The sequence below is a fragment of the Pomacea canaliculata genome, linkage group LG3 (genome assembly GCF_003073045.1).
Source record: "Pomacea canaliculata isolate SZHN2017 linkage group LG3, ASM307304v1, whole genome shotgun sequence".
Lineage (NCBI taxonomy): Eukaryota > Metazoa > Mollusca > Gastropoda > Architaenioglossa > Ampullariidae > Pomacea > Pomacea canaliculata.
In genome coordinates this window covers 13897133-14014745 of record NC_037592.1, presented here as the reverse complement: position 1 = coordinate 14014745, position 117613 = coordinate 13897133, and the positions used below count along the sequence as shown (strand labels likewise).

Here is a 117613-nt window from a genome sequence, read left to right as displayed (position 1 = left end):
TTAGTCATTGTAACTACTCTTTTGCTACCCGTCTCATCTCTTTCTTTCTCTCTCTCTCACCTATCTTGTAATCACAGATGGTAACTGCGCGGTACAGCTCAATCAAAAACAATTAACAGTGTGGTGATAATGTGTTGTGCGGAATGAGGTGACATTGGCACAAGGGCGTTCGTTGAAACCCTGGTCTAGGATTTGAGGCGACGACAACACAAGTGGGGGATACCTACCTCCTGGGTTGTTTATGATGGAGACTGACGTCGTCTTTTACAGCGATTTGACACTGACTGGATGACGGGCAGAGGGCAGGATGCTGATGTGATTCTAGAAATGTGTGTGTGTGCGTGCGTGATCGTGTTCTACAGCAACATTGCGAGTGAGACTGGTGAATGAAGGAAGAAATTAGTACAAAAAAGTCATTTCGTTTTATAAACATTTTTTAAAAAGCAATAGTCCCTTTTTTCTGGAGACCATGCATGCTTCTCTCTGCGTAAATGAATTAACTGTACATACGGGTGGTCGTGGGACTATTTACTGGTGGCGATAGTTGTGAAGGGAGGGCAACATGGGGACCTCAAGGGTAAGTGTCTTGTTTCCAAATTTATAAAGCTGTGTCCAGACCCTGCCTGTGTTGTTTTATTTACCCTGGGAGCTGTGGTAATAAGGCGGACAAAGGTGTGCCGGGGTAAACAAACAAAAGTAGTTGCAGCCGGGTCTGCACATCACTTCGTATTAAGCGATCTTAATGAACACTGCTGTCCAATCAAACATCTTCTCCGACATCTTGCTGGTAGAAAAAATAGCCAAAAGTGCACCTAGCCAGTTTGTAATCTTTTAAACATTGTTCTCTTTCTTCTTGAACAAGAGAAATTTCTGTGACGTGTAGTGATCATTTTCAAAGGTGTGATGTTATACACATTTCCTGTAAGACAGTTCTCTACTCCGGCAAAACAGCGAAGTCAAGATTAAAGGATTATCATACGATCGCTATTTGAGCTACCTGTGTATTGCGAAGTATGACAGGTGATTAAAAATACATTAACTCCTTGTGCGTTGTAACATCGTCCTCAGTCGTTCCCAGAAACAGTGGACGGCGACTGGCCAGGACATGACAGCGACTGGAACACATATCTATCAAATTAAACAGTCGTCTCCACACACTTTTTGTAACTCTTGATTAGACAACACTTTAACGCATTTTGTCTGGAAATCTCGAGTCCATTTATTCATTGCTATCTCTTTCTAGCCTCAAACATTCACACCCCCTGCATCAGACAGCTGTCCGGTCGTAGCAGCCTCGCTGGTGGCTGAGCACGAGGGAAGCATCGTCGGGGACGAGGTGCACTATGGCCAGGTGTTGGTCGCATGTCAAACCTGCTTCATCACTGAGCAGGCTTTTTGTCCCTGCGCGACAACCTGCGTTTCCGCAAAGAGGAAAAAAAAGTTTCATTCGTAAACATGGGTTTATTTCGCATAAATTTATGTTTATCTTGCATTACATACGCAAGCTCTGGTTCATTACACATAAACATAGATGTATCGTGCATAAGTCAGGTTATTATGTGTTATGAGCTGCGTGTCTTCTTCATATAAACGCTTTTGTAAAACGACCTTGCATGTTTTTGTTGTCACCTGCCTTGTCCTTTCCTAAAAATGTATTCTGGTGTAAATAAACAAATAAACAAATTTTCAACACGTTTAATATTGAGCAACGGTTACTAATTCATAAATATGTTATTCCTTGAAAGATAATATTGAAGGGAAGAAAATTAACAGTTACATTTGTTATAATCTAAAACTGACCTTTCAGCTAAAAGCTGATATTTTAAAACTCCCTCGCTTTTATTTCAGTTCCATACTTTGTGAGGGTGGTGTGCGTCTGTCGCTGTCTTACTTTCTCCAGCCCTCAGAGGATTTACCTTCCCTCTCCACTGTTGGGTCAGCTGAGCATCGAACTGGCTGGTGTGCTTGTCTTCAAGTTCATGACATGTAATTCAGTTTCTCATGATCACTTTGTATCAATGTGTAAACATCTTCGTATGCAGTGTGTATTTGAAAGGCCATCAGCATTGAGCGTAGAGGGGAGACCACTCTCCTATTTCTTTTTCCCACATTGTGCAGAGTTCTGTCCCATGAATGAAGACTTCTGTCCCCAATATTGATCAAACAAGGGAGATAGTGTCCCTCAGACTTCGAAGAAAGCTTTTCTACATCAACCATGATATAGTCCATGCACATGTCTCTGCATTACTTTCCACAGTAGGAAGTAAAAGACAAAAAGGCGATGTTTTATCTAGTTAAAGTACGGTAATTAAAATTACAGTACAACATCCGATAACGATAAGGATAATGGGTGAGTAAAATTATAACAGACATCGTTCATGGCAGGGGCTCACACAAGGTTAATGAGTGTAGCAGATTGAGCCTGCTAAGCGACTGATTAATACATCAACATATTGATCACAGTGTAAGTGTGTCACAACAGATGTTTCTTGCAATGGTGTGTTGCGAGGTCAGAGGGGGTCACCACACGCAGCACGTGACTGTTATGACGAATTAGTTCACGCAGATAATCGACCCTCGTTCACGGCTAACATTTAGGCTACGTGCTGTCCACGTCTGACAGTCATTCGACACACCACTTCTCCTGGCAGTAAGTTACCTCATGTGTCACTGCTTGTCCTCAGTGGATGTTGTTTACATTTTGTTGACTGTTGTACAAAGTCGTCTGCGAGCCTGTTTCCAGTACAATGTGTACAAGCAGGGACGAACTTAGATGTCTACGTGAGATATGTAATATTGTAGTCCTGAGATGACTGCATTTACATATTTCGAAGTTTATATGCCACTTTAAGTGATGTATTTAAGATAATGAGGTTTGTGTATATTTAATGGTCTCTAAAATAGGCTTTGAGAGAGACTAATACTGTAGATGGGCAGATGGCTGAGGTCTCGTGTCTTTTCAGTTATTTTATGTATTTCGAAGTTACACCACAGGCATTAGTCTACGGAATCAGATTCATCAGCTGAAGAGCAACAGGTGTCACACAGTCATGACCAAGCCGATAACTATACGGGAGACAACTTGTTTGCTGGCTGTGCTCTGCACGGTGATGTCCCCTCTTCTGATCCTCGGTTCACCGCCAAACATCATCTTCATAGTCGGCGACGACCTGGGTAGGTGTAGAGTGTATAGATCGTGTGCATTAATTAAATTTCTAACACCCTCTATTCACCCCACAATCTGCTTCCCCTTCTTTTCTCGTTATTTCTCTACCTGTTGCATTTTCTTGTGTTATTTTGCTGTCGCTGATGCCAGAAGTTTAAAGATTTATCATGAGACATAACACAAAGTCATCATCTGCTAAGTATCTTAATTGCTCTGCCCCAATGAAAGGGAAGGGAATAGGAAAGTTATCTACCTATGCGTCCACAAGCAAGTTACCCTACTGATCCTATCATCTAGGCTGGAACGATGTGAGCTGGCACAACCCAGTGATGATCACACCCAACCTGGAGAAGTTCGCTAGGTCAGGGGTCATCCTCAACTCCTCCTACGTCCAGTATTACTGCTCACCGTAAGCCACTTTACATCATAAATATTTTATTGTATTTGTTTTACTCTAACTTTGTGTTCAATTACGAGTTAGAGTTTAATGGTTATTTTATACCATACTAACTCGTTTGGGTTTAACAGACGGCGCCAGAGACTGTTTTTCTTTTTAACAGGTCTCGCAACTCCTTCATGACTGGTTACTTCCCCTACCATACAGGACTTCAGGTAAAACTAACTCCCCTTACTTATCTCTCCTTCATTCATGATTAAATGACCCTAATATGGGGAAAGACCATAGCGAAATCAAGACAACCATGTGAAGTAAAATGTACTGACAGTCAGCAGAAAGTCGAACTTGTTACATAACATCTCTCAGAGCTCTAGTATCACAGACTATTACTGTAGTAGTGACTTCTGATGGTGTAGTATATGATGTCACGCAACATGACTACGTTGGTAACTGTTACACTGTTTCAGCATGACGTCATCAGCGCGGGAGAACCTCGGTACGTACCCGCCAACTTCACCATGCTACCCGAGGTGTTAAGGACAGCGGGGTACAAGACACACATAGTGGGGAAGTGAGTTTATCACACGTGCCTTTAGTGCTGCTTTTCCTTCACGCTCCTGTCTTCTTAGTGTTTAGAAGAATGCACTTCAAGGACCATAGTCATATAATTTTGTAACATTTAATTTACTCTTTTGAATAAAAAAAATAAAGGAGAAAATCGGAGAGGTTGGGGGTTAAAGATTTTAATGGGAAGCAAAGGTAGAAAACATACGAGATAGATCAAGAGAGAAATGGAATGAAGGGGAGAGACGGAAGAGGGAGGAGACAAACACGAAAATCTACAGCATTATGTTACTCCAGTCTCTATGACTAGCTTGTACAGCCTAAGTTTCATTTTGTAGGTGGCATTTAGGGATGTGCAACTGGAAGTATACCCCGACATACAGAGGCTTTGACAGTTACTTCGGCTACTACGATGGAACCGAGGATTATTACACCCACATGACCGGTAGGTCTGGGTCTGAGTTGAGATTTTAATTGCACGAATTAATTAATTTGGCTAAAGCTACACAACCTTAAAGATGAAAACTGATATTTCCCTAAAGCTATCTTGACTGACGATATCACTCAATTTTATTTTCTTTGCAATAGTCTCGAGACACTCGCTTGCCACCACTGTAGTGAAAAGATCCTGGGTTCGGATTTCGTCTTGGGACACTCTGTATCTGGCACATGCTGGCAGGATTGTCCATCACTGGTTTTCTCCGGGTACTTCAGTCCCCTCTCTCCCTCCTCCCTCTTCCCCCATAATGAGAAATCGCTTCAAGGTGGAAGCACATTCCTGGAGGAAAGCAATCATCAAATTACCTCCCAGTAAATGTGTAGAGGTGTTTTTGTACATGTTGACATTTACTCCCTGGATATGTTTAACGGAAGACGTCAAGGACAGATATCAACTGTACACATGAACTCACTGAAGACCTCTCAGGAGACAACTCAATGAAGAAGCTAAATGTATTCCTTTTTAAAGCATTTTAAAATAATTTTCTGGCTTGGCGACTTGTCTTTTCAGGTGATGGCTACGACCTTCGGAGCAATACCTCTGTCGCCAAAGACCCCAGTGACACACATTTTAACGTGAGTGTCGTTGTCAGCTACTGATGGTGTGACCTCGGTAACATCCACTTGATGTTGGACGAGTGTCACGAGTGTCACTGTTAGCCTACTACTTCTATCCCCTCGAAATTCATTTAAACAGGAACTTTTCTGCTAACCTACTGAGACTATGACCCCAAGGATACACATTTTAATGTGCATGCCACATTAACCTTTCAGTAATATGACCCTAGTACCACAAACTTTAATGCAAATGTCACTGTGTGCCTGCTGTTAATGAGTTCCGTCATTAGTGGTTAGACCGAGCTAATGATGTCAGTGGATTTATTTCATTTTGTCTTCCTCATCCAACGATATCATTGTCTGCACACCTAGCGACTCCTGCCTTTTATCCGACTTGAATCTCGTTTTGTTTTTATTAGCCTCTCTTTTACACCTCTTTTAAAGTGGGGATAGTTTGTGTGTGTGGTGGGAAAGGGACAAGAAATAAATTAAAATTAACAAGAAGGAAACTCGTGTAGTTGCAGTCTCAAAGGTCTGGCTTTCGTAGGCACTAAAAATGAGATGTGTAATAAAAGTGTAACTTCACCTATTTAGCCATTTTAAACAAGTTTAGAGGTATTAATAGGTAATGAAACTGGTTTTATAAATTCTATCGACTCTGCCCGACAGTACCTGTTCACTCAGAAGGCGATTGAAGTGATCGAAGGCCACGATCCCAATACACCTCTCTTCCTTTACCTGCCATTCCACTTGGTTCACGACCCGTTACAGGTGTGTATCAGGACCACACAATCTCTAAATCTAATTCGTGTAAACAAGTATAAGTATCTACTGATATCGGAACGTGAGTTAGTGAGGTAGAAGGTGAAGAAGTTCCTTGCTCAGACTCTTTGGGTTAACGTATGTGTGTGTAATTAGGCAGCTGTCTGAGGGTGAGTAATTGAGTATCTAAATATAGAAATGGTACTTCACTGACTTTACTAATATTGACCTGACATCATTGTAGGCGATACTTTTCTCATCTTTGCAACTTTAAGTCTCTAAGAAGAAAAATTTACTTTTAACAAATGTTGATAAAGTCTTTCAGAGCATGGCAAACAGCAGGTGTAACCCCTACAGAAGGCTTTCAGTGCTGTCAGTAACATATTCAGATCCCGTTCAACTTTTCCTGTCTCAGATCCCAGTCATATTTTCCTGTCTGTCTCAGGTCCCAGAGAAATACGAGAATATGTACAAGTCGATAGAGACCGTGGACAGGAGAGTTTATTGCGGTGAGTGACTGACATGCAGATTTTGTGCAGACTTTTCTTTTTCCTTGTGAAAATGTCCAGTTCACGCACAAAGAGAAATTTAGGAGAAGCAAAATAAACGACGTTAAGATAACAGTCGGTAGAAAAAATGTCCTTTATTTCCCTCTTTAAACGATGAACGAACTCCATCATTTTTTCGTTCCTGATCTCCCAAGACGAAGAGTGGTCACCATTGCTATGATGTCCACGACTGTTTACTCATGGTTTATTACACGCACGCTATCGTGCAGTATCTATCAAGATGGTTTATACAAGGTTTATTCTTTGAACTCAGGCATGGTGTCCATGATGGACGAGTCGTTTGGTAACATCACGGCGGCTCTGGACCGTGCTGGACTGCTGGACAACGCGCTGCTCATCTTCACCACTGACGTGAGTTTGGAGTGACCGCCCCTTTATTGTGCATTATTTCCCTTCTTCTTTCCCCTTAAACCTCGTTTTCGAACGCTCGAGCTATTTTCGATGTATTAGTCCGCTATCATCTCTCTCCTGTCGAGTCCCATCCTCAGATGCAGGCGACACAACGAGCCGCTAGTGGGTAGAAGCTTTGGTGAGTAAAATTCAAGTACATCAGGAAATCACAGAGTAATGTCAGATCATCAGTCGATGAGAGCAGAAACCTCAGGTGCAAAACTTTTCTCTCCAGAATGGAGGTCCAGTTATTCACGCAGCCAACAACTGGCCATTGCGGGGAGCCAAGACGACGTTTTGGGAAGGAGGTACCCGGGGTGTAGCCTTTGTCTGGAGCAAAAATCTTGTTTCCAAAGCTGGGACTATAACCAATGAGTGAGTCTGTATACTCAAATTTCTTGAAAATTGTCATTCTCTGAATACAAAAACAGTCTGGCTGACAGTGTTATAGACGTTAACTCTACTGAGTTTTTCCTTTCGTTTACTTTGGGCTCGTGCCCATGCATGTACACAATATACATTAATTTTTTTCACACTGTTTTTCAGAATGATGCATGCCGTAGACTGGTTTCCCACAATACTGCATTTAGCCGGCGCAGAAGCTCGTAAGTTATACTTTGTTTACGAGACACATCACACTCGATGACACGTGGCGATACCTTGCATTGAAAAACAAAACATTTAATTCAAAATAAAGACGACTATACTGGTCACATTCTTGCTTTAAAACAGGTTTAATTGTCATAGAAATTTACGAAACATTGAGATTTGTTGAATGTAGTTACAATGCAAGATATGCAATTTATAAATGATCAATCTGAAATAATTTTAATTGGTTATTGCAGCTAGTGACATCGATGGTGTCAACCAGTGGGAGATGCTCAGTCAGGGGGCCGCCAGCAACCGATTTGAGTTCGTCTACAACATCGACACCATCATGAACAGCACCGCTATCAGGTCCATGGTGTTGTTGTTTGGCTGCTGGTGCTGAAAAGAGGATCATGTCATAGTTTGTTTCTATCAACATGTCTCTGTGTCTCTTTCCGTCTGCAGGTCTGAATTTTTGTTACTTTTTATATTGTTCGTCCTCATCCTAATACCTTTATCTTCTCCATCTCAGTCTCTCTTATCTTTATATTTATCTCTTGCTTAGCAATCATTTCTGTCCTGCTCAGCAACTTTTTCTTTTGTGCCCAGCAGCCTTTTCAAGCTTGTTCAGCAAACTTTTCTCTCATGCTCAACAATTCTTCTCGAGCTCAGCAGCTCTTTGTTACTTCTTCGGCGATAGTATACTTTGCAAATATCTGCATCAGAGGACATTCTTGCTTAGAAACATCTACCAGCTTATGTTTTTACTCCAGGTACAAAGACTACAAGCTGATGACTGGGTCTCCAGGGAACTACAACGACTGGTATCCTTTGCCAAAATTCACAGGAGAAGAATCAGGGCAGTTCTTGTTTAGCAACAACAGTGAGCGGGATTCACAGTGGGGGCCCCAACTTTTCAACATTAGGAGTAAGCTGGTGTCTAAAGATTATTTATTGAAACTGGTTATTTAGAACAGTCGGAAATGAAAATAAGTAAAGCCGTTTTATTTGTTTCTTTCTAGCAGGAAGTAGAACTTCAAAATTTAAGTAATCACAGTCTAGTTTGCTGACATCTTTAAGGTCCTTTCCTTTCACTTAATCGCCTACCATTGTGTTAAATGTATTTCTGTAGCTTTACACCTGAGTTTGGAGTACAGCCGCCGTATTATAAATAAATATGTCAAAATAAAATGCATTTGACTCAGAAAATTTTCTTCGGGTGTCTGCATACTCGACAACCTAGCACACACAAACACACACAATCAACATTTATAATTTTATTAGAAATGAAAGAAACATTAGTAAAAGTATATATATAGTGTTTACCATTTGTTGCAGCTGGTCAATAAAACTCATATGTTCATTTAAAGCGGGGTTCAAAGTCATCAACAATTTAACTGAGGGTCTGAAAACCTCTAGTATTGTATGAACGGCAAACTCTGCTGTATGGAGTCGATTGTTTCTTCATTTTTTTTCTGGAGAACATAAAATGAACGTTGAATTCTACATTCACAGATGACCCCGAGGAGCGTGTGAACCTGGCGGACTCGGAGCCCGAGATGTTGCAGTTCATGATGGCCAGACTGCACAAGTGGATGGTGAGTGGTGTGCCGCCTCAGAACGCACCGGTTGACCCGAAAAGTGACCCCAAGAACTGGGGTGGCGTCTGGACTCCAGGGTGGTGTTAGTGACTCTAGGTGTCTAAAGACAATGATGATACATGTATATATGGTAGATAATGCAGTGCTACGAAGATCTCACTTACTTAGTAGACTTTTGACACGTTTACTTTTGCGGATAGAAAAGGCAAAGCTGTGTTTTATGCCTTTTACCTCCACAGCATTTGTGTTCCATGAATGTTTACTTTTTTCATTCAGACATTGTATCTTTTTTATGTTTATAAAAGACTGTAATAATTTGTGTAAAGTGCTGTCTTGTAATAACACACGGTCTGTACCTTGTATGCCAACCGATGTCAGTGAATAAGTCTTTTGGCATAGTTTCAGAAACATGAATTTTTCAGAAAAAAATATGACATTTCAAAATTTTATATTATGATTTGCACCTTTACAAAACATCTTTCTTGGGTGAATGTTATAGAACTAAATCGGTATTTTTATTTAATTCGAGTTTGCGATTGCTATTGTAGATTTAGATCCATGAAAAGTTACAAAGAACACAAACAATGCCTTGAAATGCTTTATTACATGTTTGAAATGTTTTATTACATGTTCTGGCAGAATAAAATTGAATATTTTCTGCCAAAATTTTGTCGTACGTACATATTTATTTTGCCTATTTTATATTTTTATATAAGTATTATATATATTTTATATATTTTGCCGGCAACAAACAGTCCAGCAGCTTTAACGAGCAAAATAATACAGATGCCAAGGCATATGACCACGTAGAAGTGAACCTTCACGAAGACTATGACAGAATCAGACAGGGAGACAGGAACAATGTCATCGGCTCTGACTATGACCACGTGATGTAGTCTGGCTAACAGCTCTGACAGGAAGTGTTGTGACTAGAACCATATTGTTTACCTGACTAATAACAGCTAGCAATGAAGGAAGAACTTTAACAATCTTTTTAAACTAACAACTCCTAGAAAAAGCAGGATGTTTTGTGACAACCACACACATTGTCAAATACTGTAGTTAAGCTTAGATAACCTCTAGCAACAGGAAAAGTGGAAATTAATTTTATGCAGCACACGTGAAGCGTGACACTTGGCAAGAGGATTAACATGAAATTATCATAGGGACTGTTTGTGGACAAGGAGCTAATTGTAAATTATTTAGAAAAGCTTTATGATACCTCGAGAAACAGGAAGTGTGATGTACACATCGTATTTGAGATGGGATGATGTTTGGCATTAAAAAATAAAGATTTTCCCTTGTTCCAAGACCTCATACACTGCAAGAAGTCGAGTAAAGGGCAACCACTTTCATGACAAATGTCCAGACGTGAACTCTACTCGCAGTAAGGGTCAGCGCTTGGGAGGCTGGCTGCTTTTTATTTGTATACACCTCGCCATTTACCACACAATACCCTCGTTGTGTATAAACACTTGTCACCTCAATATCTGCTATTTCGTTACCCACCTATACATCAAGTTTTTTTCAGCTAGAGTTTCTTTCCAAAAAGGTTCTATGAAATACTTGAATGATTAGATATAACATTAAAACACGAGAGCATTAATATTGGGACACTGAAGATCTACAATTATCATATATCATCAACCGCCTTTGCTACTTATCGGCGGACGCCACTAGCAATTATTTAGACACAAATAATAATAAGGATATGATGCTAGTTGTTTGTGCACACCGTAAACACAAACGCAGAAGTAAATTGCATGTGTTCGCCCATCGTTTCGTGAAACCAAAGTCGTCTTGACCAGGAAAAACCTGAATTGGTCTCTCTCTCTCTTCACACACACAGAAAACACATGTTATTTGCTTTTATTTATAAACCTCTGCTTTGTTGTCCCAGAGAGGCGGAAGTATTTTTGTTGACAACTACACACGCAACATCGACAGATGACATGTTGCCAGGAATTATACAAGCCGGAATTCCGTTCAGGAAAATTTGATGTAATGCTCTTAACAAGAACAGGGATTTTTATTTAGGTCCCAGAGTTTGCTGACAACCTCGTATAAAAAGAGCAAGGGATGAGGGTAGAGGGTATTTGAGTGACAGACAGTGGCCTTACAATCTAATTTACATTCTGATTAAATTTTTCTGGAACAAGTAACAAACTAGCATATTGTGTTATGTTCAGAAACTTTTTAGTAAGCTCTGTAGATCAAAGCAAAAAAAAAAAACTTCGCCACTTTTAACAATTTGTAGTTCAGTAGCAACTGACAAATCAACTTTTTCTCTGTTCACTCCCGCACCGACCCCGACATCTCGGCACCAAAGTACGCGAAGCAACTTTCTGAACCTCCGAGGTGCGGCCGCCAACTCAGAACAAGGTGTCGCCTTCACGGACAGTGTGACCCACACACAATCTTTTCCATTCCAAGAAAAGTGTTGAAGAAGAAAAATGTCAAAACTTATTGACGAGTGGCAGTCGTCGGAATTAGAAAAAGGGGAGGAAGAGTTCTTCGGAACAAGTCCTCTACATCGGATGAAGTATAATTGCTTTTCTCAGCAGAGGATAGCCTGAATGCTATCGAAAAAGAAACCTTAAGCTGTGACACACGTAGTGTACATTCCTGTAGTCGGAATTCTTGGCAGCAAAATCTTGGCAGTCTTGTCTAGCAACTTTTTTTTTGAAATTCCGAATAATCGAATACACGGTTAATCAAAGACCAGACAATCGAGGATTTACTGTACACACATACAAACACATAGTCGCGTCTGTGAACCTGGTCTCATCGTCGAGAGTGAAAGAAAACTGAGATCAAGTGTCAGTACACACCATAAACATCCGCACGTATCAGACAACCTTATTTATAAAATCAGTCTTGGCCTAACTCGACCAGGAAGAAAGTTGTGGAGTCATGAACCTGTAGTGCACGTTGTTGCTTTACTCACGTCTCTTGCATGACTCACTGAACAAGGCGGAAGTCTTTCATTATAAGAACACACTTGCAAGCAACTGAAACAAAGTCTGTGTAGCTACGCTTGGAAGACAAGGAGTACAGGAGTTATACAGGAACCTGAGCATAGAACATCAAAGGTATGTACAACATTTTATTCATCCATTTCTCTAAACAGAGAGACTGGTGTCAACTATCTGGAGGACAGATATTTTTAGAACTGACGTGGATTGTCCTGGCGTCAGATAAAAATAGTTTATAACGATGTTACACTGTAGTCTCGTTTAGTCTTCTAAATAATTTAGTGTCGCGGGCCGCTTACCACAGAAATGAATAATAATTAATGAATAAGTAGTTAGTTATTTGACTGTCTTGTTAAAATAAAAAGTATGAAAATAACAAATCGATCGGCGATCCGTTGATACAGGAAAATGACGGAAATGTTGTTCTGTACTGAACCCACTGTACCTTGCTAGTCTGGGACTATTCAACAACCAGTGGAATGCGGAAGTCCCTCGTTCTCACTGGATTTCCTCCCAAGACAAACAAGAATTTCGTGTGCATGCCCCTACAATAAATACTTCTTCTTCCCCTCTGTTTTCTTTAGGCTTTCCTGTACTGTGGGCAGAAGCTTCGCGGACGGCTTTCAGTTAGATTTCCATGTACAATGCATGTGTGCAGTTTGCAAAGAAAGAGAAATAGTGTTTGCGTCTGTGTTAACTATTAGAAAATTTTAAATGCAGGGATCTTCATCACTGCCGCTGCTTTAATACTAATCTTACAAGTTTCAATGACTGCCTCACTGAACCCAGAAAACAATGGCTACATCATAGTAAAGATTAGCTGCACGAAATCTTCACACTCAGTGTTTCTTAAAATGATTTATTTTAGAATGTGTGTTTGCGATTCCTCATTATTATTGACGGCCCGGTGGCGCAACGGTTAGCGCCTGTCACCAATATTGTGAGGGTTGGCTGCCCAGAGTTCATTTCTCGTCTTGGGTACACTGTTCTTTCTCTGCATGTGGCATCTGTTTACTGCTGCCTGCCGTGATGTCTTTATTTACAATGTGCTTATTTTTTTGTCTGAGAAAAAAGTCCACCTGACTCCGTAAAAATCTGTGACATGAAGTATGCTCATATCAAAATACATTTGTGAAACTTCCGAACGGCAAGTGTGTTCTGTAAAAATTGTTGTTGCAGGAAAATGTCAACATGTCAGCAACTTCAGCAAGAGTTCCTGCTGCTCTTCATTTTAATTTGCTCTGTCTGGAGTGCAACAAACTCTAAAATGTAAGAGTCAGTTAACTACTGTTCTATTTCGTTTATTTACAGTATGTTCAATAAAAAAGCCATTATTTTATGAAAGATTTCATTAAAAAAATTGTTTTACAAAAGGTATTTGTCTGTCTTAGATTTTCCTAGTCTTCCTGCATACGTTTATCCCTCAATTTTGTTTTTGTTTTTTGTTTCTTTTTTTCCACCATTGATGCATCTTTTTAAACTGTGTATTATCGGTTTATCTGTAAAAAAAAACTACACTACGCAGTCCGCTTAGTCTTGCATTTAACATCTCTATCCCTCTCGATGGATTGACATAACAACAGATCAAGAGAAAAATAATAATGTCACTTGCTTACATTACGAGTTCTTCAAAATTGTGAATACACTTAAAGATGTCTGTTCATGCGGGCTGAATTACTATACAATATTTTGTTTGACTAATTTTCTTTTGCAGTGACTGTAGTTCTTACAAAAATGGTGCGAACTATATTGATGGAGAAACTGAAGGTTTGGAGATTCTGTACTGTGAAACCTTACTTTGCGTTTATTTAAAAAGAAATGCATAGTGTCAGGCATATTAAAATAGCATCCTTCGGTAATACAGTGGTTTAGAGACTCACTTGTCACACCTGCACTAAGAGGTCCTGTGTTCAGACCTCTGGAAACTCTCTGTATGTAACATCTATTGGTAGGACCGGCCGTCAAGGTACTCCTGATTCCTCCCCGTACATAATTTCTTTCTCATGTGCAAAATCACTTCAAGGTTGAAGCAATTTTCTGATTAACCAACCAACCAGGCAGGGAATTAAAAAATAGAACGTAGCTATTTCCATCAGAATTTATTTTAATTTTTTTTTTGACATTTACTAAGATCATTTTATTGGGGTACAGCTCGAAGGAGTTAGAAGGAGTTAGAAGGAGTTAGAAGATTCGGGTACTTGTGATTCATCCTTTCCGAGGACGGTAGATCCACGTCGCATCCACGCATCAGTATCGCAACAGCAACAGCGGCAATGGTTAATCAGGACAGGATCTGGAATAGCTATAAGAAAGTTAACTACCAAATAAAATCTGTACAAATACCTGGTAGTACCGATCCTTGTCGACGGATGTAACAGGTGGTCATCTTAACTAGAAAGGGGAATCCAGGCCTTCGAGAACACGTGCTTAATGAGGTTGCTGCGGATCTCATACAAAGAACTGGACCAAGGAAGGTCCAAGACTGGCCTGGTGGTCGTGTACAGGACCTGCTGACTATCAAACACAATAGACAAGAGAGGGGGCTGTCAGCTGCTGTGTCTACCCATGTGATCAGGGGATGGCTGACTGACGGACTGACTGATGTAGATGCATGCTCCAGGCGCTTCACTATCATACAGCATACAGAGTGTATATATATATGTGTGTGTTTTATGCAGATTAGATAAGAAAGCACAACAAATTTTCATGAAACTTTGTGGAATGTAGTAAAGCAATTATTTCAGAACTGTTGTATTATCCCATTACTCACAGTTTATTTTTACTAGTGCATTTCTTTTAATTTCAGGAAAAGATATCACTTATGGAGACTGCTCTTTCGAAGAAACTCTTTGTAATTACACACAAGCCTGCACCAATGGACTGCTAACAACTGGACAGTGTCATATGGTTATGACTTAAATATCTACATTATAATGCATTTGTTCAGTCTAATTCTTAATTTGTTTACGAACACGTTATTGCTGAACACGTTCATACTTATATGAAGGTGACTGAACATTGAATACCTCATGTAAATAGAATAACTTTGCGAAAGATGGAGGCCACGATGTTATGTTGCCGTGAAGTCATCAAAGCTACCTATTGTCGAGCTCACTTTCTGTCTCTTTAGTCCGGTCGTCGAAACACTGGCATCATCGAGGTGGGCATGGCGCGATTACACTGTAAATATGAAAAAAGCAAGAAAGACCTGAGTGAGAGAAAAAGACTTGACAGAAAATTCCTTTTAGTGAAGCATTTCTTGTACACCAAGGAGTAAAAGGAGTCTGCCATTTTTCCTCAGATTCGCCCCAACCTGAAAAAGTAGGAAACACGGCATCCTAGCACCAAACACGACTGTAAGAATGATGCCACTTTGGCTTTTCATTGAACACGTGTTATAAGGTCCGTACGACGTACGACAGAAAACTAAAGTACATTTTGTTATTTCCATTACTACATTTGTGTGAATATTTGTGAGCTACACACGCTGAAAGTTGTGTATCACAGGTTTTTATTTTCTTCAGGTCGTGCCGAGTGTCGTGGAAGCGGAGGAGACGTCAACTCTTTCTCTGTGTTGCTGTCACCTTTACTGAAAATCACTCGTAACACATCTCTTGTATTTAACTACGTTCGGAGTTTGCCAGCGACACTCAGTGTGTTTGTAGCAACATGTACAGAAATAATAGAAGTGTTTCCCGAGCAAACGGATAATAAGTCTCCACCTCCACTTATTTATATCAACCCATCGGTGGTAAAGGTATGTCACTGGGCTTGAAGTCAAAATCACATGTGAGTTTATCAATATTTAAAAACGATGTTTCTTTTTGAATTATCTCTTTGCAGTCGGAATAAAAACATGTTAACTAAACACAATATTTACAGTTTCAACTGATAGTGATTTCCTAAGTTGAGTAAAGTGTAAAGTAATATTGTGTGAAGCTGTACACAAGAAGATGAGAAACTTGTAAACAAGAGTTGTTTTGTCATGTACTTCAAACAGATCGGTTTCAGAGCTCGGAGGGCGGATGTAGGCTATGTTGTGGGACTGAATGACGTGAAGCTTCAGGCAGCACGCTCCACAGATCTCTCAGGTAAGAACAGACATCACATAAAATAATTCAAACATGAGATCTTTAGCAAAACCTTTTGTCTAATACAAATTTAAACAAATAAACTTTGACAAAGGCAATGCTTAGAACCGAATAATATTACCTGCGAAGTCTAAAGTCTGTGTCAGAAACGTCCTCCATTTGTACAAAGATTTAGTGTTTATTATAAATAGAGTAAAGGATAAAGTCATATGTTCATAACTTAACACTTTGTTCCTAGATGATTATCGCTGTTATAGCTTAAACAATGAATGAGTTTTGTAGCCCACGTTACTGATACTTGTACATCCGGGACACGTGACCAGTCAGACGCTCCCTCAACGACTCCAGCAGGTAAACGACAAACTGTCAAAGAATGAAAACATGTAATTGTAGAATACTATTTTATCGTAAGAATGAAGGCTACTTAGTACTACTAAAAGATTTTAACACGTGTAACTGATGACGTTGAATGAAATAACAAAAAGTTTTTGCTCCTACAGCGCCTCTGTGTACTCTTTAATTTTCACGTTAGTAATGAGGTTACATATACCAAAACCTGTACTGACTGTAGTACACGAGAATGTACTAGTACTGTTTAGTGATGGTAAATATGATTTTTGTCTCTTTTTGTGTTTTCAATTTTAAAACCTTTGTATCAGTTTTTAGTCAGAACAGCCTTCGAGTGTAGTGGTAAACTAGACATGAACTTTGGTTTATTTGGTTTCTACTTTACGAACTGCTGTTATTGTAACAATCCGTTTGATGTAGATGAAATCATGAAAATATAACTTTTAAGTTTCAGGCACATGTTTATTCTTGGAGTTGTTTATGTGAACCAGAAGCCAAGATACAAGAAGTCAGAAGTAACGTCGGTGTAATAGTCGGTGTTGTCGTGGCTGTGGTTGTTGTGGTTGTTGCTGGTGTGGCTGCTGGATATTTTATTTGGAGACATCGCAAACACCAACGAAATCGGTAAGACGCTTAATATGAATCTTAGAAGCACTTATAAATTGCACAGCACTAGGAGGATGCTTAACAAGCATCATAGTAATAATAGAAATATGTATCAAACAATATTGTGTTCAAATCTTCTGCATCCAGGGGATATTTATGCGTTAATCAACGAATAATAATGATAGTATTATTTGTAGAGCTCATTACCTCGTATAAAAGCACACTCAGCGCTCTGTGAAAAAATGCAGATTCAGTGGACAATCAGTTTCTTTTTGGGCACTATTTATAATAACACCGCCTATATTGCCATTTCATAATGATTGTTCCTTTTCTTACCTGTCTCTACCAAGAGATCGAACGGTTAGATGACAGTGATGGTTGCTTTTTCAAACCTTTACATGTTCTTGATTTTGTCTTCACAGTAAAAATGAACACAAAAGTGATAAAGGAAGCCAGAACATCTACCAAAATGAAGGTTAGTCTATGAGTCTCCGCATGTGATGCTGGTTACACTCTGGGGAAACAATTCTCTATTGTTTTATACCTCTTGCAGGCTTTTTTTGCTCTCTCCTTCTTACAGTCAGAGAGAGAAAGGTATACACAGACGTAGAGAAAAGTAAGAATTAGTTGAAAAACCAGTTAAATTATTTGGAAAACTTTATGCTTCTTTGTTTCTAGTTTTCTTTTTTTTTTTTGTATTGAGATGCATGAATAGGTTTCAACCGAGAGGCAGATTTGTGTCAAGCTCTATAAGCAGCCATTGTTTGACAACCTCGTGACTGTCAGTTTGTTTTTTCTTCTGAAGTTTATGCGAACATTGGCAGTGTTTGATGTCATCAAGGAGGACTTTTTTAATACGAGAAGTCCTTTAATGACGATAATATTCTTTGTGCATAAAATATGTTTGAGTGCTAGACAATGGATACTGTAGGTAAGTATACTGAGGTTAAAATGTTTTCTCCTTGAAGGTTTCACTGAAATACAAAGTACAGAAGTGGAAAATTCGAACATTATCAGACAGCAACAACAACAACAACAGCAACGAAACCTGTATGACGCCATGAACTTTAATAATGCTTCGGAGGACATTCATATTTACAATTCAATTCATCAATAAGCGAAATAAAATAATAATCTTTCTAGTTATATAAACTGTCGAAATCATAGTCTGCCAAATCGACCTACTTCCCTAAATAAGCTTCCCAGTCTCTATTCCAACGGATTCTAGACAGATGATTATAATCAGCAACTTCTTGTTTATTTGCTTTCACCATAATTATTAGTTTTGTCCAATCTGTGAGTTTAAAATACTAAAGCTATCATGGACGTTGCCAGTGTGATTGCTGTGTGTGTGTGTGTGCGGGCGTGACTGTGCATGTGTGTGCGTGTGTGGTAACTTTGGAAGGGACGTAATACCTTTCACTTTGTAGGGCTAGTATGGCTTGTTGATACATGCATATACCACTTATGCAAGAAAGAGGGGCATATGTGCCGACTTCAGAGGTGCTGAATGAGGTAAACAACCTTAACTGGCTACAGCAAGTCAAGTAACCAACGGACTAACTGTCAATGTTGTGTAGGAAGAAAGTAACACCTTAGGTTCCTCCCACACCTGTCTGCCAGGACCTACTAGGATGACATGGGGGAGGGTTAGTCGCCTGACCACCCCATTACCTTTGTGTGAGGCAGAGGGTCAGAAGGGGTGGTGCCTCTCTCTTGTACTTGCTGGCTTCTTGTTTTTTGGATGAAAGATGACAGTTGAGTCATTCACCGATGAAATCCCTTCTTTTATGCATCTATGTGAATGTACCAAGTGCCAAATATCACGAATAGTATTGGGACACCCTCTAGATGATTCATTTTATTGTATTATCTGCATGTTCATCTGTTAAATAAATCAGTATTTTTGTACGTTAAATCACAGAGCGGTAATTCTTTTGTTTGGGGAAGAGGAGTTGTGGGCGCTCGCGAGCTATGTAGTAAAAACTGAGAGCGACTGATGTGTTATTATTGTAAATATATACTGCTACCCTGTAAGATTAGGTTGTCGTGGGCAGCAAGAGCTAAGCCCTGTCACCAAGGGCCCAGTGTCTGCGTTTGTCGTAAAAAAAACCCCAGGAACACTGAAACAATGTGCGTGTGCGTGTTCGTCCGTGCGTGCGTGTATGTGGACAGAGAGTCCATGTTGTCACAACACTCCCAAGCTTGAATATGTAAGCAGCCTCAAGTACTTGGGAGCCACCCTCTCCAAGGACGGCTGCTCCACCCCAGATATCTGCCTCAGAATCACACCATTTCACGCTGACATTAAAAAAACAGGGTTACCTGCCCGTAACACTTTCACGCAGATTCTTTTTCTCTCTCTCTCTCACACTGTGTCTGCGTTTGTAAGGCACCCCAACGATAACTGAAAAACATATCCGTTTCTAATTTCGTAAAGATATTTATCGTCTTTCTTTCCCTGGTCTCCTAGACAAGAAGAGCGTCGCACGCATAGATAGCAGTTAATGTTTTCACTCCTACTGAATGATCTATCATCTGTGTGAACCCGTGCAAGATGTTTTCACGAGTACACACACTATACACCAACAATGTAGCTTTGTCAACTCGTAAGACCAGGAGTTCTGAAAGGGTTAGCACACACCTGTATAGTAAGAGTAGTACTTCGTTTGTATATTTATATCACGGGGTGCATTGACGATCATTTTATTGTATTGAAATGAAAATCAATTTTGATTTACGCCTTTCAGAATTGTTTTATCTTTCACTAGCATACTAGGTAGAAGATACTCGCAAATTTACACAGAAATTGTTTTACTTAGCTTCTGCGTTTTGTAGACTTTAATGTGCACACACACACACACGTACACACACACACACACACACAAACGCGCACACATACATGCACACACTGTCACACACACATATATGCACGAGCCCCTGTGCACATAATACAAACTTACACGCATACAAATATATACCAATTCAACATACACATACACCTATATAAATATACCAAAGCATGCTCCTGATTGTGAGCCGCTATCTTTGTCAAAGATGACAGGAAACACAAGTGTCAGTGCACACTAAAAGCTGCGACACTTCATAGACAGCCTTATCCTGTTATTAAACCAGTCCTGTTGACCTTTCTGGACCAGGAAGAAGGTCTTGGAGTCATGTGACTGTGGTGCACAATGTGACTCAAGTTGTTGCTGTCGTCACTTCTCCTTGAGTTACTCACTGAGCAAGGCGGAAGTCTTTCATTTTACGAACACACTTGCAAGCAACAGAACAAAGTTTGTGTAGTTAAGATGGTAAGACAAGGAGTACACAGTTATACAGGAACATGAGCATAGCACATCAAAGGTATGTAGGATATTTTATTCATCCATTTCTCTAAACAGAGAGACTGGTGTCAACAATATGAATGACAGTAATTTTTAGAACTGACATGGATTTCAGTGTCGTCAGGTAAAAATAGTTTACAATGATGTTACAGTGCAGTCTCGCCTAGTCCTTTAAATAATTTAGTCTTGTAATGACTAAAAATAATGAATAAGAGTATTTAAACTGCAGCCTTAATTATGACAACAACGCAATCAAGTTATGTGTGTAGTACTGTGTACATGTCTGGGTCTAAACACATGGTTATCATAGGATGTTTGTATATGTACAATACTCTCTTGTGCGCTATGTGTGTGTATGTGTGTTTGCGCGATTTTTGCTTGTATTCGTGAGAAAGAGAGTGTTTGTGTCTATTTTCATGACGATGAGAAATTTAAAAATTCAGAGACTGATATTACTGTCGTTACTTAATACCATTCTTTAATACCAAGAATCCAGGACTGTCTCACTGAACCTAAAAAAAGGTATGCTACATTATACAAGATTATCTGCACGAAATCTTCACACTCAGTGTTTCTTAAAATGATTTATTTTACAATGTTTGTTCGCCCTTCCTCATTATTATTGACGTCCCGGTGGCGCAACGGTTAGCACCTGTCACCAACACAGTGAGGGTTGGCTGTCCTGGGTTCAGCTCTCGTCTCCGGCACTCTGCATGTCACATCTGTTAATAAGGCTATGATATAGCCTTAGTTACTGGCTCGGCGTAACACATAAATTTCCCACCCCTCTTCTTCAAGATTATAAATTTTCATCAGTACAGTCAAATGTCAGGTTGCTTAGTCCAGTTTATTACCGTGTTTTATTAACCGTCTCTATGATTTATTTGTGTTTATAAGCGCGTTTAAACATTTACGTTGTATTTATTTACAATGTCCTTATTCTTTTGTCGAATAAGAATATTAAAAGTCCACCTGACGCCGTGTGAATCTCTGATATAAAGTATGCTCATGTCAAAATACATTTGTGAAACTTCCCACGACAAGTGTGTTCTGTAAACAATTGTTGTTGCAGGAAAATGTCAGCATGTCAGCAACTTCAGCAAGAGTTCCTGCTGCTCTTTATTTTACTTTGTTCTGTCTGGTGTGCAACAAACTCTAAAATGTAAGTCAGTAAACTACAGTTCTACTTCTTGTATTTACACTCTGTTCAGTAACAAAATTATTATTTGATGGAAATATTTTTATACGAAAGGTATTTTTCTGTATTAGACTTTTCCTAGAACTTTTGTATGCGTCTATCCTTCAATGACGTTTTTTGATTTCTACACGTGATGCATCTTTTCTAGTTCTTTCACTTTAGGTATTTTAGTGTGTGCAGTTTATCTGAAAAATAAAAAGTCCGCTTAGTCTTACATTTAACATTTCTGTCTCTCTCGATAAATTGACATAACAATAGATTAAGACAAAATTGTATGCTTTTCTTATGAGTTCTGAAAATTTTGAATATATTAAAAAAGTGTTTGTCCATGTAGTGTGAAGTACTATACAAGATTTTGTTTTACTGATTTCTTTCCAGAGGCTGTCCTTACGAAAAGGGTTCTGACTATTTTGATGGAAAAACTGAAGGTTAGTGCTATGGCGATTCTATGAAACCTTAATTTGAGCTTATTTTAAAATAAATATACAGTTTATATTTCTTGCGGCATACATTGAAACACTTTGTACAAAACAAACCTGCCACACTTGTAGGATACCAGGAAGCTCTACACAAAAAGTCGTGACGTAAGCAGGTCGTTTTGTTCACGTGACCTGGCACGACACCCTTTCGAAGACTTTCCTTCAAGGTACCTTGAAAAGTAGATGGCACCGCGATGACCAGAAGAAGAACTGGTTTATAAACATCAAAGACTGGACTGGTCATCGTGTACAGGACCTGCTGACTGTCACCCACAATAGACAAGAGTGGCGGCCATGTCAGCTGCCGCCTCTATCCATATGCTCCCCAGGTGCCGGTCAAGGGACGACTGACTGACGGACTGACTGATGTAGATGTATGGTCCAGACGGTTCACTATGGAACAGTATGTAGAGTTTATATATGTTTTATACAGTTTAGATAAAACAGTACAACCAATGTTCATAAAACTTTGTGGAATATAGTAAAGCAATTATTTCAGAACTGTTGTATTATCCTATTACACACGGTTTATTTTTACTCGTGCATTTCTTTTAATTTCAGCAAAAGATATCACTTATGGAGACTGCTCTTTTGAAAATGACCTTTGTTATTACACACAAGCCTGCACCAATGGTAGCGCTAAAAACTGGACAGTGTTAGATGGTAATGATTGAAATGTCAAATGCAGAATGTTTTAGTTATAACATGGTTCATCAAAATGGTGTGTATGTGAGCGATTTGTAGGTGTGAAAATGCATCTTGTTAGTGACCAAGAAATTTGATACTAACTGCAGGACCTCATTCCTTCCCTTCTATACCTTTTCAATTTATTCGTGCGTTATTTGCTTGAAACTCGTATATCTGTTTATTCTAAATCTTAATTTATTTACTTAAGTCTTCCTTAAAAAACCCGTGTATTCCTTCATACTTTTAGGAAGGTCACTGTATAGTGAATAACTTGGCGATAGAAGGAGCCTTTATGTTATGTTGCCGAGTGAAGACCTGTCCGGTGTCAGTCTCTTTAGTCCAGTCGTCGAAACGCTGACATCATGGAGGTGGGCATCGCGCCATTCCATTGTAAACATGCATCAACTAAGAAAGAGCTGAGTGAGAGGAAACGACGTGACAGATAAACCATTTTAATTAAATGTTTATTGTTTCATCACGAAGTTGGTATTGGCATTTTTTATCAGCTTTCAAAGAAAAGGAAACACCACAGACTCCTAGAACCAACGCGCTGATGTGATATGAGACGGATGCCGACAATCAACTCAAGTGCATCTTGTTAAGGATTAAACATAGCAGGAGAATGATAGGTAGTTTAAGCACTGCAACATGTGTTAGCGATTACAAAATAGCATTAGGTCTAGACATTTAAACTTAATTCGTTCTGGATCATGGTCTGTGGTATTTAAGACATCATCCTCGCGCCTGACATTGAAGAAAGACACTCGAGTTTTCTGTTCAGTAAATTACTATACTTTATTCGACATTTCGAACGGACCTGGGTAGTATGAACAACAGTGTCATAATAAGTATAGTCTCCCGAAGTAGTGACATAGTTTATATAATTATTTATCACACTGCACGAACTGATGAACCCTCCTGTTTGCACACGCGTGCACAAAGTGTAAATTTAAATATACTTTTGCATTAGAGGATTTACACTTACAACAGGTCTTAGCAAAGTCATCTTACTCATTAATGTAGACTAACCTTTTGTGCAAATTATTATCTTTTAAAGGTGCATTCGCATTCCTTGACTGACTGGTTTGACTGTTCATTTGTGTGAATATTTGTGAACTACACATGCTGAATGTTGTTTATCACAGGGTTTATTTTCTTCAGGTCGCGCCGTGTGTCGTGGAAGTGGAGAAGACTACAACTCTTTCTCGGTGTTGCTGTCACCTTTACTGAAAATCACTCGTAACACATCTCTTGAATTTAACTACACTCGGAGATGGCCAGGGACACTCAGTGTGTTTGTAGCAACAAGTACAGAAATAACAGAAGTGTTTCCAGAGCAAAAGGACGATGCTATGTCTCCCAAACCACTTATTTATATCAACCCATCAGTGGTAAAGGTACGTCACTGGGCTTTAAATCAAAATAGCATCTGAGTTTATAAACATTTAAAAAACGATGTTTCTTTTTAAAGTATTTATTTGCAGTCGGAACAAAAACATGTTAACTAGGCTAATTCTTTATAGTTTCAACTGACAGGGATTTCATGTTGAGTAAAGTGTAAAGTGATTTTGTGTGAAGCTGTATACAAGAGCACGAGACAGATGTAAGCAAGAGTTGTTTTGTCATGTATTTAAACAGATCGGTTTCAGAGCTCGGAAGGCGAATTCAGGTTATAATGTGACACTGAGTCACGTGAAGCTTCAGGCAGCACCCTCCACAGATGTTCCAGGTAAGAACAAACAGGTATCACATACAATCATTAAAATATGAGATCTTTAGATGGTGTCCGGTCACTTAATCCCCAGACACTTCATCCCCGACACTTAATCCCCTAGACTTTTAATCCCCTAGACTTTTAATCCCCAGACACTTCATCCCTGACACTTAATCCCCGACACTTCATCCCCGACACTTAATCCCCAGGCACTTAATCCTTTATAAAGCATTATGTAATGCTTCTGTCAAAGCATTGAATTAGAATACGTCCTCCCCACACATTTATTCCTGTAGAGAGCAATGTGTGATTTCTAATCACTGATTCTTTTATAAAGCATTGTTTAATGCCTGTATAACACGAACAAACAACTCTGTGGAGGGTTGGCATCACGCCCTTCAATCACTCTTCTCCTGTCATCACCCAACAATGTGGACATTCGTTGATGGTCTTCGTAAGGATTGTCAGCTACACAAGCGTCTGTTCTACAATCATGCGCCGGCACAGAGAAACGTGCAAAGAGGAAATACGCTGAGTTAGCAACAATATAGAGAGATATGAGTCAATGGATCGTCTTCTGTACCTCCGATCATTAGCTTACCTGTCATATTGATTAATTAACAGCAATTTCCTCGCGAACACTCAAGAACAATTTTCATATCATATTGTTGAAGAACATTAAATTTACTAACTTATATGAACTTTAACTAATGTTGTAGATGTTCAAATGACGTTGAAGTTAATAGCATGGTTTGAATTTGACTTATTTGAATTTCAATTAAATTTTTCGCTGACTTCATAATTTTTATAGTTAAGGATTTAGTTTAGGGATTAAGTGTCTGGGGATGAAGTGCTTAGGGATTAAAAGTCTAGGGGATTAAGTGTCAGGGATTAAGTGTCGGGGATGAAGTGTCTGGGGATTAAGTGACTGGGAACCCTTTAGATAAACCTTTTATTTAATGTTGTTCAGAGATGAAGGTAAACGGTTCCAAAGCCAAGACACTGTAGAGGGGAGTTAGCGTGGCTCGACGTTTCTAGGACATGTGGAAGACGCTCCTTCTACCAACCTTATCTTCCTGATACATCAGATACCCATTTCTCCAATGCAATTAATGTTATCACAAGGGAAGTGAATGGATCTGAGGTCTAAAGAGATATCTTTATTTATAAGAAATATTAAAAGAAATTTAAAACTTTTCTTTCAGCACCTGTGACCAGTTCAGGAACACCGAGCACTTGTGACCAGTCAACCATTTCCTCCGCAACTCCAGAAGGTGACGTTGACCACAGACTAGCAAGAAAAGCAAATAGAATACAATTATGTCGTTAAATTAAAAGCTACAGTTATTAACAAGATTTCTATAGGTTTTTATTTTGCTATTAGTATCTCCATTCAGTAATCAAAATTAACTTGACTTGCAAACGTTGTTGGTGTATGTAGGTTTTACCACTCGCTGATGATTAAAGCTCAGTACCCCACACAATGCAGGTGGAAAGTTTGCAACATTGTTATTTCTGTCTTTTAGCTGTTCTTATGTTAAATGTTGGAAGAAAGGTCAAAACGGTCTTTAAGAGTAGTATTAGGCATCAAAGAAAGTTATTTTTAATTTATAATTTTAAGAACCTATCATCGTTATCATCAGTTTGTTATTGCCCGAATTATCAGCCCATCACATTTTGCTTCATATACACGGTTCATTATCTTTTGTAGCTGAACTAGAAACCCAGAAACAAGAAGATTCCAGTAACGCCGGTGTAATAGCTGGTGTTCTCGTGGCTGTGGTTGTTGTAGTTGCTGCTGGTGTCATTGGAATAATTATTTGGAGACGCCACAAACAGCGCCAGAAACGGTAAAATGGACTTTATGAGTCTTAGGTTATAGCGTGCAAAGCATTTCAAACCAAACATTATGTAGCATTGAAAATTAATATCATCTATCAATCAATATCATGTTTAGTCAGGCATCTTAGTCATTCAGGTGAGATTATAACATTTAGCCACGTATTAGGCTCATTTAGTGGACATTCAGCCTGTGACATGTGACCACTGTGATAACAAATCATACGTTACTGCGTGCCTGTCTAAACTGTACTTGGTAGTGTAAACAAATTCCAGTGTAAGAAGAAATGGAAATAAAAATTTAGGCATCAAACAATCTTTATAATCATTGGATCATGATAACCCTTGTAAGTTAGAGAACAGAAAGATCAAAAGCAGTGATAACACATCATTTGCTCATTGTCCTCAGAAAAGCTCGCTTCGTTCTTGCGTTTCGTCGAAAAGCATTTCCACGTGTGTAGAAATGGCAATGTTGGGGATTTTACTTTAAGTGTTTGTTGGCCTACAGTTGTTGCTGTAGTATTGTTCTTTTTTTTATCATCTGTTGTGTTGAGCGAAACTAAACCATTATTTTTCCCATTTATTCGTTGAGCTTTCTCATGTTGTTGGGTTTGTCTTTACAGTAACAGTGGACAGGAAACAGTGAAAGGTGAACTGAACATCTACCAGAGTGCAGGTCAGTCTATGCACTTGGTTCTGGTTACACTAGCTACACAATTTATGTTAGGTTCAGTTCTCTTGTTATGTACTTTTCAACAGACATCTTCGTCCATGCATACTTCACAACGATAGCTGTGCGGTGGATAGCGACATGCACGTGCGCACACTTGGAGAAAGGGAGAGCAAATGAAAGAGAAAGAAAGAGAAAATAAGAAAATGCTTTTGGCAGGCTTGTGCCTTTAACCGACAACATAGAGGAGGAATTTAGAAGCTCACGTGACTGAAAGGTTAAGAAAAAGAAAACAATAAGGGCATAATCCAAGAGATAAAATAAAACAAGAAACGAAATTTTCCTTCTTAGTTTCTAACGACTATTTATGTTTAGTGTTTAAAATAGCTTTTTTTTTCACCTCAGACTGTAATTACATTTGACTGTTACTTCCTACACAACTAGGCTATTTTTAAATAAGTGAAACATGTCTTGCTGCTCTTAGATTTAGTAAAAGGGAAATATTTGCTATACTATTGTTAACATTATTACTTGTGTTTCTATATTTCTATACAGAAGTATTTCACTGACTTTTTCAGTGAGACTTCTTTGCTGTGTAAATCATACTTTTTTTCCAACTATTTTTTTAAGATCTATAAAAGTACTATTAGTTTTGTTAAATGATAAAGTATTTAAATTTAGTTGCTATAAATGATAATATAATAATTATTTTATTTTCCTCAGACCTCGGAGTGATGACAACAGCTGCAACAATGCCGTCACCCAACAAATCGTTGACAAAGTCCCCTGTAAATCCTGTGAACGCTGGAAACAAAGCTACCCCTGGTGTCATGGGCAGCAGCAGCAACCAATATGATGTTCCACGTAATGGACTACCAGCAGGACCCCGTGTAGTCAAAGATGAGCAGAGTGGTCCCCCTGATCTTACCTCCCCTTTTGCTGGTGACTGTGAAGACGACGGTTACCACATCCTGGAGGATGACAGTGCGATGGGAGCATCGCAGGCGACAGGTGTCTACAGCCTTGCGAGGAACGAGGACGACTACACTGATAGCCAATGACCCTGATGGACATTATGACAAGGCCGACTCTTCTGGGGCCTTGTCCCCTTGGCAAGGGGAGATGGCAAGTGACTACAACCACATTGTCTCCGCTGACAGAACTAAAGAGAAGGGCCGTCACTTTGAAGATAACAAGAAGCTTACACCTACTTACAGCTTAGCGACAGGCAGACAAGACAACGGTTTTAGTGAGAACACCTCTCGAGACGATGAGGATGGCTACAGTGTCTTGTGTGGCGGCAACACACAGCCTATGGGGGTCAACGGTCAGCAAGCCACAGAGGCATATGATCACATAGGAGGGGACTTTCATGGTGACTATGACAGAATCCGACAGGGAGATAGCAAAGATGTCATAGGCTCTGACTATGACCACGTGATTTAACCTGGTTATCAGCTGTAGTAATGTGTCCACTGTGACGAAATTCCTATACCCGGTTAACAACCTCTAGCAGAAGAAGTAAATATTAAGACTGTGATCACAAAGGTAACCTTGGATAACAGCATTAACAAAGGAAGATTTATAAACTAGCTTAACTTATATAATCACCTAAAAGAACAGGTACAAGATGAGTGATTTGGAAAAGCTTAATATTCGTGTTTAAATTGGTCTCCTGTCACCTTACAGCAGCTGATGATTCTGCTAGTAGAACCAGTGACATTCAGAACAAAAGCTATTCTGTATTTAATGCTATGATTCTATTAATTTGAAACTTCTTCTTTCTATTGATATTTTTAATGTTTTAGTTGATAACATAAAAAACCAAAAACAAAAACAAGAGAATCTGACCATGCCAAGTTACGGCACAAGGTTTCAATAAATGAATGAATGAAGGAGACTTATAACGCGCAAAATCCGAATCCTTGGGAAACGCTCAATGCGCGGAAATGTCACAGAAAAGTACACCAATAAAACATTAGCAGCTGCAGAAAACCAAAAGGAAAGTTAGAATCAAACGATCGGACGGCTAAAAAAGGACCACAGTTGTGAGCGAACGATCTGCTGCTGCAAAGCGCATGACCACTACTCACAACACAGGACCACAAATCAGAAAAAGGAAAAAAAAGGTGTTTGCATGGGCAAAAATGAAGGGTAAGATCATCAGGTTCTTGGCCCAGCAGTACAGTCCACAGTCCTCTTGACGAGTGCTGAGCTACATGCACTGTGGTCGTATCTCTGTGACCTGTATATAGCTGATCGATACAGGCCACACTGTCAAACTGCACGATGACCCCCTCTGATGATTGTGATCAACATCTACAAGCCGCATGATGTAAGTGTCTTTGTGTTGCATTCTGCCAACTGACTGATCTACAGGCTGGATGTCGATCTCTCGCGTGCTTCACTCACTGTCACAGCGAACTTGAGTTGTAGTAAAGAAAGTGAAGCGACGATCCCCTTTGTCATTGTATAATATGATAAGATTCCTTCATAGTCTTAAGATGTTCTCAGTATATTCTCAATATTTTTCCGATGTCATCGATCCTTGTTATCTGGAGTCATCACCGTTAGATCTACAGTGATCGCCCTTATTAACCACAAATAACCACAAAACTACAAATAGTTTGCACTTCTTTCTCGTGGAACGGCTGAGACTCTCAGCTGCCAGTGTTAGTATCAGCTGCGCAAAGGACTGTTAGTGTCCGCCATAGAAGCAAACTCCGAGAAAAGCTCTTGTATCTGAAATATCATGTGGCAACAGCCTGTCCTAAGTGTTCACAGAACAGGAAAACAGGGTCTTGTTATCTGCACAATGGTGGGGAGGTGATGTCGATGGTAAGGCTGACTTGATGGTGTACAATCAGGCAGTTTAGCAAGTCGTCTGCCCTGGGCCCGTACTGGATCTCAACGGCCCTGAGTTCAGATCTACAGCTCTGTCGTCATAGTGTCGTCATAGTGTCGTCATACAGTAGCAACGCAGAATAGAGCAATGATGAAATCACAAAACAGAGGAAAACTGCATGAAAATTTTGAAAGCAAAGGACTGACTTGTGTGATCTTCAAGATCTTCAGAAAAAAACCGTTATGCAGGGAAGACCAGAAGTCGACGGAAAATCCCGAAATCGCAGAAGAAACCAAAAGTCAAATAGTCTTGCACAGCAACGACGAAACGAAAAAAAAAAAGCACCGGGCTAACCAATGGGCACCAAAAACACAGCAAACTATTAAAAATGCAAAAATTGCGGAGAACCGCCTCCCTCAAACCGGCCAGGCTAAGGGACGCCACTCTAGTTAGGTAAATGTTGACCTAAGTGTTCATGATCTAGCGGACATAATGTAGCAGACGGGTAAACGTATTCTTGTTGGAAGGAAAGGTAGTGCCGCTTATCAAATGAAGCTTAAGCTTGAAATATGATGTACATTGGCCATAGCTTTTCAATTTTTCTTTGCCAGTGCTCAGGAAGTTGGAATTTGCTTGCCAACATACACATACCGTGTCTTCTATTGTTAGAAAGTCTATATATTATATAAAATATGTAACATATATGTTTAATATTTCTAATTTGAATATTTAAAAATTTTTATCTCATATTGCCACTGATTCTAAGGAAACTGTATAAAAACCTGCATTTATGTAGTTGTACTCAGCTCTCAGACATTACCTGCAAAGTCTTTGTTAACTGAAACATCTCAGATGATAAATGAGAAAAGAAATCCTGTTATCATGCAGTATTTTTTGGTGACACATGCAATAGAGCCATCGAATGTGTGTCTGATTGATGAATGAGGTAAGTTATGCATATGTAATGTATTATGCAGAAACACTTGAAACCAACTAACATAGGGACTAGTGTCACCATCATCACCATGATTCACCTGTCCATACTCATCTTCACGCACACTAGCATCTCTGCTGTTATTATTATTATTATTATTTGGTTGTAAACATAATTGCAGAAGAATGTTAAACCTTATTCATCACACACTTGAATCCTTTCGTTCGCACCGCCAAACTCAGACCAGGAAGAAAGTCACCTGGTCACACAATGAGACATAAACTTTACTACTACAACTCAGGTCCTTGTGTCACTCCTTGAACACGACGAAGTCTTTTGTGTTGCCCGGTACAGATGCACACACCAGCAACAGAACACATCTTGTGTATCTATTGTGTCTACTATTGAAACCAGCAGTTTATGTGGATAATGACATATTTGTTATGTAGCTACTGAAGGAAATCGCTATCAATAAAGCAGATAATGACTATTTCGATGCCGGTATTATTTGGTAAATTGTTGGTATTTACTTTGCGTTAAAAGGAAATGATGTCATATGTAGCATCCTCTCGACCTTTAACTACATTTTATGCATGTGAATTTTGTGTATTTAACTGTTTGTAAATAGATACTGTATGTTGCTGGGTCAGTACTTGTATGGTAAAATAAAAAATTTTAATGATTTTAATTCTGCAGGTTCAAGTGAGATACTAAGTACAATAGTAGAGCATGCCAACTCTGTGACATACAGAAACCTGTACGGTGTTCTGAATTTTGAAGCTCAAACTGATGACTCACATTCACAAATGTATCGATGCATAAGCTCTGACACAAATTACTTTTCTAATTAGTCAAACTAATCTCAATCTCCTCCATATCTTTAACCCTTTTCCTTCTTCTCCGTAATTGTTCTTTGGTATATATATAAATATTTTGAATCTGTATACAGGTACTCACACTTATTATATCTCCAACATAAAAAAATCTATTTGAAATTTTCTGCTTTTTGTATTCAATTTTCTAATCAGTCTGAGAATTTAAAGCACTTAAGTTGTCTCATGTTTGCTGACGACTGTTCATTCTGTGTGTGTGTGTGTTCTCACACGCTTGCGAGAGCATTTTTATCTGACCATGACAGACATGCGGCCCTATGCTCCACTGGGGGCGAATAGGAACAAGAAGAAGATGATGACAGACACATTGGCCGGTCGCCTAGCAGAGAAATGTCCTTGGGATATAAAGACAGGGTGGGTATCTTACTCCTAGACACACGTCAACATGTACACTATTACTTCATCTCTCTGCGCCTCACAGGATTCCATGATAAAACAAACGAAAAAACACACACACACACTTGTGTAGGCGCTCTACTCATACCCGTACTTAAGCTCATACCCGTTCAAGGTGAGATCCAGTGTCAGTGCACACCGTCAACATGTCGCTCAAGTATTTGCTGTCGACCTCGCGAGGCAGTCAGTCTGTAATATGAAACCTGCATCGTCACAAGTCGTCTTCCCGCTTACATTGCTCCACTCAGACCAGGAAGAGTCAGGTGGTGGTCCATACACTGACACCGACATTACTGTCCTCATGCCATACCTGTACTTCTGTCATTCAGTGAACAAGGCGGAAGTCTTTTCGTGTTTACGGTACACGTTCATGGACCGACAACAGAGCTCGAGTATTTCTTTTGCCGGCGCTGACCTGAAATAAACTATATTCTTAATGAAAGTCGATAAAATGAAGCAAGCATCATCTTGAGAAAAATTTCAAGAGTAAGTACAAACGATTTTTATACACCAAGCAAGAGTGATGTCAACAATCTTAAGGATATAAATATAAATCTTGAGAGCTGACAAGAATTTAACAAACAAGTGCCGATAGCCTCACATAAATTTGATATCCACGTGTCCCTGAGTCGGTTAAATAAGTTTTGTCTGACAGTACTGAATGTAAATATATTACAAAAGTATTGAATAATACTTGTTTACTGTACTTAAATTATAGTAGCAACACTTGCCGATTACAGCTAAACTATTTGAGAATATACAAGGGTAGGTTTGTGTAGTCTGAGTGTAAGCATTTCCATTCTGTCATCGCTGATGTGCATTTTTGCTTGTAAGCTTGTGTTTGCGCTTCAGTGTGTGTATGTGTGTGCAAGTATGCAAGTATTATGGTAGAGGCTTAGGTCTGTGCTTTTTTATATACATGTCAGAAAGGAGGAAGATATTTAAACGGATCTCTGTATATGGTACTTTAACAAACATTCAAATTATTGTAAAATATAAGATTTTTACTACAAATTAAGAGAATCTTAAGCTACTGAAAATAAAATTAAAGAAGAGGGATTCTTAGAATAAGATGAAAGTATACACTGACACCATTTCAATCTCTCAAGAGTACGTGCACCCGCGCACCCACAAACAAAGGGAAAACTATACTATTTTTTTTATTGCTATCCGTTTACAGACTCATCTGTCAGATGTGCGCACCGTGAGGTCAATGTTCTGAGATATGGTCCTTGCAGAGAAATGTCAACTAATGAAATACCTTGGAAAGAGTTCATGCTGCTTATTCTGGTATTAATTTCCATGATATGCGTGTCAGCATCTCAAAAGTAAGGACTGTAATAAATTTAGCTTCAATGATAACTACTGGCATTCTGCAATGTTTCTGCAATTTGAAAAAAAAAACTCGTTTATTTACAATCATTCCTAAGACTTGGCACGAGAACGGGTCATTAAGACCGTCATTGTTCCTGCTACTTTTGAAAGAGAAAGATTATTTCACATGCTGATGATACAGAGCTTTATAAGCCAGCTCCACTTGGACTACTGACAGGGACACAGGAATGCACATATGATGTGAAGTGCTGGATGCTACTGAAAGACTGAACTGCTACTTGTCCAAAGTTCTGAGTCATCTTTCTCTCCCTCAGTCTTTGTCTATAAACAACTCAGCTATTCCTTTCTCCACATCTGTCTGCAGCTTGAGTATCATTCTCGATCAGTGCTTGACTTTTCATCAGCATACTTCTCATGTCTGCAGAAATGCTTACCTTGAATTTCGTAGGATCAGTACCATTCATCATTATCTCACCCCTGAAGCAACTAAAACCCATATCTGTGTCTTTGTGCTATCAAGGATTAACTATTGTAAATCTCTTTTAGTTGGAATTCCCAAGTATTCTCTTGACAGACTTCAAAGGATCCACAGAAACGTTGCTCGCTTCATCTACCATCTAGATGTGAACATATATCACTTATCATTCGCTCTCTTCACTGGTTAGTAGTCGTAGGCCGTATAGCTTACAAACTATTGACTTTGATTTACTCTGTCGTTTCCAGCCCTGGTCCTCGGTCTCTCTTTAAACTCACTTCCATCTGTACGTCCGCACTACTTCTTCGCTCATCTTCTGTCACCAAGTTTCTGCGAGTCCCACTAAGACAAAGACTATGGACAAAGGTCTTCCTCCTATCAAGCCTTAGCTTACCCATCATCCTTCGTCACTCCAATTCTCTGACCACTTTAAGTCTAAACTTAAGACATCTTTTGTGAACTGTGCTTAAAAGTTTTACGTTAATTATTTTGTGTATATTTAGTATCTTCAGCCATACATCGCGTGAACACACAGTTCGCTCAGAGCTAGCCACTCAAAGTTTTGTACAAAAATGTAGCTACAGTACTTGATAGACGCTGAAAGTGACAATATTTTTTTAATTAAGAGGCAGATAAGGAAAACAAATGTGTATCCTTGTCCACATTTAGGTCTCGCCCTGCACAAGTAAAATGTGTACTACATGGAAGAATAGACGGACAAACAGCAGCGTATATATACACACACACATGTGTGTACGTGCGTGTTTGTATGTGTGCGTGTTATTGCGGATTGTTATGAGATGAAATGAGTTTGCTTGCATCAAATTTTAGCTGTATTCTGCTCTATTTGTTTCTTTACAGAGACTGCTCGTCTTTCAATGCCGCTGATTACATTGGCCAGGATACTAAAGGTTTCTGATGAGATGTTTTACATTAAGTCTTAAAGCTTTACTTATCTTTCATTTAATATAGTTACAAAGATGGGTATGTTTACAAAAATCCAATGGATTCAGATAGTGCGTCGAAATATGTGGATAATTAAGTAAAGAGCATTAGATAAACGTTCATAGCTAACAAAGAGAAAGAAAAAACAAATTTTAAAAAATTATTATCGGCGTCACAGAATCATACTAGTTAAAAGATTCTCATTACATTAACTTTTTACGAGGATGCGGGTTATTTTTTTTTAGGACTACACATCTCATATGGCGACTGCTCGTTCAAGAAAACGTTTTGTAACTACACACAAGCTTGTACCAGTGGCGACGCTAACAACTGGACTACAACAGACGGTAATAGTTGAATGATCACAAATAGAATGTTCATTCTTTTTCTATTGCACAAAATAATAGCTTTCAGTGCAAACGAGAGGCATAAATCTACTTGTGAAGATGCTTATGTACGTGTACACTAATATCGTGTTAAATACTACCGTACTCAACATCTTTCTCCAGGTATTAGGTCGATTATTGCAACTATTTTCACATTTTCACTGACCCGTTCTTTATTGGCTGTTAAGGCACATAGATAAAGTCCTATTCTAACTACTCACTTTTGCGTCTAGTCATTAATTTATGTAAATGTAATGACATTCCTGTTTGATCGCGCATGATTGGTCGTACTTATTATTAAAAAAAATCGACATTCCATACGCCTTGCTTTTCAAATAGACGGTTATTCTTGCTGATAAGTATATATATTAAGTATTATTGCGTTGTATTCTGAAGGTAAATTGTTTGTTCATAAATTTTCTCTGTCAAAGTTGATGATTTTCTGACTACAGGTGGCGCCGTGTGTCCTGGGAAAAACGGAGTGTTCGACTCTTTCTCAGTCCTACTGTCACCTTTGTTGACTATCACACAAAATACATCTCTTGTCTTCAACTATTCTCAGACCACGCCAGGGACGCTCAGTGTGTTTATAGTAACAACTACAGAGATAACTGTTAAGCTTAAAGAAGTTTTATTTGATGGGTCTTTCCATAAAGAGGTGAACATCGAGCCAGCAGTCCTTAAGGTATAACACGAAACCTAACAAATATTAAAATGCGCATGTCATAAAGTGTGTTTACAGTAGGCTGGAGAACACGTAAACTGCAACTAAAAACATTTAAATGCTTTACATTGTGGATTTCTTAGCTACCTCGTAAGTAAAGGGGAACTATATGTTGCTTAACTCAAGAAGACAAGAAACATTAAAACCAACATTGTTCTGTATTTAAACAGATCGGCTTCAGAGCCCGGGCACCAAACACTGGCAACAACGTGACTCTGAGTTACGTGAAGCTTCAAACAGGAATCTACACATCTACCACAGGTATGAATGAGCATATATACCATCACATATGTCGTCTTTCACTGTTGTTCTTGATGTTATGATTCTTATTTTTATTATGTTATTATTCGGTTAGGGGAGGAAAAGCTTTTAAAAATTGCCAAAGAATGAATAGAATGTTTAAAGATACTAAAGATACAAATGTTGTAAGAAAAGCGATGTACATGTATTTGCGTTCTCAAGTGGAGTATGTCCATGCGAAGAAGTCAAAAATGCTTGCATGCAGCAATGTTTTTAACCAATGGTATTTATACAGATATGTATGAGCCACGGAGAGTGAATGGGTTTGATGACTAAGTATATACAGTGATACCTCGGTTCTCGAACGCCTTGACTTTCGACCAAATCGGTATTCGACCAGGAAATTCGAGAAAATTTTGTCTTGGAATCCGAACAAATATTTGGAACTCGAACATCCGAACGTCCGAGATGAGCCGAGTTGAGCCGAGTTGAGCCGAATGGCGTTCATTGGCCCAGCGCGCCTTGCTTGCGTCATCAGTGACAATAACCATCCCCCTTCCCTCCTCCCTCCACATTCATTCCCTCCTGCCATAAAGTTTGGTACAGGTACAGTAAATGAAACACAATTTACTGTACTGTACAGTACATTTTTTGTTTGTTTTTTTGTTTTAATAAATACACTTTTATTTCTTATTTCTTGTTGAGACTCATGTTTTTGTACATATTATATACAAATTAGGCCAGTAAATAGGCATTTTCTGGGGCTTGGAACGAATTAATCCAGTTTCCATTATTTCCTATGGGTTTCATTGCTTCGGTTCTCGAACAATTTGGTTCTCGACCGTCCTCCCGGAACGAATTATGTTCGAGAACCGAGGTATCACTGTAATGCTGAAGATGTTTATAAGCAGGTAAGTTATAGAGGTAGAGAGAATTAATACCCTGAATTTCTTTAAATCCCACATGACTGACAGCAGCATCAAGCACAAGTGACACGTCACTCACCACCTCCACTGAGAGTACTCGTAACACGTCACTGACAACCTCCTTGGCTGAAACAGGTAAACTATTTGACCACAAATCAACAAGTATTTTGTATTGTGGTATTTTTCTCACTCAAGAAACTTAACTAGAATTATTGAGAAATACCTTAGTAGCAAACGAACGCAGTATTTATTGAGCAAACCATTTGCTTTGTTTTAAAGAGGAAATCATAAATGAGATAAAACATCATCAGCAATATTTAGAGTAGCGTTTCATTTTGCATACTAACATTTCTTTATGTTTTCATCAATATATCCATTTCATTTCTGTTTTTAAATACTTAAAACATTAAACATTGACTATAATTATTATAGACCAAAAGTTGATTTTAAGTCTACACAATTTAGCAGAAATTTACTGTGTTCTCTCTGGGAGCTAACGAGAATTGAATTGATCGATCGTGTCATTAGTGTATAAATACAAATTGTCAGGTGTTAATGGTCACCGATGATGACAGTTAAGTATCCCAAGGATATGACTGGCTGCAGCAGAAGTTTAGGTTGCAGTAGTGTCATTTGTGATGGACATAATTTATATCATTGTTATCTGCACTTCTTGTTAGTTTATTTTCTAAAATCTTTTGGAACTACTTTTTTTGTTGCAAGATTACTGCCTCAAAGTAGTTTTACACTAAACATCTGTGCTTTACTGGATCTTTAATGTCTAGAAATATTACTGATATTTATTTTAATTTCCACATTCGTTCTATCATACTAAATCATCTGTGTATGTTTCATTCGCTGACGTGTTCATGTCCAGGTAAACCAGAAGCGACAAGCGGAAGTAGCGTCGGTGTAACTGTAGGTGTTGTGGTGGCTGTGGTTGTTGTTGTTGCTGCTGGTGTCATTGCTGGATTTTTTATTTGGAGACGCCGCAAACAGCGAGAGAATCAGTAAGGACTGTCTGTTTGAGGAATCTTAGTTTAGAGTGGAAGCACGTCTAGCTAAAAACTATAGAAGTCACAGTTCATGCTCTGGTAAATTTAGTACTAGTGATGAATTTTTTTACATAATGTTATCAACAGACTTAGTCAAATAATACACCTAATAAACATACTTTTGTTATCAAGAAAAGTTACCAAGGATCCATAATATCCATATTACTAATTTCACTTACACTTAGGTGTGAATATGGATATTTAACCTGCTACAGTTTCCAATGGTCATACATTATGTGGTTTTGAGTAAGTGAACATTTTGTTAAGGAAATTAGTCTGAAGAACAGCCCCAAATCATTTGAGCTTGATCTTATTCCTTCCTCTCAGCTCGTTGATTGTCTAAATGTCCTGCTACCACATATAAACTATTTAATTAATGCTTCTCGCACGACTTGGCCCTTTCCTCTCGAGTTCTGGTCGGCTATTGTCCACCTTCTTATAAAGAAATCATCTTTAGATCATAACTGCTTAAGCAATTATAGACCAATTTCAAACCTGTCCTTTCTGACTAAGGTTCTGGCAAAGACTGTTTTTCCCCAGCTGATTGTACATGTGGAGATGAGGAAAAATTAATCTCCTTAATTCATTCCATTTAGCTTTTAGAAGATCCTTAAAGAAGGATCCTTCTACCTTAGAGTAAGAGACGATTAGAGATTTAAAAGATACAAAAGTTCCCTAAAAGACTCAGCGAATGGACCAAAGTAGTCTTCACAAATAATAATAAATGTGTGACTGAGATAAGGGTGTGTGTAGTACTAGTAGTTTCAAATGAATGTGTGGACTAGTTTATATAGTGAACAAAACTATGTAAATTGAAATGCGTGCTTTGGTGGTTCAGCCATTTCATGCTATGATTTTATCTTTACAGTAACACTGTACAGGAAGCAAATCTGAAAGTCAGCCAACACATCTACGAGAATACAGGTCAGTTCTGCTAGTCACTGTGTCAGGGTCACACTCACTCAGCACGTCACATACATGCACCACTGTGTCAGGGTCACACTCTCAGCACGTCACATTCATGCCCCACTGTGTTCTCACTCGTTCTTTCATTCCACAAAACACAAAGAGTTATATGGGCTTCTCCTTTATTCTATTGACAGGGTTTGGACCTACAAGCAAAGGGAATTATCCACAAATCAAACCTTAAATATCCTAGAAACCTATGTTATTCTCAAAACCCAAAAGATGTTGGTATTTACATCGCTTTAAGAGGAAATCATGTCTTACGTAGCTGCCTCTCGACCTTTAGCTATATTTTATACATGTTAACTTTGTGCGTGTAAATGTTTGTGGATGGATACTTCATGCTGTTCGGTAGGTGCTAGTAATGTAAAATCATGTTGTTGTATGATTGTAAGACCTCTATGTTGCAGGTTCAAGTGAGGTACAAAGTACAACAGCAGAAAGTACAGACTCTGTGACATACAGAAACCTGTACGACGCCATGAACTTTGAAGCCCCAACTAATGACATTCACATTTACAAATCTATTGATACATAAACAGCAGACACAACTGACCTTTCTAATTAGACAAACTAATCCAAAACTCTTCTATATCTTTAACGCTTTTCCTTGTTCTCCGTGTTTTTCCTTCAGTATTTAAAAGGTCTGTATACAGGATTTCACACTCATGTCACCTACAGTAAATGTACCTGAGGAACTATTGCTCCTATTGTATTAATTTTTTAATCAGTTTGGGAGTGTAAAGCATTAAAGTTGTCTTTTAAGTTCGTCAACGTTTGTTCATTCTTTCTTTTTTTTCTCTCTCTCTTTGTGTGTGTGTGCGCGTGTTGGGGGGAGGTACATTCTGCTCACGGTGCAGGTCGACCGCTCTTTTCAGCGCTGTTACAGACAACTAGCAAAATTGCTAAATATCTTGTACACATGCAGGGATTATTGACTAACATACAATACCAACTGCTTCAGCTGCATAAAGTGTTCCTGGATTTTCTTGTGTCAGACATTTCTTGCATATATTTCTGTGACATGGAAGGTAACCAAACACAAAATTAAAAAGAAGAAGGCACCATCATGAGTGTCACAAGCGCAGACAACACAGCTGGTAAAGAGTTCACTATGACCTCATGCAAGTGTTCTTAGGAGTCCAACAGAACGTAGCAGACAAACAAAAAAATACGCTAGGAAGACAAAAGATTCACAAATCAAACGAAAAAAATAAATCCCTTAAACAACAGAACGCGCTTTTGGATTCATTTTTTTATGAAGCTATTGAAATAAAGTACAGGCAAATTGACACACAAGAACAGAGATCACGTAGAAAGAATTTGTATTTTTTAATATTGCCGAGATTGGGAAAGACAGCTACTCGGCTTGTTCGGAGCAGATTCTGGATTTAATTAAGCATGTTTTCCCAGAAAGACATGGGTGCAGAAGTGACACTGTACGATGCTACTCTTAGGGAGCATACCTCCCTAAAGTGGTCAGAATTCACGCCCGGTGATCGTGAAAGTTTTAGACTGGGATGCCATATGGCCAGGCCTGAAGAGAGGGGGGGACAGGGGGTCTGGTGTACCCGGGCCCGCGGCTGTCAAGGGGGCCCGGCCTTGGTCAGTGGGGTTTTTTTTTCTTCTTCTCCTTTTCTTTTTCTTTTAAAGAAAGGTCTAAGGACAGAACACCCAAGCATTACACATGCAGAAGTTGAGTTTGAGTGTAGATATTGAGATTCGAATTGTAAACATACATTATATACTGGTAAAATAATTTACGATTACAAGTACAAGGGGCCCGGAGAGGTCGTCTGTCCCGGGGCCCGGGCTGGCTCTCGGCTGCCCTGCATATGGCCATTCTGACCACAGAGACAAACTAAGGTGTCAAGATGACAGGTGATTTGACACGTCAAGCAGAAACCACTGGAGATCTCAGAAGTCAGGGCAAAAGGGTATATTACAAGTCAGGACGACTTTCACAGAAACAGTATTCCACTTAACAAGTATTGTTTAAGCTCGCCGAGACTAACAGCGAAGAACTTTGCAAGAGGCTTAACGTTGGTCTTGGCAGACAGACAGCAGTCCACCTGTACACAACCGTCCATGGTGTATCAGAGAGGAAAGGGGAGAGAAGCCAGTGAGTGATAACACGTCAGCGGTGACTGTTACTATAGACTGGGTGGGTAACTTACTCCTCGACACACGTCGACGTGCCCACTCTTCCTTCATCTCACTCTCCTCGCCTTACAGGCTCGAATGATAAAACATATACATGTACACACATTTATGTAGGCGATCTACTCATACCCGTATTTAGGCTCAAACCCGTTCAGAAAAATGAGGTCAAGTGTCAGTGCACACCGTCAACATGGTCGCAATAAATATTTGCTGTCGACCTCGCGAGGCAGTCAGTCGGACTGTAACATGAAACCTTCGTCGTCACAAATCGTCTTCCCGCTCACGTTGTCCCACTGAGACCAGGAAGTCAGGTGGTTGCACACAGAGTAACACAAACCTTACTGTCCTCATGCCATACCTATACTGCTGTCACACACTGAACAGGGCGGAAGCCTTTTCATGTTGGTGGGTACACGTTCACGAACCAGGAGGATTTCAAGAGTAAGTAAAATATTTTTTGACTGTTTTTCAAATACCAAGCAAGAGTGATGTCAACAATCTCAAGGACGTATATTTTGAAAGTTGACAAATTTGACAAACAAGTGTCGATAGCCTCAGAGAAGTTTGATATCCATGCGTCGCTTAGTCGGTTAGGATTTTCTGACAGTAATAAATAGAAACATATTATCAATTATTAAATAATACTTGTTTACTGTACTTGGATTATGGTAATGAAGCATGCCGAAGCATGGTGGGAAGGGGGATTGGGGTGAAAAAGGACTCTGTGTGGACTCTTGTCAAGAGGAGTGTTGATGTTTTCAATGCACGTTTAAAGTACTCACTTGTGTGTAGGTGACGGATATAGAAAGGGTGAAAGTTCCATTGTTTCGCTGAACAATAGCTAAAACTTCTGTGGCCATATGTTGTTGTTCTGGCGACAAGAATAGTTATGATGTGTGTGTGTGTGTGTGATATAAAATGGAAGATAACTAAACTGATTTGTCTACTTGGTGAACCGACAAAGTTTTTAAATTATTGTAAAAATATAGCAGTTTTATTAAAAATCGAGCATATTAAGCGACTGAAATTAAAATGAAGCAAGAAGGGATCTTAGCTAGAATAAGAAGAACATATGCAGTGTCATAACCCCAGACTGAGTTAGAACAGACAGACTAGAGCACTGGCACTGACATGCAATCTATAGCGCAACAGAAAACAAACATTTGCCGGCGGATGTCTTGCTTATATAATGAAAGTGCCCAATTCATTTTTCTTGCTGGCTTAGCGCCCTTTTCTTCTTAAACTAGTTATTATTATATATTAATTTGCTATTGTTTCTAAGCGAGATCCTTAATGTATATATTACGGCAAATGATTACAATCAAACACACACACACGTGTATGGAAGGGATAACTACACTGATTTTCTGTCCAGTCTCAGGACCACCACTCTCCGGGTGTTCGCACGACAAATCAGGAGTCAATGGAAAATTTGGTATGCACTTGTAATACTTGGGCTGTCACCCTGGGAGTTAGGCAAGTTATTACCTGAGTATCTACATCCGGGTAGACAAGCTTTCAGCTTACACTCATCTCCTGTTCAGGTATTTTTGTTATAAATGTTCCTGTTGCTTCTGCTGGTGTTGTGCGGTGTCCATTTACCGCCGTCTTATGTAGTATTAGGAGTGTCCTGAGACCATAATCATGCCTTTAGCACTTTGTAATGCAAGATGTGTGCTGGTTTACTTAACTAATTTGTTATATGTCAGGACATCGTGCATCGCTTGTTCTTATGTCTTTTTGTGTTTTTTCAGGATATCGTCAGGCATCTATCGAAAACTTGAGCAAGAAATGGTCATTCTGTTCCTTTAATTCTTCCTGTTTCGTTTGCCAACTTCGTCTTATGGAAGGTAGGTCTTGGCGTTCAAAACAGTCGGGGAAAATACAAATCATGTCCCTTGTCTTTCTTCTCTCTCCTCCAAATGACTCGTTTACATTACATAATCATTGATACGATTCCGGAGTCTAGTCGCCTTGCCACTGACAACCTTCCTTTCTTTTATTGTCTTTTATATCTTCTCTTGCTTCTGAACAGTCCTATCGGTAAATTCTTTAACTGAGCTTACCATTTGTTGCACATCAGCTTTAGTAGCTCCACCACCAATTGGTGCAACTTACCTTGTAGTGGTGTGGTGGCTTGTGTGCCTCGTCGACCCACAGAGCTATGTCGGCGGGAGCCTTGTGCTCCTGGCAGGTCCAACCAAGCCGAACAGGTCTGTCAGGGTAGAGGCCAGACTAAAGTGTTGCACCCGGCCAGAGGATGGTCGTTAGCCTTGGACGGCAAGTCTCTCTACGAGAAAGACACTCGGAAAAGAAAACTGACGCGAAGACGGATGTGCTGGGCCATCGTGCGCTTAACGGCAGCACAACGCACTGACACTCGCATGGAATGGACAACGCTCACTCTAAACGATATGGTGCTTTGCCTGTGAGGTCCCGCCAGGCGGGCGAAGTGCCGGGCCCTGCGCCTCAACAGGGCCCACCCCATGATACTGGTGGTCACCACGCCCCGATGCGAGGAGCCAGGCTTCGGAGGCGGAGGGAAATGGCTACTGGCCGAAAAGGAACAACAACCACAGAAGAGACCCTGAGGCCTCTCAACATCCTACAGTGGAACGCCGAGGGCGTTACAACAAAAATTAGCCCTCACCGAAAGACTACATGCTGAAAAAATAGATGTGGCCTGTATTCAAGAAACACACCTGAACCCCAACCACAGATTTACCATCAGAGGTTACCAAACCTTCAGGATGGACAGAGAAGGAAGACACAAGGGAGGTGTGCTGATTCTTGTAAAGAATAACATCCCAGCAAGAGATTTCCAAGTGGACACGAATCAGCAAGCTGAAATAAATGGAGTCAAGATTACAGTAGACAGCACTGTGCTCACTATCTTCAACCTGTACTGCCCACCCGACAAAGAACTTTCCCTGCAGACTCTTGATATCCCTGCCGAAAACTGCTTGGCTGTCGGCGACTTCAACAGCCACTCAACCTGCTGGGGCTACGACGAGACGGATAATAGAGGAGAGGAAGTGGAGGACTGGCAGATCGATAGCAAGATGGTCCTGTTGAACGATCCAGAAGACCCACCGACTTTCTTCTCGCGCAGATGGGTCTCCTCAACGACCCCTGACCTTGCTTTCGCCACTGACGACCTCTCCAAGAAAACAACCAGAGGGGTACAGAACCAGTTAGGCGGCAGCGACCACAGACCAGTCAAACTGGCCATCAACTTGCAGTACAGGCCCCAAGATTCAAAGACATTTCCCAGGTGGAATTACAAGAAAGCCAACTGGGATACTTTCGTTTCATTGTCAGACCAGTACACCAAAGGAATACGTGTGGCGGACCAGAACATCAACCGTGCCATCGATGCATTCAACAAGGCGATCTTAAAAGCTGCCTCAGAAGCAATACCAAGAGGCGCACGAAAGAAACTATAGGCCATACTGGACAGAAGAACTCCAAGAACTAGAAGATGAAGTCTCCAAGATCAGGGAAAAGGTTGAGATGACCCCACCATAGAAAACAACATAGCACTGAAAGAATCAAGCGCCAAATACAGAAAAGCCTGCAACGAAGCTGCAAGAAAGAGATGGAGAGAAAAGACAGAGGAACTAAATCTAGACAGAGAAGGAAACAAGTTATGGAAGCTGGCAAGGGCGATGAATGATGAAGATACTAGAAGTGCACCGATCGTCATACAACAAGCACAAGATATGCTAACAGGTAGAAAAGCAGCAAACGCTTTCATTGACAGCTATGAAGAGGTCAGCAACATCACAGTACCAGAAGAAAAGAAACAGCAAGTTCATGAAGAAAGAAGAGAATTCAACCAGCGAAAACACCAGGAAGACTATATGAACAAACCATTCAACATGAAAGAGTTTGAAGAAGCAGTCAAGACCCTAAGTCAGAAGAAATCCCCTGGACCAGATAAGGTCACCAATGAAATGCTGCAACACCTGGCCCACGAGCCAAGACCAAACTCCTCGACCTCTTCAACAACAGCTGGAACAGCGGCCATGTCCCACAAATTGGCGAGAGGCAGACATGGTGCCCGTCCACAAGAAAGGCAAAGACCGAGCGAAGGTGGACAGTTACAGACCCATAAGCCTCACCAGTTGCGTGGGCAAGTTAATGGAGCGCCTCATCAACACCAGATTATCATGGCACTTGGAAAAGAACAACATCCTTACACCAGAACAAGCAGGCTTCAGACAACATCGCTCAACTGAAGACCAGGTTGCATACATCGCCCAGAAGATCGAAGATGGTTACCAGGACAAGAAGCACACGCTGACGGTGTGGATAGACATGGAAAAGGCCTTCGACAAGGTCTGGAAAGATGGACTGAGGTTGAAACTCCAGAAGTGTGGCGTAACCGGCTGTATGTTACCAGTGGATCTCTCAATACCTGAAAAATAGAAAGCCAGAGTCCACGTTGGTGGAACATACAGCCGAAAGAAGACGCTGAGAGAAGGAGTTCCTCAAGGGGAGTACTCAGTCCTACCCTGTTCCTCGTCTTCATAAACGACATCATCAAGGACCTCCCCCGAAATGTCCAAGGAGCCATCTATGCAGATGACCTGGTCCTTTGGTGCACAGAAGAACACCTGACAACTGCCAACTACCGACTCCAAGAGGCGCTTAATGTCCTGCAGGACTGGACGAAAAGGTGCTTGTCAAAGTCAACCCCAAAAAGACCACCTACACTATCTTTAGTCTGTCCACTAGGGAACAGAAGGCCACTCTGAAGTTCGATGGACAGATTCTCCCACTGGAGGACAACCCTACCTACCTTGGATAACCTTCGATAAGAGACTTACATGGAAGCCTCAGACCAAGAAGGTCGAAGCCAGAGCCAAGGTGCGACTTGCAATTATGAAGAAGTTGCTGGCACGAACTGGGGCGCGGATGACAGAATCCTCAAGAAGCTGTACACCGGAAGGGTCAGACCAGTCCTAGAGTATGGCATGACAGCATGGGGCACAGCAGCAAAATCCAACTTTGAGAAGGTCAGCAAGGTTCAGAACCAAGCAGCCAGACTCATCACTGGAGCCATGAGGTCTACGCCCATACAAGAACTGGAGACAATCACAGGGTTGGAATCACTTGAGACCGACGTGACACAAAGATGCTCGTCCAAGCCGCCAAGTTCAAGAGACTTCCAAATCACCCCATGAGAAACAGACTGGCTCAGCCGACGAAGGGAAGTTGAAAAGGGGAGTTTCATCCACCAGGCTAGGATCCTTGAACGAAAACACCGAGACATCTTGGAACACGACCTCAGAGAGATCCCCCTGTGCCGGACAAACCCAGCATGGAATGAAACTGCTTTCCCCCTGATTCACTGCAGCATCCCTGGTGTCAGCAAGAAAGACTCCCTAGACGCTGTGAAGAAGTCCTGTACTATGGAGAGTATATCCACAACAACTTCCCACAAGATCAATGGACTCACGTGTTCACTGACGGGTCAGCCGAACAAGCCGTGAAAAATGGTGGCGCCAATTTACATCAGGTACCCAGGAGGAAGAGAAGACCGTCTTTCTCTCGCAACCGGCCTCTACTCCACCAACTTCAAGGCTGAAGCAGTTGCCATTCAGACCGGTGCCACCCACGTTGAAAACAGTCCAGACACCTCCAACAACGTCGTCTTCTTCGGACGCACTGTCTGTCCTGCAGGCCTTACAGACTGCCAGAGACAAGAAACTGAACGACCTGTCCACTGCTCTCTCCTCCTTATGCGGAGACTGCACAGTCGTCTTACAGTGGATTCCTCCCCCACTGTGGGATTTTTGGCAAACGAAGCCGCAGACACTCTTGCCAAGGAAGGATCCAAAAAAGAGCAGCAAGACAGGTCCACCACCTACAGCGAAGTCAAATCCATCATAAAGGCCAAACAGCACAACAAGTGGCTGCAGCAGCACCCACGTTTCAAACCGAAAACGACCCATACTACCTGCTTACAAGAGCTGAGCAGGTCATTATTTTCAGGCTGAGGACAGGCCACAACCGTCTCAATTTACCACCTTTACACCAAGCTCCGAATCGGCCAGACAGACCAGTGCCCGTGCCAGACAGGCAGTCAGACAACAGCACATCTACTGCAAGAATGTCCTATGCACGAAGAACTCAGGCACCGCATTTGGACTGATGAGACGCCAGTATTGAGGAAGCTACACGGCAGCCTGGTGGACCTGCGGCGCACAGCATCATTTGTGCAGGAGGCAGGCGTGTCCATTTGAGTGAACGACGAAGAAGAAGAAGAAGCTTTAGTAGCTCAAGTATTTGTTAAAAAAATCTGCTAGTATGTCTTGCACTCAATCTTCTAGCCTGATGGGGATGAGAGACCTCTCAGAGTGAATGCAATAAAACGGATCAATGGTTCAATTAATGATCTTTACAGAAGGATTTCTAGGTCTCGTCCCTCAGTGTTCGAAGCGAGTGAATCTGAGAACAGTAAGACACCTTCCACAGTGATCTGTAGATGATTTAACAAATATAAAGTACTGCTGAGACCTAGCTCAATTGATAGAAAGGAAAAGTCTTGTGTATTCAAGAGTATTCTAACCTCAAATCATAAGCTAGCCTTCGTTCCAAAGTCTCGATCATTCGTCATGCAACGAGAAGGGGTGAGAAACATAATGGTCGTAGTGATCGTTTGCTTTGGTGGCTGACAGACAGACGAACAGACACACATCTTGTTTGACATTACTGTCCTTCCTTTACTAATAAACTTGCAAAATTATTTCTTACAAACTATTTGTTCCATTCCAAACAGTACATTGAGAAAGTAGGGCAATGGCTTTGTCATTATGCTAGGCTCTATAATATCTTTAAATTTTGCACTTTTTCGAAGATTACAGTTGGTTGATTATTTTTACGTACCATAAGATCAATGTTTATTCATTTCCAAGCTCATCTGCCAAATGTTTGCACCTTGAGGGTGATGTTCTGAACAATGGCTATTGCAGGGAAATGGCAACTAGTCAACAAACATCGAAAGAATTCATGCTGCTTTTTCTATTATTCATTTCCATGAGATGCGCACCATCTTCTCAAAAGTGAGGACTGTAGTAAATTTATCTTAGTCTTAAGAGTTCAGCGGAATATGTCTTATTTCTTTGGGTTATAAAACAAAATATTTAATAAGTACAGTATAATAATATATTAATAAGTATGTCTTTTATTGCTCTTTCGCTTACCTTGATTAACGTGAACGGCAATGTAAACTTTTATCTTGGACTGCGGAAAGCCGTAGTTTACGAGGATTGTGTACACGGACTTACAGGTTTGGCTCTACCTTTCTCAAAGCTGGGCACAGGGTTTGTCATTATACGAGGAGCTATAACATTTCTATTTCCAATACAGCCAATGCAATGATGGAGAAAGAGATTGAATCGGTTTTACAATGGAATTTTCTGTTATCTCACACAACGACCGTTACACCGACAACCTTTAATGCAGCAATAGCCATTACGGACCTTCAGTTGCCACATTGAAGTTATTTCACTGTAACGCCAGTGTCAGTCAGTTCAACAATTGTTTAAAACAATTTTCTGCTTTCTGCTTGGAAATAGTACTCCACTCCATCATCTTTAAAATCTAAGCTTTTTGATAACATCGAGTAGCATTCTCAAAATTAACACTTGGAAAGGTGCCAATGATGTCGGGTGACAATAAAACATAGTGGATTCTGTGTATATATATATATTTCTTTTTACTTTAAAAACTTGGAGCTTTCAACCAGAAAGAATTCAGCATGGCAATGTGTATCATTTAAGCCCCGCTTACTAGAATTTTCCTTTAACCTCATGATTTGTGTTGAAAATACTGTCCTCTAAACTTTTATTAAATAGCCCAAGCAGATTAAAGTCGTCGTGAAACAAAAAGATAAAATTTGATATAATCAGTGTACATTGGTGGTCAAAAGGTGTCAAATGTAGACCCACTGACTGCTGTTCGATTAAGTGTATTATATACTCTGAGTGATTAGTAGATATTGGATAGTAGATTGAAATGGCTTCAAATCAGTCCTGGATAAAACACTGGGGACAAAAATAACTCTATTTAATATGCGTCTAGAGTAGGACGCTATTTGAGACCACTGCAGATGTGAAAAAGAAAACATTCAACTTATTTTTGGAAATGTAAATATATCCAAGATTTCTGGCGCCACTTAATATTTGTTATATTGCTATGTAGGTTTGTTATATTGTAATGAGAATGATTTTTTTAAGAATATAACGTGTTCAGCCTGTGTTTAAGTATATAACATATTAAGCCTGTAATGTGTTTATGGAGAATAAATGTTCTAAAAAATAAATAAATATTAAGCGAGTGGAAATATGAAAAAATACTCGATTTATTATTGTTCGTAAGAAAAGGAGTGTCTTAAAGAATTCGTTTTGTGCGTGAAAGTTTTATATGGATTATTTTGCAGATGTTGATATCTTAAGGATTATATCTAGAGAACACTCAAGTCACTTAGAGTTAGTTACTCAAATTTTATCTCAGCTACAGTATTTGATAGACTGACAGTGACATTCTTTATTCGAGAGGGAGATAGGAGAAGCAAATGTCTTTCTTTGATTTTTACAATTAGTCCTCGCACAACAGAAGTAAATTGTTTACTACAAGATCGTTAGACAGATGACCACAAATATCTATATATATGTGTGTGTTATTGCAGATCTCTAATTAGTTCAAATGTGTGCTGCTTGAATAACTTTCCAGCTGTATTCTATTCCATTTGTTTCTTTACAGAGACTGCACGTCTTTCAATGCCGCAGATTACATTGGCCAGGATACCGAAGGTTTCTAATGTGATGTTTTGCATAAATCCCTAAGACCTTACTTATAAATATTTACACAGATTTCAAATGAATTCAGATCGTGCGTTCCAATATGTAGAATACGTAATTAAGTAAAGAGTATAAAATAAACACTGAAAACTGACTAAAAGAGAGATCAAGATTATTCAATTTTAAAAATTAAGTAGTGTCTGTGTCTCAAGATCATAAATGACAACTGCTGCTCATACACTTATCTTTTAAATTTTACGAGGACAATGGGTTATTTCTTCTAGGACGACACATCTCATATGGCGACTGCTCGTTCAAGAACACGTTTTGTTACTACACACAAGCTTGTACCAGCGGTGATGCTAACAAATGGACTACAACAAACGGTAATAGTTTAATGATCAGAAATAGAATGTTCTTTCTTTTTCTGTTGCACAAAATAAAGGCTTTCAGTGCAAACGAGAGCCATAAATCTACGTGTGAAGATAATATGTACGTGTACACTGATATACTACTGTAGTCAACACCTGTCTCCAGGTACTAGGTCGATTATTCCAACTATTTTCACATTTTCGTTGACCCGTTCTTTCTTAAGGCACATAGGTAAAAATCCTATTTTAACTACTTAATTTTGCGTCTAGTCATTAATTTATGTTGAATGTAAGAACATTCCTGTTTGATCACGCATGATTAAACGCAGTGACTTATCGGTACTTATTATTATTAAACTCCACGCTCCATTTTCTGTGTTTTTCAAATAGACGGTTATTATTACTGTTAAGTTATAGATTAAGTATTATTGCGGTGCATTCTGAAGGTAAATTTCATAATTTCATAAATTTACTATGTCAAAGTCGATGATTTTCTGACTACAGGCGGCGCCGTGTGTCCTGGGAAAACCGGACTGTTCGACTCTTTTTCCGTCCTCCTGTCACCTTTGTTGACTATCACACAAAATACATCTCTTGTCTTCAACTTTTCTCAGACCACGCCAGGGACGCTCAGTGTGTTTATAGTAACATTTACAGAGATAACTGTAAAGCTTGAAGAAGTTGTATCTGATGGGTCTTTCCATAAAGAGGTGAACATCGAGCCAGCAGTCCTTAAGGTATAACATAAAATCTAACAAATATTAAAATGCGCATATCATAAAGTATGTTTACAGTAGGCTGGAGAACACAAAAGTGCAACTAAACAAATACTTACAATGCTTTACATTGTGGATTTCTTAGCTACCTCGTGAGTAGAGAGAAACTATACGTTGCTTAACTCAAGAAGGCAAGAAACATTACAAGGAACATTGTTTTGTATTTACACAGATCGGCTTCAGAGCCCGGACAGCAAACACTGGCAAGAACGTGACTCTGATTTACGTGAAGCTTCAAACAGAAACCTACACATCTAGTACAAGTAAGAAGAGCAAATATACCATCGATTATGTTGACTTTAACATTAACTTCCCTGTTGCTGATGTTATTATTCCTATTTTGATTATTATTATTCGGTTAGGGCAGGAAAAGCTTTCTAAAAATTACCGAAGAATGGATAGAATGTTAAAAGATACTAAAGCGACAAACGCTGTAAGAAAAGCGATGTACATGTATTTGCGTTTTTATGGCGAGTATATCCATGCGAATAAATCTGCGGTTGATTGATGTTAGATAATAAATCAATTCTTTGTAAACAAGGAGGGTTTTCTCGATAGTAATGAAAATCAACATGCCTCTTTATGCAGATACGTATATTCGAGCGAGGGCGAGTGAGTGGGACTGATGACAAAGTATATAATAATTCAAATCTTATTAGAAGATAAGTTATACAATTAGAGAGATTAAACACCTACGTTTTCTTTAAAACCCACATGACTGACAGCACCATTGAGCACAAGTGACAAATCACTCACCACCACGACTATCACAAACTCGTCGCACGTCACTGACAACCTCCTCGACTGGCAGCACTCGTGGCACGTCACTGACAGCCTCCTCGACTGGCAGTACTCATGACATGTCACTCACGACCTCCTTGGCTGAAGCAGGTAAAATATTTGACCACAAATCAACAAGATACCAGTATGTTAATTCATTAAAATACTAAATGCTAGAATTATGTAGAAATTATGTAGTAGAGTTCTTTCAGGAAGTAACGAGAATCAAATTGCTCAATAGTGTCATCATTATTAAAACATGTATTGTCAGGTTTTAATCGTCGCCGAGGATTACAGTTACGTATCCCTAAGATATGATTGGCTGTAGTGAAGATTTAGTTTTGATCAGTGACCTTTGGGATTGATATAATTTATATCATTGCTTTTTTTATTGCTTGTTTTCTTATTTTTAAACTTTTAGAGCTCTTTCCCCGACAACAGTGTCTCAATGTAGTGTTTCACTAGACATCTAAGTTCTAGGTTGTAGTGGACCTTTAATGTCTAGAAATATCACTGCTAATCATGATCTAAGTTGTGCTGTTAGTCGTTTGCATTTTGACCTCATTATTAGGGCATCACACAAAATCATCTATGAATGTTTTATTCGCTGTCGTGTTCATGTCTAGGAGCGACAAGTGGAAGTAACGTCGGTGTAATTGTAGGTGTTGTCGTAGCTGTGGTTGTTGTGGTTGTTGCTGCCGTCGTATTTGGATTTTTTATTTGGAGACGCCGCCAACAGCGAGAGAATCGGTAAGGATTGTCTGTTTTTAGAATTTTACCTTACAGTAGAAGTACATCTACTAAAAACTAGTCAGAGTTCTGCTCTGGTAAAATTAACACTTGCTATGTATTTTTACATTGTGCTATTAACAGACTTAGTTAAATAATAAATATAATTAATGTAATTCTGTCATCAACGATTCATAATCTCTACATTGATAATTTTGTTTAAACTTAAGTGTGAATAAGAATATTTTACCTGCTGCGCAATAAAGTTTAGTCAAATTCTAAAATGTGAACACTGACCAAACACAATTTGCAGTGTATTGCAAAAGCGTAAACTACGGTGTTTGGCAATAACTGCTTAAGTACCAGCAAAAACAAAACTAAATTCATATATTTTGACCCTTTACATAAATAAATGATGAGAGATCTTTTGAGCCTTCAGCAAAAAAATAATAAATACATAAATAAAAACAAAAATAACAGTTTACGGATTTGTCACTGTTTGACTGGTCCATAGAGATCAGAAGCACTCAGAAAAAAACTACCATTGTTAATAAATGCCTGTCACTACGACTGTCATAAAAGAGCTATAATATATTAAGAATGGGACTAGAAATAAGTAGTTTTCATGCTTAAAATAATATTTATAGAAATTCCTTAAAGAAAGATGCCTTTTCCTTTGAGAAAGGGATGATTAAGGATTTAAAAGATTTACAGATTTAGCAACATACTGAAAGCAAATATACTCAGCGAATAGGCTAAATGGATTTTCACAAATAATTATAATATTAAACGTGTGATTTATTTACTGTATAACCACGCTCACGAGAGAGCAAACTCTCAGCGCTTAAGACAAGTATTAGACATGGACAGAATACGAAGGAGAAGGAGAAACAACTATGCAGACAAGTATTAAAAGACAAACATAAAAGACACAAAGATGAATCGTGGAACAAGCAGAAAGAATGGAGAGTGTTATAAATTTTTCAAAGGAAGACGAGCAAGCAGATTAGTAAATAGAGTGTAATTACAACTATTGACAACCTTTTACGTGTTTCCAAAATTGTAATTTTTTTAGAAAATGAAAGAAAAAATACTACTCACTTTAGTCAAAAAGGGAAAGGGGGTGACTGTAATACCTTTTATAGTGTATTGGGGACGTTTTCTAATTTTGCAACACACTGCACCTTTCTAGACACATTTCTTTTGACAATCTTGTGCTAGAGAATTTGGTAAGATCATCAGAAATAGGAAATAAAAATATCATTGCTCATCGCCCGTAAGGAGAGCTTCTGTTGCTATTTTGTGTCGTGAGAAAACAATTTGAAAGTGAGCAGAAATTGTGACATTAACCGGTTGGTCGCCTACATCAGGTGATGCTGTGGTCGGATGGTCATTTCTCTGTATATTACCTGACTCTTCAGAAGGAAATGAACGACGGTAATCACCTGAAGTGCTCGCTTGGTTAATGTGCTACTACATTTTGTTGCTTCTGTTTTTACAGTAGAGGTGGACAGAAGGCTGTGAAAGGCGGCGAGAACTCATACCAGAATGCAGGTGAGTTTTGTAGTTACAGCATGTTGTACATGTTACTATTGATAGACAATTGCTAGCTCTAGTGTAAGATTTTCTTGTTGCCTACCTCTTTGGCGGATTTCTTTGCACACGCATACTTCAGACTAATAATTTGTACAACACACAGACGCACGCACGCAGGTATGTTTGAATATTTCCTGTGATACTAGTTTCTAACAAAATTTCATTGTTAGAAATATCCCCTTCGTCTTTATTGCCTTAAAGCATGTTTGCAATCACTGATTTCGCTCCACAAACAGATTTGTAACATCCTCAATCTTTCGAATCCTGCTTTACCCCTATTTTAAAACGGTAATAAATGTTGTTGCTGCTCAGCCACAGTTAAAAAAAAATACACTTTACCAAAGCAGATGTCCAGAATCAGTGTTGAATCTACTGTAAACATACCTAGTCTGCTATTTATATTTCTTTGTAAAGAAAATGTTCAGCATTCAAGAAATATACATCCAAGTTTTATGTTTTGTTATCTCTAATTTTCTCTTTCAAATACTAACAAAAAATTATTTTATTTTTTCTCAGACACAAGGTATATATCGCCAGCCACAACAGGGATGCCATCACAATACAACCTGCCAGCAAATCACACTGTGAATTCTGCAAACGCCAGTCACAAACACTACCCCTGGCATCTCGGGTATCGGCAGCAGCCAGTACGATGTTCCACGCAATGGAATACCACACGGATACGCCGTACTCAAATATGAGCAGAGTCGTCCTTCTGAACTGACCTGTCCTACCGGTGATAATGAACAGGACTGTTACAACATTATAGAGGAGGACAGCGACAGGGATACCTTGTCACAGAGCAATGTTTACAGTTATGCCAGGAACGAGGGTCTTAACACATCAAGTTCCAACAATCCTGAAGGAAATTACGACAGGACAGACACACATGGAGTCGTGTCCGACTGGCAAGGAAAGAGTAGTAGCGCTCCTCCTGACGATGACTACAACCACATCGTGTCCACAGACAGACCGAGACAGAAGACTGGTCTGGCAGCGGGGAAGATGGAGCCTAATTACTTCCTGGCAAGAGGCAGAGATGAAAACGACTGTGATAGAAAGACCACATAAATGAAGATGACGAATACAGTGTCCTGCGTGACGGCAACAACCAGCTCAGGGAATTCAACGGTCAGCAAGCCGCCGAGACGTATGACCACGTGGGAGGTGACGTTCACGGTGACTATGACAGAATCCGACAGGGAGATCGTACCGATGTCATCGGCTCTGACTATGACCACGTGACGTAACCAGGCGATGAGCTGTAGTAGTGGATGTGCTTAACGTGGGTAACAGCCTCTAAGTGTTGTTACTATGACAACACAGTTAAACTTCACCAACAACCTTCAACCATAGAAGTGCTTTGTTTACTCTAGCCCCAGTTTAACTTGAATAGTATCCTGAGATCATGTGTAGAAGGTCGACGATTGAGAAAAACATCAATGCAAATTGTGTAAAGTGTAAACACCTATACTTGTCACCTCACCTTGCTGACATACTACATGACAGTTGTGTATGAAATCAACTGATATTTTCATCAATTTTTGATATATTTACCTTTATATCATACCTATATATTTCTTTTATTTTATAACCACACACATTTTATTTAACACATTCATAGTGTGAATCAATAATAATACGGTGATGTAATCTTTTATGAAGTGAACAAGTCGACCAATGAAGGTGTTGGAAAGAAGGACAGTGACGCTTATCCGATAAAATGTAAAATATGAGACGGATGTACCTTTCTCATGGTTTAAAAAAAAATTAAAAACAAAAATTCATTTGCTTTAAAGTATTTAATCCTTCATAAATACAGGTATAGCACGTTTTTATTTTATGAACTTCTATATCTTATGTCAATAAAAATTATAGGTTCAGATCATATGTATGGATTGAAATATTTAAATACTTTTTCTGAATGTTTTTCACTTGAGTCGCGTTGTCCAGTCCTAGGACAATTTTTTCAGCATGTGAGCAGTTTTAATTCGCAGACATCTCGATCTGTGATCAACACAGATATCTTTATATGCCACATGCCACTTGCAGGGATGAGAGAAAGGAGAATATACTCTGTGTGTGTGTGTATGCGGACGTTTGAACGTGTGAGTGCACGTGTATGTTGTGAACCTGACAAGGGGAGATAAATGAGTAGCTGTAGTCGTTGTAGTCTAACAAAGTCTTTCATTGAGAACAGGCGACACGTGTGCAGTCATCTGTTTATTTGTATTTATAATCAATTACAAAAATGAGGAGTGAGACAAAACCTTCCTGTTCTCTGTCCTTCTAAGAATTGTCTCCAGTGTGCATTCTGATTTGGTTGTCGTGGTACATCCCTTGTGTTTGCACTTTGACCATATGTTTGCAATTTAAATATTCTCATGCAAACGATTTTTTTTCCAATTTCGTGTCAGCACAGTAATAAACATTTCTTGACACTCTTGTTTTGTCATCTTATAAGTCGTGAGGATTTGATTTTGATTCCTGATTTTGGGAGAATGATAAAACCAATGGAGTGATATAAAAAATGCTTTTATTCAGTATTCAGAATTAAGCACGAATTTTATGTATATATTTATATATATATATATTCCTTTAAGATAGTAACGAATTTGAATATTTAAGTACTTGAAATATACCCTGTTGGTGTTGTCCGGTCAATCCAGACATAAAGATGTCCATGCCGGTAGATTGATTCCTTTTCATTTGTGATCAACACTGATATTTTTAATGTAGGCGATGTGAAATGCGAAGTAAAAGAAACAAGTGAAGGTGTGCACTTCCGGCCGTGTGTCCGTATGTCATGCGTACGTGTGAGTGTGCGAACTTGACAGGGAAGAAAAATAATCTGATATGTAAGTAGATGCTCATTCCGTTAGTTCAAAGGCTTACTACAAACTTTTTTTATCAAAAAATCGCATTTCTTGATACGTTTTTTAGCATCTTCAACACATATAGATCGACACACACAGAGATATAACCAATGTTGAATACTGATGCTTAGTCTCTGTTTCGATGATGATGTCCACTGTGCTTTCTGCCTCGAAATCAAACAAAGCTGTTGTAGCAGATGGCTGTGGTTTGTAGTTGACGTCGATGTTTGATTGTTGTTTTGAAAGACTACCGTTAGGTGCTAGAATTATTCTACAAAAGTACACATTTGCATTAATAACTTACATTACATTCTTTTGTGACTTTCAATGGCGTGAAGTTATTTTTTTACCTTATTTTGGGAAAAGGATAAAACAAATGGCAAGATCTTGTAAAAGATTCAATGAAAACTTTACTGTTTTCCAAATATAAGTTTACATACACACACACACGTACACACACAATGCGTCTTGTGTTCAGCTTTCCTCGACACTGCCAGGCAAACCTGTTTCTACAAAACGTCCAGAAAGAGCCCGTGCAAAAATGAAACAATTTTTTCCATAAAAATATGAAATGTTTATTCTAAGAAGCCAAGTACAATGTTGGGTTTCTGGATTAACCAGGTTAGAGTCCCCAAAACGGGACATCGGGTATCAGCTTTCCTCTGCTGTCATGTTTATTTTACACCACCGCTGCTATGACAATAACAAAAACGTGTTTTTGTGGCTAAAGCAATCGCAATTCCGAGGAGGATCCTTTGTCAGGCTGTGGATAGGTAATTAGTTGTCCTTAATACCCACAGCAACAGGCAAGCAGCGATAGATAGCACCTCCATGTTTGAACAGGACAGCAGACGTGTTTCTTTCAGAACATAAATAAGCTTGTTAACCAAAATAGATGAAGACTAACTAAAATAGATATATATATATTAATGAAGAGTGACGCATTGTTCTATAAAGCTCTTCATATGAAAAGAAGGAAAACGAAACGAGGAAAGTTCCTTGTTTTTTTATTTAAACAGATCAATTTCCTAATTTAAATGGCAATAATTGACTGTCATTGACACTGAGTCAAGAGAAGTTGCAACGAGGTCATCCGGACACACTTCTATTGGGCGCGAAGAAAAAACCCCAATAAATGTGTTTCCTTATTCCTGCTCCACTTTATTATTGCTGTATGATCAGAAACCATCACATGAAATAAACTTTGAACTTCACAATATTCCAACAATAATAAAAGCAAATACCATGTCCATTTTCCTATTTATTTATTTGTGCGCATTGACACCTTTGGTAATAATCATACAAATTAAGTTCACATTATCAGACTATGTACACAACAAACACACCTGGATATTAGCATAACCATGTTGCTGCGGATAAGTCGATGATAATAAAGAAATGAATGCTTCAAGTTTCGTGCACTTTAGGTGAGGACCTTGTCAGCTCAAGCATGGTAAAAGTCGGTTGTCAACAGGACATTATTTAGAACTCATGAATTCAAGACACGTGTTGTTATTTCTCGCACTCTGCTCAGTCGGGTGGATTACTGTCTAGACCACACAAGCTGTGGACATCTGAACTCTGGCTGATTCTCTCTCTATCTCATTTTCTAATTTAAGAGACGGGATCTTTACACTTCATTAAGGTCTTTTTCCTCTAAACATCCAAGTTCCAAGAAAGGCTAACTCATCTCTTTTGTCAGAAATCCGTCTTTGTGGGGGTGGCAAAGGCATTTGTGGGATGGCTGTCGGGGTATCAGGAAGGAAATGAGAAAGAAGGGTTTCGCTCATATCAAATCACAACATCGCATCATATGTTGGGCTTTTTTTTCAAACCTGGTTGACTGAAACTATTCATCTCCCAACCCAACTTCAGTCAGCAGGAGTAAGATTCCTCAAACTTTGATTTGAACTTTGTGTCACATGATCGGGTTACAACAGCTGTACCTGTTGCCTCCACTTAACCAATGTGTATTGGGTTAGCAAACATTGCTTTATTAATGTAAGTAAATAGGACTGACAAGGCTTTAGTGCTAGAGAAATCTGGTTTTCTGTTCATGTTTGTTTTGTGGATTAGCAAGAAATATTTTTAGTTCTCTGCACACATTCAGTGACCATCAACCAAGAGGTGTTTCCCATAAAATGATCGGTGTTAAAGGTCTGACAATGGTCTCTGTAACTAGACATGAATGTTTAAGCAAGTTTTAAACTATTAATAATAATAAACAACAATGACAGTAAAATATATCTCGTGTAATTATTCTAGTCTCCAACGAATGTTTCGTAAATGAAACTCTGAAAGGGAACTCTTGAGGTCTATTTAACGAGTAAGTACAATGTTATAGATTATCTCCCCTATAAGAAGGAATACAATCTCAAAAGGTAAAAGGGAAACAATAACTAAATCAAAGCATGAAATTGTTCCTTTCCTTGGATGATTTCAGTTAAAAATAAAAAGTCCTTAATACAAAAGACGCAAACTATCTTTGTTACTATAGGTAGAGAATTATTACGAGGATTTACGAGAGGTGAAAGTTTTTCTCAGTATTTTCACAATCAAAACTCACGTCTGTGACCATTTCTGATATTCCATGAATTGTATGATCTCTCTTGAATTGATAGGGTGTGTTCGTATCAGCATGTGTACGTCACTGCCATTGTGCGTGCGCACGTGAGAGCGATCATGCGTGCGTTTATATACATGTGAACTGACAGAAGGAGATAAAGGATCATCTGTAAGTGGCCAACCATTTTAGGCAGACAACCGAAGCTTTTAATTGAAACAGGTTTGTGTAGCGTTCACATGTGTGCAAACATTAGTCCTACTAGCCGTCAGAAGGTAGGTACAGAGATGACCAGCCTGACGACAACATTCTTAGTCTTCGTGCTTCTGGAGACAGTGTCCACGGTGCTGGCTGCCACGAAACCCAACGTAATCTTCGTCGTAGCAGACGACTTGGGTATGTACTTACCCCAACGGTTCCTTTTTCTTACCGAAAAAAAAAAATTTATGCACACTTTTCTGGCATCAGGGTCTTCCAAAAAAAAAAAGCCCATAATTTCAACAGATAGAAAGAGAGAAAGAAAGGAGAAGGATGATAAGGTGATATACATATATAACTGTCTGTCCGTAGATTTTGGGTGAAGATGGCAAAATATATTGCCTTCCGAAGAGATGAAAAAGATGAAGAGAAAAGCTGATAAAATGACATTAAATATTTAGGGTGGAATGATGTGAGCTGGCACAACCCGGGTATGATCACACCCAACCTGGAGAGATACGCCAGGGAAGGGGTCATCCTGAACTCCTCCTACGTCCAGTATTTCTGCTCTCCGTGAGTAAAATGGTTCACTACAACAAGAGTGTCAGTAAGAGGGGAACACATTTCACTCTACTTTTGTCAAGTGTTAAAGTCTCAACGACAATTGTTCTTGAAATTCCTAAATTTATTAAAGACATTAATGAAACAAAAAACCTGTTGCTGCTTATTCATGTTTTTTTTCTTTTAAACTTCTGCACAAGTCGCTGGGTAAAAGTCAGTTAAAACAACTGTTTTTCAGATCTCGGAATTCTTTTATGACCGGTTACTTCCCTTACCACACGGGCCTTCAGGTAAACCACTTTCTTGTTAAAGTTTTCAAAGATTATCCCATTCGACGACGATAATGATGATGGATGATGATGGATGGATAAGGATAATGATGATGACAATGACGACGATGACGATGACGATGACGACGACAAAGATACAACAAACACGGGGAAATCAAGGATGTCATGTCTCTTTAGTCTCAAAGTAGTCCCGACGGTGTATATTGGTGTTTTGATAAATACAGTCTGGAGTGAAGTAACATAATTAATCCAACTGACAGCACGGAGTGATCATGGCGGGCCAGCCCCGCCACGTGCCTCTCAACTTCACCATGTTGCCGCAGCTGCTGAAGAAGGCGGGTTACAGCACACACATTGTGGGCAAGTGAGTACACGGGGCAGGTGTAACACCCTGGACCATCTTGTACACCAATATTCTCCTTAAAGTGCTAATGGGGGTATTGACTATAGTATTGACAATAACAGTTAACGTTGCTACTAAAAACAGACTCACTGTTAACTATGCAAGCAGTGTACTTATTACAGTATAAACTTAACATGAAATTGGCTTTGTTATGTGAAACTCTTACTGACTTTTGTGACTCGGTCAAGGTGGCACCTGGGTATGTGCAACTGGAACTACACACCGACTTACCGGGATTCGATTCTTTCTTTGGCTACTACAACGGGCAGGAGGACTATTATACTCACACTGTTCGTAAGTTTAACATGCTGTTAGATGAAAAATTAAATGTAAGGAATGCTGCAACATTATGAAAACATTATTGCTTCTTCAAACCTTCAAGATTGTAGTGTTACCTTTCAAATGTGCATTCTCATATAAAAATGTCAAAATAAATGCGTAAATAAAGCTCACTTGCATTTTGAATTTGACAGAAGGAGGATATGACCTGCGGCTGAATACTTCGATATTTAAAGACCCTTCTCATGAACATTTTACGGTAAGGAAGCTGATTTTATGTTCATTTTTTTTTTTTTTTTGAGTAGCAGTATATTCACATTTCTGAAGGAACTGTATTTACATATCATGGATTCATTAACTTCTGATAGGAAGACATCTCTTGTTAATGGTGGAAGTACAGCTGTTTTGTAAGAGGCTATTGTTTGTCACTGTGAAACTTAAACTGCAAAAAAAGTGGACATTGTGTGAATTATTTCACGAAAGGAACAAATGTAGATCGTAATTCTCCCGTGTGGTAGGATCCATTGTAAATACATTGACTGTATGCGATCCACAGTACTTGCTGACTCAGCACGCTACAGATGTGATTAGAAACCATGACCCTGGCTCTCCACTCTTCCTCTACCTGCCTTTTCACCTGGTTCACGCCCCTCTCCAGGTACGACAGTATTCAAAGTCATGTTAAAAATATCGTAATACCTGTTCTTTGAATTAAGCAAAGTAATAGTGCTGAAAAAAGCGTGTCACTGTCTGAACTTTTGGCATTTTCTACATGAAAAAGTGTTTTGATGCAACATGGTCGGAACGCACCACCCACAGTTATGAGATCATGATGTTGTCAGGCACTAGATGGCTTATGGAAAGTTCCTGGGACCATAATTTCGTTTTGAAATGAATTTTTTTTTAAAGGTTCCAGAGAGGTTCAAGGAACTTTATACTATCCACAACCAGAACAGACAGACTTACTGTGGTGAGTATACTGTTCATAGATGCCTCTATCGTTTTATTGTGTAACAAAGAGCAGCCATGCTTATTTTGTGAAGAGCACGTTGAACACGTCTTTATAACGCTCAGGGATATTTCATGTATGGTACTTATGATGCTAAGGTATATTTCAGGTATGGTGTCTATGATGGATGAGGCCTTCGGAAACATCACTCGAGCCCTGGAGCAGGCGGGACTGATGAACAACACACTGGTCATCTTCACTACTGATGTGTGTAATTTGTGATCCGCTTCTAAAACCCGTTGTTAACTGGTCAAAATGAGAGGAATCAAGCCTCCAAAGTCCCATTGTATTAGAAAATGTATTGGCAAACCAGTCTGGACAGTTGAGCGTGTTAATCAAGGTTCTAATGCCCCTAACTTTCTCTTCCCAACCCTTTGTTTCTTGTGATCTTTACATAAATTTGCCAAACAGTCAATAATTAGACAACATTTTATTCGGTTAAGAGCAGCCCTAACAAAACATTAAGAGCCCATAGTAGTCATCACTGTAAAGCTGTTTATTACTAATATTCAGAATAAATGTCCCTCAAATGAGTTAACCTACATTTTTCTGTCTCTTTGATGTTTTTTTTTATAGGGATAGCAGCAATGAAAAAATTATTTTCAATTTTTTTTTTTACAACCCAGGATTTAAGAATTTTTAATTATTAGCATTTACTTACACTTACATGCTGACTATACTTGAATTATGTATCGTGGATTTGATATTATTATGTACTAAATGTCTTATTATAAAGTCATACAACTCTCAGATTTAAGAAACTTGCATATTTTCAGAAGAAATTTTAAAATACGATATTTGATGTCTTTTATTTGTCTTCAGAACGGAGGCCCTATAGCCAACTCTGCCAACAACTGGCCGTTACGAGGAGGAAAGACTACCTTCTGGGAGGGTGGCACCAGGGGCGCGGCCTTTGTGTGGAGCAAGACTCTTCTCAACAAGTCTGGTTATACCAGCTCTGAGTAAGACAGCTTTTCTAACGAAGAGATATGAACAAGAAATCAGGCTATACCAACAAAGTGAGACAGGTTATACCAACACAGTAAGAAATCTATATCAATACAGAGTGAGACAGCTATACCAACACGAAGGTCCGCTGGAGCAATGGCTTAGGCAACAAAACAGAAATCTGAGACAATTCTTAGCTGACTGTTCTTATATCAGTTGTATTATGAGAGGTAATTGTTGAAATTAAAAAAGTTAGTATTTTAACTCTTTTTGTAATGACAGCAATTTTAGTGGTGTCAGAAAGATTTAAACATTTGTTCAAGCCAGCCTGAGGAATCTTTGTGAAATAAATATTTTTCTTCAGACTGATGCACGCGGTGGACTGGTTCCCTACAATACTTCACCTTGCCGGCGTGCAGCCAGGTGAGCACCTTGACTACACACAATCTTTTAGGAATAATATTCTGACTACATGCTGACTTGTCAGTCCATTGTGAAGGCTGAAGCGTCAATGTTGTATCTGAGTCTTATGTTTTTATACAGAGTCATAATGTCAAGATGATGTTTGATTGAATGTTTTAACAGAATAAACAAACGCCATTCACATTTAGCCATACTGAGTAAACACACCATTAAGGAATGGCACGATTCTTTAAACCATTTTTACGGAGTAAAACAAAAAAGTTTTTCTTTTTCTTTTTCATCCAAATATCGTGATACTATTTTCTAAACTAATGTCAGTTATTTGTGTACACAGACAGCCCTATTGATGGTGTAAATCAGTGGGAAATGCTTAGCAAAGGCGCCCCCAGCAACCGCACAGAGTTTGTTTACAACATCGACACCATCCTCAACAGCACTGCCATCAGGTATGGCGACTACAAGCTGCTTACCGGCTCCCCCGGCAACATGAACGACTGGTACCCGCCACCGAGATCGCACAGAGCATTGTGGGTAGACGTCAGGCTCCACTGGCCAGCCACGACTGGAGGCCACAGCTGTACAACATCAGGAGTAAGTAGAGATACCTTCTAAGTAACACTGCTTACATTTCAATATGCTGCCACACTACACAAAAACTACACAAAATCATGAGACTATCACACTCTTGTTATCATTCGGCTAAGCGTGACTTGGGGCTGAAAACCCCACGATCGAATGTTTTGAATATTAACCTTTAATAAAGACAACCAACTGTGATGCACAATTTTAAAGAGCAATTTTTAGACATTTACTTCGTGACTTTGAAGAATTTAGGTTTAGTTTTCCTTCTACTAACTCAAAATAAAGATTGTAACTGTATGAAACCGAGACAAAACATGGAAATTAAGTGAAAAGTTCAAAATTTCTCGAAAAATTATTTCTACGTTATATATAGAACCAAAACGCATATTTTATTAGACATTAGGATTTAAAATATTACAATTTTCTTGTAATTAGCAATTTAGTACAAATCCATGCAGAATTGAGTAACCCGCAACTACTGCAAACATGGCGCTTTGGTCAACTAAAACGTGCCTACCGTCAAACAACAAAGTACCTGATTAATTGAGTTTGTCTAGCTGTTAAAGGGGAGTAATCCATACTAGACCAAATCCTGAACGTTCCAGGAGTTTTCTCCCATTTGTATTTATTCCTCGTAGCACAGCGCGATGTTTTGTTCTTCCCTAGTAGGACAGCTTCACACTAACAGGTGTGAAACGGAAAGAACAGTAAGACAATCATCTAAAGCAAAATAAAAGAATCTTTACAACATATTCTGAGGCCTTTTATTCTCGGTAGTGTTCTACTATTTAACTAGAAAAGTTTGAAATTAATTGCACTATGGTATTTTTAGAATCTACATCTTAAACTACTCACATCTAAGTTAGGTCACACATTACACTGTGTTTGAGAACTCTAAATACAATCAGAGCGAAACTCCGGTGTTAAGGTAATTTTATTCTTGTCTCGACTTTGACAGCCCCGGGGGTCTCCTCATGGCTAGAAAGTAATTTGAGCACATTGGGTATGACACTGTAATAGAACCTAGAGTTTCTTTTAATGAGACGAAAGCTTTGCTGTAACTGACTTCTATGTGTGGTAAAAAAACGCGATAAAGACGAGAAGCGGTTCTTGGACAGCAGGACGAGTAATAGTAAATAATAGGAGCAAAGAACAGAAATACTTTTAACAACACCATATGAACATTTTTATAAATAGAGTGTAGCTGTAAAGTTTGAGTAATCTGTATTGTGAGTTCCTACGCACAATGAGCTGATAACAATAAAGAACAAACTAATAAATGTTTGAAAGAGTGAACACACGAATGAATGAATAAATGAATGAAAAACATTAATGAAAAAAAAAATTCATTATTTAAATAAAGTACTTTTAAAAATAGTTCTGTGTCACAGCTGACCCCGAGGAGCGTGTTGACCTGGCAGGACTCTGACCCCGAGCGGCTGCAGTTCATGCTGGCCAGGCTGCAGCACTGGATGGAGAGCGGCGTGCATCCTCAGAACAGCGGTGTCGTCACCAGGTCCAACCCCAGTCACTGGGAGGGTGTCTGGACACCTGGGTGGTGCTGAGCTATCACCATTTGTCTTTCATTGCTAGTCGACAGTTGGTTTCTTTTGGTGACGAGATAAATTTACTTATGTGACTATGAGATTCTGCATTTACTTATGTGACTACATGTGTAAATGAAAGACTTTAGTTACATTAGCAGTATCTGAATTGTCCTTCACGAGACTTTTAAATGTTGTTGCTAATTTATTAATTAAGACAAGATCATTAAGGATGACCTCCATCTCTAAGGCACAAGATTTTGTAAGAACAGGCAGAGAGATGGAGAAATGCTGTTTACCAGGACAGAAGCAGAATGTACTGAAGGCCGTTAGCTGTGAATTTCTATTCTCTTTCTGCGTCTTAGAAACCAGAGCACACACACACATTCTCCTCTTTCTCTCTCTCACACGCACACACACGCTCTCTTCTATATACATATACACACACAATTACACACACAAGCGCACACGAGCTCTGATGTCTATGGCTGTAGGTGCGAGGGCAAGACTCAGGTGTCATTGCACACAACACCTGTTGCAGGCTGGTTGTAACAAAATACATGATTTCTTAGTCGCACTGGTGTAGAGTGAGGTGTCAGGACAGAGCAAAGTCATGGTTAACAACAAAACAGATATGCACATCTTCAAGTACTTAGGAGTCATCCTTTTTAAAATGGCAGCTTTACAACAGATGTCCGCATCAGGAGAGGTTGGACAGGATCGTGTACAAGCACCAGGCTTGCTTAGCAATGTTTGCCAAACTCTCCATTGTGACAGACGTAATAAGTTTACAAAATGTCCATAATAAAACTATTGCAAATATTTTAATTTGAATGCGAAAAAAATGTACCAAGCACGATCTCTTATTCTCGTGGACCACCTTAACCTCTTCTGGCAACAGTCAAGCGCCGCAAGCAGGTCTGCTTTGGTCGTGTTTGGAGGATTCCATCACCGACTGAAAACATATATCACTCAACTACTACCCTCCCGACGTCTCGAGGAAAGACAAACGACAGACAAGTACACACACTCTCTTGCGCAACTACAGACACCCGACGAAACATTTTTTTCAGAACGTATATCCGTCGTTTCATACAACTGTCTGTACACGCTAGGGTCTCATACAAGCGTACAAGCACACGCAGACTCGCTGACCATCCCTTGAGTCAGTATACAGTTCTTTTGAATATTACACATTGTCAAACATGTGGAAAATGTGTTCTGAGAAAAAATACACATATTTCTAACCTGAAGTCACGATTGAGTGCACCCCAGGGTCAATGGTATGCAGGTGTGTTATAGAGCTTCAGGCAGCATTTGTTATCATTACACGGCCAGCTTCTCATATTCCCTTCGCAACTAGGACCAGGATGAACACGAAGTTGAACGCAGGTATCTGTGTGACTGGATTCTTTACATCTTGTCTCCGCGTCACCTGCTGAATAAAGCGGACATCCTATCTCGTGTTCACACATACCTCACATATCTTATTAAATAATATCACATCTCATGTCCTTATCTTCGCCCACCAGGAAAGCAGAAGACAGTAAAACAAGAAAAGGTAGGTCACATGTTGTTCTACATTGCTCCACTAATCATTTCATATAAGCTCGTAGACGATGATTAAGAAGAAAGTCTAACATTTTGAGTACTGAGTGAAAGCAGACAGGTGGTGTGTAGATATACAAAGCCAATCTTGGTTTTTTTCGACCGTATATTTGCTTGCTTTTGTTTGTGTTCGCGGGCCCAAATATATATATACACACACACATAGAGAGATACATAGAGGAAAGGACAGATGAGCAGACAAGCTGTGGTAAGTTATCTCGTCATAAAAAGCAGTCTCTGTGGCCTAGCTAGTGTACGGTTTCAGACCTGAAAGTGGTATTCGTTTGTGCAAATTCTGCTTCCCCGCATTTTACTTTTTCTGGATAGCATGAGAGTTGAGTTGACAGCTAGAGCTTTGAACCACCGACCCAAACAGTCAAAATCCATTGCACTAAACACGCGGGACTACAAAACATTCGTGTCATCTCTGTACAACTGAAATTTCCAATTTCTGGCTACTGAGAAAACTTCCTCCCACCTTTCTGTTTTTGGTAAAAGCTAGGACGGATAAGCTCAAAGAAAAAAGTAAAACTATCGGATGTTTTGCTACTTTTTAAATTTTTAATTAAACAGATTGATATGAGTGTGTGTGTATATATAAGAACTATTGCCTCGTGGATTATTTTTTGCTATTGTTAACGTTCACTTTGTTTTCTATGCATTGTCAATATGTATTGCATTTATCACTGCACCTTTGTCTAAAAGTATTGTTTTACAGCTGTCAAAAGGTCTATGTTCACCCATATCAATTTCATTTCTCTCTAGTAACATGAATTGGAGAAAAAATTATACTTTTGAAATAAGAAATGTGTATTTAATATTTTTTCTAACCCTTTAATTTCTAAACGACTAACGGGAAGCTAATTGCTTGCAGAAACATGTCAGCATGTCAGCGACTTCCAGAACATTCTCTGCTGCTTATTATTTTATTAATGTCTGCATGGAGTTCATCAGATAAAAGGTAGGATATCAGTTTATACATTTGTATTTCCCGCACTGAGTAGTACGTGTAACACTAGATGAAACCTTTCATGAAGTCTTAATAGAAGTTATCCTCGTGATGTTTGCCTCTTTTCTCGCAGACTTTCTTGATGCAGTCTTTTGGTCTTTAGTTCTTTCCACCATTTCACTCTGCGCTCTCCCCAAACGAAGCAGTTTTATAAATCAGCATCTCAGTAGGATGTAAACCTCGGTTGAACAAGGTAGGAGCAGTATTTTGCTCACCCTGACCACCCAGACAGTCAAAGGTTAACTTTGTGACCAGGATGCTAGCTGAGCAACCAGAATTCAGAACCTCTTGAAAAGAACATCTAACACCTGTGATCAAGGAAGGAGCACAGTCAAGATGATCACACCAAAGTGTTTTTCCTCATCAAGCGACACTCAACGATACAAGAACAACACACAAAGAAGAACCAGAGAAATCAGAATCACATAAGGCATTTACACTGGTTTGAGTTGTCTAAGTTTTGTTGTTTGAACTAAATTTTACTGTTTTTTTCTGCAGAACCTGCTCTTTTTATGACTTCATTGGCTATATTGACAGCAACATTCAAGGTGAGTACAATACAGATTGAAAAACTGTTAACTAAATAAAAATCTAGAATTATATTTTTGCAGCTTTTACTTGCTTTCATTTATTTCATTTATAGGGTGTTATATGAATATCACCGACTTTAGTAACATTGACAAGTTCTTTCCTTACTAATATTTGTTGGCTAGACTAAATTCTTCAATTGAGAGTTCTTTTTTATCTCTAAGGCAACAACATCGCGTTTGGAGACTGCTTGTTCGAGAAAACCCTGTGTAACTACACACAGGCATGCACAAAATTTGCGATTTCTGCCCGCACACATTTCATGACTGTGCACTCACACTGATGACGCAAGCAAGGCGCGCTGGGCCAATGAACCCATTCGGCTCAACTCGCTCAAATGTTCGAGTTCCAATATTTGTTCGGATTCCATTTTAATTTATGTGTCTTTTGTCGAAAGTCAAGGCGTATATCACTGTATTTCTTACTAATATTTGTTGGCTATACTAAGTAAATACCTCTACAACGACTCAGTAATTGGAGAATTCGAGAAGACCTTGTGTAACTACACACAGGCCTGCACAGATGCAGACGCCAACAACTGGACTGTGTCAGACGGTGATGTTTCTACTATAAAAACAAATATTTATATTTTAGTTTACTTATCTTTGTGAACGTTATACAAAATTCTTAATTATACAAAAGATTGAGGTGAATTTTCAGTCATTATCAAATAACGACAGGTATGTCACAGTTTATGTTCCTCTAACTCAGGTAGTGCCGTGTGTCCGGGACGTAACGGGCTGTACGAATCCTTCTCAGTCCTCATGTCACCATCTGCTGAACGTCACACACAATACGTCACTCGTGTTCAACTACTCGCAGGCGTCGCCAGGTAGACTCAGTGTGTTCCTAGCAACACCTACAGACATACAGCAAGTGCTTCCAGAAGAGATAAGGATGTGTCCGACCAACAGGTGGTCTTCAACATTAATTCATCTCTCGTAAAGGTAGACTTTGAATTCTTTGTAGGCATGGAAACATTTACACCAGTCTTTCAGTTTTTGCTTTATATAGACTGGGACACACCATCCTAAATCTTTATATGCTTAATTAATACGATTTAGACACGTTAAATAATTATTATTATAAAATATTCTACTTAAGAGAGTCTGAGATAAATTTTTAAAACTTTTTGTGGAATTAACCAGGTAGGTTTCAAAGCACGGATGGCGAATAACGGTTCCAGAGTGACCCTGACGTATGTGAAGCTTCAAGTATATCCACGTGAAAACGAACAAGGTATTCATAACATTAGTTTTCTATGATGAAAACAAATTAGTGTTTAAAAAAAAACTCGCACTTCTGCGTTTTTGATTGAGTAAAATGGATCATAACTCTTGAAGTCTAAACATTCTTTCAAGAATCACAAAAAGTAAATAACAAGAGTCAGGGTATGTCTGTATATTTTAGCGTGTTGGATTTAGCATGATGGAGGACTGAATAACTACATATGTGCCTGTATAGTGAAATAACTAATTGTCTTTTGTAGTTTATGTGACCGTCACGGAAACACCGAGCACACCTGACCAGTCAATCACCTTTTCCTCGACGAAAACAGGTAAAATTAGAACAGGACTAATAAAGGAAATGAATCTAAAATGAATTTTAAATTATATTAATAAATAACTGAATATGACCGGCGGCAATCTTTCTGTAAAAGATCTTACTGCAGATGCTCTACAACTGAACAACATTAAAATGTAACACTGTGCCACATACGTAGAATGTCAGACATAATAAACTGTTCTCCTGTTGACTTTGTGAGGTGAGCTGGAACCAGAAAGACAAGGAGGAAGAACGTCTGATTTAATAGCCGCTGTCGTCGTGCCTGTGGTTGTTGTTGGTTGTGTTGCTGGTGTCCTTCTTGGATTTTTTCTTTGGAGACGCCGCAAACAGCGACAGAATCGGTGAGAAGGGGGATCTGTTTTCCTGACCCTTATTACATTGATAAATGTGTATTTCATGAATCGGTTATTAAAAAGTATTTAACTTGTGAATTTCTAATTTATTTATGGATATAGATAGTGCATGAATGCGTTTATTTTCTATGTACGAATCCACGACTGCTTGTGAGTATACTTATGCATGTATCGTTGAACGAGGCCCAATACTCTCGATGTGTTGTTTGCCTTGTTTACTGAGCCACTAATTGTATTTTTTCTGTCTTACAGTGCTGATAACCATCAAGCTGCGAAAGTCAACCAGAAACAACAGAGTGCAGGTCAGTACGTCATTACTACGTCTTCATGGAGGCAGACTCCAGAGCATGAGTCAGCTCGTGCCCGAGACTGGGTAGAGAAGTAGAAAGATAGTAAGAAAACCAGAGGTGGTCTACTCAGAAAGAGAGCGAAACACAGATAGACCGAGGAAAATAATCTACCAATGTATCTGACTTATGTTTTATATGGCGGTGCATGTGGAGTTCTGCGCGCCAACCCATTTTTTTATTCAAAGCACATTCACCATTCATGATGTATTCCACAGCTTTATTTAATGTCTGTCTTCCAAATCGTATCGTTTTACTCTTTTTTTTTTCAAATGGAATAGTCTTTAGTTGCTGCTGAGTTAAAGTAAAATAATACTTTTCATTACAAAGGAATCATAACTCAACTATAATATGTGCAAACAGTTATGTCCTTAGTAAAAAAAAAAAAAAAACATAAACAGCTTTGGATTTTTTTTCCGAAATACTTATATAATTTTTTTTTTCTTTAGAGATAAGGAGTGTGACACCGGCTGGAACATTTGTTGCATCACAAGACAAACCGCCGATAGACTATGGCAAGACTATCCACGTTATCTCCGGCACCAACGGCATCCAGTTGGACATTCCTAGGACTGGACTACCTGTAAACCACCGCCTACACAATAGTGACAGGCGTTATCTACCCAAGCTTACCTCACCCTCTATCAGTGATAACAAACACGAAAAATACAACACCCTAGGGAAGGACCTTGCTATGGGAACGAGAGTTGTCTACAATAACCCTAAGAATAACGGAGTTAACTCTGTAAATTCTAACAATACTGGGAAGACTTACAGGAGGGTTAACACACCCGGAGGTAAGCCGAGCTGGCCAGGGGAAAGCAACTCTGTTGTGGACAATGACTACAAGTACAAGTACAACCACATCATCCCCGGAGCCAGGGAGGGTGCTGTGAGATTCAGAAGCGGGGAGCTGAGTGAAGGCTCGTCTATTGGAGACAGATTTGACGACTGTGATGTGTCAAGAGACGATGAAAACAGTTACAGACGATTGATACGTGCCGCCAGTAGAAAGCTCCGCGGTTTTACTGATCAAAGGGAGAGAACCGCCGAACCGTACAATCACGTGACAGGTGACGTTCACCGTGATTATGACAGAGTCCGTCAGGGAGATAGCAACATGGTGATCGGCTATGACTATCACCACTTTGTGTAGCTTGGATATACTACCGCCTGTAGCAGTAGATGTGCTGTACCTGTGACACATATTCATGTCTAGTAAACAAATGATTGTTTACTTTTGCTGGCTTTAACTCTGGTGTTCACTCACTGAGGCATGAGCTTCTGAATGTGTGTTTACTTTTTTCTTGTTTATTTTTGGTGAATCTAGAACTGTTACTAATGACTATATTTCCATGATTATTCTAAGGCACTGTTGCTCAGTAACGTGAAATTGAAATAAATTACAGATAAATAGGAAAACATCCACGCTTAACGACATAGAGACACTTTTAACGATGATTATGTGTTTATAGAAGTACATTTTAATTACTTAATTTGTTATTTTATTTACGTTGGATGTTTCCATTAAATATACATAATAACATTTTCATGCACAGTTCGCCTTAAATTATTGATAATATTGTATTTTACACATGCAATAACTCCTGAAATGTTTACTGCCGTTCTTTCTTCTTTCTTTGAAATCTTTTTGGCAGAAACTGTAGATAGAAAAACAAAGGGAACCAGACAGAAGTGTTTTCGAAATCATCAGATGACTTTTTGTTATGTGCTTCATTTATCTACAGTAAAGTTTTCCAAGACAAACACTGTAATTTATGTGTGCTACCCCAGAAAGCAACATACATTTAAAAAAACATGAGAAAAAATTGCTGTGCTAAGCTGGTAACAGTTCTTGTAACCTTCCGTCGACTTGAGTTCGAAACTTGTTTGTCCAGCTGCCTGTACACCGTGCTGTCACTCTGTGTGTGTGTGTTGTATAGAGTGAAATACAGCTTGTTATTCAGCCTCAGCCACGTGACCTCAAGTAGGACTAGGTTCCCACACAATCACAAGACGAGGGAGTGGGGTGAAAGGGTGAAAGGGGGACACATGGGGGATAGCCGTTTATTTTACCCCATCCGGGTACCCGGATATCGTAGCTGTGGCTGTAAGCAGATAACGTCCACGACACCCGACTTGCGAAGACTGCGTGACCCAGCGTAGAGTTCAGTCGGCAACTTACTCGGGGCGATGATCGATGACAGGTAAGTTGCAGTGTTTCATCTCATTTTCCTCATCCTTCTTCTGATCCTGTCCCTACTGACTGCCGTCTCGCTTTCTGTCTCATCAGAGAGCAGGTCTGTGTTCAGACATTTCGGTGTAGCTACATGAAGCATGCCTGCAGTCCTGCAAACTTGTAGACACGATGTTCACTGCTTTAGGCAGTTCTGTAAATATCTGACACCTGCCTGACATATGAAAGGTTGCTGTTCTTATCGTGCAGTCGTTAACACCTGAATAAACAGTGTCGTGACATTGAGGCCAGAGATACATGTTTAAAATAACATTTGTTATGACTACCTTTGACTGTAATCCTGATGAGCTTAAAAAGGTGTTTATCATCCATATCAACATGTCGGTTTTTCCTACTGTATACTCCTCAATGCTTCCTTCCATTTCTCTCTCTCCGTGTGTGTGTGTTGGTGTGCGCGTGCGCACATGTGCTTATCTTCGTCTGTGTTCATCTAGAGAAGGATGTTACCTGAGTTGCGAAACACGGTAGTCACCTGGTGGTGTATCATAAAATAAATAGGAGCGGATATAAATCACAGTGCCCCAGTTGTGGGAATATAGAGAAGCGAGTGTTTACCTTCACCGTCACGCCCTCTAGGACACACTCAACTGGCAACAACAAGGGAAGACTGTGTGTCATACAAACACCATGTACCTGGAACACACACCCCTCTCCTCCTCCACTCAGAAGGCGAAGTAGTACAGTATAGTATGGCACAATGACAGCAAACAGTAAATCAAAGACCAGTCTAGATATAATAAGCATGTGAGACCGCAGCTATAGGTCACGATTTGTATCGTCGTTCCCATCCCCATCCTAACCCCACACCGTGAGTCGAATAGCACCCGTTTGCTGGTATGGTGCTTGTAAAATTATCTTTTGTTGGTTGGTGGTAAAATTTCGCTTTCCTGTGATCTACACATATAACTTCGTCAAACTTGCTCAAACATTCGACTACGGTTAGGAAGCACGCTGGCACTGTGTTGATGTCCAGACTGTCGTGAGCTGTTTGTTTGCTCGACCCGGTGACAGGTACATTCCTTACAATCGAGAAATGAAATACGGGTACAGGATAATTCAAGATGGCGGAAGGAAAGGAAAGTTAGTCTCCGACCTTCCGCAAGCCGCTCACTATATTTCTTTAGTGTATAGCAGCCCTATAAACGTCTCTGTTGCAGGAAGATCTCTTCATTTTTGAAGATGCAGAGGTCTTATCTCTTGGCTGTTTTTATACAGATGCTGTTGGAAGGACTCCCGTGTAGCGCCGACAGGTAAGTTTATAGTAAGTTATAGTATACTTATTTTCTGCCATCATAATGTATCTCTTCCTTAAACATTATTTCTAGAAAGTGTGTCTTTTCTTTCAAATATCAAACTGGTTTGGATAGACGTATACGACGAGTGTTATGTGATATTCTGTATTTTTCTTTGTTATTCTTTTGCTAGCAACATTTAGCTAAAACTTTCTTATTCCGTATGGTTGTCTTCGTTCAATTTTTCACAAACATTATATAATTTTTGTGAATTGAGGACGAGTATCTATCTATCCACACACACATATATGCAAAGAAAAGATATTACGATACATACGAAATAAAGGACAAAATAATTGAATATCATCCTTTGTTCAATATAGTAGCTACTGCATGGCATGATATAAAATTAATACTCGATTTGGAAACACAATCTTGAGTGTGACTCGTTTGAAATACTTTCCAGGGCCTGTGAGTTCAATGACAGCAAGTTTTTCATTGGAGATGACGATAAAGGTATGGACAACCTCTCTTTTTAATTCTAAGTTCCCATTGACACCAAGCATCATCTCTAAATCTAGTTCTGTTGGTATAGTCCTCCTCCTCCTCCTCCTCATCATCATCATCATCATCCGCAACAGCAACAACAGCAGCAACAACACCACCATAATCTGTGAGCAGAACCTTTATCATCATCTTCTTCTTCTTGACCTCTTCCTCCTCCATCAATCCACCAAAACGCAGCTTAAGCATGTTTCTGTCCAAAGCTGAGGACGTTTCTGCCGGAGAATGCTCGTTTGGAGAAAACTTTTGCGGCTATTCGGTGACATGTACAGACAAAGATGCGACAAGCTGGTCCTCAGTAAAAGGTAAATATAGGACTGGTGTGTACCAAAACTTATTAAATTACAACCATTATCTTACACTTCCAATTATCACACTACACTACGTTAGACTGTATTCTCTTTTGTTCACCGTTGTCGTGTTCTTGATCGTCAGTGATACCCGTACAACTAAATACTGAGCTACTTTAGTTCAGTGTGGTGCTGTTACAGTTTAGTGTGTCCTCAGAGTGTTATAATCAAAATTGCACATCTCATGGTTCGTAGGCCAGGCTGTGTCCCAAGGGAAAAATGGAAAGTATGAAGCCTTCTCAGTCTTGCTTTCACCTTTATTGAATATCGAAGAGGAAATGTGTCTGGAGTTTAACTACTCCCAGTCCTCACCTGGCAGACTGAGCGTCTTTCTCGCAACATCCGAGGAATTAGTTTATATCAAGCCAGAAGAATTAGGAGAAGGGAATTTCTCTCGTCTGACAAACATCAAACCAAGCGTCGGGAAGGTGTCGTATAGAACTTACCTATCTAAAAAAGGTGGACAGATAAATAAGTAGTCAAGTAGCCATAGTGAGGTGTCCAAGACATGCAAACACACACGGCAAAGTGCTAGTCTCTCTTTCTGCCACTTATAACCTTCATAATGTATGCCTGGTACCCATTATATGCTGGGTGGATAAATTATGTATCCCTTTAACTGTCTGAGTATGGGCCACACCACCTCAATCACAAGCCTTCAACGGAATGTTTTTTGAAATATAATCACACTAGCAGTGAGCAGTTTATCAGTAGTTTAAAAGAAATACTGTAAAGTATAATTTGATGTAAGTGTACGCTTTCAATATCTCATTTTTGTTTATTGAATCCTTGAGATAAAGACTACTTTTGTTGCAAAATATACTATTTGCGTATTCTGTATGTAAGCGTATTCAGCTTTGGTATTGTACAATCATTTTATACACGAAGTTTCAAGAAAAACTTATAATTTACATTGTTTATAAATGCAGCAATTATAATTTGACTGTGCAGTGGTAAAACAATTTTTGTTTCCCACAGATAGGTTTTAGGGCCCGGAGCCCTAATGAAAAGCAGAATGTTTCACTTTGGGATGTCAGTCTGGTAAAGGGACCCTGTAGGTCTGTGCCAGGTAAGCAGCAAATATATCATCACACACGCCGAGAAAGAGACTTAAGACAGGCAGACAAACAGATGGAGCATAGACATGTTTTTGCTAGGAGAGAACTCTTGGATAATTCCAGCAATGTCTACACACTAGTTGCCTACTACCGTCATTACCTGTCGTCAAATCATTTAAGCTCCAATAACTTTAAACTCCAATACTAAATATTTTAGTAAACAATACCAACAGTCAAGCTTCGCTTTAGATTTATATATGCATATATATATATTTCCAGGGCAATGTGGTTGCCTTCAGTTACTTTAACCGTGTACAAGTATATAAAGTGATTTCTGATTACTAAACCTACAAATGTGATCTTTTCAGCTTGTTCTTCAGGAAGTGATGATATCCTTCTGATCTGTGCCTGGAATGTTGAACAAGATGGTAGTGAGTTTATAATTTTCTCAAAGCTTTTATAAAGCGGTTTATAGTTGTTATGAATCAAAGAAAATACTTAAATAAAACGACTCACTGTTAAAAACTGTTAAATCCGAGGAGGATTCCTGTGTTGTTTGTACATCCTAGCAAGTTTGGTCTCTTGATGTCTGTTTAAATGTCGACGATTGACACACACTGTTCAGTTTGTAGTCGTGTTATTTCATTGCAGACAAATATAAATAAAAACTCAGGTATAGTCATATATGAAACAATATTTTTCTGGTAAAAATGAGCTGAACCCAGAACTCTAAGGAGACGTTTTCCATTAGAAAAGATATGCATTTGAGGGTGCACTTAATAAACCATTTATACATGATAAACTACTTATTTCTAGCCTCTACAGCAGGCAGTGGGAGTAGAGTTGGAGACAGATACTCTGGTATCATCGCTGGAACACTACTCTTCCTTGTTGTCGTTATTGTCATCTTCCTTGTCGGCTTCTTCCATTGGCGGAAATACGTTAAGCAGGAAAGTCGGTGAGATGTGCGAGTTTAATACAGAGTTTTGTTCCCACCTAACATTTATGATTCTGTATAAATGTCTGAAGTATTCATTTTTGACGTTAATCGTCAGTTGAGTTGTAAAAAACTGAAATTTTATGAACAAAGAAAGATGAGAATTTCGTTTGCTGATCAAAGATTATTGCAAACAAGTTCTAACCTATATAAAAAGACACCATCCTTTTTTCCCGGAGTTTTGGGCCCAAAGTTAATGAAAGTAAAAACCTTGTATGGTATCTTGAAGTACATGTATTTGATAAATCCTCTCAACGGAGTTCTTGTTTCACTATTGTAAAAAAAGTTAATATATGTTGATAATGAGTACTGATGATCCTAAAGTGTTTCTTTGCTTTATCTATTGATCTACGCTAATCGAGTTCATCGCATTTAGGGAAACATTGTTGATCATCATAAAGAGAAATTTTGAAACTACTGAGGTGCTGGTCACTGACTGTTTTGTTATTTTATATTTACAGAAATAAGAACGATGACAATAAAGCCCGGGTGGTAAATGACTCCCGAAATCCAGGTATGTCAGACAGAAGTTGCAGCTCTTGATCTTACAGACAACTCCAGATATGTCAGACAGAAGTTACAACTCTAGATAGAAGCCGAAACTCTAGATATGTCAAACAGAAGAATAAACTCTAGATATGTCAGAGAAAAGCTCATTGCACATCATGCAGACCTGCTATTTTATGTCCTTAAATAATTGTACACTCTATGCACCATTTCATCCTGATTTTAGCGAACATCCAAGGGGTAATATTTCCTGATCACTATCTCGTAATCAGCTCCAAACTTTTCGGCTTAACTTTAAACCAGGCTAATCGCGGATTACATAATTTACATTCAACAATGTAAACAAAATTAAAGGTGCTTAACCCACACACAGGAAATGGTACCAGCCTGCTGCAAAATCTTCTTTTCTGTCCTTAATGTGCTTAACACTTCTTATTACGCAGGTTATATATAGTCAGTCATCACCGCAGTGCTGGGGGCACGTGTACTAGCCAGTACTGATAAAGGGACGTCACTCTTGACGACCCAGGGTTTCTTTTGTATATTGGTTATTTCCCTTTTAAGTTTGCCAGTGTTTGTTGAAACAGAGATGTCGGTTCTATTACACATCGACTGATGTATGTGATATTTGATTTTTTCCCTCTCTTATCGTTTTAACGTTAATTTCAAGACTTAGTATATCTTAATAAGCTGTCGGTGAAACAATGGAACGGCCAGAGAGCACTAGTTGGACTGTACTGATGGAATCGGTTAATAATAATAATAACATTTTATTTCTGTGCTCAAATTGGCTACAGTGTATTTATAAGAAAAAGGTAAAATTGTAAATATATATAGATATATATTTTTGAAATGTGAAGATTTATCCTCTACATATCCTTTACAAACACATTACCATCAAATCGAGATAGTTCCCTACATTGAAGGATACTCCTGGTGTGTTTAGAGAGATAATGTAGGCGACAAAGATGGTGTGTGACTGGATTCAAGACGTTTGTCAACTTCCACTAAATGACGTCAGGTAGACTCGTTATGACGTCAGGCTGGCTTATCTACTTCTGTCTCGAGCTGACCCGGATTTAGTATTTATTAGTTCTCAGACGACAGACGGGAAAACTGCTGATGTGCAAGAAACAGACTGAGGCTGCAAGTATCTTATCTTGCGCTGGTCTTTCTTTTCTGCAGCGACAGGGCTTCCGTTAATCTTTACTGCTTCCTTCCTGCCTGCAATGTCTGCATTTCGTCCCACACCAGTCCGTTTCCGCCGGAACTGGCGGCGTTAATCAGAAATATTCTTGCGAAAGAGGTGCAGTCATATCGTCTGTATATTCTGTGCAGACTTGAGTAGGTTGTCGAGCCATGATTTTTTTTTCATCTTGGCAAAAAATTCATTTCTGAGAACAGTCTGCAGCCTGGATACGTCACCGTAACGGTAAAAAAAGCATCTAGGTGCAGACGGTCACGCATCAGAAAGTAAGGGTAAAGATCGGAATCAGTTATATCCTAGCAACTTAGTTTGTATCTGCGTAGATAGGTCGCAGATGTAAGCCTTTGAAGAATAGATGAGCGGCTGCTAGCTGGAAAGCGGCTTAACACCTCGTCTTATGGTGTGCTTCTGACTAGAGGGACAAAGAGTAACAGATTCAAACATACAAACACACACATATACACATACACATACACACACACACACATACACACATACCATCACACACATGCACAACAAATACCTATTTCAATTCTCCGGAAAATAATATAAGCTATAGTATTATAGAAAGACTTTAGTTGCTCTTTGTACAGAATCTAACAGATGCTGTATCAATGACTTTCTTCTGTCTACCAGTGACACCGGCACAAAGGAATCCAGCTGGAGGTCACAGGTCATACGAAACGATGCATCGAAGTGAAGGAGAGGACAACCACGCTTATGAGGTAGTCGATGTCGCTGATGTCAGGTCCCTCAGTTACCTGCAGAACGTCGTCAGGAAGGAACGTGAGCACAACAACAGTAACACCGCAATATACGAGGACAGCCTGCCTCATAAAGACAGACACAAAGTTTCAGTGATGTTAACGACGGCTACAACTACGCTACCCCCACCGGTGGCTCTGTCTCTGACCACCGAAAGAAGCATCTTCAGGTGTGCCAAGGGAAGCCAATGCTTATTCATTTGCTCAGAGCTGGGAACCTGGGGAAAAGGGAGATAGCCGCACTCCACCTGTGCCCAAGTCTGGAGGAGAAGAGTACAACACCTTGAAGTTCGATGGCCCTCACCCAGGTGCAAACCTAGCGACGAAGGGCGATGCATATTCGGCGTACAGTCATATTACACCTGGTGATGCCAGTTCGTACGACCGAGTGCAACAGACCAACAGCAGCAAAAACAAAGTGCTTGACTCTCATTATAGTCATGTGGTTTGATATTTTGCTGATATCATGAAGTACACGATCTCAGGCATAAGCCATGTTATATCCAGTTCTCACTGCTCTCCTGGTCTCTCGCTCTGTCTCGTGAGGGGGATAACCCGTGTAATCATCATCATCATCATCATCAGCATCAGCATCAACATCATCGTTCCATCTAAAATTTATATTCAGTATTAAGTTTTTCTTTTAGTCATGAAGGACTTGTCATTCTTCCATTTGTAGATTCCTATGTTTTTCACACATTAACATTTTCCAAGAATATTTAAAGTGATTCAAGATGAATAATAATAAAAAATTTTAAGACACATGTTTTTGTCTCGAACTTTTTAATCTGTATCGTTGCTAGATAAATATATGTATCCATGATATATATTTTTTTTTTTTGTGACGAGATGACCAACGTAGGCTCCCATTCTCCCCCTCCTGACCTCTGACTGTAAATACCTTCTGTTAACTTCCTCTGGCCAAAAGTGTCACAAGAAATACTTGTGTAGGTTCTGAAGTCTTACAGCTTGTGTTTAGTGTAATTAAATTATTGACTGTAGCGGTGCATTGCATTTGTTCTCTTTTCAAGACTGTATTTTCTAGCTATGTCGGGAATCTACAACTTTATCGGAAGGCATTATTGGTTGGGTAAACGACATACTCTTCTAAGATAGGGGAGTCGACAACACTTTTCTAACTATACTCCCTCTCACGAGAATAAATATTACCATCAAAGTTTTATCAGCTGAGGTCAACATTCGTAGAGTTTCTCATCCACCGGACACTAAACATGCGCAGTTCAAATACACAATGTGAACTCCCAGTAAAGATGAGGTGAAGGAATTCTGATGATTCGAGTTTGCTCAAAGGCGACTGGGTCTGTGTACACCGCCCCGCTGTGTCAACATGTCTCATGTCTTGCTGGCCTCGTCAAACACAGGATCCTACAGACACCTTCAGCTTGGTGTTGAGGCCACACTGTGGGTCCCGGCAGACAGAACAGTTGCAGTTTGTGGACGAAGAAACTTTTTCTAACTACGTGTTCGTACGGACGAAGGCACGTTTAACTGAATTTGTCACTTCCGTTTTAGTTTAAATGTCTTATTTTTATTTCGACTTATGAATATACATCTCGAGCAAAATTTAGGAAGCAATCGTCTTAGCTGTTGGTCTCGATTTCTTTATTTTTTATTGTTGTCACTAGACCAGCCAGAGACTGTTGTGTGTTGTACAGAAGGCAAGGCATGGAGGACTGAATGAATTCACTGGAACATTGGCTTTTGTTTGTATTCGGAGGTCAGGCCTACAGTCGACTAGTTGCCCATTCTCTTGGAGCTGAATTTCACGGATTGTTGACTGCTGATCTGAATACTGGAATGTTTGATTTTCATCATTTTGCGGCGATGAGCATTTCAAAGGTTCTTCTGTGCCGTGCGGTTCAACTTGCGATGTTGTTTCTCTGTTTGGTGAACGAGTCTTTTGGTCAACAGCTGTAAGTAAACATTTCACAGGCTTTTATCTGCTTTCCCGGAATAAATTAATACAACGTTTTTTATTTAAATTTCTAAAACTTTGTTCACATTTCTGTTTTGTACATATAATTTACTCACGAACAAACGTTCTCTCTCGCACACACAGATTCTTTCTGTCCTTCTTTTATTGATCATCTTTACCTTGCTCTCTTTCTTTCTCTCCTCCACCCTTTTGTCTGCTGCTGTAAAAAAGTACTGCTTGAATCATTGCTGAAAAAATATGAACAAAAAGTAAAATTAAAACTTGAAAAGGTAATTTTATTTAGCTATATGAATATCCAATGCCTTAGTATAATAGAGTAAACTCTGTCTTTTTATTCCAGGGATTGCAAATCCTGCCCAGATAAAGAAAAAACTATCCGTAAGAAAGTGGAAATCCTTTTCTTTAATTAAAAGAATAAACACATTTGATCATAACATACTATAAATCAATTCCCGTAGTTTGCACAAAACAAACGAACACACAAACATGAACACATTCAGTTCCTCAACATCACCTCCTTGGAGGATCATCTCTTGCTAACATTGCAAAGTCAGAATTGTTTGACAAGGACCAGACACTCCGGTCACTCGGATGCCCCAGGTACACATTGAAGTTCTTTTCGTCCTCAGCCATTGCTGTGCTTGGTGAGGTGAGGTGCAGTTTGGGTGCAGACCAGCAGTTGTCCGCAGCAACTCCTTTCTGCAACTTTACTCAGTCCTGCAGGAAGGCCGACGCCAGAGCATGGCAGCAAAGGACAGGTACTTATGGTCATGGCTCGCTGTATCTTTTTTTCTTATGTGTATTCTGTGTATCATGCATCAGATCACAATGTATAGTATAAAACAAAGTTTAAGGAATGCGCATACATTTCAGACTAAAATAAAATTCAAATCTTTTCTTTAAAATTTTCCGCCAATCATTTATCTGATTTAGGTCTGTTCTTTTAGACAGTAGGACATCAATTCTGGAGTTTTTATATTATGTTCAAAGGAAAAAAAATAATGCTTCTTTCTTATTATGGATATTTTCATTCAGGCTATACAGAAATATCTGGGACAGGCTCCGATTACTCTGCCTACTCCACGCTTCAGTCCCCCTGGATGGACGTGAGGCAAGCGTCGTGCCTGTCGTTTGACTTCGCGCAGACTCTGCCCTCCAAGCTGGCGGTCGTCGTTAACGACACGTGTGTCTTCCGGGCACCAGACAAGCAGCTGACACAGTTCCAGCCAGGAGTTGTCTCCCTGTCTCCGGGAAACGTGACTGTAAGTAGATAATGAAGCCGGTGACAAAGCAAAGAACAAAACTAAAACTACGAAGGTATACATGTAGATGCGATGTCAGTGAGAATGTAAAGGTTTGTACATGTGTGAAAGTCGATGTAGATGAATTTGTAGAAATGGATAAATGGGGATCACGATAAAGAATTAGACGTAAGCATCACCGTAGGACATGATGAATGTGTCGATCCCTCAAATTGTTCCTGAACCTGTTAAGTGAACATCCCTGAAGTGTCTTGCCCAGACTGCCCTTTGGTCTTTCTTGAGACCTATAGGATCATTTTCCTCTTGTTGATGTTTATGTTTATTGTACGGACTGAAGGCGGAGAGAGATAATGGTAGGTCAGGTGGGTGTAAAGGCCACCTTGTGTTTGTTCTTGTCACTTTGCCTCGGTCGTTGGCTAGCAACACATCAGGATGTATGAGGTGTGAGTGTATTTTGCTTAGTTTATTAATAACGAGAGCTCCAAACAAACAAAAATTTCAATCTGTATTTAAAACAATAACAGACAATAAGAACATATTGTATTATCAAGAGAAGGATGAACGTTGGTAGTGACAACATCGTTATGACTACAAGTTCCTGAATGTTGTCAGTGGAACTGAGGCAGCTCTGTTTCCCCAGGTGGAGTTCCGCGCATACAACCTGGCGCAGCCAGACTCCTGGGTCAGGATGAGGAACGTCACGGTCTGGGCAGGCGCGTGTCCTGAGATGGGTGAGCACCTCGCGGGTGGTTCCGCGTGTTGAGTGCGTGAGTCAACGTCTGCTGCGTGTCTGATTGGCTGATCTGACTGACTGACTGACCGACCGACCGACCGACCGACCGACCGACTGACCGACTGACCGACTGGCTGACTAGCTGACTGGCTAATTTAGTGGTTAGATGACTGCACGAGTAGACGTCTGACTTTCAAGCCGGTCCTTATGATTAAAGCAGCTCTTCTCATCTCAGACACTGCATTATGCATGGTGTATTTTCTCAAGTTGTGTATAGTAATATTAATATTAACTCTTTGCTAATGTTCTGTTTTCTGAGAAAACTAATAAAAATATTTAGGAAAATGTATTTGCTAACTTTCCCACATTTCAGACTGATTACTTTAACAAATTGTTTTTTTAGAAAATTTCTAAATCTGTCGAAGTATTTAGCAACTATTTCATTATTTGTTGCGATAATTATCCACAGACGAAACGAAATATAGACTTTTTTTATCATTGTACCAATCATTCAAATTGAACTGTGTACAAAATACATGCATGCACTTTATCTGCAGCTACCAGACCCGTGCCACAAGACAACGCAGGAAATGCAGCGCTTGCCACAACCTCGACAAACATTTTCGTGACAACAAGCTTACTTTTCTGTTTGTACTTGCAATTATTAAACTGAAATAAAAGTACAGTGGTACTCTATGTCTTGGTGTTTCACAACACGCACTACTACTTATCAACAATAAAACAAAAGAAAAAGAATGAGATGATGGGAGGACCAGTTGCAGATCCAGACAAGGGGCCGTCATACGAGTCAATGACCGATGTCAGAGGTCACTCAGCTGCTGCTGCGACACTGATGGTGACCGTGAGATACAGACTGGACAATGCAATACTTGTGTTAGTGAAATGTTAGAACACAACATTCTTCATTCCTTGCAGTTGTTGGTACGAGCAGATAGTCACATGCTTCGGTTGTTGCTCCGCTTCATACAATAAGTACAGGGACTCAGTGTTACAACATTCTACAGACCATGTGTAGCTTATCCCACTGAATATTATTTCAAGGGTGATCACGTATTGCAGAATGTAATATTATCTTAAGGATAGTAACGGTAGGAGGGTTTATTGAACTAACTTGTTATTTAGACAAGATTGACAGGGTTTGTTCAAATAATTCGCGCGTGCAAACACACACACACACGTGTACCTGCTGGAGGATTACAGGAATGTCAACAGTCAGTGCACATCATAAACACAATCAAACTACTGTTTCTGGTTGATTGCATATTGTAGACAGGTAAAACAAATCTACTTCCTTGCCCTGTCAGTTAGACCGGGAAAAAGGTCAACTAGTTCCTCTCTGTATTTTTGTATTCATGGCTACACTTCTTGTCCTTGTGTCACCTACTAGTGGTGAAAATCTTATTGTCATATGTATATACACACATACCAACGAACACCATCCACACAATACATACATGTATATTTGTCTGATGCTAAGACTTGGAGTAGACAATATTCAGGAAGAACTGACATCGTAAGATACTTAATGATTAATGAGAAGTTACAGTACTTCACATATCCATAATCCCACAGTGTTATCTGTGATTATCTCACCAGGACTTCACATCCTATCTTGTACATCCTCGACATCACTGTGGTCAATAGGGTCCCCGCCCACTCCCTGTCCGTCACATCAAACGACCGGTACACCGCCCCAGCAAGCAACACGTGACAGTCGGTAGTGTAGTGATGTAAACACTACTTGTCACCACAGTCAAAGCCCCCGGGTTCAGATCTCGTCTCGGGACATTCTCTGTCTGGAACATTTGTTCGCAGGAACGGCCATCAAGGATTTTCTCCGTGTAGTCTGGTTTCCTCCCGCTCCCTCCCCCTCCTAGTATGAAATCGCCTGTAGGTGGAAGCACTTTTCTACCAAACCATTCAGCCAGCTAACCATGACAATCACGTGTCTACATCATCATTAGCATTGCATTTTCGAGGGGGAAAGAGTATATGTATGCATCCATGTGTTACATAATATATAATATATGATTATAATTATATGATATATGTGTCCTATGAGTTCATCAATGAATTTGTGTGGGATGCAAAGAAATAGAAGAGTTAAAGTTAAAGTGTTTATTCAATTAAAGTATTCTCTGGCATTCTTGGCCTTAGTTGACTAATAGCTGACCTGCATCAACATTCTCCTATTTTAAAAAAATACCTAATATTAGATTATTATTTTAATTTTTTAATTATTTTAATAGCTTTACATTTGGTTTATTTTGTGTCTTGACTTGCTTTTGTGGAGGAGAGGGAAAACTGTGTACAAGATCATGTTGCCTTGCGTTTAGGTCTAAAGGTTGTCACTGTACAAAATATGAATTGAGGGCTTGTGTTCCCCGCTTTGAGAGAAGGAAGGGGATCAAACAGTTTAAGGTTTTCCGAGGGAAACTTTCCTTCTGAGTTACATTACTTTAAAAGAGTCAAAAAGTTTCCTTAATTTTACCAAAAGTGGGAAATCAAGCATGAAGAACATTAAATTTTTGTTTTCCTTTGTGTACCTGGGCGATGTCACGTGACTGCAGATTGCCGAAAACTTACTTCCCTGTGTGCCAGGAATATTCCAGTTTCTCGGTGTGGGTATTGAAGTCCTTATGTTGTCAGCACACTGACGGTCCTCTGATTAAATCTTACCTAGTACTCAGGTGTGTCTAGACTGTTCAGCTCTGCTGGAATTTTTATTTCAAAGATCTTCAAAAGACATTTTGCACATTGCTGAGTAGTATCCTCAGGACATCGACGAGCACCAATGCCGCCAGCTTCATTCAGTAGTGTCCTCTGGGTCTGGGGACACCTGTGGATGCTTTGCGAGCTGTCCTTCTTCTGGATGTCAGACAGCAGGTGAGCTACACGCACTCAGTCTCTAAAGACTATACACTGTCACTAGTCTTGTCGTACGTGAGAACCGACTATCTCCCCCTCTCTCTCTATATATATATATCCAAATTGGAACAGAATATAACTATGTGTATGAGTGTCATGGACGAGTCCACTGAGGAGTGATTGGCTTCGTTGCTTGCATCGGGCTTGTGCAAGTTTGTCCGTGTGATTGCGAGTGTGTCTGTGAAAGACACCCGATCGCGTTACGCGACACCTGGGGCTTGGGTAGAATATGTGTATGTGTACTAATAGTTATTACGTTTAATTTTTTAATTATTATTTTTTTATTTTTAGTAATTATATTTTTGTCTTAGCCTAAAGAAAATTGTTTGTGCTATGTAGAAGAGTGCGCAAGGAATCTGTGTTGCGGTGGGAAATACCACCAACAGCTCATAGCAATGAATGGGTTTGCCTTCTCTCGTGGATGAAAAAAAAAAAACAATATAATAACTATATGACTAACCCATCGATTTGTATTAATACCTTGACATATGTTTGGCATTGTGTGGTCTCAGAATTTCTCGCTCTCACTTCCATTTAGACATGTCAGTCCATCTGGATGCATCTATTGAAGATGTTTTTCTTGTTAAAGTGGTTATTAATAGAAAATACATTTCCTTATTTAATGAAAGCTTCCTTGTTATCATTTCAGCAGTGAATGTAATATGAATGCATTGCCCGGCTCAAACAGTGAGTAGTTAGTCAAAGTTTATTTAGGATCATTAACATCTTTATGTATGAGGCCATTGCTGTATTAGACTTTACTGCATTTCTTATTAGAATTGTCACATTGAATATTGTGTTTGGTAATTAATTAAATAGAGATGCTTTAAGCAGTGTATGTTAGTATATTTTTACCAAAATATTCCTACTTATTACCTTTGTTTAACGACTATTTCGTCCTGTAAAGGTTGACTTGGAAAGTTGATTTAAACACAAACATTACTTTAAGTTGTTGCCAGCTCATTGTTTCTACACTTGCATGCAGCATCTCTAACCCGTTTCCTCTGTGATAAACTGCGTATTCGACGATGGATTGTGTTCTTACTGCAACGAAGGGAAAGATCAGCTGGACAAATGAAAAAGGTTTTATCATTCTAGTATCTATTAAATTATTTCTTTCGTTGTTTTTTCTGTCAATGGCGTTTTTTTTAATCAATTATTTAATGCTTACTTTTTCCCGCCATCTTTCATCACATTCAGAACTTGTCCTTTATCTGCTTTTAACGCTCAAATATTTTCCCTCTCTCTTTCTCGATTAAACTTTCTGGGTATATTAGTTCACCATCATCAATATGCTCTCAATTGAATACCACTGTCAATGCTGCTTGTAATAAATGGCCAAAAAAAAGGATAATAAAATAAATAGCTACCAGTTCTTCACGTTTGTCATTTATGTCTCGAGTTCTTCAACGGTCATTTCGCAATGTTATTACTTTGCTCAGGTTATATCGAAGCACGGAACAATATCAACAAAAACCAGAAAGTTCAAGCTATTCTTCAGTCGCAGTTAGTACAGCTTGGTTTCGATCCATGGTGCTTACACACAGAAATCAGGTCGGAGGGACAGGCCCAACTGTTTATTGAAGTGTTTCTAATGATAAAACAATTTCTATAGTCCAAGAGTCGATGTCTCTGAAAGTGAGAGTTTCAACAGCTTCCCAATCACTGTGTACACCACAAATGTCAATGATGGAAAAGTAAGCTCTTTGTGTGTGTGTGTGTGTGTGTGTGTGTGTGTGTGTGTGTGTGTGGTCTCTGTGTGTGTGTGTGTGTGTGTGTGTGTGTGTGTGTGTGTGTGTGTTGCTGTAGATGTTACCAACCACTGAAGGTTAATGATAGTAAGGACATGGATTCACACACGTTGCCATCAGTAACTAAGACAAAGATCCTATCATACCTACACATGTCGCTCATAGTATTTTTTTCCTAATTTTTTCTCACAGCTCAATCACACTTTAATTCTGGAACCTGTCAGCATCGCTCAACTGCGCTCTATAACAATCGAAGAGGGAAGCTGTGCTATACCAGGTTAGAAACAGAAACAAATGCTTTACAAAACGCACTTTGTAATAATTTATTGGAGATATAATACGAATGTGTCACACTCTTTGTGAGAGACATTTGTATCAAAAACATGCTTAGGCCACTCTGTCCCTCTTTCTCACTCTCTCTCTCTCTCACGCAGTTTATGTTATTAGTGGACATGGTAAATAAATTTTGTGTTTTGGACTGTTAGCAGGAAACTGTTTTGCTACAAGTAAAATAGAAAACTGTCCGTGGACCAGCACCAACTCTACTGTGTGTAAATGGGACTCAGGAAACAAGTACAAGAACTTCTTAGGACCAACTGAAGATCACACAACAGACGGAAATAGTAAGCATTACACCTGTTAATGAGGAATAATTATTAAGTCACTCACATTCTCACGGATAACTAGCCTTACATTTATTAAAAAAGTAATCTATCGATGATTTACTTTTTCAGTAGTCACTACTGATGATGATGATGATGTTATTCTTGTGTCCCGGAAGTCCTGCAGACATTTACCCCTGCCTCTTGTTAACCATTGTAAACTCATTATGAGCTGGTTCATCAATATCATGATATCTAAGAAGAAAACAGCATAAGAAATATTTTCCATGGAATCTGTGCCGCTCATCGTGTTTACTTTTCCCTCAGTCAAATCCCTTTAAATAAATAATAAATCGATAATAAATAACATTACGACATCTTTTAAGCATATTTTTGTCTGTCTTTTAGATATGTACTTTTGGATGAATCTCTCGGCTCTGATATCTGGTGAGTCGTGCTCTCTCCAAAGTGTCCTGTCGAGGAAAGCGGAGGCAGGGGACGAGGGTTGCCTGAGGTTTTGGTATCACATGGATGGCGAGGGCGATGACTCTCTGTCTGTCAGCATCTTGTCCGGCTCCCTGTCTCCCAACGAAAAGGTTCTCTGGACAAAGTCCTCCGATGACACAAAACCTGTGTGGAGCATGGGGGCCGTGAAGATAGAGTCGGTGTTGCCTTTTAAGGTAAGATAATTCATTAATTCTCTGACCGATGAGATGGGAGTGTATCTTAGTCTTCATTCATATTCATATTAAGACTCGCGATACAAAGAGGATTAAACTGGCTATTTTTTCACCTAAAAAGTCTGCTGAATAACAGCTTTCTAAAATAATTCGTTAATATGATGTAAAGTCTGTGACAGTTACTGGCCAGGGAAGATAACTTTTTTTTTTTTTTTTTGCAATAATAGTCTCCTTTCCGTATTATCAATAGCAGGAAATAAGAAAAACAAGCAAACGAAATACAAAAAAGAAAGAAAGTATAAAAGAAGAAATAACTAGAGTTCAAAAGATAAAAGAAGGGTTAAAAAAACAAGCGATAATTGAATCTTTCTGTTCATATTTAATGCAGGTTCAGTTTACGGGCACTCGGGGAACACTTGGAAATTTTCCTCCGTTGCACTGGATGACATCGAGTTCACCTATGCTAACGACTGTGAGGACACCGAGTCATCACACAACGGGAGGGGTAGGTGGAGGGCCTGAGGTCTGGGTACAGACTGGCTGACAGCGTGCGTGAACCCAGAAAGTAAACACGTTTATCACGTGGAATCGCGCGCCACGTTTGCATAAATAAGGACAAACATTAAAAAGCGTGTGTTTCACACTGCGCATGATAAGTCTTTGAATTTGAGAAGACTGTGGCACCTTAAGGCTTAGGCAGTATGAACTCGCATCATCAATTAAGATTTTAAAATTATGTAAAATCAAGGGTTCAGGGACTATCGTGATTTGTGATTTTTTTCTGTCACAGGAGTCGTTGTCATCGCCTCCTGCGTTGCAGCTGTCGTCGTTGTTATTGTTTTCATTTCCTTCATCATCTACAAGATGAAAAAGAATAGGGATCTAACCTTGCCGAGGTAAACATTACAGGGCGTAGCTTCTGCTTTTTTTTTTGTTTCTGAACAATTTAACACCATGCTTCACTTGTGTTCCGCTTGTTAGTTCAGTTAATCAGTGAGCCGACGAGTGGAGAGGGGAGTAACTCTAGTGAACACACTTTGAGGTCAATGTAAACTTGAATACAAATTTTTGTCTCGTTTTTGAAAGAAAAAATATGTTGATGTTTTTTCTTCTACCAAACGCTTTAGATAGAAAACTTTTTATGTTGAAAAAACATTGCATCAACTTTCATCTGGGTTTGCGTTTTCATTTTTGAAACAGCATCAGCGAGCCGCCATTGCCACTCGAAGAAATCCATTCAGGCAAGTTTCCCCACCAGTGTTAAAGTTACAAACTGCCTTCTATTTCCTATTAAGGACTTTGTAACCTAAAATTATACATTCGGGAGAAAGATACCAATGATTGATGAAGAAGAGGCAATCAATCTAAAATTAATGTTATGCGCGTTTACTTATTGTAATAGTATTCATGAAATTGAGATACAAAATAAATTTAAGAATCGGCCATTTCCAGAAATTTTCACAATAAAAACTGATCAACATTTTTTACTGCAGCTTCAGACTTGAGCAGTACAGCTGACAGACTCCCTATTGCTGCACCCGAACAGAGTTCGTACGATGAAATTATTGTAGACCATTCTGTGCAAGACCCTCACATCTACAGCACTCTTCAGGAATGCTCAAGGCCTCACTCAGCTGAGCTACCTCGAGCGCCCTCTGACGACACAAACAGCTTTACAGAGATGAGGGTTCGAAACTCAGGTGATCCACAAGTAACTGACGAAGACACAAACCTCAAAGATTCGTCTCACTCAGTCGTCGACGTCAACAACTTCGATGAGATCGAACCCAAAACAGAGAGGACGAAGTTGGTGAAGGTTACGAGGTTGCCAAGACAACAGAGTCGTCTGAGTACAATCATCTGAGTTACAAAGCACCAGAACTGGCCGTCGCTTCAGGAAGGAACTAGACAAATTTTTGTGAACAAAGCTGGCGACTCCAGGGTAGAGACTCGTGTTATACAATCGGAGGACGATACAAACCACTCGCTTACTGAGAAGCATTCGCCTTACATGGTGCTGGAGGTAGCAGACGACAGGGCCGACGAGCTGACAAACGAAACTGAAGAGGACAGGGGCTACTGCAAGCAACAGCATCCAAATGTGGGACATGGCGGTGGACAGGAGGTTGGACGCAAACATCTATAACCATCTCTTTGACAAAACCAGTGAACAGATCACAAAACTGAGGGAATCAGTGAAGTCTTGAAGTTTCAAGCCGTTAATACAGGGCTACCCGACATTGCTATTGACGGTGAAACTCTTTGTTCTGACAACAGCACGAGCTTTAAGAGTTTGACAGATGCTCCATCTTACGAACTGAAGAAGCAAGAAGGCAGCAGAGATGTGAAGTCAGTGAATGGCGACAGTTATTCCAGGTTTGAGCTGAGCAGGTGTGGTGACCAGGATCACAGGTACGAGCTGCTTCAAAAACCAGGCTTCTGTCATCACAACCCGCCCCAGCAAACAGAGGATGCCTGTTGTGTGTCGATGATGAGTGATGACAGCCACACAGTCTCCTCCTCATCTTCAAGTCCAGCAATGCTAATGACATGGAACTGGATTACTTTGTGCTGGATGACAAGATGGCCGACTGTCGACTCATCTGACTGTGATTTACTCACTGACTGATTATTCATCGAGGACCCTATCACTCTATCCACTGAAGATATAAAATCAGATGTTTTTAACGGCTGATGTCCAGACTTACTGGATATTACAGTGAGAAGGATCTCTATAGAACTATTCAACAGCATCTGCTGCTCCTATCGCTACGATGACAATATACTTATACTGCAAACAGTTTGTTTATAATCATATACGACCATGTACATACGAAACATCACTGTAGGAGTAATCAGAATTGTAGACTTTTTCACTCAAGTGGCGACCTCTGTCATGATTGTAATCTTGTAAACTTAACGCTCAGCTTTTGTGGTGCTTGTAAAAATTGTCTGTTTGTCAAATAAGAGGCTTAATATAATATACTCATTCAACACTACATTGTTAACAGTTGGTGGTGTAAACAGTTTGGCTTACATGTTTCCTTACTAGCAAGAGTTAAACCTGTACAGTATAGTTTCATCTTGCAAGGGGCCTTGATAAGAGAAAGCTGGCATTGTCATTGTAATTGTTCCACTCATAAATATATAAATATATAAACTTGCTTCTGAAAATGCTTTATATGGTTTTGTTCTTGCTTAATTATGGTCTTTGTTATAGAAATAAATTGCAGATATATATTCTAAACTGTATGATAATGCTTGATGTTCATTTGAATAAAACTTTTCTTGAACAGGTAGACATCACTGAAAGTTTTTCTCATTGTTTTATTTCACAGAGTACAACATCTTTCATTCCTGTAAAGCCGAAAGATGGAGCTTAAACAGAAAATAAATAATATATTATATTTTGCGAAACAAGAAAATATTCACTTTCCTGGATACTCGATAATTGCTTTTCTTCGGTGAATCTGAAACAAGGGAACACAGGGGTGGGCCTTAAGTCCTTCACATTAATCACAGTGGGTAGGGACACAACTGACAGGTGCGATGAGTCCTCATTTAATGTCGCTTTGTTATGATGTAGATGAGGAAAGAATCGATACCCACCGGGACCGTTGTTTGCACTGCTCCCCATGTCAATGTTGACACTCTGGTGTCCCATGAACAACGCCCATGTACTTTATATTCAGTGTGTGTGACCCTTGAATGAAAGCAGACGGGGATTCCCTCCGTTTTCATAGCCTCACGACTGTAGGACGAGAAGTGAAGGGAGATAACCCGATAGATAAGCCGAGACAGGTCAAGATGGCGATAAGAAGAGTTTACGGCGGTTGACATCTCATCGGTCTCCTAAAATGAGGAAGAGGCCATCGGGAAAAGTGCGGTGTTGACTGTATTCTGGCCTTCAACCCAAGAAACAGCGAAATCTGCACAAATTTGTTTTGTAAAAATTCATTGTTGGGTATCATACTTCACTGGTGTTCTTATCTCCCTTGTAACAGTCACGACTTGCCTCTAAACTTACGAGGGTAGCGGGAACTGGAATATAATACGATCATTCTGAATGAGAATGGAGTACACGCACTTGACCCTGTATGTCAAAATAAATATGAAGGCGGTAATGATGAAGCACGTCTACATGTCGCCATATCCCACCCCAGTCACCAACCTCATGGCGCTTTACAAATAATGAAAAACAAACTATAATCAAGGCTAACGAAGGCTGCCATTACACCACTGGGCCAGTAATGGAAAAGTTCACGTATGTACATGTCACCATGGTTTTTATTTTATTTTTTTAGCAGATCTGAGGGCGGTCTGCAAAATGCCGTTGTGTCAAGCGTCACTGAATTTTGAAGGAAAGGAAAATCCTCCGATATAATATAATGTGTTCAAGGCAACTGCCGGTAGTGTAGTGGTTATAGCACTCACTTATCACCCCCTGCAGTGAACAGCTCATGGTTCAGATCTCGTCTTGGGTTTCTCTATGTATGTGACACCTGGTTTTTTTCTCCGGATACTTCGGTTTCCCTGTACCCCAAAGTGTGAAATCGCCTCAAAATTGAAGCACTATCCTCCTAAACAAACCAACTAACATGAACGCAACGGACTATGCAATACTAGAGCTAGAACTAACGGTAAGATGAGAGGTATATGGCTACAAGAGGTCGTGGAAGGAGGCAACAGTCGTCGGAAAGGTCATGAAGTATTTGATGTGAACTAGCAGTAAGAACGTCTGATGCTGCTAACAAATAAAAATGATATAAGAATTTAATAAATTATTAATATAGGTCTAGAACTAGCAGTTCATTTGTTGATGTTGACTATGAATAAGATTAGTACCATAACTCTAGTTGTTGATATAATTATATATATACACACCTATCTTTCAAAGGATCATTAAAATTGTAAACTTACAGTAAATAAATTCAAACATGACAATGAAACAGAGTTGCTTTATAATGGACACTAGACAAATATCTCAATACACCTCTTACAACATTTCAAATGTTTATTGTTTACTACCCTAAAATAATATCCTATCAGGGTAGCGAGAATGTCAGGAGAAGCGCGTGAGCTAAATAACCTCATCATGACCTTTGACTCTGCGTCTCGCTCTTGTGTTTCCTCTACTTATCATCTACTTTCATCAGATTCCACATATCCCTTTACGCTGCAATCTCAGTGCCACGTATTTGAATGTCGCGACGGGTATTATAATGGTGACAGTAAATTATAGCTGTGTCACCAAAACAACAAAGAATGAACACAAGACATCAACGGCACCCGAGGTGCGAAGGGGATCAGATACCAGCGACAAGAAAAACAATTATAACAACAATTTCTTTGCATTAAAATTTTTCTTTCACTCGCAAATAACGAAAATTTTGCAGGGTAACCTTAACTACCCGATGTCTGTTGTCATGTACCCGTCTACATCATCATAAGTCCTTTAAAGAAGCGTGTCATCAAGAGTGTTATCGTCTGTAATCTACAATTGTTCCCCGGGTTACGCCTACTTCTACTCTGAATAGATGTCATGGAAAGAGGAACCTGCCAAACTGTTTAAAACTGCAAAGCTCGCTGCAAGGTGAGAACTCCTAGCAACCTCGGCATTCCACCCGAGGGTGTTTGTTCACGGCTTTAGTCACTTAATCACATCCTTTAGTCTGTATCCCCATGATCAATCTTACTTTTTGTCAGCGCTGACAACATATGATGTTGACTAGACAATAAACGCGATATTCAGGGTACGCGGGTGTTTCCCATCACACGAAAATAACCACAGCTTCATTTTATTTGCACGAGCGGGAAAAAAAAATAATAAAACGAGTAATTTTACGACTATTTTGATCACTGCATGTCTTGTTAATGTTTTTGTGTATTTTTAAGTGCCGTGTTTATGTTTGTCAACGACCTGTGAACAGAAGGGTGGGGTAGGATAAGAGGGTAGATGACAGGAGAGAAGCAGTCTGTTGACCCTCGTGTCCTGCTCTGAGCCCCCGCCATGACACCAGCGACAGTTGCTGTAGTTTTCCTCGTTCGTGACTGACTTTGGTTGTGGTTCAACTGTTGTTTGTAAGATGTAATGAGGACTAACTGATCTTGCCGCCATTTCTGGCGCCATGGCTACGTCACAGCGCGCTTTTCCCTGACGCTCGTAAACAAGGAAGTGGCTTATCACCGGGCTATGCGACTTCGCGAAATAACATGTCTGACTCATGTCGAGCTGCACAGTTTGACGACAGGGACGTTTGGAGTCGTTAGACAATATCTTCGCTGAGTAAACATCATAGAGTGTGTAGCTATTTTCCGCAAAAAGATGTTTCAGAATATGAAAGAGCACATATACATGTGAATGATAACTCATTCTTCGTCGACCAGGACATCGTTATGCGTCTCACAAAAGTTTATTAACTCTTGAATTGTTTTATGTATTTTTTAAGTTACTCGGCAAAATTTGATTGATAGCATGTATATATTGCATGAAGTAGCCATCTTGAGTTATTTCACTTTTTTTCCTTGGTAGTAGTACACATGTCATTTTCTGAAGATAGTGACAGCATCGAGTTTCCGTAGTCTTGATGGTTCATTGTAAATCAGTGATTCACAGGTGAGTGCCAGGAATACCAAATTAGGTAGATCAATGAAAACGAGGCTTCGGAAATAAAGATCTTACAAGATCAAGTTTCTTGTGGGTTTGAAGTTTCACAGAGAGTAGGCTGCGACAAGAATGGCATAAAGGTCGCAAAAATCTTTAGTAATCAGCGTGCATGATGCAGATGTATAATCATGCTCATTCATTTCTCCGTAGAGTCTCACCTGTTTACACTCTTCTCCTCTTATATATATATATCCGCCATGTTTATGTGCTTATGACTATAAGGCAATACATATGAGACTATGACTATAAATACACTTACGTAAATTTCTTTTTTTGTTGTATAAAATATTGTAACCCAGTTCTTAAACCTAGCTTTATGGTAGTAAGACATACTGAATCAACAAAGATTTTTGCTTTTCTCTTTAGTTACTTCCAAAACTACGTGAAGGCAGCTAATGACACAAGGCATGAGTCGATGGTGTGTGGCAGAAAGAAACGTATCAAAAGACGAGAGAGAGAAATGAATGTTATCAGACATCTACAATTATGCCTTTCACTTTTTCACAAACTCATTCACTCCACTCAATGAGTCACTCGCGATAGAAGAGCCGCTACCTCAAACAGCGAGCATCAAGCGGACAAACAGCACTGACCGTGAGTGAAGTCTCAACACGAGTCAGAACCACACAGGAAGTCGCATGACGTCGTCGCCGTGTGATCGCCGAAGCAGACGATTTGACTGTCACTGGAAGTGCGCGTGAGGCTCGAGCTGATACAAGAGGACCGGCGACCCAGCCTGGCTGTTAGTGGCCAAGTCAAGCTGAACAACATCCACTGGCCTGTGGAAATGTGAAGAGCCATGGCTAATAATACGAACACATCTACACCACAGCAAATCACAGGAACAACAGCTACAGAGAGCGGCAGTAGAGGTTAGATGACTGACTCATTTATTAATGCCATGTTTTAGCTGTATTCTTGGTAACATTTTTGGTAAACAGAGTGTAAGCTTTGAAACCTCAACTAACATTTTTAGACAATTTGTTTAAAAAAATCTGTAAGTGAATGGCGTTCATGGTAATTGTTGAATCTTTTTTAAAATTGTAGAGTTGAAAAATGCCGTGGATAGTGAGATAAAAAAAGAAGAAAAACCAGACACTCGAAAAACATTGATTATACAGGGCATCGTCCATCATCTCTCTTTGTGCATTTAATAAAGGAAACATTTCTTCTATTTCCACTCTTGCACTCAACCTCTTGTACCCAGTTATACACACACTCATCACAAGTGAACCATAACACCATACAATTCAAGGATACAGATCCTGCAGGTCATCCTGTCGAGACCATAAGCCAAAGAAGACCGGACTTGTCCGCTCAGCATTTTATAGTCAATGAGTTCACATCTGTGACTCCTAAACACTCCGTGTTAGCATAGCTATCTGCCTATGTGTCAGAGAGTTTGTATGGGTGTGTGTACAGACATAGAAGGTGTATTATGTATGTACACTTAGGTGTGTTCCTGTCCACGTATTCTTGATTATTTATGTGCTTTAGCTTGTTTGTTTCCTGTTTGAGTTCTTGAGTGGTTTTCAGATAAGTAGTTTTTTTTTTGGTGTGGATGTGTATTTTTAGTGTTTGGGTGTGCGTACGTGCTTGTTATTGTATGTGAAAGAGTTTGTTAGCGTGTGTATCTACAGCAAGTGTATGTTAGTATGCGTAGGCGTTAGTCTGCTTGTATGCTTATGCAAGTTAAATGTTTGTGTAGGATCAGTTTGCATGCATGTGTTTATTAGTGTGTGTGTGGGGGGGGGTGTGTGTTGAGGTTGGTGCATGTGTGTATTAGTTTGTATGTTAGTATGTGTAACTGGGTCTGTATATAAACATGTGTGAATGCGTTTGTGTGTATGATATGTGTGTGTAAGCGTCTCACAAGTGTGATGATGTCCGACAAAGAGCTGAAGGGACATAGTTTGAAGGAAACACAGTTTATACATTAACTAAAGAAAATACAGTCTATATAATACTTCAAGAAGAAAACTGTTCTAACCCTGAAGTACATTACCTACGCTCAGCATTTTTGCTTGTTCTTACTTTGTTTCCCATTCTTTCAACTAAAAGTACAATAGTTTTGCAATGTATTGATGTCGTTATGTTTCATCTCACAGATGATCTTCGAGCGGCTGTCGTCACAGGATTGTCAATTCATTCTATCCTTATCGTGGTTATCTTCGTGCTTCTCATCATCATCTTGAAAAAGTTGCATATGATTCCTAGCTGGAGAGCAAGCAGACAGTTTTTCTTTTCTGTATTTAACAGAAAAAAGAGTGGAAACCATTCCCGTTCGTGTCCTCATGATAATAAAGAACTTGATTTCAATGAACGGCAACATCACAACTACCCGCAAGATTACAACGATGGACAGGATTATGATGATCGTCAGGATTATAACGATCGCCAGGGTCATATGGAAAGTCAAGAAAAATCTACAACTGAAGCTATTTATGGTAACTACTTAAATGGCGGGGTTTTGAGCAGAAATCATCTCCAGCCTGAAGATACAGCACCAGATGGTCCAAACCTTGCTGGACCATCCGACACTGCGACCAGTGACAACGACCACCGGTACTACAACTACGTCCCTCCAGACGGCTCGCCACGTGCCTCCGCTCAACACAGTCCCTCTCCAGATCCTTTGTACTTCGTCCTCGAGCATGAAACAGGAAGTGACGTCGAGAGGACAGCAGCTCAAGACGACCACCCCGAAGCCAAGTTGTACGGCAACATCAAAGTCAAGCAGGCAAAGCACAACAAAAACAAAAACAAGAAGGTTAATAAGCACTTGACTGCAGAGACGGAGCCGCAGTACGCCAATTCTCAAAGTGCCGATGGCGACCTCTCCATGGGGCGAGTGGGCAATGCGCAGCCGCAACAGTATCACAGAATCGTCTTTAACGGCAAGGATCAGTCGGCGTTCGACGTCAGGGAGGCCGACGACGACACATCAAATGTTTACAGCAAGGTCCGCAGCAAAGCCCCGCACTCGCCGATACCCGGCAGAAGCGCGAACGCACTGACAGAAGCACTTTGATGGTGTAAGTGTCTACAGTCTACACTGTAAACCACAAGTGTTCCATTGCTCCACACTTATTACCGAAACTGTACATGTCCTGAAAGTGTTTTAAGTGTTGAAATTTAACAGGTATAAGGACAGACAGAAGTCAAGGTTTCTATATTAGGATTTACATGTGATTTTGTATTTATGTACCATACCAGGACCTAATTAGAGTATAATATCTCAGGACACCATGTTATTGACATAATTAAACATAATCATTAGGACATTCAGGCTTGCAAAAGATTTCCATTTTGGCAACTGAAACGTGTTCACAACCCAAACACTGGGTCTTAGAGCTCACCATGACCGGACGAACCTGTGGTCACAACATATTGATGTTTCTATCGTTATTATTATTTTATTATTTTTATTATTATTTTATTCGTTTAATTCTCTGGCCCGTTAATAGGCGTAAAAAATATTGTGTGCAAGTACACATCCACCTATACACAAACACATACACACAGTTCCCTCGGATGACCAGTACAGGTCAAGGAGCTGAACAAAAATGACTCATTGACATATCAAAATAATTCTCTATCTGCTTCAAGTTCTTATCAATCTTGCTAGTAATGCCCTCTTTCTCTCTCTGCTCTGAGTAGTTATTAACATCGCTGCTTTTCATCTAGAAGTCTCTGTTAGTACACTTTTTTCTTTGCCTTTTCTACCACAGAACATAACAAGATGTTATCACAGCCGCTAAATCAACACTTGTGACAGAATATGGGTTTGTTTTTCACTTACTACAAACGAAAGCATTTATTCTTTCGCAAGGCTTCTTGCAAGAAGTCGACATTGAGGTTGCTTGGTCACTGATATTTGCTGTTTATATTTTATGCCTGTTATGGTCTGTACTAATTTTATTGTCACCATTTGCTTGCACTTTCTTACCTTTTGTTTGTTTATTGCTTGTGTAAGAAGACGAACTATTTAAAACAGCGAAGGAAACTATTTTATTGTGAATTAAATTGACTTACTTTTCTTTTGACTTTAGTATTACCTTTTGATTTTTGCACTCTGACAAACTGTAAAATAGTGACTGTATGGTTTAACCTTTATAATCTTAAAAAAGTTCTGCAGAATTTTCGAAAATAGCTGTCAACAAGAAATTGATTGATCTCTGGTTGAACCTTGTCAACGGACCCCACTCAGGTTGAATGTATACTAGAAATAAGATGAAGAAGTGAATAAAAACAAAAGAAATGAATAGATGAGTATACAGACCGGCAGGCCTTTATAGGACGAAAGGTAGATAGACGGACGGACAAAGTGCCAGGGAGAGGTAGAAAGAATAGGTCTTTCATTTTCTTTGTACGTCCTCGCAAGGTAACCTTGTAAAGGAAAGATAGTGACAGGCAAACAAAATAAAAAGGAAGAAGACAACGAGAAGGTTTTTACTCCTCTAGCAAGATTATGCTGGTTTAATCAGGTTTTGATATCCTGCTGCTTTGCCGTTGACCTATAGAGCATTGTTATTGTCGGCTCAGGACGATGACCCTTGAAAACACATATCTCCCATGTACTTCAACACTCATGAGTTTCCATATACTTTATCCGTACATCCCGAGCCTATTATGGACCACGACGGCAAAGAATCGAACACTTACAGATCTGTCTACATCGATATATACCATGTGTATGGAAGACCACAATTTTCCCTATAAACTATGTTGTCAAGTCCTTAGCTAAACTGATTATACTTACTGTTAGTTCAACTGAACGCTCCGTATTAAAGATGTAACAGGTTGCAGCTTTTTTAAGCACTATGTAAAATCCTTGCAAGATGTTATTTTTGCCAAGTTTGTTTGGGAATAGCCATTTCCGTTTTAGTAAAACACACCTGTACACGTCACCATTAAAGAAAGGTTAAACCCGTAATGTCACGTTTGTCACAGATAATTCAGATAGGTCCAAGCTCTCCCACTACTGGGTGCCTAGATAATATATTGATAATATATTGATGTCTGCTATGTTGACCACTCTCTGTGTATGATAATGTTTGAAGCGATGTACTTCTACAATGAAGGGTAGGAGTTGTATTCACCCATGCTTGGGGAAACTGTACATTGCACTTAGCTAAAACCAGTTTTTACAAAAGTATTTACCCAAATAGTGCCTCGTGTTTACATGCATCTAACATGCAGACAATTGTTTTCACAACATGTTTCCTGGTCTGCGGGCACGATGGACTGAAATGTAAAGCAGGAAATGAAGAAACTTGAAGATGCTCATTAGTTAGGCCAATTAAAGGTCAGAGGGCAGTGTGTTTACTAACATTGCTGGACATGGAGACTCAAAAACATTTATGACAAGCTGAGACCCATTGTTTAAGGAGAAGGACATTTCAGCTTGACAACTTCCCAGTCATTTTGGCTAATGTGTATCACTGGTGCGAACTGAATACTTTTTAAATAAAGAAACTATCAAAACTTTATTTGGGTTAGTATGTATCATGCTAGACACCAGTCTAGGAAAACTGAATAGTGTACTTTGTAAGGAAAGGCTCAAAACTGTATTTATTTATCAATTAATACAACGGAGTTCTATTTTCAACATGATAATGCAGTATTTATGGAAGCCGCTAGACTTACGACGATGTTAGAAATAAAAATAAGTTTTTTCTGTGACTGACAACTCTAATAAAATCGAAACAGGAACTGGTAAGAAGAAAGAAAAGACTGTTATTTTTGAGGAAGCTAAGAGGGTAAAGTCCAGACCTAAAACAAAACATCCTACTCTATTAATTAACACCATGAACTAAAATTCGCAAAAAGGAAGACAGATTTTCGAGAAACTAAGAAAGACCCCATTGTTCACCTGTTCGTTACCTGATATCACTTAGTAAGCGAGCCGATCACCTGTTGTTTACTCTTTCCTTTTGTTTTTACATGAATGGTATTCTGTCTCCTCGCTGACTATTAATTTCATTTGTCAGTCGACACTTGAAACGGTCAAACTGATGTAACCCACCTCGCACTAGTAATGAGAGATGCTGATGAGTCTAGTATCATTTATTTCTTTTGCGTGTTTTCTCATTTATATATATATATGTGTTTCTTTTATATGTTCTGTGCTGATCCATATCGTTCCATCCTCCCTAACTTTTTGTGCAATACTTCTTTTGTATATGCAAACTTTTTAAACTACATTTGGTTTGTAAAGTGTGTTTGGTAGATGAAACGTTGACAGTAGAAAGTCAGAGAACAGCTGCAAATTTTTAAAAAAAATCAGCAAATACTAGAAATGTAATCTGCATGCTTCTTTACAGCAATAAAAACAGCGACATGTAAAACAGATTATACATAATGGCTGTTTAAAACACCATCAATATGTGAACTAACTTTAATAAGAAAAGCTGTTAATAAGCTTTTGACTAAAGCCAAATCATCTTTTCGTTATCTTCTCATTGCGATGTTGTGTTGTGGTCATGTTGGAAATATTTTAGAGATTTAGCTTAATGTCTTCCGGGCTATAAAAGCTGTCTTTTATAACTAAAGCTTTTACTTTTTCTTGTTGTAGGGTATAGTTTTGTAGCCTTCTATTTTTGGTGGGTTTTTTTTTTTCGTTATTCTGTTTTTGATACGTTGTATATTTGTTATTCGGTATTTGTAAACAAATACAATGTTTTCAGTGAGCCATTAATAAAATCGTAATTGTTTGACGTCAGCAGCGACGACTTATCGACTGATCGCCGAGGGCGAGGCTCGTGCCTCAGACGGGAAGACAGGATGGTGTTGTGGTATCAAATATTGTTTGTTTGACAACATGCGTCACGCCTGTGTCCTGTAATGACTGTCACCAAAACATGGATTAATCACTTGTAATGGCATTCCGTTACTTCCGCAAGAGTTGTAGGCACGGTTTAATTATAATAACTGCACGGTTGTAGATCATGTCTGATGGGGAAGCAGCACACACACAGTCACACACAAACATGCACACAATCATACACACAATCACACACACACACACACACACACAGACATTTACATGCCGCACATAGGCCATTACCAACAGACAGTAAAAATAACACAACAGAGAAAGTAAAGACACAGACAGAATGAAAGCAAAGGATGATTTATGAAAATTACTTCGCAATACCGTTGTTTGCTTTTCTCCACGAACGTCGACACTATTGTCTACAATTTGTTTAAATAAAGACAACGGTATATTCACAGTCAAACGAGCATCATGATTCACTAATGTAAGAAATGTTGTGAATGGGTGAAGATCAACTGAAGCTGCTACTGGTATCCGCGAATAAACTTGTCAAATGTACCCCAGCTTTCTCAGTTTTTAGAAATCCCCCCTCCCCTTTGTGCTTTGTTTGTCTCTAAGACAGAAATAATACAAAAGTTTCAGATGTCCATTAGAAGCCGTTCCTCCGGGAGGTGTTTCGCCTAATGAGCGTACACTAGTAAGAACTTCCAAGGTGGCGCTTCGGCAAAACCTCGTAGGCTCGATTAATAAGTAGTAACAAATATTCCTGAGAGATACCCCTCGAGAACCTATCTCTAAAGAAGTTTGTAATTCTCCTATTAATCCCTTGTCTGCTGTCTCCTATAGAACTGGTGTTTACGCCATTTTAACTTTTCCTCGTGCTGTAGGACACAGATTATCCTGTCATGAAGTCTTTTCTTCGAGGACCTCCGTCTGCTTGTTGTGATTAAGGCCTCAGACTATTGTACCCAGGTCTTAGGCAGGTCTCACTTTACACGGTGTAACACTCTACATCCGTATGTCAAACAGCATGAAGACAGAGCAGGATGTACTGGCAGGAACATGTCGTAGTTGTCATACATGTTCAAACAGCTCTGATCGAGACACTGAATCTGCCCCAGTCAATATTTTTTTCCTTGTAATTTTATAGAAAGGAAAAATATGATATCTGACAAGATGAAAATAAAGATAATCTTTTGTTTTCCCCGGGTGGATGCTCGTTCATCGCAAGAAATATTTCGCCAGGTGTCAGAGACACGTGATTTTGAGATGTCACTAAAATGTTTGCTAGAAGTTTCTTATTTTCCTGAAACGACTATAGTTTAACAGAGAGCCGTGTGGTTAGTGCTTCTAATTATAGTGCTGGTCGCAGGTTCAATGCTTTCTCGAGCCTAAGGGTAGATCCTTTCCTACCCTTTACCCACCCGACAGCTGCCAAGCAAACATCGTTACCTGATATCTATGGGAAAGTAAAGGCGGAGGAAGAAGTGGGTTTGTTTTGTTATTTGCACATGCCGCATCCTAGTACAATGAACCCGTTATACTCGTTATCACCACGACTACAGCACCCACTGCCTTTATTTTATTTAATTTTACTTTTTTTTTAACCAACTAGGAAATAAGTTTCTAGATTTTACAGATGTAACTAATTCTACCCTACCACGTTCATTTTAAAGCGAATTTTAGATAGAAATCGTCTTTGCTGAACAAACTTTTTTTTTTCAATTTAAGTATGTGTTTATTGTATACTAAATGAACTACAAAGTATCTGAGAAAATTAAAGGCGTGGTGGATGTAAAAGCAAACTGGAAAATCGTGATTGGAAATGATACAAACATGATCTGCTAATCATCATGTAGGCAATGCGTTGATTTGTGGACACTAGAGCAAAGACTTTGAAAACAAATGGCGATAACAGATGTGTTGGTGTGCAAGCAGTTGGCTGAAGCTTCATCAGTAATCAAGGAAGAATGTTGTGAAGCTTGTGACGCCCTTCCGTTTCGGTTCGCTGGAGGAAGTTTTTTTTTATTTTTTACTGTGACACAATACACAATAGTTCCATGTAGCCTTGGTTGGTTTTGTTGTTGTTTGTTTGGTTTTTTTCTGACGTTTACTTAGATGACCTGCATCATGATTGAGAAAGAAATCCGATGAGAGTCATTCTATAATTTTTATAATTGTCAGGTTGTCGTGTCGGATTTCCTGTTTTCGTGCAGACTGCTTGCAAAAGAGAAACTGATTTTTAATGAAGAGCAGCTTCCTGTTACAGGACCTCAAGCCGTCATGGACTTGCACTTTAACTGGGGATCCCTGTAAAAAGATCCTTGCCGGCAGTGTTGTCCTGTTTTGAACACTAAAGTGTCATCACGTGACCTCTTCAAAAACCTATAGCTAGGTTTTGGTGACGATAATGAAACATGAGTGAGGAAATATGAGTTTTATTAATTATTAAAAAAGAATAATTTCGCAGTTGTTTTTGCTAAGGCTTTGTTTTTGTTTAGTTATTCGTTCATGTCATTAATAATATGGTCGTGATAGTGAACTTGCTTATATTGTGCGGTCCTCTTGTTGTAGAAAAGCATATTTTTGCAGTCACTGTTTGACTCCTGTCTGTCTGTCTGTCTGTCTGTCTGTCTGTCTGTCTGTCTGTCTGTCTGTCTGTCTGTCTGCATCACGTACTCATGATTGGTGTGGCCAGTACAGCAGATTTTTGCTTCAAACGAAAGCCGCTCCCCGGGTGCCTCTTTCCCACAACGTTGTCTTTCCACCCCGTAGAGTGGCCATCTGTTATTACTATGTGACACTGATCTGCCGTTCTCAAACAAAAAACAACAAAAAAACAAAAAAAAAACAAAAAAAAAAAAAAAACAACCAACCAAACAAGCAAGCAAATGAGAGGTTTCCGATTCAAAATACCTTTGTTTCACTCAAAAACTCATTCATTCACTCACTGCCCTAGGTCAGTTGGTCACTCATTTAACGTGAGTGGTAAAGACAATCATGAGCGCCACCCCGGAAGAAGTGGGCTGACACTGTATAACACATTTATAGCAACCCATAAACGCTGTTCTCTAGCAAACTTTGCTATTCCAGCCCAGACTCTACCTACCTCATAATCGTATTAGTCTGCCGGCGACTTGGATTCAAGCTGAGCTACATTTAGTAAGTAAGTACTTACTGCTGACCGACGAACACTACAGAGAATTGTTTCCACATGTCCGCTCTCTGCTCTGTTATTTTTAAATATAAGATTAATGTTATCATTGCTCAAGGGGATTTATAAAGTTGGAGGCTACTCACTACAATGACATTTTTCCCTGTAAACCACTTCATTGACGTGAGTCTGTCGTTGGTTCTAATCCACAAAATAATTCTACACATTTTTTATTCGTTCGAAAAGTTTCTTTCCTAAAGGACTGACATGCCAGATTCTCATCATTCTGGATTTTCACTCACTGTAAATGTTACTTAAATGGAAAGTGCTGAAATCAAGGGGAGGCCACTTGAAATACATTTTGTAATTCGACGTCGAAGGTTGCTTCCCTTTACATTTTGGAGTCTTTGTTTGTACGTTTGTACATCGAAGTTAGTAATTTGACATAAACCTCTACCGGTACAAGTGGCATAGATTGTGATAAAGTAGCACATCTCAATACGCGTAAAAAAATTTCTCACAGGTATTAATCTACAAAAAAGACAGTTGTAATAGTCAGGTGTTGAATGACAACAGTTTAAATACGTGACATGTTTACACCACCTAAACTTCCTACTGAACGAAATGTGACAGTTCTTTACTCAGGCCTACCTGCAAGGGGGAGTGGTACAATTGGGAGGGTCCATCTTTCTGGAGCTCTTGCATCCACATGGCCCCTCTGTTACATTTGCTGTTATTCTCCTCAGAAGATATTAAGAGCATTTTGGGCCGTTGACCACACGGGCGTAGTAGGGGGAGATAAAGTGACAACAATGAGGCAGTTGCAGACAAATCTCGTCGGAAGAGATTTTGACAACAAGAAGAAGAAACAACCTGCGTCCTTGCACCACTCCTGTGTTGATTATAATCAGACTTCCTAAACCTTCTTTTAATAGAGGACAAAGATATCAGCGTTTTATTTACAGGTGCCTGCATCCTTTTCTTGCCTTCACCTGATGAAAAATTGTTAACTTATTGCATAAAAGGAGGTGAAGGGTGCACTTGACTCACTGGCCTACAATGTGCAGCCTGATGTCTTGTTTACTGCTGCCCACTGCACTGACCTTGTGCTAGAGATAGCAAACATTGTGTCTCAGAGTTTATTACCTGGCAATACTCATTACAGTTTGATGCAATGGGGTATAAAATGACCGTTAATCTTAACACGATTCATTTTTAATCGCGAATCATAGATTACAAGCGCACATGTGTGAGACAGACAGACAGACAGACAGACAGACAGACAGACAGACAGACAGACAGACAGATGTGTATGTTTGCACGTTTCGCCTTGATTGAATATGTTTTTAATTCCCTGCCACGTAGTCTACTAATATTTATTCCAGCATTATTTATTATTTTTATTATTCGTCTGGACAGGGACTGGAAGGTGGTGGGGCTTGATAAAAGCTGAGGCTAGAGTAACATGTCTTGAGTGTAACAGATGTGGCTGAGATATGTTTTGATTTTTGTTTCAGAACCATAAGCCTTCCAAAGTTTCAAGATGATGCTATACACTGATATCGTATCTACCGATTTTGTTTCAAGTATTAAATCTTCGTACTTTTTCGAATGTGTTTCTCTCGTGCTGCATTTATAAATCAAGAAATAACAGATTTCCCTAAAATAATAATAAAGTAAATTCGGAATCAAGGAACGGTCTTTATGAGAGAAGAAGGACACAGACGAGTACATGAAAGGACAGACACGGTTGCCCACTGCCTTTATGGACGACCTTTGGAGAAATTTGCATCGATGTGACCTCCGAACTATTACGTTGGACCACTTACGGTTTGTTGTCGTTGAAACTAATGGCGTTCTTTGACCATGTCTACTTATCCAATAAAATTGTTACAAATGATTGTCCACAAAATTAGTTACCTAAAGATGGAACTGTTCTATTTAACCATGTAGTTTCGCCACTTTGTGTTAACACTTTTGTAACGGGTATAATCCCAGTCTGCTTGCGACTGCTGTCTCCTGAGTCACCAGCACAACCACCTTTTGGTAATAAAGTGCGTGAAAATTATGGTCTGCTACCATGAAAAACAAAGTGATTCGCAGTCTGGAAGATAAATATTTATAATTCAAAAGTTCCAACAGAAGTCAGAGTATACAACAACAAAATCACTTATACCCAATTTTCTGTTTGTGATTTTGCAGTGACAATACAATAATAATAGTCATTACTGTTTAGTACTCACACATACCTCTATCTGGTGTGGGAGTTTGCAATGTTTACAAAGGGTCTACACATGCTACATACACTGACACGCTTGCACACGCACAAATAAACTCATAAACCCGATTTCACCAGCAAAATCCTTTTCCTTGTTCATCCATAGAAGGATAATGCTCGATGTAGAAGCTGTTTGACATTATTCTTTGTTCTGCAGACAAGTGTGTGAAAAGCCATTTTACGAAGGTGTAATTAGCGGGAGTCATCAAGATTCTTTATAACAATGATGGTCTTTAGACTTCCACACATATTTTATTGCACACTTTTGACAGATTATGTTAAATACTTTTTTCAATTTCTAAATACTTAACTGGTGTTGGGGGCATCTGTGCAGATTTCAATTCTACTGGGGAATCACGTGTCTTTTTATTCGGGATAAATAATATTAGAGGAAGATGAGCCTCGAAGCAGCTGTTACACTTACTCGCCTCCACACAGAAAAAAATGCTTTTTATCTCTCCCTCTCTTTCTTTCTTGTTTATTTACCATTGATTTTTAATTTCTAAATCTGATGACAAAAAGACTTAACTTCCGTGTCGGTGGCGGATTTCACTTCTGCTGGGTCACCGTGCCTTTTCTCGCTGACCTAAAAGAAGAAAGACGACGACGGCGAAGAAGATGAAAAACAAGACTATCACGAAGGTGGCATTAGTAAAGTGGCAGTTAGGAAAATACATAAAACAGAGGTACAACTGTATTTATATAAGAGGTCAGAAAATCAAGTCCGCTTGTTGTCTCACATAGTTGCACAATCTACAGCAGTGGGGAGAGTGTTACTTGGAAACTGGACGGTAGAGCAAAAAGCATTGAAAAATCGCGTGGAAGTGAAGAATTAATCCAGAAAACGAAAATCCGGAGTTAGATGGAGTAGACATGACGCTTGTGACCGTTAGATATTAAAGAAGACAATGGAACACAGACTTTGGAAAAAAGTCCAGAAGAGTGACAGTCCAATGCCAGTAAAAGCACAGAGTAGTCAGCAGACACCAAACCCGACAAAAACCCGATGGCACTACAAGAAGCAGCCTCCAGTCCCCTACATGTAGTGTCCCTCCATTTGTAGTGTCTCCCATAGAAGTGAAGCACTGGCCAGCGACAGTTTATTCAAATCGTCTTCTTTTATTCTATTGCAGAGTATCTATACACACACACACAAACACACCAACACACATATTACTCACTCAACAGGTTCAGCTCGGCCATTCGCGCTGTGCTGACTAGTTAACCTTATGTCACCCTCTCTCACACGTGTACATACCAATTATTTCCTTAATTCGCAAGTAGTAAATAATTAGCCACCATTAATACTAAGCGCCATTCAAAGACCCAGACATTCTTCTGACATCACATGAAGCACAAGTCACATGACCACATACCTACATACGCACTGGACAACTGTACATTATTCTATGTGTTCATACAGATGTAGGTATGTAAGCAACTAGTATTCTGACAAAGGACATTGCAGCAAACACTTTGTCGTCAAGAGAACAGTTCGTAGATGTATGATAATGTCTGCGTATCTAGTTTGCAGTCTAGTAAGCGAGACCTCGTTTAGTCAGAAGAACAAGAAAACGAAGTTTGCATATTTTTGTGAAAAGAAATCAGAAACGAGACTCAACGATGAGGACAGCGACACTGTTGTCTGCACGACATTGTTTACCTCTATCGCGCCGGAAGGCTTATACTAGGTTACATTACCCTGTACGGATGGAAATCCACCGCTTTCAAAAAATCATTAAAAAATAACTATAAGAAATAGAAAAAAATTTTCAAATGATAATAAGAGATTGAACTTAGTAAAACAAAAATATTCCTACGTGAATCCTGTATGAATAGTCAATTTTTTGGTAATCCAAAGCAAATAAGGTAGGTGTAATTGAATTTTCAAAAACTTTTCACACAGGGATGCACAGAATATATCATGCTAGCACAAGTTACACCTACAGGAATCACACTTTGATAACTGTATATAAACTTGAAATGATTAAACATTGTTCTTGTCCAAAAAAAAAATCAGATTGATGCATTTAATAATATTATTATCGGTACGCTAAGAAGGTACAGAGCGACGCGAAAAAAAATCACTATGGAGCACCGAGTGCCTAATTTTCACCCGTGTTAAAAAATTTATATCTGTTAAACTACAAAAATGACAAACATATATGATACGCCGTTTAAAAGAGCATTTTAAACACATTTGCGTGGTGTTAATTTGAAGAATTATAGGCTCTGATTTCTTGTAGTAAGCTCACATGAAAGATAGTAAATGTTTAGATTTCACAACCCGATCGGAATGTCACACCTCAGAAATTAAAGACAATTTTTTACATGATATATACAAGCATAAAGTACCAAAAAAGATCATATTTTATTAGAATATACATTAGAATTTAATATTACTCACTGTTTTCTTCTCATTTTCTGTTGTTTGAGTACAAATCCACGTCAAATCGAGCGAACCCAAAAAATTTCAATATGGCGCTCACGTGTAAACAAACTATACGTGGCAGAAAAAACGATGAAACACATGATTGGTTGAATTATTCAGCCTTTAAAGGGAAGCAATCGTTGGAGGAACAAGTCCTGAAGGTTCCCGTGTTTTCTCCCTTGTTTATTCGCTTATTTACGCGTTCTACGTGTCTTAAAAAAATACAACAATGCATCTCCCACCGGTGGGTGACCCGCAAGCCTGAGAAGCCGCTTGAACTCACACCGGTGTCCTCTACGGCGCGATAGCAGTTGACTACTGATGTCATTCATTACTCAGACCACTATTATTCTTTTAATTTTCTGGCACACGGTAATAACGACCTTTCATTCTTCTCCACGCTTCTTTAGCAGCTCTGCTAAATTAATAGTTGTTTTCTATTTTTTACATAATGCTTGTACAAACTAAATCCTACGATAGTCAGTCAGCAAAGTTTTCATTATTTTATTGATAGTCATCCTGACAACTGGACCTTGCATCTAGCTTGAGGAACTGTTCACCCGGACCCTGTTTTCTCATACTTGGGTGGTCATAGTTACAACCTCCACGTGACATCCTAAGTTGACAAACATCGTCTGGAGGAAGAAAACAGACTGTCAATCATGCTAGTCTTGTAAATTAGGATGCAGACAAACAATCACGCAAGTAAACACACAAAAAAAAACTCGCGGCTTCAAACATACTAACAGTAATAGAATTTATTTTACTATTGTTTCAGTTTACTTTTATAAGAGCACTATTGTTGATAACTATAGTCACTACTTAGAATGCAATCCAGTGAGATGTTACTTCTGCTCAGTACTCTATAGCCTAATGTTACTTATCTTCAGTTTAGCTTGGTATGAAATATCAAAATGCATTACAAACAGGTATTCGCATCTACCTGCTCCCTCCCTATGCATGAGGGTCTGCCCAATCTTGAGTAAGACAGACTTACCACCTGTGACAGGATGAAGAAATACAGTTGTAAAGACCATAAGCAGCTTTGGATGCACAATGCGAGTGGGAGGAGAGAATGTTTTTGTGATAGTCAGGTGGCACAGTCGACAGGTGTGGGTTACCCCCTCCCCTACCTGCCAAATCGCCATTAGAGGGAATTAATTTTACATCAAAGAAGCCAAACTGTATTTAAGTCAGAGAGCCCGGGCATCATCACTCAGACTTCAACCACTGCTCGCCGCCATCTAACTTCTGAAGATACTCCGCAAAGAATTCTCTGTTCGGCAAAACGGTAAGCTAGATAGTTCTTAGTTGGTTATTCTCTTGACTTTTATAATGTTGAAAATAAGTTCAAATTTTAAAAAAAATCTATGTAAACTGCATTACGGAATTGACAGTTTTAGTAGAGGTTTGTGTAGAGCACCATCAGTGTCAGGACACAGTAACCTGAGACAGCACAGACTGAGACAGTCACTGACACGTGTTCTTTCATTCAACATAAATAATTATTTGTCTGTTGCTTCCTGTTATCATACTGAACGTTGGCTAAGTGGATGAATACTGGCTTGGTTCCTCTTTTCTTCTCGCACTTGCAGTAGTTTGTCCTCGAGATCCACCATGCAGCGACTGGTCATCGTTGTCTGCCTGTTGGTGGCGCTGTCTGTTCCATACAGTAAGTCATCACATTTCATCGGCCTTTGTCTTTTCTACTTTGTTATCACCCTCCTCCCCAAAAATGATTAGTTCCTGAACCCGAGCACGAAGTTCATGGGATCATTTGTGATTGATGATTTTCTTGCATTATTATAATTACTACGTTGATTATGACTATAAGTACTAGTAGTAATAACAATAGTTTATTTTGTCATATTTTCCACACGTTCTGTACTAAATATGTTTGTCTGTTACTACAGCTGAAGGCTTGCTTTTAAAATCGATTACGGGGACGAATGGTGAACACCCGACTTCGCTGTCGAATATAAAAAGAAAGGTGAAAGCAGATATTTTCACAGCAAAGCGGGTAGTGAGCAGGAAAGCTGGTCCATACCCGGTATCTTTGGTGTCAGAAAACAAAAGAGTGTCAATCAAACGGTATGTGAGTGTTTGTGAGAGGTGACACATTACAGGTAGAATAGTCACAGGTTCGTATCCAGGTGAAGTAGCGAAAATGTTCGTAGGGCTCTTGATGAATTGGTGAAATGTACCTGTAAAGAAGTAAAGAGTTTATGTCTTAAGTACTTCATGACATTGAAGGGATCTTTCATGAAAGGTTTACACAGTCTGGTAGTTGAGTTTTAATTTGTATAGTTGAAGCACAACACTACAAATTCTAAACTTATTTAAACAACTGATTTATTGTTAAAAAGGTTTCAACCACCACCAGTAGATGAATCCCCCTAGGGAGCAGTGATGTCAGATGTCAAAGGTCAGAGGTTGGAGCGCTGCTGACAGAATTTCCCCAGGACTAAAGGCGTTTTCTGCAGAAATGTTATGATACAACTTGTTTTAAAGTTCTAAAAGTGTGAACTTCGAACGATCTAATAAAGAATAAAGATATCACAGAACAAGACGAGTATGGTAATGTTATGTTGAGTGAGTTGTGTCGTGTGAGATAACTCGTGTTATTTTATTCAACAATACCGGAAAGTGGAGGTGGAAGACAGATGAGGTTAGAAAGAGACACGAAGCAGATTTGTATAAACATCTTTGAGAGTAATAACTCAAAATAAAAGCAAAACTTTCAAACTTCTCACTCCGCTTGTTAAATGACAACATCGTGTAGAGGTAGATACATTCAGAAGTGTGTATATTCTCCAATATAAGTTTACCCTGTTTGCAGAACCTCGGGGATTGGGTAGGTGAAGATGGCCAGAGGCTATAATTGCTGTTTTCTCTAGCTAATCACACTCTTAGTACTTTACCATCTCACGTCAGATGTGTTCTCTCTCATGCACACAGGTTTGCAGTCAGACAAGCTTCCACTAATTGTAGACACAAAGCGATGAGTAAAAACAATTTCATTGGGCACTCAGCAAGTCTTTATCCGAACTGTATTAATCTACAAAAAAAAAAAAAGTTGCAAGAGTGAGGCGTTGAATGACAAAAGTTTAAATACGCGACACATGTGTACACCAACTAAACTTCCTACTGAACGAAATGTGACAGTTCTTTCTTTAGGCCTACATGCAAGGGGGAGTGGTATAATTGGGAGGGTCCATCTTTCCTGGAACTCTTACATCCACATGGCACCTCTCTTACATTTGCTGCTATTCTCCTCAGAAGATATTAAGAGCATTTTTGGGCCGTTGACCACACGGGCATAGTAGGGGGAGATAAAGTGACAACAATGAGGCAGTTGCAGACAAGTCTCGTCGGAAGAGATTTTGACAAGAATAAGAAGAAACAACCTGCGTCTTGCACCACTCCTGTGTTGATTATAATCAGACTTCCTAAACCTTCTTTTAATAGAGGACAAAAATAGCAGCGTTTTGTTTACAGGTGCTGACAGCCTTTTCTTACCTTCACCTTATGAAAATTTTTTAATTTATTGCCTAAAAGGAGCTGAAGGGTGCAACTTTACTCACTGGCCTAAATGTGCAGCCTGATGTCTTGTTTACTGCTGCCCACTGCACTGACCTTGTGCTAGAGACAGTAAACATTGTGGTTTACTACCTGGCAATACTCATTACAGTTTTCAATGCAATGGATAAAATAACCTTTAATCTTAACACGAATCACGTTTAATCGCGAATCATAAATTACAAGCGCACATGTGTGAGACAGACAGACAGACAGACAGACAGACAGACAGACAGACAGACAGACAGACAGACAGACAGACAGACAGACAGATGTGTATGTTTGCACGTTTCGCCATTGATTGAATATGTTTTAATTCCCTGCCACGTAGTCTACTAATATTTATTCCATCATTATTTATTATTTTTATTATTCGTCTGGACAGGGACTTGAAGGTGGTGGGGCTTGATAAAAACTGAGGCTAGAGTAACATGTCTTGAGTGTAACAGATGTGGCTGAGATATGTTTTGATTATTGTTTCAGAACCATAAGCCTTCCAAAGTTTCAAGATGATGCCTATACTGATGTCGTATCTACCGATTTTGTTTAAAGTATTAAATCTTCGTACTTTTTCGAATGTGTTTCTCTCGTGCTGCATTTATAAATCAGGAAATAACAGATTTCCCTAAAATAATAATAAAGCAAATTCTGAATCAAGGAACGGTCTCTATGAGAGAAGAAGGACACAGACGAGTACATGATAGGACAGACACGGTTGCCCACTGTCTTTATGGACGACCATTGGAGATTTTTGCATCGAGGTGACCTCCGAACTATTACGTTGGACCACTTACGGTTTGTTGTCGTTGAAACGCGTGGCGTTCTTTGACCACGTTTACTCATCCAATAAAATTTTTTAAAATGATTGTCCACAAAATTATTTACCTAAAGATGAAACTGCTCTATTTAATCACTAAGTTTCGCCCTTTTGTGTTAATAATTTTTTAATGTGTATAATCCCAGTCTTTAGACTTCCACACATATTCTATTTCACACTTTTGACAGGTTATGTTAAATACTTTCTCCAATTTCTAAATACATAACTGCTGTTGTGGATATCTGTAAAGATTTCAATTCTACTGGGTAGTCACGTGTCTTTTTCTTCGGGATAATTCATATTAGAGGAAGACGAGCCTCGAAGCAGCTGTTACATCTAGTCGCCTTCACACGGAAAAAAATACTTTCTCTCTCTCCTTCTTTCTTTCTTTCTTTTCTATTTATTATTTATTTTTAATTTCTGATGACATTGTGAAAAAAGATTTAACTACTCGAGTGAGCTTAGTTACGATTCATCGCTTCTCTTACTCACCGCCTTCTCTCGCTGCATGTAAAAAGAAAGAAGAAAAGACGACAGCGAAAGAATTTTTGACGAAAACAAACTTCTATCACGAAGCTGGCATTAGTAAAGCTGTGTGGTAAAACAGTTAGGAAAATAATATTCAAGCAGGTACAACTTATATAGAGAGTCCAGAAGATCAAGTCCGCTTGTTGTCTCACATAGTTGCACAATCTACAGCAGTGGGGAGAATGTTACTTGGACAATGGACGACAGAGCAAAAAGCGTTGAAAAATTGGGTGGAAGTGGAGAATTAATCCAGAAAAACGAAAATCTGGAGTTTTTAGACAATAAAGAAGACAACAATGGAGCACAGACTCTGGAAAACAATCCAGAAGACCGACAGTCAAACGCAACTAAAAGCACAGAGTATTCAGCAGACAACAAACACAACAAAAACCCGAGGGACTACAAGAATGAAAAAAAAGAACATGGTGAGGCTGGTCCCCCTAAAGCTGTTAAGGTGAAGGGGCAAAGAAATAATATATACAAAAAGAGAGCAAATAAGTCTTTAAAAACGACCTAACGTGTGTCACAGACGCTCTCATTCTGAACATTTGTGAATTTTTTCTTTAAAAAAAATTCCACTTGCATGTCCTTATACATTTAATCGTATTAAAAATGGGCTTAAGTACTAACTAAAATTATAGATAGTTGTTGAATAAAAAGTAATTCTTAATAGTGTAAGCAATGACTAATGATGTCACTCATTATTAAACCATTATTATTCTTCAAATTTTCTGACACACAGTATTAATAACCTTTTATTCTTCTCCACAGTCCTTTAGCACCTCTGCTAAATTAAAAGTTGTTTTTTTATTTTTCACATAATACTTGTACAAACTAAAGCCTTCAATGGTCAGTCAGCTAAGTTTTCATTATTTCATTGATAGTCATCCTGACAACTTGAACCTGCATCCAGCTTGAAGAACTGTTCACCCGGCCCCTGTTTTCTCCAGACTTGGGTGGTCATAGTTACAA

The 117613-nt window shown here is 39.3% G+C and overlaps 8 protein-coding genes and 5 long non-coding RNA genes across 27 annotated transcripts; all 13 read left to right on the top strand.

Annotated features, from left to right (window-relative positions):
• Window positions 1–2490: 2490 nt before the first annotated feature.
• Window positions 2491–9572, top strand: LOC112559749 (arylsulfatase B-like). The gene is made up of 15 exons (XM_025231131.1): window positions 2491–2650; window positions 2984–3174; window positions 3464–3575; window positions 3727–3778; window positions 4031–4134; window positions 4466–4572; window positions 5137–5201; window positions 5853–5954; window positions 6391–6454; window positions 6768–6865; window positions 7140–7279; window positions 7451–7509; window positions 7750–7861; window positions 8266–8420; window positions 9008–9572. Exons 2-15 carry the CDS (start codon window positions 3051–3053, stop codon window positions 9178–9180), a joined length of 1467 nt encoding a protein of 488 aa, XP_025086916.1. The 5' UTR covers window positions 2491–2650; window positions 2984–3050; the 3' UTR covers window positions 9181–9572.
• Window positions 9573–12038: 2466 nt separating this feature from the next.
• On the top strand, window positions 12039–28142 carry LOC112560096. Of its 8 annotated transcripts, XM_025231677.1 has the most exons (18): window positions 12039–12185; window positions 13248–13337; window positions 13783–13835; window positions 14875–14975; window positions 15593–15825; window positions 16069–16159; window positions 16442–16510; window positions 16999–17131; window positions 17536–17588; window positions 21533–21622; window positions 22037–22086; window positions 22699–22800; window positions 23986–24221; window positions 24463–24553; window positions 25744–25812; window positions 26250–26388; window positions 27001–27053; window positions 27771–28142. In XM_025231677.1, exons 10-18 carry the CDS (start codon window positions 21537–21539, stop codon window positions 28106–28108), a joined length of 1164 nt encoding a protein of 387 aa, XP_025087462.1. In that variant the 5' UTR covers window positions 12039–12185; window positions 13248–13337; window positions 13783–13835; window positions 14875–14975; window positions 15593–15825; window positions 16069–16159; window positions 16442–16510; window positions 16999–17131; window positions 17536–17588; window positions 21533–21536; the 3' UTR covers window positions 28109–28142. The 8 variants fall into 8 exon arrangements, with proteins under 8 accessions (XP_025087462.1, XP_025087461.1, XP_025087457.1 ...); XM_025231676.1 differs by lacking the exon at window positions 13783–13835; XM_025231672.1 differs by having other exon boundaries at window positions 14875–15825.
• A 4169-nt stretch (window positions 28143–32311) lies between these two features.
• Window positions 32312–39934, top strand: LOC112559876. Of its 2 annotated transcripts, none has more exons than XM_025231339.1 (10): window positions 32312–32601; window positions 33296–33443; window positions 34787–34836; window positions 35116–35217; window positions 35709–35941; window positions 36151–36241; window positions 37198–37281; window positions 38024–38156; window positions 39070–39125; window positions 39578–39934. In XM_025231339.1, exons 2-10 carry the CDS (start codon window positions 33358–33360, stop codon window positions 39703–39705), a joined length of 963 nt encoding a protein of 320 aa, XP_025087124.1. In that variant the 5' UTR covers window positions 32312–32601; window positions 33296–33357; the 3' UTR covers window positions 39706–39934. The 2 variants fall into 2 exon arrangements, with proteins under 2 accessions (XP_025087124.1, XP_025087123.1); XM_025231338.1 differs by having other exon boundaries at window positions 37195–37281.
• Window positions 39935–41637: 1703 nt separating this feature from the next.
• On the top strand, window positions 41638–56661 carry LOC112560477. Of its 5 annotated transcripts, none has more exons than XR_003098541.1 (12): window positions 41638–41771; window positions 42706–42765; window positions 43085–43180; window positions 48311–48400; window positions 50103–50152; window positions 50425–50526; window positions 51016–51248; window positions 51460–51550; window positions 52013–52178; window positions 52694–52817; window positions 54298–54350; window positions 54909–56661. It is a non-coding gene; the product is annotated as an uncharacterized LOC112560477 (long non-coding RNA). The 5 variants fall into 5 exon arrangements; XR_003098540.1 differs by having other exon boundaries at window positions 42706–42874; XR_003098542.1 differs by lacking the exon at window positions 42706–42765 and having other exon boundaries at window positions 41671–41771.
• Window positions 56662–59640: 2979 nt separating this feature from the next.
• LOC112558937 (arylsulfatase B-like) lies at window positions 59641–66172 on the top strand. The gene is given in 14 exon segments (XM_025229706.1): window positions 59641–60227; window positions 60491–60602; window positions 60829–60880; window positions 61141–61244; window positions 61472–61512; window positions 61515–61577; window positions 61757–61821; window positions 62119–62220; window positions 62472–62532; window positions 62681–62778; window positions 63394–63533; window positions 63884–63942; window positions 64277–64533; window positions 65916–66172. Coding segments are annotated over 14 exon segments (1485 nt in total). The 5' UTR covers window positions 59641–60070; the 3' UTR covers window positions 66090–66172.
• A 1031-nt stretch (window positions 66173–67203) lies between these two features.
• Window positions 67204–69505, top strand: LOC112560363. The gene is made up of 4 exons (XR_003098509.1): window positions 67204–67629; window positions 68551–68637; window positions 69184–69233; window positions 69438–69505. It is a non-coding gene; the product is annotated as an uncharacterized LOC112560363 (long non-coding RNA).
• Window positions 69506–69754: 249 nt separating this feature from the next.
• On the top strand, window positions 69755–70843 carry LOC112560442. Its single transcript, XR_003098533.1, has 4 exons — window positions 69755–69828; window positions 69985–70220; window positions 70422–70512; window positions 70763–70843. It is a non-coding gene; the product is annotated as an uncharacterized LOC112560442 (long non-coding RNA).
• A 173-nt stretch (window positions 70844–71016) lies between these two features.
• LOC112560573 lies at window positions 71017–81237 on the top strand. Of its 3 annotated transcripts, XM_025232499.1 has the most exons (13): window positions 71017–71180; window positions 71445–71494; window positions 71989–73746; window positions 74231–74807; window positions 74954–75046; window positions 75495–75544; window positions 75796–75897; window positions 76138–76370; window positions 76921–77011; window positions 77369–77431; window positions 77817–77958; window positions 78459–78511; window positions 80348–81237. In XM_025232499.1, the coding sequence occupies exons 5-13, from the start codon at window positions 74976–74978 to the stop codon at window positions 80710–80712; spliced, it is 1170 nt and encodes a 389-aa protein (XP_025088284.1). In that variant the 5' UTR covers window positions 71017–71180; window positions 71445–71494; window positions 71989–73746; window positions 74231–74807; window positions 74954–74975; the 3' UTR covers window positions 80713–81237. The 3 variants fall into 3 exon arrangements, with proteins under 3 accessions (XP_025088284.1, XP_025088283.1, XP_025088282.1); XM_025232498.1 differs by lacking the exon at window positions 74231–74807 and having other exon boundaries at window positions 77369–77428; XM_025232497.1 differs by lacking the exon at window positions 74231–74807.
• Window positions 81238–81925: 688 nt separating this feature from the next.
• LOC112560131 lies at window positions 81926–85118 on the top strand. The gene is made up of 7 exons (XM_025231721.1): window positions 81926–81974; window positions 82219–82409; window positions 82773–82810; window positions 83062–83190; window positions 83468–83694; window positions 84335–84425; window positions 84985–85118. The coding sequence occupies exons 2-7, from the start codon at window positions 82294–82296 to the stop codon at window positions 85098–85100; spliced, it is 717 nt and encodes a 238-aa protein (XP_025087506.1). The 5' UTR covers window positions 81926–81974; window positions 82219–82293; the 3' UTR covers window positions 85101–85118.
• Window positions 85119–88983: 3865 nt separating this feature from the next.
• Window positions 88984–89769, top strand: LOC112558480. The gene is made up of 3 exons (XR_003098172.1): window positions 88984–89073; window positions 89320–89404; window positions 89613–89769. It is a non-coding gene; the product is annotated as an uncharacterized LOC112558480 (long non-coding RNA).
• A 370-nt stretch (window positions 89770–90139) lies between these two features.
• Window positions 90140–93059, top strand: LOC112558933. Its single transcript, XM_025229702.1, has 5 exons — window positions 90140–90176; window positions 90798–90914; window positions 91200–91305; window positions 91610–91650; window positions 91903–93059. The coding sequence occupies exons 1-5, from the start codon at window positions 90140–90142 to the stop codon at window positions 92271–92273; spliced, it is 672 nt and encodes a 223-aa protein (XP_025085487.1). The 3' UTR covers window positions 92274–93059.
• A 4608-nt stretch (window positions 93060–97667) lies between these two features.
• LOC112560294 lies at window positions 97668–101499 on the top strand. The gene is made up of 2 exons (XM_025232057.1): window positions 97668–97948; window positions 99185–101499. The coding sequence occupies exons 1-2, from the start codon at window positions 97876–97878 to the stop codon at window positions 100105–100107; spliced, it is 996 nt and encodes a 331-aa protein (XP_025087842.1). The 5' UTR covers window positions 97668–97875; the 3' UTR covers window positions 100108–101499.
• An 11431-nt stretch (window positions 101500–112930) lies between these two features.
• LOC112559988 lies at window positions 112931–114284 on the top strand. Its single transcript, XR_003098453.1, has 4 exons — window positions 112931–113008; window positions 113313–113389; window positions 113631–113808; window positions 114084–114284. It is a non-coding gene; the product is annotated as an uncharacterized LOC112559988 (long non-coding RNA).
• The last annotated feature ends 3329 nt before the right edge of the window (window positions 114285–117613 follow it).

Excerpts from the sequence above, each read along its gene's own strand:
- LOC112560573 (XM_025232497.1), top strand. Across the intron at positions 77,012-77,368 it reads ACCCTGTAGGTCTGTGCCAG|CTTGTTCTTCAGGAAGTGAT; the intron begins GTAAGCAGCAAA and ends TGATCTTTTCAG. Across the intron at positions 77,959-78,458 it reads TACGTTAAGCAGGAAAGTCG|AAATAAGAACGATGACAATA; the intron begins GTGAGATGTGCG and ends TTATATTTACAG.
- LOC112559749 (XM_025231131.1), top strand. The coding sequence starts at position 3,051 with ATGACCAAGCCGATAACTATACGGGAGACAACTTGTTTGCTGGCTGTG. Across the intron at positions 4,573-5,136 it reads TTATTACACCCACATGACCG|GTGATGGCTACGACCTTCGG; the intron begins GTAGGTCTGGGT and ends TTGTCTTTTCAG. Across the intron at positions 5,202-5,852 it reads CCAGTGACACACATTTTAAC|TACCTGTTCACTCAGAAGGC; the intron begins GTGAGTGTCGTT and ends TCTGCCCGACAG.
- LOC112560096 (XM_025231670.1), top strand. The coding sequence starts at position 20,460 with ATGAGCATAGCACATCAAAG. Across the intron at positions 24,554-25,743 it reads ACCCTCCACAGATGTTCCAG|CACCTGTGACCAGTTCAGGA; the intron begins GTAAGAACAAAC and ends CTTTTCTTTCAG. Across the intron at positions 27,054-27,770 it reads GAACATCTACCAGAGTGCAG|ACCTCGGAGTGATGACAACA; the intron begins GTCAGTCTATGC and ends TATTTTCCTCAG.
- LOC112559876 (XM_025231338.1), top strand. The coding sequence starts at position 33,358 with ATGTCAACTAATGAAATACCTTGGAAAGAGTTCATGCTGCTTATTCTG. Across the intron at positions 33,444-34,786 it reads TGCGTGTCAGCATCTCAAAA|AGACTGCTCGTCTTTCAATG; the intron begins GTAAGGACTGTA and ends GTTTCTTTACAG. Across the intron at positions 39,126-39,577 it reads ACACATCTACGAGAATACAG|GTTCAAGTGAGGTACAAAGT; the intron begins GTCAGTTCTGCT and ends TCTATGTTGCAG.
- LOC112558933 (XM_025229702.1), top strand. The coding sequence starts at position 90,140 with ATGTACTTTTGGATGAATCTCTCGGCTCTGATATCTG. Across the intron at positions 90,177-90,797 it reads TCTCTCGGCTCTGATATCTG|GTTCAGTTTACGGGCACTCG; the intron begins GTGAGTCGTGCT and ends TATTTAATGCAG. Across the intron at positions 90,915-91,199 it reads GTCATCACACAACGGGAGGG|GAGTCGTTGTCATCGCCTCC; the intron begins GTAGGTGGAGGG and ends TTTCTGTCACAG.
- LOC112560131 (XM_025231721.1), top strand. The coding sequence starts at position 82,294 with ATGTTTGATTTTCATCATTTTGCGGCGATGAGCATTTCAAAGGTTCTT. Across the intron at positions 82,811-83,061 it reads AGATAAAGAAAAAACTATCC|CCATTGCTGTGCTTGGTGAG; the intron begins GTAAGAAAGTGG and ends TTTCGTCCTCAG. Across the intron at positions 83,191-83,467 it reads AGCATGGCAGCAAAGGACAG|GCTATACAGAAATATCTGGG; the intron begins GTACTTATGGTC and ends ATTTTCATTCAG.
- LOC112560294 (XM_025232057.1), top strand. The coding sequence starts at position 97,876 with ATGGCTAATAATACGAACACATCTACACCACAGCAAATCACAGGAACA. Across the intron at positions 97,949-99,184 it reads TACAGAGAGCGGCAGTAGAG|ATGATCTTCGAGCGGCTGTC; the intron begins GTTAGATGACTG and ends TTCATCTCACAG.